Source organism: Calypte anna, chromosome 3 (assembly GCF_003957555.1).
Source record: "Calypte anna isolate BGI_N300 chromosome 3, bCalAnn1_v1.p, whole genome shotgun sequence".
NCBI classification, from domain to species: Eukaryota; Metazoa; Chordata; class Aves; order Apodiformes; family Trochilidae; genus Calypte; species Calypte anna.
The window spans coordinates 94,878,686-95,022,864 of NC_044246.1; the positions used below are offsets into that span (position 1 = coordinate 94,878,686).

The window sequence follows — 144,179 nt, forward strand, 5'->3', positions numbered from 1 at the left end:
CCTTTCCTTAAGAGCATGTGATTTCTTTAAGAGCTTGTGTTGCTTTAGCATCAGCCTGATTCTCATTTAGCTTATGAAACACCATAGCCTGTTCTACTTCTTCTCAAATGGATATTCTCAAATATTTCTCAAATATTTTTCTCAAATATATTCTGTGGATATTCTGTCACATCTGAGTTTGATCATGTCTTTTGAGTACAGCATTTTGCATTTTTCTTCAGTTCCATCACACTGGATTTAGAAAGTGTGTCCAGTTTTTACGGATTACTGTCAAATTTGAGCATATCCTCTCTAAACTGCTCTCAGGTCTGTATCCTATCAACAATGACTGTTCCATCTTTTAGTAAATCGTCAAACTTATCAATGACATTATTGACTAGTACTGGAAGCTGGTTAGATTTTTTGTAAGCTTCTGCCTTTCTCTCACACTTCAAAAGTCCTTCTGACATCATAATAGGTCAAGGATATACATACACTTAAAATATTTTCAGCTGCATCATATTTTGATTTATGATTTTATTTAGACAAAATTTTGCTAGTTTTATATAAAAATGTTACACTGGAACTGTATCAAAAGCCTTAATGAAGCAAAGATCTATCACAGCCTACTGTTTTTACCTAATCCATTAGGCATTTCATCTTGTCAAAGAAGAAAATTAAATTGATTGACATGATAGGATGTTGGCAAATCCATGTTGCTTAGTTTTTGTCACTATATTATCCTCTCGTTACTTACAGATTGCTTGTTTGAAAATTCATAGCAGAATCTGCCCAGGGATTGTTTTAGGGCTGCAATAGGTTATGTAAGGCACTTGTCTACTTTTCAAAATTTTCACACTTCAGCTGTGCTGCTGCAGTTAAAAGAGTAACAGCTTTCCACAAACCACTGCCAGAGTCAGTGCAGTTCAACTGGAATAAATATGCTAATTCCAGAACATGTATTCTACACCTGATTATTTGGCTCAGCAGTTGGAATAAAATATTCTGTATCTATGGTCCTGCTTTACTGACCTTCCTCATTGATCAGCCATGGCTGTTCTCCTTTCCATGGGAATGTCTGTAATACCTACTGAACAAGAACCAGCTTGCTTGTTAGTCCTGAGGCTGCAGGAGGAATCACCCTCTTTTAGGGAACTCATAAAGGCTAAGACAAGCTAAAAAGCTATTGGAATTTCAGCTAGAAGTGATCAAGGCTTTTCTTTGTTGTAAAATACCAGTACAGGGCTGTGATGAGTGGTACCCAAAGTCGTAACAACTACTGCTAGGAGACAGACAAAAAGAAGTGCTATGCTGCTCTAATGACCTCTTGCTCTAAATTTTATTTTCGCTAGAACTGCTGACAGAGCAGGAAAATTTTGAGCCTTCCACAACAGGTATTAAAGTTGAAAATTCCTTTAGACAAATAATGAGCCTGCCGAGTACTGAGTCTTTAATCTTACTTGTGTTACTGCCAAGACCTTTCACAGCTTCTTCATGTACCACCTGTCTATGGTGTACCTAGTATCATTCATTAATTATGGAGATGTCAGCTTCCACCTCCAGTTGATTCATGATGCCAAAATTCATCATCTCTGAGTTATATTTTCAAACAAACATATTTCTTGGACTCCGTCCCTTCTTGGGAAGAGAACCCTGAGGGTATCTTCCAGCCAACTTCATTATCTTCTGTTTTTTTTTCTGATGGCTGTGAACCAATTGACAACTGATAGGCTGCTGGGATGCTGCAACCCCCACTCTTCATTATAATTATTAACGTCTCACTGTTTCCCTCAGTTTCTCTCCTGTATCTGTCTATCTGTTTTTTCTCAGTTAATGGGTAAGTAGTAAACTCTTTTTAGGTTAAGGGAAATATTTTCATTTTTAAATGTACAATGCTGTCTTGGTCCATAGCTGGACTTTCTATGTATTAAGATAGCATATATATAATACATAAACAATAAAATTCCAATTATTCAAGCAACCAAGCACTTCTCTATCGCAAATAAATTTGTATTTGTCACAGTTTTTCTGATACCTCCTTTAATTAGACCCAGAGGCTCAGTGCATTTAGTTTCACGCCTACCGTGACTTCTGTCTTAAGAAGTGTGGCCAATACAAAGTATTGATCAAGTTTTCTCCTCAGATGCTAAAGCCCTTCCCTGAAGAACACACTCTGTGCTGAAAGGAATGGAAAACCAGGAAATGGGCTAAAAGGTCTTTTTGGCTATTCTGTTGCAAACTGCAAAAAAGACATGCAGGGGTGCTTTGGGATTCACCTTTCCAGAACTAATACTTTCAGTTGTTTCTGCCCAATAAGCAGTGCTTAAAAATAATTTAATATTGGATGTTTTGCACACAAAAAAAAGCTAATATTTTTTCTGTTAGTGACACACAATGATCTGATTAAAAATCCTTGCATGATATTCTATACAGATACTATTGACTGCTAATCAAAACACATCAATAGCATTGCAATAGCTGATTCTGTCATTTGCAAAATTCCTTTACATTTTAAGCATGTCTTTGAATTCAGATAAAACTCTATAAAAATATTTTATTGAAAATTAATTTCCTGACACACCAAAGGGTAGACTTTTAAAGTAATAATTTAGCCTGGTCTACAAATTGTCTGACTGGAAATGGCAGCCTTTAACTAATGCAAAATTTAAAATGTAATAAAGAGTGTACTCTATTTTTCTCAAAAAATTTAATTGCAGAATTATTTACAGGAGATGAACATAAACAATACAGAAACCAATTGAAAGAGGCAGCTTCATAAAAGAGCCATGGGGCAAAATAGTGAAGCACATTTTCTTACAATCAGCTGGAGGTGAGTAGAGAATGATGAAAAAGAATAACTCAATAATAAAACAATTCTTAAATATGTCTTCAAAGTAACAAGTAACATTCTGGTAAAGAAGATACTACTGAGAAGCAAGAAATCATTGTAGCAATGAAACAACATTCTGTACATTCAATTTAGATATCCTGCATGCTACTAAATAGAATTTATCAAAAGAACCATAAAAGCATGAGAAAGAGAATTACATAAAATAGTTCAGTTCTATTGAAGTGTAGCTTTTATACAGATGGTGAATATTTGGCACTCAGTTCATCCTCATTGTTGATATGATTTCTTATTTATATATATATTTATATATATTTATATATACTTTTAATGATAACTAAACAGCTAGTTTCCTGGTTCTAACATTCCTTGAAATTCTATAGGAGGGATTTAATTTAGTCTTTAGGCCACACTTGATTATTTTGGCATGTCACATGGTAAATGAAAGTATGAGTTTTGTCTCTGTACAGAAAATCCTGCACAGTCATAGTGGCTTTTCTTCAGGAAAGAACAGTTCTAGAGCAGTATAAGTCGGGCTACTTGGAAGGGAAATTCTCTTAATTTAGGAAATTAATATATAAACTGGACTAAAGAATATGTGCATACTGAGCCCTTTTAAATGAAATGGCCATACTATTAAACCTCCAAAGAATAAATCAAAGCATGGATATGAGCATGTGGATTCCATGTGTAATTTTAAACAAATCTAGTATTTCTCTGTGAGGACCATTGTCAGAGACTTGAGCCTACTTATGAAGCCCTCTGCTTGACTGTGACCTCCTCTGAAAGGATAACCTATAAAGTAATTACACACTTGCTAACTCAAAAGATGAGTTCTTCCTACCTCAGCAGGACTTGCTGAGTTAGCTAATGGTATGAACGATACTGGTCCAAATCTAACATTTTTTTCTGATTTCAGTTTCTTAACACTAACTCTAATACAACTGAGACCAGAACTTAGCCTGAAGCTCTTCATAACTCATCTCAAAAAAATAAGAAACTTGTATGACAGCTTAGCTTTAGGAATGGGAAGTGCTGTATTGAATGAAATAAGATCAAGGGAAGGAGAAGAAATGCACTCACTAATGGGCTGTGTTGGTGAATAATGAATATATCTTCAAGTATACCTCTCCTTTGTTTAAACCTAGTAAATCTATTAATAGTTTTGTATTAGAGAAGTAAAAAAATCCTGTCCAACAATACAAATTTAGAAAAAAAATAGCAAATTTGCCTAATTAAATAGAGAATTAAATTGCCAGCTGGTGGAAACTGTTCTGTGTTTGCCCAGTCAAAGAGCAAGCCATGTGGACATACTTATTTACATTATCTATGATCTGACTTCAGAAGCCCAACTCTGTTTCAGTTGTGAAGAATAATGGGAGAAACAATTGTGTGTGGAAAGATAGGACCATGAACATTGCAGTCTTTTTTTGTGATCATAATTTATGAAATGCAATATGAATTTGATGAGAAGGGATCTGGAATACAGTTTTTAGATATAACGAGTGCCATGGCCTCTTGATGCTATTAGAGTTTTATTTTGCTAAGAGGAGCTGCATCAGCCTAAATATGCTGGCCAAGTTCTCTTTTGGGCAAGTTTCCATTTCAATTTCAATTTTTTACTTGCTGTCCTGAAGAGCCTATTATGTAGTTAAACAGCTGCAGCATTACACCACATAGGTAGCTGCATTTCAGTGATAAATTAAGTAATTTCTGTGTATACAGAGGGCTTAATGCCTGCCAGGAGTCCGTGCATGCATATGAGTATGCTATAAAAACAGCTGTTCACAAAAGATGGGCCCTGTAGGTGAAGAGGGTGACTGGTTGCAGTGGGGCTGCACAAGGCTCTGAACCTGCCACAGCTGCCAGTGCTGAGGCTGACCTTTAAGAAAGTGGCAGAGCCTACAGGAACGTGCTGACAGTGGTTCCTGGGTCCAATACATGGGACCATTCACCAAAACGTTGTTTGACATCTGTATGTATGTATGTATGTATGATCATCCTTCTGTAATCTGCAGGATGAAATGGCTGCTTCTCTGTCTCCTGCTGGTGCAGAGCATCCCCATTGCTCTGCCAGACAAAGAACCCTTCAGCTTAGAGCTGAGCCTCAGAAAAAAAAGTCATCCTGAAACAAGGCTCCTTATGCCTCATCTCATGCCTCGGGATACCCCTCAGGCAAGCTTGGCTGGAAGGGAGGCCAGGGGAGAGAACAGGGTGCTTGGGTGTCAGGCCATGGGTGAAGGCTTCAAAGCTCCTGTCCTGGATTGCTGTCTCCTGACGGGGAAGCCAGGGCAGATGCAGTTGAGAAGGAAAGACTTGCTGAGATCCCTGACGAAGACGGCTCAGCTGCAGGAGCCATCAGCTCCCACGTCTGGCCCCAGCCAGGGCTCTCCTGTGGCACCATCCCAGGGGAGCTCCACCACAGGCCCTTCACTGCCATCACTGTGAACAGTAAAACCACAGATTGTTCTGGAAACTTAATTTGATGCTCTTTATTCCCTACCTACATCCTGGAGAGATATTGTGAGCATTGCCCTTGCTTCTGCTTTGCTCAGGTCTGCCTGTTAGTTGAGTGAGTCTTTGCATCTCTTTTGGCACAGGCTTGGACTGCAAGGGTCCTCCTGGGTGCTGGGAGGCTGGTGTGGAAAGAAATTCCCCATCAGCGTGGGGACAGGCAGGAGAGCCATCAGTGTCCTGCCATGCTGGCTCACCAGGCCACAGCAGGGTAACCCGCCCCAGCTGCAGCCCAGCCTGGGGTTTGTGTGTCTGCTAGTAAAGTGCTTGGAGATCCTTCTGGATGAAAGGCACTGTGTAAGTGTGTCAACCTGCCATGCACCAGGAAGCACCTTCCAGACATTAAGGGCTTTGCTAAGATCCCTCACATCGAATACAGTGTGCAGGTGGCGTTACTGAACTCAACGATGTCCTGGGAATAGGAGCAACGCTGTTCCATCTTTCATTTAAGCTCCCTAGTAGTGAGACTCCTGCTACACTGGATTTCACAGCTTTTCAGCACATGCAGCTTGGCAGGGGGCTGCCAGACCACCTTCAGATCTCAAACCAGCACCTGATGGGTCAGCCTGCAGTGTGCCCCCTGCCACTGGTGCCCACGCTGAAACCCCGAAGAGGACATCAAACCCACTGACCAGGAAGGGCAGGCTCAAGGCTTTGTTCTAAAAGGGCTGATCCGGGTGCAGGGGGCTGGACCTGTGTGGAGAGGACCTGGCCCAGAGCAGGTGCCATGGAGCCAGGACCCTATCAAGGGCACCATCCCAGCGGAGCATGAGGATGCTGTGGGTCACGTATGGCACTGCATCACATACCTGTTGTTTCTTTTCCTTGCAAAATCACTCACTGACTTAACATTCTCTCACTTTATGCCAGATGCAGTGCTGAAGAATATGAAACAAGAGCATGAAACTACTGATAGAACAGGACATGGGCTTATTTTAAAACAAATAATCTACATTATGTAATGTGTATTATATATATATATATGTGTATACCTGAAATCCACACACCTTCCTATGCACACTTTAATTCTTTCCTGATTGATCTCAAATCTAACATAGCAACAAGGTTTGAACATAAATTAAAATGCACTTTTTTGGTATTAAACTGCACAACCTTATTAGCCTTCACATGCTGCCAAAGGCCATTCTGATAAGGTCAACAAGAAATAATAAAACACTTCATGATGTACTTCACCAAATCACAAAGAATTTAAAATCTAAAAAAAATGATTAAGCAAAAATAAGTATGGCCAATATCAACAATTTTATCAGTCATTTAAATTTTAGTAATTCTGTTTACTATACTTGTGTTTTACAGAAAATGAAGAAATGAACAGAGGCTTTCTATAATTTTCATCTGTTAGAATAAATACTGGTCTAATTAGTATTCAGTTAAGCACTAGACTATTTTGCTATATCCAGCTGTTCTGTGTGGGTCTGCACCATGAAGTCTCTTAGCAGAAAGCATTCCACTCTCTGTCTTTATGTTTACTTATGTTCCTCCTACATTAGTTTTGTAACTGAATTTTATTTTTATGATGTGGGCTCAGATTACAATTCATCTGTTTATGTTTATTAAGATACCACATGCCGTGTTCCTCATGTCAGGGACCAAAGCAATTTGACTTTGATTTATTTGTAACACAAGTATGATAAGCATAATGTTATTTTTCTAAACTAATGAGATGTACAATATGTAAATAAAAATGGCTTATTTGCCTTAAATGATAGAATGTTACCTGTACAAAAATTTAATATATTGCACTTTGAAATGTAACATGCACAGATAACATAGTCAGATTTTTCAGTAGGAGTCAGTCTTGTTTACTTTTGCTTCTTTCTTTCTTTTTCTTTTTCTTTCTCTCTCTCTCTCTCTTTTTTTTTTTTTTTTTTTTTCCCTAATAAAGGTGGAACAAACAGAATCATAGATATCCAAGGTTTTTATCAAACATCTTCTCATAATGGCATAGGAAATGCAAAATACAGGGTTGGCATCAGTCACATAGGCCTACTTCTGCCTGAGAACATTGAATAAAATTTTAACATATAAAAAATCTATCAAAATATGATTTTAAAATTAGAGACTTATATGGACTTCTCCAAGTCAGCCTTATTAGGTCAGCTGGGATCTAAGCTTACCTGTAGTCTGTTGTTTCTACAATTTGTCTTTATCAAGTCTCATTACTTGTCTTAATCTCATGACTGAGATGCAGGTTGGGGTTTTCAAGCAAGCAAGTCAAGTGTGATTTCTCCTTGAGGCATACAGGAAAATTAGATAAAATGTATCAGCTGTCATATATATATTTATATGTGTGTATATATATATGTGCGTATATATATATATACACACATATACACAGATATACAGGTGTGTGTGTGTGACTATTACAGTATTTTAAATCTGGAAAAGACACTGGCTTTAGTTTTGTGTGGATATTTCTAATGAGCAGCTCCACTTTAAATAAGATAGCCATTTTCAAAACTAAAGATGCCAATATCTGCATTTGTATTTAAAATATTACAACAAATATAGGAAGCAGCATCAATATGGTACACTACCTAGGATTCAGCTCTTTCCTTGATAGAAAATGCCTTGAAAACATTAGGGGATGGGAAATATAATGTTCTTATATATAGAAGAATATTTCAGGGATTTATACTTTTTTTCTTTTTTTTTTTTTTTTTTTTTTTTTTTTTTTTTTTTTTTTTTTTTTTTTTCATTTTTGAAGGATATACATTCGTCTTTGTTTTTGCTTCCAAATGTAGTTTAAGGCTATTTGGTAAAGTATATACCAGATATCAGGCTCAATTTACAGGGTTTTCTCCTCACAGAAACGTCTCAAAACTTCATCTCTAAAGATTCATATCTTGAAGCTAAGCATGCTATATCAGCTGTGCTCCAAAGACAGAACTCATGCTTAATACTACACACCGTAGGAAAAAAAGAAGGAAAAATAAACCCTAAAAAGAAAACCAAAAAGATAACAGATTTGAAGCAATGTCAGATCTGCATAACCTATGATTCTTCATGTTTTCAATCATCCATCAGGCTGCAGGGTGCATGGGATTCACATTTAAAGTGCTCATCAGGTGAAGAACCAAAGTGCTTGAGTATAATTAAATAGCTGTTCTGCCTATGGCTAAATACATTGCATTTGTTAAAGCAGGTAAACAGGGGATGTGGTAGTTGGGGCTGTCTGTCTCACTGGGTTCAGACTGGTTTAACTTAAAGTAGTGTTCAGTAGGATTCAAACCTTGGAATCAGAGCCTGTGGGTTACTCATCTTATTGCATCTTCACCTGAAGACTTCTAAGTGCTGGGTTGCTTGGTTGGCTCTGGAAGGTAGGTGAAGTGGAATAATTCTGTCTTAATTGGTTTTAAATTAAAGCCCCTTGACTGCGGTGGTTACCACTTCTCTCTCCTGACAATGGGAGGCTTGAAAATACATTATTTTCCATGTATTCCATGGTTGGAAATAATTTATTTCTTGAGTCATGGGGGGGTTTTATGTCTGAAGCGAGCAAGAAGTTTATTCTTGCCATAAGTGATACTGCATAGAAAAATAGTTCTAAAAAAAAATACAACTGTAAACCACAGTTCACCTTTACCTTAACATAACCATTGAAACTTAGATATACTTACCACTACATTCATATTTCTTAAACTGTTTACAACATCACAACTGGCATTTTAAACAAGCAAGATTTTTTTTTCCTCAAGGATACCCTGGAAACTCAATTGATAATAACATTTTGAGAGTTTGGAGTACTACATGTAGCACAACTCTTGAAATGAAAGAGAAAAGGTTTACAAAATAAATGTTAACATGTAAAAGAACTGTTAAAAATGCAATGAGTGTTCCAAAGGAGCGAGTATAACTTTTTCTTTACACATCTTGCTACAGAAGATCTAACATTTTAAGGCTTCCGTTTTCCTTTCCCCCATCATTTAAGTCCTCTTGCATTATAATTTTGCTTAGATTTCAGAGTGTCGTTATACTGCTAACAGCAAACTTTTCTCAGTGGGTATTCCCTCCAACACCAGACTTGTATGCTTCTTGGTTTCTGATGACCTTTGGAGTTTTAGAGGCTGGATATCCCTGTTCATCTCCAGAAACTTGACATGACATGAGAGGCCTAATGTTATTTTGTGGTAACAAAGATGAGAAGAGTGGCAGAGCACATGGGTAAATATGGAAGCTGGGTTTTAGGAAAAGAAACTGGAGGTCAGAGAGAGAAATGGGTTCTTTCTTTCCTGCTCTTTACATTTGTAGCACCTTCTACTTGGATTAGCTAATGCCTCTAGTGAATGGTGAGATGCACCCATTTATAGTTTGTTATTCTTATCCCTAATTATCACACATTTTATAAAAATATAAATAACAAAAAAGTAAGCTGGGTTCCATCTCAAGAGGTGTTTCTTGTTGTCCTCTGAGAATATATTGGATAAGTCAGGTCTCGACAAGCCCTATCCATTGTAGCTGATTGTAAGTCAGACAATAAATACAAAAAGAAGTTGTTCTTGCGGTGAGCTCAGCAAATTCTGAGGAAATCAAAAGCATTCCACTGTGCTTATGGCACAAAGAACACAACAGCAAGGGCATATTTAGTGGAGAGAATGAGACAAAAATTTACCAGGTAAGTGACAAACTGTACAAGCATTTTGTTTAAAAAAGGAACTCTGCAGCATTCTGTCTTTAAAGCCGTGTTTGAGCCTCTGGGATATATATCTCGATGCTGTCTGCGCGCTCTGTGGCTGAATTCTGCCGGAAAGAAGCTGCTCGCTTAGCAGCCATGAGCCGTCTTCTAGCTTCTTGTCGCTGTCTGTCGGGTAGGTCCAGAGATTTTTCTCTTGTGATGGGGAATTTTCCTTTTGGGGGCTTCTTTGGTACAGGAGGAGGAACCTTTCTTTCTTCCTGCAATAGGGCAGTAAAACTGAGGGTGAGCTGCGTGCGGAAGCTACCGTCGGCAGAGCATGCAAATCGAAGACATGAAATGAAAAATACTGGTTACATACATCAAGCATGCTCAGTCTGTGATCTCCAGTCAGCTGACCAATGGATTACATGAATAGCTAACCAAGCTAGGGACACGGACAAAACCCTCTTGTTTCAGCAACCATTACAAATTCTGCAATCCTGTGACTCTAAAAAAGGCTGTGCTTCCTTCTACCACCCTTGCAGGGATCCTGCACATGCAGTCTGTGCTCCTCACTTGCATTTGTTTGATTTTAGCTGACACGTTATTACAGTCACTCTAAACAGAAACACACACTGGCTCTCCAATAAGAAGTCAGCACATCTGTGTGGTCTGATCAAGTGAAAAGACTGTCTAAGATTATTAGAACAGGATTTTTAATTAAATTAATCATACTGAGTTTAACCTCAGCTGGATATGAGATAGCAGCTGTGTATACATGTCTGTTAGTTTAGTCTCCTCCATGAATTGCTAAATGGAAACATGCAAGCACCAGCCAGAGAGAGAACATAGGGCTAATTGTTCTGCTTGCCAGACGGGACCATTTTAAAGAAAATTATATTGAAGAATTATCAAATTATAAAGTGAGAGTCAGTAGATTTTGGTACCAAAGTAGCTGTAAATGGTTCTGCAGGTATAAAATCAAGAATTGTTTTGAAGTATGAAATCAATATTTTACTCCATTTAGAGACTCTGAAATATCTTATAAGTGCTTTAAAAAGATATTGTAGTGTCACAGAATCATTCAATAGTTTAGGTTGGAAGGATTCTCTGGAGCTGATCTCATATAACCTCCATTTAAAACCTGCTTCAAAACAGACACAACTTTAAAATGAAAGCAGTTTTTTCGAATAGTCCCAAAGATGGAGATTCTACAACTTCAAAGGTATGGTATGGTTATGATGATTGATCTTTCTTCTATATCATTTCTTAAAGTAAATAGTGATAGTCCAGAAAATGAGCTGTTCCTTATGGAGAACACAGTTAATTTGATGCACAGCAGGATTCAAATAATACAAAAATTGGACGGATGTGCCTATGGCTTGCAGACTTTTCATTGTTTCATCTTTTTTAAAAAAAATTCTGTCTTCATTAGGCAAGACTAACTAACTGAGGTTATTTAAGAACATAGTTTTACATTCTCAACTCAACAGGAACAGTGCAGCAACCTAAGATGTTATTCCCCATGAAAATGAGCTTTTCCAGTCTTTATTTTCTGTTTTCAGACAGGAACAAAAGGGCTCCATTCCTGTGTCCCATCTGCTTTTTTTTTTTTTTCCCCCCCAACCTTTAGTTGCTTCCCTCTTAGGAACATCACTGTTGCTGTCACTGTAACAATTTCTTACTTCCAGTTGTCACTAGTAAGTAAGAAGTGCAAACTCACCATCCACCAACCAGTTGGCTGAAAATTAAAATCCAAGAGGAGCATGAAGAAATGAAAGAGTTGTCAAAATGCCTCCTAATTCCTCCCAAACCAAACAAGTATTCACTTGAGGCTAACAGTACTGACTCAAACCAAATGCTCTCTTCATCTGAGTGATACAGTAATCAGCAAGGATAGTGGGATAATCAGGGTGAGAGATGGAGTTCTAGAAAGGGGAAAGGCAGTTGCAGAATTACATTGCTTTTTTGGGCTATTTACCACCTTTGGACTGCAAGCATTGTGGCTGAGGTGTCCCCCAGGTGGTGGAGCTGCAGGGAGGAGGTGTGGGCAGTTTGCCATAAGTACTCTTTGTCCCCCAGACTTTGGTTATCCAAACTTTGGTTTGATCTGTGCTGTGTTTTTCCACGTGCTTTTATCTCACCTCTGTTTTAGTATCAGCTGTGTCATGCAGGCAGAATTAAACACTGTAGTGCTCAAGTCTGAGCTGCTCCAAATGTAGCTGAGTGCTGAGTTTGCATGGATTGAATTGTTGGGCTATTTTCCTCAGTCTGAATTAATCAGGACATATTTCAGCTCTAGTCTTTAGTAAGTGAATCCAAATAATTTGAACAAAACTATTACGGAGTGGGGTAGATAAGAGAAATTAATTTTATTTCTTGTACAATTAATCTCAATATTGTTAAAAAGAAAAAAATCCTCACATTTGATGAAGGTTTCCATGTGTAAATTGGACCATGCCAATTAGATACTTTCTAGGGTTAGAAACCTATCATGTTTCACTATTGCATTTTACACAAGAAACTGCAGGACTACAAACAGGAAGTAAATGGTATTGTCCATGGTCTGCTTACCTTCCTTTCAGGTGATTCTATTATTTTCCATTCATTAAGTTTCAAATGGTGCAGTTCATCAAACTTCATGCTGACGTCTTCAATTGAGAGCTGCAATAAGTCCCAGAAACCTGCTAGGTCCTGGGAAGTTGGTCTTGGCATGGCACTCGGGTCCTGGCATGCACAAAGGAGAGAAAATGAATAGACCAGGAGGGTTTAAGCGAAATACTTTGGGGAAGGAAAGACATTGTGCCAGATTATGTTACTACAGTGCTGCTCAGTGCTAAGGCTACGTGTGCTTTACAGCTGGGACCTGTGACTGGAAAATTGTTACCTCCCACACAAACAGACATGAATGAGTTGGATGTCATATGCAAGTCTTCCCAAATCCTTCCTGAGGGAAGTTCCTCAGCACCATATGCTGTGCTGACCTGCATTGGTAAAAAGGACCAAGCTGACAGCCTGATTATTAAAGGAAAGGGGAATGTGGTTTGTGTTTTAGCTAGCCTGAAGTTAAAAATTACATTCATGGTACCTGGTTAGAAGGCAAAACACCATCACCAAGAGGTTGTCAAGTTATGCTGATTTTGATATTTTGCATTTTCAAATATATACACAAGGTATAAAACTGTGATGGGGATGGTAGGATTTTGTTCTCTAGGGAGCCAAAGTCATGTTCAGAAACTGGGAAGGCACAACTCTCAAGTACTGCAATTAAGTGGAGCTATCTGCACAAGACTTAATGGAGTAAACCTTGGTGGTAACATTAGCAAGATAACCCTTCATTTGACTATTAACCTGGATTAACTAACCAATGCTGGATAAAAACTGCACTAAAAGGTAGTGTGCAGGCTCTTCACCCTATGAGCATTGCTACCAATTCAAGAAAACAGCTTTGCCATTTTAATGAAACAGGGCTTAATTGGTACACATCTCTGTGAAAATGACTGAGAAATGTCTCTTCTCTTACAGGGCAGGAGGAAACCATTAAGATGGTCTACAGAACAGAGCTGGGAGAGAAGAAGACAAAACTACACCAAAGGACCTCTGTATCTCCCCTTTCCTGGGCAAACACTGTAATGAGTAGTGTACTGGGTTAGAGACACTGGTGTTACCGCTGAAGCAAGGCTCTGTGCCTCACTCTTTACAAATCTAGTGGACAATGGCATTTTAGAGATTAAACACAACCCCAAAGTTGCCTAAAACCCAGGAGATAAATCACCATTTATATTAAATTCCTACTTTGAATTGCACATTTCTAGAGGTATTAAACTAGAAATTGCTGCTCAAGATTGAGTTTGAAGATGCCCCTGCTGCATGGATCTGAGTGCCTGGAGATGGTCATGAAAACCTGCAGTGTCACCCCTATCTAAAGCCCTTTGGGAATCTGGGCTTAGAAGCCTTCTGACTCCCGGATGAAATTTGTCTGGACGTTCCCACAGCAATGTATTTTACATCACAGTCAGTTCTCTACAGCCTGGTCTCCTCAGTCTCTCTTGCCACTTTTCTCTAAACACCCATAATATTATGCCATGCCTTCTGGATCAGGGCTGCTCTCCCTGCTGTGCCCTTGCACGCCCCACGCTGCTCATTGCTTCCCGCGCAGTGTCGTGCGGGGAGTGCGGTGCATTGTCTGGGCACAAGAGGGCTGCCTCCTGCTGCTCTCCCTCATGGATCCACAGCCCACGCAGAAATGCTGGCACAAATGATTACTGTAACAGCTCGTTACACGTTCGCTTAAACCTTTTTCTTCTCGGAAGTTGCTGATTTATTTGTATCTTCTTTGGAATTCAGCTTTGCAGCCCCCCTTCTGAGGGAAGCCTAATTAGCAAGCAAAAGGTACCCATCCAGTGTCTGAGCTGCTCTGCTTTCACCTGCAACCATGGCATATTGAGTGATGATCCCATGAGCTGAGCAGGATCTGTGCTGACTACAGTGTGGAGGAGGACACTTTAAAGAAAAAAGGTGTTATGAGAGATAACAGGAATAATGCAGCAAGGAGTAGCTATTAATCAGTGATCTTTAATTTTTTTTTTTTCCTAGCAGCTAGTGGGAACAAGGACACTTTGAGAGACAACCAGACAGATTCTTAAAAAAAAAACCTTCATAGCAGTTTAGAGTGTTCTGAATTTACCCTGCATCTTTGGTAAGAGATCTTACAGAATCGCATACTGTTAAGGTTGGAAGGGACCTCAGGGATCATCAAGTCCAACTCCTCTAATATTATTGTCCATATGAGATGTCTCAGCACCCTGTTGAGCTGAGATTTCAAGCTTTCCAAAGTGGGGAAATCCATCTGCTCCCCTAGGTGACCATTCCAATGTCCGACTGTCCTCAAAGTGAAAAATTTTCCTGTTGTGTTCAAATGGAATCTCTGCACGAGCAACTTGTTCCCATTGTACCTTGTCTTGTCCATGTGACTCCTTGTAAACAGGGAGTCTCCATCTTCTTTGTAGCTGCCATTAAAGTAATGGAACATTGTAAGAAGGTGTCCCCTAAGCCTTCTCTTCTCAAAGCTATACAGACACAGTTTTCAGCTTCTCATCACATGTCAGGTGACCCAGTCCTCTGATCATCCTCAAGGCTCTTCTCTGGACCCTCACCAGCCTGTCCACATCCTTTTACTACAGCAGAGACCACAACTGAACACAATACTCCAGGTGCAGTCTTACAAGTGCCAGGTAGAGCAGGGTGATGACTTCTCTGATGACCTCTGCTGGTGATGCCCTTGTTGATGCAACCTAGCATCCCATATGCTTTCTTTGCTGCCGTAGCACACTGTTTGCTCATGTTGAGCCTGTTGTCCACCAAGACTCCCATCTTAACCCAGAGCATAATCAGGTGTGTTCTTTGAAGCTTCTGTGGCACTTTAGGAAAGTCCATAGGCAATGGGTGAATGGCTGGGTCGATTTTCAATTGGAATAAATATGTTCCTCTTCCTAAACACTTCATGCATTTTGAATTGGCAGAGGTAGATGCCCTTGCTCTCTGACCTACACTTGCGCTCATTGCTGTTGAATGCTGTTAGTGAAGTTTCTGTGTGGTAGTCCTGTAAGTGCTAGAGGTTTCTGACAGGGAAACACACTAACTGGCTGCTATCTGGCAGCATTCCTGTAGGGCACTGAGAGGCTGCCTACGGAGCATATGGAAATACTGCTATGAATACACACTAAGTGACTATTTAACAACAAACTCTGTCATTAGGTGTAGGCAGAGAAGCCTCAAAAGATGAACAAGCTAAAAGTACATTTCTGCAGTTGCTGCTTTCTGCAGAGCCCATCGCTGATTCCAGTGAAGCTGAAGAATATTCAGAGCCTGAATCCTCAGAGTGGGGTAAAGCTGCTGCTAGTTCAGAGGTTTACTATCCAAATAAGGAGAGAAATAAAATCCTGCCAGGGTTTCAGTCATGTTGTCTACACAGCTGTAGATTGCTCCTGTTGCTTTTACAGTAATGAATTGTTTGCACTTCCAAACAGCTGATGGCTGAGCAGGAGCTGTGTTTCTTATTACAGGAAGGCTTAGGAGCATAAGTGCTGGACCCACTTGAAGATATCTGAAGTGGAATGGATTCCTGGCTCTCCAAATCTTTGCATAGCTTAATCGATCAGGTAAGGGAGGGCACTTTGAAATTTGCTGTGAGAAACTTTTAGATATTGATGATTTTCTCCTTTTGCTATGAAACTAATGACTAGATAGGAAGGACACATGATGTATTGGGTATTACATATGTGGTCACCTCCTGCTCACCTTACTTGGCATATTTCCTCTGTCATTCTGTAAGAGTCATTAAAATTCTTGTTTTGACGGAGTCTTTGAAGTGGATAATTGGATTCTTTCCTAATGAGGACCATATATGTTGTCATTTTCTATCAGAAGGTAGGACATTTTTGGCGTGACTTTCTCAGTAATATTTGATTGACATTTCAGGAATTCTGGATGTTTAACTTTATGGATGGATACGAGCACGTAGGTCTCTGCAGAATTAATGTCTTGCCTTTAAAATTTATGTAGCAAATACTAACAGGTAAAGAAATGCATCTAACCAGACACATAGGTCCTGTCTGCTGCCATGCATGCAACAGAATTCAGCATTTTTAATATATGAGATGAAGGGGTAGTCAAAAGGTGAAAATGACACTTGGTTTTCAAGTGAACCAAAGAAAGGTGTTCTACAACAAGTTATAGCTAGAAGAGTGCCATTTTTCTATTGATTAGTATCAGCTTGCCACAATATTTGTATCACTGGTGGCTGCTGTCATGTTAATGAAGATAACATTTAGAACTGAATTAGTCTCTAATGAACTTCCAGAACAATAGCAGTAACTCTCTTAAATATTATACTGCATCTGTTCCTTTAGCCCTAGGACATCTTATATATAATTGGCAATGCAAATTATGAAATTTAGTTTTATGAACATTATGTATATTCCCATTTGAAAGATCAGCCCTATTTTCAGGTAGATCGAAAGCTCAATCACATATTCTCCACTATTCTGCTATTATAGTATTCTCTGCTTCTCAGGTAATGTGAAAAAATTTCTCCTTTCTTACTAGAAATACAGTTACTATTTTAGGGTATTACATAAATAAGCCATAATATTATGTTTCACATAACTTGCATTTATTCTGTTCTCATTTTCTTTCACAAAATCACACAGAATCACAGAATGTTAGGGGTTGGGAAGGATCTTGAAAGATCATTGAGTCCAGCCCCCCTGCCAGGGCAGGATCACCTAAGGAATCTCACACAGGAATGCATTCAGGTGGGTTTTGAATGTCTCAAGAGAAGGAGACTCCACAACCTCACTGGGCAGCCTGTTCAAATGCTCAGTCATCCTCACAGTGAAAAAGCTTTTTCTGATAATTACGCAGAACCTCCTATGCTCCAGCTTCCACCTGTTAACCCTTGTCATATCACTGGACATCACTGAGAAGAGTCTGGCACAATCCTTCTGGCACTTGCCCTTTACATATTTATAAAAATTAATGAAGTCACCCCTCAGTCTCCTCTTCTCCAACCCAAAGAGACCCAGCTCCCTCAGTCTTTTCTCATAAGGGAGATGTTCCTCTCCCTTAATCATCTTTGTGGCTCTGTGCTGGACTCTATCAAGCAGTTCTGTGTCCTTCTGGAACTGAGGGGCCCAGAGGTAGACACAATATTCCAGATGTGGACTCACCAGGGCATAGTAGAGGGGAAGGAGAACCTCTTGACCTACTAACCACACTGACTTTAATCAAGACAGCATATAAAGAAAAAAAAATTACTGAATAAAATGTACTAACACCGGTAAGAGCAGTAAGAGAAAACATGAGACATAAAAATGACATTTCATGATGCTTCTGTTTGAGTATACTACATTTGGGTTTTTTTATTTTCTTAGTAGTAAAAATATTAAATTCTAAAACTTTAAGTTGTACAAATATTAAAGTTGTACTTAAAGTTTGTACAAATCACCTTAAACTCTTAAAGAATGGCCAGACATGGTGACTTACCAGATTTTGCTGACAAAGCCAATAAAATTGCTGGAATTTCTGAGACATGAGGAGCTGAGCACTTCCAACAGCACTTCGGATCTTACCTAGGACTAAGCATATAGACAGGTTATTACCAATAAAATGTCTTTTGGCAGTAAACGTAAAAAATAGCTCAAAAATATGTAGCAGAAATTGCTGTTTATAAGGGAAGTGAATATTTGGTTTTGCTGCTTGGGATTATATACACGAAATATTTTTGAAAAAGATGGAGATACAGGAAAGCTCTTTGGCCCTTCATACTTTGGCAATAGTAAGTGATACATTATCAACTCAAAACAGCTAAGACTGATTGCTTAAGCAAAAAACAAGCGAATACAGACAGCTTGCTGAAGTGGACACATACATGTTTCTGAGAACAATCTTGAATTTCAAAGTAAAAGAGAAAAAAAATTCTCAGTGATAAGCATTATCATCCTGAATGTTTTGGGTTTTTTTCTGCAAATGCAGTTTTCCTGACCTGATTAAGCACTAAATTGCAAAAAATTCATTAGGTCTGCTGACAACAAAACTGTTATATTATTGCCATGCATAATCATTACCAGCTTATCTCCTAGGCACCATCAGGCACAACTAACAGAGATAACTTTACTCAACAGATTGTAATTTTGTTTCAGATGATATAATTAATGTATTAATAAAGAAAGTATCTTTATATAAAGGCCAAAATGAAACTTATTAACATAGTATAATACTCTTTCAAGATCACCAGTAATCGTTTATTTATCTGAATCCATATTTTCCATCTGTGTTATGAATAAAAGAATAAAAGAAAAAATGAGAACTGGAACTAGATTTGCTCATGGAAATAGAAAGCTGTTGAAATAGTTTTGTTCGGAGAACTAGTTAGATGCCTGTTCCCTTTGATGTCAAAGGGAACTTTACGTGCACCTTAGGTAATAACTTCTGGTTCTGCAGTTACTGAGGACTTCACTCAGTTGTGTGGATGATCCCTGGATGAGGCCTCTTTATCCTGTCTCTTCTGGTGGTAAGGTGTTAAACTATAATGTAAGATACTTCTACCATAAGCCTGTAATCCATGGAGGAATAGGATCTCTGAGACATGTCTTAGTACTCCAGGTAGGAGTTACAGGTTTCCTACCAAGAAAAATACCCAATACAGGAGCCTCAGACAGAGTGGGACACAAGTGGGTGCTCCAGGACATTGCTGAATCATGAGCATCCCCACGGTTCACTGGGCTTTCACCAATGTAAATGTAGTTGCCATTTACAGCATCCATATGCACTGAGGAAAGGGACCAAATCCATTTTCCTTGTCTTTTTTTCCAGGGGACATCTGTCTAAATCAAAATTTCTGGAGGCTCCATGACCAGTAATCCAAGCTCATCAACTTAGACATGCTATGCAATTATTTTTAGATGAGCTGAATCTCTTCCTGGAGATGCCTATTTCTTTCTATTGACTGGAATGCCTAAGGGGACTGGCTTATCCCTAGGAGAGGAAACTAACTCCTCCTCTACTCCCACATTTGCTCAGATAAATACCATGCTTCAGTAGGTAGCAATATGCTTTTCTACACCTCCTTCCTACACATCCTTTCCTACACTTCCTTTCCTCCTCATCCATCTCTATGCTGAAAAAAACAAACTAAAAAGCATTATGAATTGGGTTTCAATGGAAGACTGATTTTATCTGGAGAATTTCCAGATCTTTAAATAATGTTTACAGTCAAGATAGAGATAGGGGCAGGAGTTAGACAGGAATGAATCTGACATGTTTTAATTCAGTTTGAGGAAACCAAACTGATAATTCAAAGAGGATGTAGAGGGAGGAATGAAACTACAGTGCAGCATAACTTATCTTCAGCCTGTGATACAGAAAACATTAAACTCTATCAGAGCTTAAGATTTTGAATGAGTACAGGATGGGACTGAGTGTTGTATGAAAAGGTTTTTTTTATGGTAGGTTTTGTATTTTAATTCTGCTTTTTCTAGACTAGCAAAATGCTTGCTTAACCACAAATAGAAGCAAGAGATAATTTAGAAGCATAATTTGGAAGCACAAACTTTATAAACATGTATTAATATGTAGAGCCATGTTTCCTACACTCTATTTTCTGTTAGACAAACAGTACAACTGTGGCACAACACTAAATTAAACAGCAATATGCATAATTCATCAGTCCTGTGTGGCACTCATTTGGGAAAGGGTTAAGTGGTTCAGGGCTGCATGAGTAATTCACTGGGGTTTTCATTTTGTTTTGTCCAAATGAAACAAAGCATTTTAATTGGACTGGGGTTTCTGATCACCAAACCCTTCACTTTCCACTAGGGAGGTATGGAAAATAATGTTTTGGGTGTTCCTGGATAAATACACAAAACAACCTAAATAAAAACATGTCTCATTTGATCTGGAACAAATTGCTTTGGTTTTGTTGTCAGCATTTTTAATAAAGGCAAAGACATGAGTGACAGACGTATATCCTCCTTTCCACTTGGTGCTCTGTAGCTTAGGACATAGAAAACTCCCAGTGTGGGGTCAGAGTTCCTTCTTTGCCAGGAGAGGGAATGGTGCTGTAGCAAGTCCTTGACATCACCCATTCTGAGCTATGCTCAGCTATTCACTGGGCAGAATGAGAGTGAGGATGATGGTTGCAGTGCCTGTCTCATAGTGAATAAAGATCACTTTTAGTCTCCTCTGCTGAAATGCATAGTTAACAGCTCAAAAAACATAGCCTGAGGACAGGGCATTGTTTTTGGCCCTGCTGCAGAAATGTAGATCTTGACAGAATTTATATATGACTGGTATTTTTAGTGGATCCCACAGTTACCTCAACCCTCATATTAAATAAGATTTTTTTTTACTCTTCATTATCCTGAAGGATCATGTCAACAAGCACTGATGATTTACAGCAGTCAGACCAGTGCAGCATGATGGTGTGATACACTGGGGATGTAAGACAGTGCTTCTGGGCTACTTGCATGTGTCACTGAGTCAGAGTGGTGAATACACATGTATAATTACAGCCTTACCATTTACTAAAGATTGAACTCTATTTCCATTTCAATAAGTAAGCCAGACGTAATAAAACATAGAAGTTAGAATCTCTCATATTCATGCTACTCTGCTTTGCTGTAATTAAATTAAAGTATTAAACCACTTCAATTCATAATCTTTAGCACAATATTAATAGACAGCCAAAGCCTTGTTATTAATTTCATGCATTGGGGAATTATTCTGATGAGTGCAGATTGATTATCTCCATGAAAGAATGATGAACGTTAGAGAATGGAGAGATTGAGATGTTTGGTGATGCCTAGAAGATTTTACTTGTAAATAAATGATGATAAAATCTAGCAACACACACAAATATATATAATTTTCACATAATCCATGTATCTCCATCCATTAAGATAATGTTATATTTACTAGAATGTCACAAAAGATTCACACAAACTTAATTCTGCTCTCTGAAGTGTTAGCACTCCATTTTTCCTATGCGGTCCTATATGGCTTCTAGTCTGAAGACATACAAAACCCAGACTGTGACTTGAGCAGAAGCAGACATGCACAGTTAGTACAGTGGTGTCTTTTCCCCTGAAATAAGCATATTATAAAATTGCAAGTAATATACACGTGTTGTATTGCTTGAGAAATATAAGAAAATCTAATTGAAAATGGTTTTGTATCAAAAAGGTAGAGGGGGGGAAAGTTAGATCTATATTGGTGAAACCAAGATCATAGTCTGATGCTGTAACTCTATTCTTGACAGGTTAAAAGCTTTGCTCCATTGTGCCACTGCTGCACCAGCAATGAGAAACTGCTGGCAATCAATCTGATTCTGGCATTCCTTACTGTTTATTTAAATGATGTATTTTCATTTAAATTTTCATTCCATTTGTTTGTTCCAACTTTTTTTGTCTATACTCATAAATAAATTGCTCCACAAACAATCTGAGAAAATATGACTAGAAAAAAATATTCTAATTGCCATTTAGCTCATCCTCCTAACTCAAAGCAGGGCATATGGTCTAATCTCTAAAGCTAAATTAGTAATCTTCAGAAATATAAGCCCTTTCCACTATTAACACAGCAGGTAGGCATAATAATAAGTGTGCAATGTTCAGAGTGAGATGGCATTTTAGGGCACCAGTTGGCAGTGCTCTGGAGGGCAGGTAAAGGCTGGTGAAGGGACTCGAGCACAGACCCTATGAGGAGAGGCTGAGAGAGCTGGGGCTGTTCAGCCTAAAGAAGAGGCGGCTCAGGGGAGACCTCGTCACTCTCTACAACTACCTGAAAGGAGGGTGTAGCCAGGTGGGGGTTGGGCTCTTTTGCCAAACGACTTTCAATAAGACAAGAGGACATGGTCTTAAGTTGTGCCAGGGGAAGTTTAGGTTAGATATTAGAAAGAATTTCTTTATGGAAAGAGTGATCAGACATTGGAATGGGCTGCCCACTGAAGTGGTGGATTCTCCATCCCTGGAGATGTTTAAAAAGAGACTGGATGTGGCACTCAGTGCCATGGTCTAGCAACCGCAATGGTGGTTCAAGGGTTGGACTCGATGATCTCTGAGGTCCCTTCCAACCCAGCCAATTCTATGATTCTATGATTTTATGATTCTATGGTAAGTATCTTTGTGCAACAAGCAGGACATGGTACAAATTTGCTTTTTACCTCAATGCAGCTGAATTCAAAGAGAAGAAAATTTGAGTGGAACAATACAAATGCTAGGAAAAATTACTGGATTCCACACTATGGGAATGTCTTTTATTGATTTTGAGGGTCAAAGAAAGCATACCTCCCCTGCTGAGCAAGACTGCCAAACCAGTAACAACAGATATGGACAAGGCTGAGGCACTCAACAACTTTTTGCCTCAGCTTCACTGGCAACCTCTCTTCCCACGTCTCAAGTGGATGGACAGTAAGACAGGGGACTGGGGGAACAAAGTCTCTTCCACTATAAGAGAAGATCAGTTAGGTTCATGATTACCTGAGGAACCTGACTTCATGTAAATCTCATGCAGCCTGATGAGATGCATCCCAAAGTCTTGAGGGAATTGGATGAGGATTGGCTGGCTCCTTGATACTTGAAAAGTCAAGGTGGGAGGTGAAGTCCCTGGTGACTGCATGAAGTGAAACATTACACCCAGTGTTTAAAAGGGTAGAAAGGATAATACTGTGAACTACAGATCTGGGAGCCTCACCTCTGCTCCAGGGAAAATCATGTAACAGAACCTCCTAGAAGCTATGCTAAGGCACATGGAAGACAGGAAGGTGATTCAAGACAGTCAGAATGGCTTCACCAAGTGCAAATCCTGCCTGACCAACCTGCTGGTCTTCTGTGACAGTGTGACAATATCAGTAGACAAGGTTGTAGAGGCCTATTGAGCAACCTGATCCAGCTGATGATGTCCCTGCTTACCACAGAGGGGCTGGATTAGGTGACCTTTAAAGGTCCTTTCCAAACCAAAGTATTCTATGATTATATGACTTAAAAGACTGTTTCAGGGCAATTAAGAAATTCTGGAGTCATTCACAACACTCTAATTGTAAATTTCAGTAGTTCAATGCCTAAGAAAGCTTTTATGAATGATCAATATACTAAAATAATCAGTTGTGAGGGTGTTTCTTTTTGTCTGCTTTTTTTCCAAGTAGGGAACAATTATCCTTATGTTTTGTGGTACCATTTGGCCGTGTTAGCAAAGCCTTTGCAGTACTGTGGAAATATCAGCCAAAAGAGTAGCATAAAAAATCCAGCATCTATGGAATGAAGGGATAAGGGGAGAGAGGGGTGATATTTTGAGCTTTCACTCTACCTAATGTTTGTTTTGGGTTTTTTTAATTAGAGATCACTTTACTATGTACCTGTGCCAGCAGAGCTCCTAACCACAACACAGAAGATACCAGCAAAACAACCTGTTTGCTTTCATAGTTGAGACCATGGGTTTTGGTGGGGTTTTTTTGCACATATCCTAGGATTTTTATATGAGAGGAAACTCGGTGTGGCTGTTCTCTATTTGACTTGTATACAGAAATAATTCAGTCTCAAAGCACGTGGAATTCAGAAGCCCAGGATGTTTTCTGCTTCCTTTTGCCAGACCTTGGCTGCAAGCTGTGGGCAGGGACTGCAGCTCCCCCCCGGGCTCTCCTGCTCTTCCCCTCCCTGTGCCACTCTTCCTGCTCCTACCATGGAGCTCGTGGGTGGCAGAGTGCTGGCCCTCTTGGTCTTCAATAGCTTTGTGACAATTGAGAGTGTTTTTCTTGTCATCTCCTACACACCAATAATAGCCAAACACAATCTTCAGGGTGTAAAACAGAAACATGAATCAGCACCCTTGAGAAACGAATCTTTGCTTGAAGGGACCCTGCCAGTGCAAAGGATCAGACAACTTACCCTGAGAACAGTTACTACCAGATATATTCTCTACATATGTATAACTACATATGTGATAATAGACACTGAGAACACAAATAACTGTCCTCACAGCAATATATGGACTTTGCAGAGACTCCAAAATACAATTCAGGGTCACTGACCAAATAAACAAATTCTGTGGAAAGGAAGATATTATTTTTGATACAATGATTATCTTCTCCTTTTCTCAGACCTGGTGAGTGAAGTTCTTAAAACAACATTATGGGAGAAAAGCTACAGTGAAAGGAAAAATCAATACAGCAATCAGACAGCTTTCTGTGATCTTGGGGCTATTGTGCTAACACAGAAAATGAAACTGTTTTCTAAAACGCAGTTCTATTTTAACTCTTCCTCTGATTAAAAAAGAGAAATGGTATCATCAAGACAGACCTTTCTGAGACACAATGCTATTTTTTGTCTTCAGGTACAACTAACATACCCAGGTGATAAAGAAATGATTTGGCATTAATAATGACAGTTTGAATGCACAAACTTTGCTGTCAAGTGTTTTGGGCATAGTAACTCCTGCTGGAAGATGGAAAACCAGATTGAGTTGCTTCTGGCTCCCTCCTTCGCATGTATTTTCTTCACAGAACTGCCAAATGCTTAAATATGTCATGATACGTTTCATGCTGGGATATTATTAAATTTTAGTTCTTGTGGATACACACCTTTCAACTTCCATAGTTCAAAGTGGGGATACGAAACGTGTCAAAGACTCAACAGGAAAAAAATATTATTCAAACTGAAATTTTAAAATGCTGTGAAGCTCATTCCCTTGGAGAAAATAATTCTTTGAAATGGTATCCCTTCACCTAATATAGCTTACATCAAGTAAAATGAAGTTATCAAAGATAATGTAATCTGGAAATTATTTGAGGAAGATCTCTTGTAATGAGTCACAGAAATGGAAATTAGAAATGTGGGTGTCACTTTTGACAGTGAGCTGAAGACAAACACCTGTGCATATGCTACATAAATCTATTCTATAGTAATTTCTCTAATCTATTAGGGAGGCAAAAATCTTCCCTCAAACAGAAGTAATTAACCCATTTTGGTCAGTTTGAAAAGAATTTTTCAGAGGTCCATTTCAGTTGTGTCTTAGAAGCTTTATATTATGGCATTACTACTTTTACAGAGTAGAGTCACTTTGCAAATGGGTGATATAAAATCCTGATAATACTTTGTTTTTTTACTGAAATGTTCTGGGTGTCACTAGCTCTGAATATTTGTAAGAATTAGAAAGTAAAAAAAGGCCAACTTATTTTCATGTCCTGAATTTACTGAAAACTGTTCTGAATTGTTGTTTCCACATGCAGCAAAGTGTTTCAGGGTACTTCTGGAGTGCAAGAGCACAGCTTCACAAGGTGGGAAGGAGGGTGGTTCTGCACCTGTAAATGGACAGTAAACTAAAGTCAGCTCCTCCAGTAGAATACAGCTTCATATTCCAGGGAACAACACCACTAACTCCCTGCCTGTGTCTTCAAGTGAGGAAGGAGTACTGATGTGTTTCCACTGCTCATTTCATGTGGCTGCAGAGTTTATTAGCACTATGCATGAGGAAGAGCTTGCAGCCCTTTCCTGCAGACTCCTCACTGACCTTCTAGGGAAAGAGAGGGGCTAACTGCCCCTGTGTTTCTCCTTTTTGCTTCCTAATAATTTTATTATTTCCAAGGAGATGAAATTCTTGCTATCTGAACTTCTGCTTCAGAAAGTAAGAACTGATGTCCCCATATCAGAAGCAACCTTGGAAGCAGGTGCTTTTAGATACTTAATGATGGCAGAGAAATGTCAGTAGTAAGAATTGGAAAGATTTGGGGAATTGAAAAATAAGACATATACAGTTAAAAAAAAATATTTAAAAATAGCAATTATGAAAGAAGACTTGGAGATCCTCACCCAGATTAAACAGAGCAAAGTATTTTAGTATTCATACTTTAAAAGCCCTAGGAAGGCAAAGGGAAAAGAAAAGGGAAAATTCTCAGCTCAGCTCTGTCATAATGAAAAAAAGGACAAAACCCTACATTCCAGAAAGCACTAGAGGTTGAAGGAGGAAAACCAATCATGCTCTACCACATCCCTAGTCCTGGGTTGTTACTTGGCAGACTTACGCACAATGTAGTGGAGAAATATGACTGTAAAACTTAAAATTATGAGGTAAAAGGTAGATATTATTTCTTTTGAAAAGGTCAGTGTAAGAAATATAAATTCACCTTTTAGTTACCATGCAAGCCTGGCCCAAGACCTGAGGGTAGATCATAGCAAGAACTCACTAATGGGGAAAGAAGATGATCTAGAAAGAGTATTTGGAGGCAATAGTGACATTCCTGAGAGTTCAGGAAAAGATGCTAGTAAAAAAACTTAAATGAACTAATTTTTGATCTGAGAAAAGCTCATCTGAGACAATAATTCAGATTGGCAAGGACTGAAATATTTATAAAACTGAGACTGAAGAACAAGGGTAATTGACCTCAGAGGGAATCACAAGGAGCTGGCTGCTGCGTGCTAGGACCACTTTGATATATTACTATCATTAGTGCTGGCTTGAATCTTGCACCAAAATAGTCTACATTATTTTTCACTTTATTCCATCACTCCTTTCAAGGTGTCCACAGGACGTGAGAGAATAATAACGATTCTTGACAAAACTGTAATAAGAAAAAGCAGCTAAACTGTCTAATAGTGCATATGTCTGTATAACTGCAGACTATTTTAGCTATTTCTCTTGACTACTCCTTTCTGTTCTTCCAGCAGACCCCTTATGATAGGAAAAAGTGTCTGCAAAGGAATGAAAACATTTTTAAAGTGACCATTCATGATTAAGGGGCAAAATCTTGGCTTTCAGGAAAACAGCAAAAAATTTTTCATGTGGGACCACGTTGTGTGATCTGGTGAGGGAGTCAAGCACTGGAGACATAGAAGTGGGAAGAATTTCTCAGAGCTGGAGATGTGGATAGATCTATTGCACCACTGGAGCCATATCTAATACCAGACTTTGATCCTGTGCTTGACTCTACAGTTGGGTCCTCAACCACCTCTACAAAGCCTTACTCCAGGGAACACCAGCTTGCACAGTTAGTTGCAGGACAAGTGTCTTATATATACTGGTTCCTTAGACTGTCCTTGGTACTACAAAATAAGAAATGAAAAACTACAGACCACAACTTTATCCTAACCTCTCTCTTATTTTAGCAGACATCTATAAGAAAAAATACTGAAATTTTCTTACTTTCTTCAGAAAGATCATTTTCCTCAGCTTCTCTTTCCATTTCTTTACACCATCCTTCCATTCTCTTAGTTTCAGTATGAAGCAACTTCATAAACCAAGATCCGTCCCGTCGACAAGGAGACATTCTGCCAGTCTCTACTGTCTCAATGGCTGGCTCCAGCCAGGGCTCTGGTGGTGGAAGGTTTGAGGTGTCAACTGGGGTCCTATAATCTTCTCTGTAACTGAACAGTCCTTGTGTCCGTACAGTTCTCACTGCGCTGTACTGGGTGGGTGTGCTGGGCTCTGAGTGCTGCTGGAATGAGGAGCCAAACTGAAGGCCCTTGTCCTCCATGGTGATGTGTCCTGGAAAGCCCTCCAGCTCCAGGTCAGCCTGGACAGCTGCTGTTACACTGTTTGAGCGCTTGAATCGTCCATGTCTTGGTGAAGAGGGGAGAGAGAAAAGAGATTAGGACACAGAAATGCATATGGGATTATATAGAATAACGTTTTAGTGATTGGATTCTAGTTTTATCCTTGAAGCGTATGCTAAGTATTTTTTCTTTGTGCAGATGTCACTAAATAAGACAGGGAGTAACAACAGAGAGGAAAATCAAAATGCATTGTGGCATCACTGGTCTGAGCAAAGATACAAAAGAAAATAGTTTAAATTTTCTCTGGAAGCAAATATTGATCTATTCTCATGATATAAAACATCATGTATCATTACGGAATGAACTAGCAATAACTAGCAGAATTGCAGGGTTATACCTCCTGATCAAAGTCTATAAAGTACATGCATAAAAAATTTTCGTATATGAAGAATTGTAATTAGATAAAACCTCAAAATCTGCTAAGTCTGGACTGTTGAGAATCCATTAATAAAAGAAATTAGCAACAGTTTTAAGACTGCTATTTTCTACTTGCCTCATAGGATGGCCACTTAATGTTGATTTTCTGTTGTGGTATGCCTCCAAATATTGACATTTTAGAAAAGCTTTATATTAAAAAGTTAGATAGAGAAGCAATATTATTTGTGGAATCTTTTCACATATGAGCCTATTGTTTCACATTATTTCTAGTCAATGATGTTAAAAGGCAATTAGCAGCCAGATACGGTCTGACAGCTGCTGTGAAATGAGATAATGGTCCCAGTTCAGTACTTCAGAGGCAGTGCTTGCCAGAGATAACCTGTGGGTTAGAACATTGGCCAGCAGTCTTAGAAAGCTATAGAAGGGGTGAACAAGCATCAACACTGCTTCTAGTTTAGGAGAAAGGTTCTATGGGCTACATCCTAACTGTTGTATCTCCCTATGTTGACTGGGAAAGCCTGAATGAGTATGAAGGGTCCTATTGAAAGAAAAATATTCCAGCACACAACTCTTTTTATTTGTTCTGCCAGTAATGAAATTATATTAATCCAGTCCTTTAAAACTTTCACTTCGTCCCTTAAAAAATGGAAAGTTGACTAAATATTAAGCAACTGCAAAATAAAGTATACAAATTTTACCAGATGACCAGCATGCATGCAAAAAATCTGTCTTTTTGAATTATTTAGGGGCACCACTTGCTGGATGTTTGTTATTAACTCTGTTTACAGGTGTGTGTTGGATTATGAAAAAAATACAGATTTTTTGTACATGCTTGAATTACCGTTTTTCATCTTCCACTTGTACTCCAACAGAGTGGTATTCCCGTAGGCCTCTGCTTTCAGTATCCGAATCAGTTGCTGTTTCCACCTAATTCAACACAAAAGATAAATCTGCAGAGGCCACATTGACAGCTCAGCACCATTTCTACCTTCATTCATTCAAAATTGATTTTATATTTCCCCTCATACTGCTGAGAAATACCTAGCACTGTAAAATAAACGAAACGGGTATTTTGCCTGGTATCTTTTTTTTGGTGCTGTGTTTTATAAAGCTTTGCACAAGTACTGCTGTTCTGCTATGTAATTCCCTATTTCACCTAAGCACGTGCAATTACTCAGCTCAGTGGAAGGAGGGAGCAAGCTTGGTCTGGAAGAGCTGTTCCTAGAATGAAGAATCCACAGGATAGCCCCTTTTTATATTATTATAAAACAGCCTCATTACAATCCTTCATTTACAAAATAAAATCTCAAGTAGCCCAATAAACTTGCAAGCTATAAAAAGAAGTGCTGCACTGAAGTTTAATTGATAACCGTGTTGACAAATATAGAGCCATTTAAATGATGTGATAGATAAAGCAGAATGTCATATCTCACCTTTTTTAATAACATGGTCCTGAAAATGCTATATCAAGCAAGTAATTTATGCACTTTTTATAGTATTCCTATCTGAAATACGCTTACTGAAATACATTTGCAGTAGAGTTTTCTTCATAACTGAGACAGCATTGCTTTTGGAAATTTCTGTGGGATTTTATGTAACACTCCCCACCACCACACCACCCCCAGGTCTTTGACACAGATACAAGCGAATGCTGCAGTATGCAAAGTATACTGAATCAAAGGATAGTCAGGAAAAAAGGAAAATAATAGAACTGTCTTTTCCTTTTGAATCATATTTTCACAGTTAAATAAAAAAAAACTACCAGCAAACAGGTTTTTTTCAATATGCACACTCCATGTGTGAATTCAAGTGTATAGTCTATGCTGAAGAGAAGAGAACTGCTCCCCTTGCAGCAGTCCTAGGCACCTCCAGAAGAAGCCCAATGGCCTTTGCATCTGTCCCTCAGTAGCACAGTCCCCATCCCAGCAGGTTTCTGGAGGGATGCAGAGACAAGGGAGAAGGAGGGTGGGAAGTGTATACAGGTGGAATATTGTAGTGTAACGAGGCAACCAGATGCCACTAATTGCCCTTTTATTGGCCCCCTGGTCCTGCTCATGTGCAGTGGGGGCCCACCCTAATTGGGCACAGGTGGGCTTGACACAAGCTCATGCTCACTCCCTGGCAATTAGTGGCACCTGGTTGCCTCGTTACACTACAGAATATATTTCTCTTTCCATCTTCAAGCCATAGCTTTATGTACATTTGTCTGGAAGGGAATTCCAGACAGTATTCAGTACACATTCATATTTACCTGGGTGTGGGTCATGGAGGTGTTTAGGAAAAGAGCTAGGAAAGGAACATTTCAGCAAATGTTAGAGGTACTCTTGAACTGTACAGTGTAGGGTCAGGCACAGTTGACCAAAAGCTCTGGATATCAGTGTGGCAGGTGCCAGGGAAAGACAGATTTCCCAGGGATTCTATTTATTCTGCATGAGGTGTAGTGAAAGCAGGCTCTGCTGTGTGCTTCCACCTGGGAAGTTGCATGGAGCTGGCTAAACTCACTCAGATGGACAGTTCATTGAGAGAACCAAGATACAGACTTGGTAACAAACCCCAGGATTTGGTGTTGTCAGTATAAAAAGAAGGCTCTCTCTTGATTCTGCCAGCAAAAAAAGCCTCGGCCAGAGAGGTAGGCAGTTTGGGAGAAAAAACACACAACAACCAAGCAAAGAACAGGCAAGTTGGTTTCCTAATTAAGGTGGGTCTTCACTGCAATGAGGAGCTTAAGATGTACTTGGAGTGTTACCTTCTCCTGAAAGAACATTGCTAAAAGTACAACAGCCAAAGATCCAGTTTCTTACCTATTAGGAAAGACACCCTTATTAAAGCATGGAAGGGTCCAAAAGAATCTTGAATAACAAGTTCAAGCCTAAGTCAGGGACTAGGCACTCACCTAGCACATTCAGGGATGTGAGAAAAGTTGCATATGAAACATCTTCATTAGAGACAGGTGAGTAGAAATTAATTACTGGGCCAGGAAATTAACGGGGCCAGGAATAAGATTCTCATCTAACCTCTGGGGGAGAGAGAGCAGAAAAGCAAGTTACACTCACAGCCTTGACTGCAAAGATGAAATCTCAGACACATAGGCATCAACATGTTTTGAAGAGTGAAGTCGTTCTCAAAGGAAGAGGAGAAGAGGAGATGGTAGGTAGTGAATAGCAAGGCACTTGGACTCTGGCTCTTGGGTGCACCTATATGAGTGCCAGCAGGAGGATGATGTCCATGGTGGAGAGAAATTTTCTGGAGGAAGCCTTTAGATGTTGAAATCCATAGCAACATCTGGAATGATCAAGAAGTCTAAACTTGCTATGATATTTGGCTTCATCCACAAAGCAATCAGTATCAGTCTGAGTTAAAACACATCATTTAGGAACTTGCTGAGTTTAAACTACAATAAATAATTCCATCAAAAGATGTTTGTGAATGACATCAAGCTGAGTTGTGTGGCTGATACTCTAGAAGAAAGGGAGGCCATACATAGGGACCTTGATAGAGAAGAGAGGTCTGTGTGAACCTCATGAAATTCAAAATGCCAAGTGCAAGGTCCTGCACATGGGTCTGGGAAGTTCCAGTTGTGCATATAGGCTGGGCAATGAGGGGATGGAGAGCAGCCCTGTGGAGAAGGACTTGGGGGTACTGGTGAATGAAAAACTGAATATGAGCAAGCAACGTTGTGCTTGCAGACCAGAAAGCCAAGCGTATCTGGGCTGCATAAAAAAAACCGCATGGCCCGCAGGTCAAGGAAGGTGATTATTCTCCTCTAATTCACTCTCATGAGACCCCACCTGGAGTACTGTGTCCAGCTCTGGAGTTCCCAACATAAGTGTTTAGCTGTTGAAACAAGTCCAAAGGAGGGCCATGAAGACAACCAGAGGGCTGTAGCAGCTCTCCTCTGAGACAGGCTTAGAGAGCTGGGGTTGCAGAACTTGAAGGGGCCCACAGGAAAGGTGTGGAAGGGCTCTTTGTCAGGGAGTATAGTGATAGGACAAGGGGTAATGATTGCAAACTGAAAGAGGGAAGATTGAGATTAGACATTAGGAGGAAATTCTTCACTGTGAGGGTGGTGAGACACTGTCACAGGTTGCCCAGTGAAGCTGTGGCTGCCCCCTCTGTGGAAGTGTTCAAGGCCAGGTTGGATGGGACTTTAAGCAATGTTATCCAGGGGAAGGTGTCCCTGTCCATAGCAGGAGGGTTTGGAAATAGATGAATACATGATCTTTAAGGTCACTTCCAACCCAAACCATTTATTGACTTAATGATTCACTACGGTGTTTTATTTTAAACTGGTATCTTTCTATTGACGCAATATATTTAAAAAAAGTCCTCTTTACCTACCTGTTTTCAAGTGGTTTTGGATTGGTATTTCACTTAGAAGCATATCCTGAATAATTTGCGAAATATGCAATTGACAGCTAGAATTTACAGGCATAAATGTAGTAATCTGCTCTGAAATGTTATTCAAAACAAAATTACCAGGAAAAAGATGGCCTATATATCAAAGCAAAAATGAAATTAGTTACCTCTAAATTCAAGCTTTTGCCACATTATTCATCCCTCCACCTTGCCAAGGCTGACACTGGCTGAATGACCTGGTAATTGCTTTCTTATTTTAATGTTTTAATTTCCTCACTGTGCCCTATAGCAGTAGGAGAAATGCCATTTTGTGTGTATGTGTGCATTTAATCTAGAACTGAAAACATTGTAACAATCAACAAGTCTAACGAAAAAGATCTGGAAAATTGAGCAAATACCAACACAAGGAAAAGTGGGAAAGAATAAAATAATTTGCACTCACAAAGAAACAAATGAACAAATAAATTGCATTTCTGAGGTACGGATATTATAAAGACTCCTGCTAGAAGACAGCAGGAAACACTTTAGATTTTATCAAATTGGGCAGGCTAGATTCAAATGAGCAGAGGAGAAAAAGTAATATATTTGGGCTGATTGTGTGGCTCCTGAAACTAAAATAAGTCTTAGTAAATCTGTTGTTATTGTCCATGATTCATTACTGTTTTAATACTCACATGGGTTCTAAAAGCCGTAATATTTGCAAACTGGCCCACAATCACAGTAAAGCAAAATGAGACAAATCCTGTCTGGCTATGAGGAAGTCTCACATAGAAGAGGAAACAAAAAAATAGCAAGACACAGACCAAAAGCAGAAGAAAGAAGAGTAAATCTGATATAGCAGGTCATTATTCTCCCTCCTTGCAAACAAAGAATGAAAACTTCTTGTAAATTTTGCCAGTTCATGCCATGAAAAAAGTTGGTTTATGGGTTTATAGAATGCCCATAAGGTTAATAGTACCTGCAATTTAGCATTTTGAGATTACTTCTGTCTTAGCTGTCTTACCTGTCACAAAGGCAGAACACCCCCATCCAAGTTTTATGCTGCCAATACAAGGAGCAGACAGTACTATGAATCCCCTGTGATCAGTCACTGCTGACCAATCCAGCTCAAAATTTGAAAACTAATTACTAGATCCTGGCACTGACTCAGTAATAAGCAATCCATAAGTAAGTTATACTAACACAAAATTAATTGAATGAAGGCAAATCAGTATTGCAAATAACTTGCTTGGTATAGTGAATCCTGGTTTATTTACAGTCACTTAACCTAGAAAAGGATACATGTACCGACTGTATTATTCCCTCAAAGTATTTACTAAGCTTTTTTAGCTGATAATTGTTACTACTTAAAAAGCAACCCTTATTTCTGTATGAAAGTATTATTCTGCTCTTGAACATGAGCACTGCAATTTACTGTTGTAGTGTCCTAAAAATTCCAGTCTAATCTTCTATACACACTGACTTTGTGGGAGGCTTGAAGTTAACATATTCAATGCATAAGGAAACAGGTTTTAACCTGGTGCCTTTCACTTCCCCCTCATAAGTATCAGTAATAAGAGTCCTTCAGGCCACATTATCTCTCCCCATGCAACTTCACTGCCCTCAATGGGTTTTGCTGCTGTAACCGATTTGTTCTATAATTAGAATTTAATAAGCAACATCTCTGATGATGCACAGGAAGGGAAAAATAATTCCTTTCCTCTGTTGCATTGGCTTCTCAGTGATAGCAAGGAGAGAAAAAAAAAAGAGCAGAAAACACTACATTTGACAGTAGATCAAGTACTTGTAATTGGGAATGCAGATAACCATTTTTAGGTACAGGGAGATCTCATTTGTATGCAGTTACTTCAAAGAAGCAGAAATACTTGAAATAAAACTACATTACTAACTGTTACTGCCTTCCTTAAGTGATAGAATACTTTTATCAGCCAAGAAACATATGCTCTTTCAAAATAATTTTAAAAAACCCACCAAAATAGACCTACACTTTCATGCTTGAGTGATTTTTTTTGTGCTTCAACGTGGGGCTCCGTAGAACTCCGGGCTGTTCAAATAGGTTGTGTAGCACAGTAAGTAAGAATATCCGACAATGGGTTGAAAACTTCTGCTGATCTTTTACACAAGCACTTTTTGATAAAGATGTATACCAGAGTTTAGAAATGGGATTCATGTCAACCTAATATGAGATAGTAACAGCAAAATAATGCACGCAACAGTGGTGGCTCATAACTTTTTTTTGTCTATTTAATTCTGAGTGGGAGATTGTTCTAAACCAACAAATATTCTCAGGTAGCAACCTGGGTCTTCCCCACTCTGAATGTTTCATTATGTTAGATGACAGATAAGAAAATGAGCAACACCAATCTGTAAAATATTAGATAGCTCTAAAATAACCTTAGAGGTCCCATGGATGGGACCTCTGCTAATCAGCTAACCTTGTGAATTCTGACTTCTCTCCTCCTCTAGAGAGAGATACGTATTTATATACATGTAGAGGTCCACATTAACTCTAGAGACCAAGTTATAGCCTCTGCACAATGGAAGTGAAACCTTCCACTGACTTTTGCAGGCCAAGGATTTAATGCACTTCTCTCACAAAAGCACATTCAGACTGATTTTAGGAGCAGAATGAGCAAGACTTACCTCTAAAACTTTGGATCACCTATGATGATGAGCATAATAAATGAAAATATTTCTTTGATTGCTACCTGTATGATTGAAATGAAGCACTGACAAAGATGGTTATAACCTAAACAAACAATACAGATGCAGCTGCTCATAGAATAAATGTGCTATGCATGTACAAAATGCTCTGCCTTAAAGGGAAATTCTGGTTAGAGACTGCAGAGTTTCTTGAACAAAGCTTTTACCATAGGATGGTAATATTTTTGTTGAATATATTTAAGTATTATGCAGAAGATCCCCTTTTGACACAAAAAATTAGGCACTAATCCTCCTGAATACAGCTTTTGATTTATAATAGTGATTTATCTAATGAAGAATCTGGAGATTAAAAAAAAACACCCTAGATATTTTGAAGTGTGATCTCCTGATGATAAATGAAGATGACAGAGTCCATTCTCTATGCTACAATTAATGTTCATCTCCAAAAATATCATCATGAATCAGTCTCCACACTTAGAATATTTGTTTCCATCTCATCTACTTCTGGGGTTTCTGTTCATTTTGAGAAGCTTGATGTCTTTGAAATAGAGAAGAAATCATGAACTGCATGTTTTTAAATACTTGAAATAAATGAGAAATTTCCTGACATGTTTTCTCTTTCTTTTAAATATATTTTAACAATCTAAATGCTTTTAATATGAAATGGTTTTTAACTAGAGCAGTTTTTGAACATTAATCATTAGCATATACATAAGGGTATGCAAAAGAGCAAAGAAAATCCCTAAAAATATATTTGCCATGACCTTTTCTTGACTTAATGGTTCTATTACTCTAGACAATCCCTACCTTCCATTTTAATTCAAATACTTTGATTGGTCTTCTGTCATGATAGAAGACATATATGAAGACTTTATCTACTAGTACAACTAGTTTTATTCTTTGTTCTCTATGTATTATTAAGTGTTGACTAAATCTTTAATCTTAGAATCAGTATTTTGCAATTCATTTGAAATTAGGAATCAACAATTTTTCCCAGTGCCTACTGCCATGTCTGACAATATTCTTCTTGGTTTTTTGGCAATGAAAAAAAACCCAACCAACCAACTATTTTCTAGAAAAAGGTTTCATTTTTAAGCTTTTTTTGGTTCAAAGTTCTGACCAGGGATATGCCTATCATACTGTGAGATGGTTTACCATCTCTGTGTTGTTCTCTGTCCTTGCAGACTGGGTGCTACTGACCATTACAGTAAGTGAAGTGCTCCCCCAGGAGCTTTGACTCCTCGTGCATGTGAGTATTAATCCTATGGCATATTCCTAGTACACCAGGACTTTTAAAAGGACTTCTATTCATTACGTGTACACTACACAAATCAAAGACCTGGGGCTATATAGCAGTTCCACATGCAGAGACATGGCTGGTCATTCCTTATCTTTGTGCCTCTTTGCTGCTGCATGAGGGTCCAATGGCATTCTCACACCAATGTGTTTAAGGAATGAAAAATTCTAAAATGCACAAATTAACCATCCTGATAGCAAATTAATTAATGCAAATTAATGCAAATTCAATGCATTTCCCTGGCATGGCATGCTAATGAGAAAACAAGTCATTTAGTCAATCAAGAAAATATGCAAATAAACCCCATCCTTGTCTAAGGTGCTGCGATGCAGAAGAGTAGAAGAAATTAAATACTTCAACTATATTTTGAGGGCATAAATCTATATTGGAAGGGCCAAATACTACTTATAAAGTTTGCAATAAGAGTATTCTACCCTGTGTGTTTATTCCTTACAAACATGGCAAAAGAATTTTTTTTTAAAAAAAATGCAATTTCTGCTAAGAAATGCTGCAGAAAAGTATTTTTCACACTGATGTTAAGTTTGAAACTTCCTGCAGAAAAAGCCACAAACAACTAAAACACTCTCTGGGGAGATAATGTAGAGGGTAACTTGCAATTTTTACCTTATCTAATGCCAAATAGTACAACTACCAGTTTGCCCTTCTCAAAAGATAACAAACAGCTCATCCTTCTAAGACCTGCTGTTGCAAACAGTATTTGCCTTACTGCGTGCACCTGAGGACCAGTATTAGGGTCCAAGCATCAGATGATGAGTAGCTACAGGAGATCCGCTGACTCCACAGAAATAATTTCACAGATGTTTTTGTGGATTATAAGCACATATTGTTAAATGTTCCACCAAAAATGGGTCAGAGACAATGGGTACCAAAGTGGGTCAGAGCCCATTGAAAAGTACTGGTCATCACCTGTAGTAAAAACCAGGATCAAGTGATATAATCAGAATTAATTGCTGAGATACCAGGACTGACTGAAGGAAGATACAAACATTGTTAAATACCACTGTACATAGCTGCTGTAAAGAAGAGATAAGAACAACAGTAGATACTATTCCTTTCTGAAGAGTAAATTTAAGGTTAGGGGCTAAAAGGTACCCAAAATTACCTGCTGCTCCTTTGAGCTTTTCCCTGTTATCTGCTAAGTCCTTTCTCTGAACAATTTAGGATACATTAATTACTTTGTAAAACACTGGCTAAGTAGCCATCTGAATATTTCACTGTTGATGTTAAATACCATTTTATTCTCCTGTGTGCAGGCGAATAAAAGCAGAAGCAAATGCTTTTATGCTGAGAAATGGAAAAGGAACTTGCTGGCAAAGCCCATGCCTTCTCCTTAGTCTAACATGTTGTACACCAGCAGAACTGTACCACAGTAAGGTGTTAAACAGTGAAGTTCAATCAGATGATTTGAAATAAAATGCTTTTTTCTGATTGTATTTTGAAATTAATGGAAATGGAGTCACTGCTTTTTCAAGTAAATAGTACACTTCCTAGTAGATGAATAGTCACTCATTGGGCTTTGGTACATGGACTACTATGTTCTCAAGATCTGTGTTGCTGTCTCCACAATACTTGTAACTGTGCCAAAATCCGTGGCATTTCCTCTACAGATGATATATATCTGGCAAGAGTAGAGATTTTTAGGAACACAAGTGAACCCAGTGATGTAAAGGGAAATATTCACATACTTAAAATTACATAAATCTAAGTGACAGCAGAACAGAAGCCTAAATTTTCCTCTACTATTGAGTCTGAAAGGACTTCGCATTCATTGCAAGTTCAGTTTTCTGATTTTTATTATTACTTGGTATTTCCTAGAGATTTAAACAAATGATCATTGCTATTTACAGTGCTTTCCATTTATCAGAAGGAATAGCATGTGGAATTTGTATTTGGAGTCATCTTATTTACCTGAAACAACACAAGATGACTGAGCTTTACACAGTTTTACAGACATTTTGTCAGATGAACCAAATGTTGTATATTTTGGTGGCAAATGGAGGAATGCTCAAAGACTGTGATTATTAAAGTTATTGATTTACTTGGCATCTATAATTATGCTGTATCTACCCCAGTACACTTCTTTCTCGTCCTTGATATGTTCTCCCCAGAACAACTAAAAGTAAGGATGTGGGAGATCTTTTTATGTAGAGTAACTTGAAGACCCAGATGTATTACACATTTTCCAAGGTCAAACAAGAAAGAGAATGAAAAAAAGTACAGTGAAGCACTTTAAAACTGGTATCATTCTATAAATTCATGGAGGGAAGGAGATGAACATGCTGTTCACCTGTAGCTCTGCAGTATAATTTTCAGATCAAGTGTTAATGACAGGTAACCTCCCTAGAGATTTATTTGTTCATTTTCTTCCAGGTACAGCATATTAGCTGAAGACTTTTCTGCACAGCCACGTTGCCATGACGTGAATTACAATTAACACTAAGCAGCCAGGGGTTGTTTGTTAGCGTATTAGAGCCGGTGAAGCCGAGTGACTCATTCTATGCTATTTTCAGAAAGAGGACAAGCAATTCATCACAGAACAGATATTAATGAAAGGCTACCTGGATCCCTATAGAGGAACGTCGGCTCTTAAGAAACTCCTCTGCTTTTGTCACTAAAATGGCCTTGTCACTCATCCGTATGGAGGTGCCCTGGCTCTCAGACGCGTGGCGCTGAGCAGCGGCGGTTTCCAAGGCGAGGTTCATGGCCTTGTTACTGTCCAGGCTGTCGGTGGAGTTGTACAACCCCCTCCCATCCTGGGGCCAAGGGGAAATCCTCTGAGTCCGGCTGTCGTGATATGCATCCTGGGTGGATTCTGTGCTGCTCTGTGCTGTGACGGAGATCAGTGGCTTGGAAGTGGTACGAGGGGGTACCGGTGGTGGTGTTTTCTTGTAACTTGTGTAAGTTACAGCTGTTGGAGGAATTGAAAGGAAAACAAAACAAAACAAAACAAAAAAAAAAAAAAAAAAAAAGAAAAGAAGATAAAAAGAAAAAGAGAAATCAAGATTAATCTGATGGAAACTTCATTACAGAAATCGCCTTAATGTTAAGAATACGCTAGTTAAAAATGAAGACACAGAGCCCTTTGTAAACCTCACTATTAGCTGAAAGTGTCTCTCAGAGTCAGCTGAGTATCCACAGCAACATTTTACTGCAACCAGGATGCAAGGGGTGGAAACTGAGGTCTCAGATTATGGTGAAGATGAGAGTTAGTCAGGATTTGTGTATTGTAAGACTTCTCTTGGGTAGGTACACAATGGAGCTTCTGTGGTTGTTCCTGCATAGGGTCAAACTGATAAGAGAAATAAAGGAGGATTTTTTTCCCCCCTCTTCTTACCATCTGAATTCTGGGCTCTGAATTGAAACATGGTATTAAGAAAGTATAAAAAAATATACTGGAAAAAAATACTGTTCAGAAACTTCTATTTTACAGTATGCCACACCTTTAAAAATAGTTCCAGGTGTACTGGCTGGAATTAGGCAAGATTTGCTACTTATACAAGAATATGTTTAAAAAATATCCACAGCACTGTTAATTAGAGAAAATGCCATGCATGCAAAAACCATCACAATATATGCAAAGCTACTAGATACTTGGACAACAAGCAAAAATTATAAGTAATACCAAAAGCAGTGACTTTTTTAGCTACTATCCTGCAGGAAGCCTTAAATCCTTAGAACATTAACTGAACATAAACCTAAATGCAGAGAATATGGAAATAGAGGTATGAAAATGAGTCTGAAATACTGTGAGAACTGGATATACATGAACAGAACTAAAACTTTTAGTCTAGTGAGCAAAGTAGATCTGAGGCTGGTTTAACATAGATTCTGCCTTACAGCAAAGTCTCAATAAAACATCCAAGAAAGCTCTACAGATGCATAATTGTGCCAATACTGTTTCCTTACCAAATTTTAGACATTTTGAAGGATGGACTTTTAGTTATTAATATCACACAGCTGAATTTCCTAATTGTCTAAGCCCACTATGCATTTTGGTACCAATAAGAGCATTTATGTAATGGAACTATTGTTTTCCAAAAGCACGTAGAATCATAAATAAAATTAGAAACTGAAACAAAAAACCATCATGATACAGATTTACTGTACAGGAAAATCTTGTAAAACTGCAGGAATATAAAGATATTATGTTTCCTCATATCAATAATGCTGAAATAGTATAATTTTATACATGCAGATACCAGTATAATGAATGACTTAGGGAAAATGTTCGCCTTTTTTTGCTGTTTTTAAATGCATTGGATATTACAACAGTGACTCAGGTAACCTTGGAATTGAGGTTACTTGAATCCAAAAGGGAATCTACAAGAGTTCCTCTTCCCATAATACAAAAAGGTTTCGACAAGCAATGAAGTTAGAAGGAGCACCTCTCCAATCACGCTTTTTTGTATAAGATTATGATGCAGCTCTCTGAAAACAAAAGACCAGTTTAGGAATTTGCTAATACCTGGGACTGCAGAGCCTGTCTTGCCAGGCTAGCCTATGGGAAAAGTGAGCCTAGAGAAAACTACCCTTAAATTTTGATCCTTGATAGTCATAAATAAAAGAGTGATCATAAATAAAAGTGAGTGAGGCAGAGCTAGGAAGTGGAAACCTTCATTTGAAGCACATTTTGAATTGCTGCTGATGCTGCTCAGTTCTGGTAGAGATTTACAGAGAATCTTCCTCCGAGTTAAATTGCTTTAACAGAGTGAAACATGTGAAAACATGCTCTTCAGATTCTGAGCCTGTGTGCTTCTTTTGAAGTGCCATATTGTTGTCCTATCACCAGTCTTATCTCCTGTCAGCTTTGTTACGATTAGCAAAGAAGAAAGAAAAGACCAGTATTTTTCAGGTGCTTTACGGAATACAGAAAGTTCATGGAAGAAGGAAGAGGCTGTAAAGCTTGGAAATTAAGACAGTGTCTTATGAACTTAATCAGTGGCTCTAGGGAATATTTCCACTGAGAGCTGCCATAATACTGCTCCCTCACCTTCCCTCTGCAAATGCAGAATCAAGTGATCAAAGTGCTGGGAAACATTAGAAATAGAGGCAATGAGGTGCTTCTGTAAGTGAAATCCAGAACAGAAAGCTATTTTTATCTATAATATATGACAGGCTACCACTGTTATAACTACTTGACTGTTTTTTACTGTCTGTCTTCATGCAAAAGAATAGCAGTGAATAATAAAACATATGGTAAATGTGATAATGAGACATCACAAGCAAGTATATCCCTACTACTTGGGCAGAACTTCACTTCTCTATCTAATGAATATAAATGTTAAACTCCTGTTGCAACCCATCATAGCTACTATAATCTTCTTTTATATTTCTAAAAAAGAAAAATTAGCCTTGTGGCAAAACCAAAGCTGCCACTTACTTTTTTTTTTTCCCCTTCCCTAAGACTGAACACTTTTTTCTGGAAATTTCTGACTGTTTTGTTGGGGTGACATATTTTAAAGCCACCAAGTATCACAATTACTGCAGTATTCTGTCAAGCATTTGATCATGAGCACTAAACACAAATTAAAAAAACCACAGATGTTCAACAGGGAGAAGAAATCAGGAGAAACACTGAAAGTTTGTGAAAAGCTGGATACAGATTTACAGTTAAATGTGGCAGGAAGAAATCCGATTAATTTCTAAGCTACAGTCATAGAGATCAAATATTAAGTAGGGAATAAAAAAATCCATCTCTACACAGCTAATGAGTTCATATCTGGAACAAAGTTTCAGAGCCACAGAAATCTGGGACTAATTGGAGACTGTAACAAAATCAGGTAAGAGGATGGAGGCGTGAATTTGTGAGGCAAATCTTGCCACCAAATTCTATTTGCTTTAATCACTCAAGCGGTTCTACTGAAGTAAATGGGATAACTTAGATGAATAATTGACCTAGATTTGTTTTAGATAAACTTGGTATGTATTGCTGACTTAAGAGATGACTACATAATAGATTAGGGGCTTATTAAAGTAACCCTGTAATTCATAGTTTACTAACCATGCTTGGTCTGTGGTCTCTGACAAATAAGTATTGGCTTAAGGTCTGAAGCATGGAATTTTATGTCACTTTCAAAATTTTTGCCATTAATTATTATGCCTGTGTATGTTCCAGTTTTCAGCAGCAGTGTCTTTTTTATCACATCCAATTCTTGGCCCTAGCAGTCATACATGCAATGTAACACATATGGGAAGAAACACTTCCCTTTCGTAACAGAAAATGAGCTTCTTTTCCATATATTATCCCCTTCTTAGGCTGATGGACAGGAGTTCCTGTCCCCTTTCTACTATTTGCTGCTTTGCAAATTTTATTTGCCTTAGTGGATATTAGTTGAAAGCAAGTACATAAAACCTCCTCAGCCCTGTTTCATGTCTCTCCCATTTCTTGGGCCATCATTCTACAAGCTCCACAGCTGCGGTGTGTTCTGCCTTCCCTGTTGGGAGGGCTGGTGCTAGGCAATGGAGCCCTGGGGTACTGAGCACTGGCAAGGACAGTGTCCCAGGAACTCCACTCAATGGTTGGTGCTGGAAGCTGAATTGGGAAAAAGAAGACTGGGATGGAGGGTGCCTAACTGTCCCCAAGAGGGACAAGCTGGGTGCTGGCCTACACAAAAGCTGGGGATGAAACACACCACAGGAACAGTGGTGTATGCAAAAGCAGAGTACCAGGAGGGCAGAGCTAGCACAATACTTTAGACAGCTTGAAGTTGCAGACTTCAGTGTCAGCAGAGACATGCTTCATGTTTTGACATATAAAACATCAATCCTGGACAGTCTTATGTTGCTTCTGTGTCTCACAGAAGATGACTGAAGATTTTTGATTTCTTTAGTTTTCTGAGTAGATTTGGTGTGTGAATGCTGGGCACGCTTGACACTTCTCTCATGAATCCTGCTGCTGAGCAAGGAAGCTCAAGCAAAGTAAAAGCAATGGCCTTTTGTTGGGCTGTTAATCTGTTTGGAAAATCTATAGCTGTTCTGAAATGCAAAGAAAAAGAAAGTAGATGGAACAAGAAGGAGATAAATCTTTTTAATATTTAGACTAAACACAAGGAATTATGAAAAAGATATAAAAACTTCTCTTCCAGTTGTATTCAAAGGCTATCTTAATATCTAAAGCTGAATTTCTTTTTTGCCTTTCTAAAATAAAGTAGGAAAAATATTTTTTTTGAGATCATAAGATATGGACTATCTCCATCTGTTAGCTTATGATAATCAACTAAAAATTCTAAAATATGGTAAAAACCAGTTCTAATCTGTCTAGGTATATGTTTCTATTCTATGATTCTATGATTTCAGACTTCTACAGGAGTGGAAGTATTCAGTGTTCAGGTACTTGCCTCTTACTTCAACATAAACACATGCAACTGGCTCTGCTGAGTTTTTCTTTAAGGAAGGACATTGTTCAAGGAATGGAGAGAAAACAAAATTGTTCTGTGCTGCTTCAAAGTGCTCTAGACTAAAAGATGATGAAAACCAGGTATAAATTGCTGAGGAGAAAGCAGGGAGCAATGCAGCATAACATGCATTTATTTGTCACTCAGGCAGGAAAAAGGGTAACACATCAATTTGTTTCTGTAAGGATCATTGCCTTTACGTAAAGAGTGCTGTGCCCATTCATGCCAGTTCCAGTTATCTGCTCCTCACATCCAATCCCAACCCTTCTATGATTCTTTCACTTATATTTGATACCTTAATTGCTAGATGACTGTCACATATACAAGATTGCCTGTCAGTGCTGAATTTGGCACAGAACAACCTGTGCTGTAAACTACATTAATTTCTCTTATGTGCTTTCTGATCCCGGCTGGGAAGCACTGGTTGGAACCAGAGCACAAGGCATTATGGAAATACTGCAAAATAACCAAGAAGAAATTCCACCACTGGAGATTTGGCAATTTGATGGTTAGGGCACATACAGTAGAAATCCAAGGAAAGTCTACTGATTAATCATAAGTAAGGGTGGGGGTGTTTATTTAATTGGTATACCTGGAAGCAGAATGTCCCTCTTAATCTACACTGCATTTGACTAAACTTCCTCAAGGTTACTGTTGGTACAGCCATAGAAATAAGTCAGCTACTCTGCCCATATTTCAGTGCTAACACCGTTCATACTCAAAATAAAATGACAAAAAATAATTCAATGTAGATGTACCTTCAGGTTATCCGCAGAGATTCACAGTCAAAAGGCAGAAGGAGGGACGTGATATATTTGATAAAGTATCGGTGGCCACAGGTGACATTCAGAACACCTTTCAAAGCCAGCCTCTTAATAAATCACTGCTGTTGGTCCATCTGAGAGATAGAGTAACCTGAGGGTTTTTTACAAATCAATATAACCACTAAGCACTAAGCACTTAGTCAAAATAACATTATTTAGGCTGAGATCACAAAGTTAACTGAATGATGAATTTACATGAAAGCACCATCAATTAAAGGAAATGTTTGTCCCTTATGACACACTGCAGGAGTAAACTGGATTTTCTGTTTTGTAGGAAGGCTTATTCAGAAGGAGGATAATTACACTGCAGGGAGCATGGATCTGCCTTGGAGGCATTGCTCCCAGGGGCATAGTGCTGCAGGCAGGCAGATTCTCTGAGGAACCACTGCACGGAGAGAAATACGGTGCACACTCCCAGGCTGATGCTAGATTTTCTGCTTTGCACAGGGAAGGCAAATGCTAAGCCTGAAACCATTTCAGAACAGGAAAAAGAGTCCTTCTCAAAATTAAAAGCTACAATTAAATCTAATCCCGTATGAAAAGAGTACTCAGTTACTATTGCTATAGTCTTTTGACCATCATGGATACTGTTCTAGCCGAAGGATTTTATAGTCCCAGTTAAAATGGCTGCCCTTGAAATGCTCTGAAATCTCTTCAGTGTGTTCCATCATGGTCATGAGGACCTCTGAGCTACTCCTAAAATAAAAATTGATGTATGGATGTATAATAGTTACTTCTCAAAACAAAGAATGATGAACATTAAAAGACCATTTAGAAATCAAAGGTGACTTTTGAGAGGAAAAAAAAAATCTTAGCCACTGAAAGAATTTATTTCCCACAAAAAAGAAGGAACTCTTTGATAATTTTACTATCAAGCTATGGATGTCAAAAATAAATATACAAATCCCTATTTAAAAACAAGGATGTTGGAACACATCTTTTTATACGTGCCTATTGTCATCTTCCATTATACACTGGTCCCCAGTGCCAAACATAATTAAAAGGAGGTGTTAGTGTCAAACAGGACAATTTAATTTTTACACTGTAGAGCTGGCTTTTCCTAAAGCCAAATTCTGAAATGTTAGAAAGGGGGTTCCTTCTTGGATCAGCTATACCCTTGAATTTCAGTCATAACAAGATGATTTAGAAAGGCTTAGTTTTGACATGTGTAGCTTCTGGCTTAATTAAGAAAAATTGGTCAGCTATAATGAGGAGAAAAGGTTGAGGCAACTTAGACTGTTTGGATGCAGTTCTGCTGTTTTCGATGTGTGTGATCAGTGGCCACCATCACTGGTAATTTGGGATCTGCTTTCTGTTTTCAGTGCTGGAGCAGTATGTGCTCAGGCTAACTGAGAATAAACACAAGTCACAGAGTCATAGAAACACAGAGCTGTTTGGGCTGGAAAAGAACTTTAAGATCACTGAGTCCAATGACAAACCTAACATTGTGAAGTCCATCACTAAGCCATGTCTGTAAATGCCATATCTGCACACCTTTTAAATACATCCAGGGATGGTGACTCAACTGCTTCCCTGGGCATCCTGTTTCAGGGCCTGAAAACATTTTAGGTGAAGAAATTTTTCCTAGTTCCAACCTGACACCACTCTCCTCGGTGTAAATTGGCACTGTTTCCTCTTGTCCTCTCAGTTGTTACTCAGAAGAGACCAACCCCTAGCTTACTACAGCCTCCTTTTAGGTAGTTGTAGAGGTCAAGTTATAGAGACAAGTTCTCCATCAGCCTTCTTTTCTCCAAGCTAAAGAACCCCAGTTCCCTCAGCATCTCCTTGTAAGATTTGTGCTCTAGACCCTGCATCAGTTTTGTTGCCCTTTTCTGGACTTGCTCTAGCACTTCAAAGACCTTCTTGTAGTGAGGAGCCCAAAACTAAACACAGTATTTGACATGCAGCCTCACCAGGGTTGAGTAAAGGGGGAAAAACCCTCCCCTAGTCGTGCTGGCCACTCTATTTCTGATTCCAAATCATAAAAAAGACTTCTCAAATGCACCCTCTTTGCACTTCAATTTAAACATTGTCTGCCTGTGAGTGTAGAGCAAGTGAAGATGATGTGTCACATTCTCATACAGTACAGGCTCCTCCAGCCCTTGTATTTGCTGCTTCCTGAAGAGGTTCTTTGCTTGCTGCTTTGCTAGTTTAAGATCCTGTTGTTTCTGAGGGCTTTCCATGTTCAAGAGTTTCTCTATTTGTAAGGTTATGAGAGTGTGTTTTGAACTGTAAGGCTATTCAAACCTCCCAGAAATAGTCATTAAAACCAATGTCATAGTGTGCTTGAGATTCAAGAGAGCATTTTGTTTTAAATGAAAGTAATTCTTTTAATCAAATCTTGGATAAATTTCCCTTAAACAAAATCAGAGAGATATTTTATTAACTTATCTTTCTGCTTACTTTTTCTAATTCAGCCCTCCACAGTAAATCCTAGCCACTAAAGGGACCAGGAATTTTCTGAAGACTTTTGCATTTGGATATTGATGAAAAGAACACTGTTTCTTACTTTCTAGATTAAGCAGTAAGAAACTGTGTTACATTCCCAGTGATATTTTTGTGACATATTTTGTTGGGAAGATTGCTTATAACTAGATGAGTTTTATCAGCATGGTTTATATGATGGGTTGCATTTTATTTAAACTACAAAACCCAAAGCACTGTCTAGGTGGAAGGTATCTATAACTTCCTATTCTTTTTTCCTAATGGGTCATTTTACATGTATATTTAGGTAAACCTGGATATTTGTTACACCCTAAAGTCAGCTGTTAATTAGTGATCTTATGTTGCCACAGTCCATGGAGGCAAAATGCTGCATTTACCTTGTGCCACTTTTTTCAGTTGGGTCTTTCAATAACTGAATTATATCATACCTTCAAGACAGTATTTCAGAACTATACATGGGAAATCATCTCTTTTCATATTGGTTATTTAGAAAACAGTCATGCAAGTCTAATTTAGTTGATGATATCTTTTAGAATTACAGGAACAGAAATAACCAACGTTGGGGCAATATTCACCCATCTTGGATGTTTATTTCACTAGGAAATTAATCATCCTACGCAGATGCCTACTTTTCTCCATCAACCATAAAGAAAATCAAGGACAATCAGCTCAGATCTGGAGATCTAAGTTTAAAATGCCTAAAGGAGTGACACAAAGTCCAGCCCAAAAGCTCTGTCTCTGGGTCAGCACTGGTAGGACTCTGGTCCTACCTACTTAGACATAACTTCTCCTGTGTTCCCTTAGTTGTATTCACTGTAAACTTGAGAGCTTCATCTTGTCTTCTCCATGCCCCCTGTGATTTGCCTGTTGTTACATTTCTGCATTAATGACTGAATCCTAATTTCCTGTTCCTCCATCCCTTCTGATGGAGTGCCTGACTACACAGCAACTAGTAATAGCTTGGCCCAACATCCCTTTGTAGCTCCACAGAGGTATTAAGAACAAACTCTACCTATTTCTGTAGTTTTAAAATTGATTGTGGAGTTTTAGCCAGGGAGATAGACTGTGCTGTTAATCTCACTGAAGTTACTGATACTAAAGTCAGTGGAATCAGACCAATTGACACAAACTCAGGATCTGGACCATTATAATAATGTATTATTGAGACAGGCAAGATTTGAGCTTTTTAAATTTGACTTCTGAAAAGAGGTTTTGAAAATAGCACATCACTAAGCCATTGCTGTCATACAAATCCTATATAAAATGTTATTTTTAAGCAGATCTTGAGATCTCACTGCTAAACAGAAAATACATAGCTTGTGAAAAAAAGGCTGAAATCAGTAGCATGACTTGCAGCCTCAATCATAACTTACTGTCATAAGGCAGAATTATTGGATGAGTCATTTATTTATTTTTTTTTCAAGTCTGTGTGTGCATCAGGTTAGACTCAATATTCAGAATGAAACAACTCTTTTTAGACTTAAGTTCTGAACAGCTATTTGATTTTGTACAGGAAACTAACAATTTAGTGGAAATGTGACCACTAAATTTGGAAAAAGCTGAAGTCTAAGTACACACTACAATCTCCCAGGAGGAGAGCAGCATAAAAGGAATGACTGTAATCAAGTCAGTCAGTGTGGAAGTTGTTACCTCCACATTGAGGAAGCTGAGGTCTGTAGGCAGCCCATGCTACGCAAATGGTAAAATCTGTTTTGACAGTGTAATTAATGTTAGTCTCAAAACAGAAATGCAAATCAAACAAGACATCAAGGTCAGACCCTGTAAGCCTTTGCCAAAGTCAAAAAAGATGCAGGCAACCTCATGGATTGCTGATGGACTAGTTATAAAGGTTTCTATTTTAAATCGGTTAATTAGAGAGAAATTATAGCCTAACCAGCATCCTGTACATGAAAAAGCAAAGTGCTGACAGCTGTTTTGCTCTTCTAAACAGTTCCTCTGTGCCTCTAAAATACAGAAGTTGCATTTAAAAAGAGAGTCTCAGTGTTTTGGTATCAGAAAGGAAAAGTGTACCTTTAACTACAGTCTATTTCATTTACAAAATGTAGATGCAGCTTTTCAAGAATACAGATTGCATTTGTCACAAAAGAGTAAAAGACAAATAGAAAAAAGGGATCCAAAAGCTTGAGGTAATTCTTACTGGGTGACTCTTTTCACATTGAAATAAAATAGAAAATTTGAAAATGTTTTTCAGTAAATCAGATCAATATTGCTACAATTCTGTACCTAAAAAAAATAATTAAGCTCTTCTTGAACTCCCACATATTCTTATCACTCAAGTGATAAGAAGTTCCATCAAACTCCTAAACCAATGCACAGAGATATTATGTAGGCTTATAACTGGTTTTGGTTTTATATTTCCTATTCTTATTCTTACAGTAACTACATGCAACTTGTGATTTTCTTTAATTTACAGGGAGAAATTCTAAACTGAATATGAGAAACAGTTTACTTACTTAATGTTATGGAGCATTGCACAGTAGAATAATCTCAACAATGCATTATGATAACTGTCCTACAGTAAAGAATTTAAGACATTACAAACTATTTTAATTAAAAATAATGTAACACCTTTGACTAGTTTAATCCACAGAGAGCTAGGAGTCTGGACAAGAAGTGAACTTTTGAGATGAGTAATGATAGAGGCAATAGTCAAACCAAGAGATCTTTTTACCCAAGCTGCAGATGCAGTTGGTCAAAACCAGAGCTCAGGGAAGTACTTGCAGGCTGCCAGCCCTGTGTTTTGGTACAGCAAGTGATGCTCCTGGGTTTCCAGCTCTCAACTCTGTAGTCAGAGCATGGCCCTCTCAGATATCCAGGGGGGGTAAGGGATGGGAATAGGATTTAATTTTTTAATGGGACCAGTATTTAATCTTTGATTTCATCCTGTAAGACAATTTGATTTTTACATCATATTTGTAAAAGTTAGCAAACTATGCTGTTATCATTGTAGACTGTTTTTACAGGCAACAGTGAGAAACAGGGACATCCAGAGGATAACTTCTTTCATGACAGATAGGGATCCTAGAGAAGATAAATCACGTTTCGCTGAGTATAATAGAGTATTAATGTGGCTGCCTTTGACAACTGATTTTAGACATATGTATTAGGTGAGATGAATTTTTGTGACCAAAATTTTTATTTTTTACTTTTTTTAATTGGAGGAATGTGACAAAGAGTGGGAATATAAATATTTTTATGGACACAGAACTATCCCAAAAGGTAAAGAAATGCATACAAAAATCATGACTCATTGATATGCTGTTCTCAGTCTTGGGAAAGCAAGTAGCAGGTTACTCACTGCAAACTCAGTATCTTCCCTAGCACTGTTTGGACATGAGTGGCTTGCATTGATCCGATATTTGTGGTTTCCAGTGCATTTATTTTAATGGGCTATAGACTGAGACTAAACCTTGGCCTTAGAGTGAGTTTAATGCTTAGTATTGAGGTGCTATTAGGTGAATGTAAGAGACCTCGGTGTATGTAAGGGTTTGATGACTCTCTTGATGAACAACAGAGTGTTCAGTGTGAGTCAAACTCACCTAAACATTATCTCAAACCTTTTTAGAGATCTAAGCTCTCTTGCCTAGCCTACAGCTACTTGTCCAGAAGGATGCAATTCTCATAGGTCTCATATGGATGTCTCAAATGGTACCATGCAATTATCTACTAATATTAATGATGTAAACACTTTGAAAATACGAAATATGTCTCTCAAATCAGTATTTTTTCTGCTCTTGGATCGTAACAATTACATATTACTAATATGAATTTATTATCACGGGAACTTAGAAAACTAGTTTGCACAAAAGCACCTATGTTTAGATTATTTCACCTGGAGGTAAACCCCACACCACTCAACTTATCTGTCTGGCCAGAGGATAAGTCTGTTTGATTATCCCCTAGGTAGGTCACCAATTTTAGTATATTTATTTCTCTGATCCTCTGGAAAAAGTCTTTCAAGTACATTTTAATTAACAGGTTTACCAGTTGCCCTTCTAGGGCAGATCTGAGTCTGAATAAAACTCCTGACACAGAAATGGAGACTTAAGTGCAGCTTATCCTGCTGAATCTTTATGTCAGGAAAGTGAAATTAGAGGATGGTAGTTGATGGGAGGCTGGCAGAGATGGGCAAACACCTGAAGAGGGGTTTTTTTTGACTGCTAACAAAAAGAGCATTTACTGGACATAAAACTAAAGATAACTAGAAAAGTTTTTCTCCTACTTCTGTATGTCTCCACTGAACACAAATTCACTGTTATTGGGAAGAATTCAGGTGGCAGCTGTCCACCAGCATTCTGTTCTCTTGGAAAAGTCAATTTTGCAAGTTAGAAATAATGTTTCTCAGGAGAAGTTAATATGAAAATGGCAAGCATTAATCAAAAAGTCCTTGCCATGAGGCAGAACTGTAGTGAAAGCACATGAACTCACCTCTCTAAATGCATGGTAATATATTTTCAGAAAGAGGTTTACTAGCCAATGGACATTCTAGAAGCAGAAGGGTCCCTTTGGAAGCAAGACATTACCTGCCACAAAGGAGTTCATTGCTAATGTGAAGTGCAGCTCTCTTCCTTCACATATATACTATATCTGGCCCCTGTGCCTTTGCCAGGACCCACAGGAGAGGAATTCTATGGATATACATGCAGGTTTTTGGAAGAATTTCTTAGCTGTGAAGAAGCCAGAGCAGAACAAAACTCACATCCCCATTGTACTGAAAGTGTAACAAAGTTAAGGGTCAATTTGTCAGGAAGCAACACTGGGTTAACTTCAAGATAGTTATGCTTAGTTATATTAACAGATGGACCAAGATTCTCATGAAATATTACACATGAGCTGGCAAAATTCAGTGTCAGAATGCAATCACAAATGATGTCTGTATGCCCAGCACAGCCAGCATTGCTGTTCCATTGCACATGGCATCATTATAGCTCCTGACAAACAAATGCCTTCAACAAAATCCAGGACTATATACATGCAGAGCTTCTGAGAAGACTTTTAGAGGCTTTTTCATTCACAAGCGACCATGGTAGGAGAAGCACTGTCAGAAGAAAGGCCCTGTCTTCTTTTTCACTACGAGTGCAAGGAAGTACAATGAACTTGTGCTTCTGGGCTCATCCTCTTTGAGTTTTCCCCAGCTGCACAGACCTACCTGAGGACAAAACCCTCTGGCAATCCCAAGCTAAATGGCTGAAGTGAGCTTTACCTCTGCCACTGTTAGCTTCTAACATGTCAGGAAGACTTCGAGCACTGAACAGTGAATTACCTTCCTTGCATGTTTGTTTGTTTGTTTGTTTGTTCTTTGTTTGTTTGGGTTTTTTTAAGCATTTTTTCTTTATAATGTCATACAAAAATGAAGCTGAGAAAATGCTGTGAAAACCGATCCCACAGAACAGCTTTGAAGCCAAATTCCGTCAGGGAAGGGAGCATGGGTGTCCTTTTTAATAAAGAATGAACCAGCTGTCTGGCAAATCTAATAGGTTACGGAGGAATTATGTCAGGCACAGAACAGCAGGAGTAAGAAAGAAACACTCATTACACATTTTTTAAACTAACCATAGGTGGAAGGCAGCGACTGCATTTTTTATCTTTGCCTCTGCAGATCGTCTGTACCAAGGAGAATGAAAATTATGGAAAGCTCTTGGCTACTGCTCCAACTGTTTTCATGCCTCATCAGCCTGAAGAGGCCAGGCAACCAGGCAGCCTCGATTAGCACATCCTTACTCCACCTCAGGGAATCCCAGACTTATGAACACTTGCAAAAGCCCCTTGGCCATCCCTTGTTGACCTCCTCAAACCAAAGGGCTGATGTCACCTTCATCCCACTGACTCCCTGGGCCATTTCCACCATGTAAAGATGCTACTAAACAGCAGTGTCAGCATAGCAGCAGAACTTCAACATCTTTAAAAGAATTAAAGATTAACTCTTCCCCCCAGATACACCCAGAGCAATGAAAATGATGTGTGCATATTCAAGTGTAGAACTAGGCTCATCGTTTGTTAGTACAAGATTTATTCTCACAGTTTAGGCACACAAGTTGGCACAGTATCATACTATTAACTCGGGATCCCCAAGTGCTCCCACAGATATATGGTGTGTTTCCTGCAGAGAATTAGAGCGCCAAATAATTTCATGGAGCCCCAACAGTAATTAAGCAAAGTCAATAGGCAAATTATAATTGAGAAAACAGCCTTCTATATATTAAATCCTTTGTGGTTTTAAACATACCTTTTGTGGATACTACTCCTAAGTGTTCCTTAGCAATAGATACCTGTTCAAACCTCCAAGACTCAGCATTTTTTTTTTACAGAGAACAGAAATGTGGAGAAGTTACTCCATGCATATGTTTCCTCTCATTCAGCTGGATTTTCCTAGCCTTAGTGCTTGGATTAAGAAGATCCAAGCAGCCATCTGGATGAAACATCTCATTCTTGAAAAGGAATAAAAGGTAATATTTTATATATATACAAATATATATATTTATATATGTATAAAATGCAAAAGAAAAGGGAAGTAAAAGAAATAAAAGGAAATGATTAATTTATTGATCGCAAAAAAATTTCTTTTATGAATTGAGGAGTGTAATTTTTTAATTTCTATATTTACACACATTTATGAAATTCCTATGAGTCTTCTTTCGTAACCTTTCCTTATGGGAAAGATGGTCAAGACCCTTTGTCCTCTTAGTTATCCTTCACTGGCCTTTATTAGCTCCACATGAGTAGCACCATGACTTAAACTTTTGCCTGACCCTGGTAGCTTCATATTTTTTTAAAAAACAAAAACAAAAAAGCAACACAAAAACACAGAACCACCACCCATCAAAAAAGCCAACAAAACAACCTCAGAGGAATAACTATTGGCATTAGTGGTCAGATAGCAACCAGATAATCAGTCCTTGTAGTGTCTGAAGGAATGGCTGTGCTATGGAGCAATACAGCTTCTCACACCTTTATGCTTGTGAGGACATGATAAAGCAATCTTTTTACTGTCTATGATATTTATGGCTAAATATCAAACATGGGCTCTAAAAATTCACTCTAAGTAGCACCTTATTTAAAAAATGGAAAACTGAAAATAGCTTTGTCAGGAGAAAGGGAACCTGCAATACCTCAGGCATTCTGAGTGATCGGATGAGCTGTAATTGAAAACTCTCTCATGCAATGTGACCTTGTTCGAATTAATTGGTTTTGGAATTAGTGCTCAATAGTTCAGTAAATGTGGAATTCTCTGAAGTTTACTTGTTTCCAAGCAGAGTCCTACTGGCTGAGAGAAGTAACATGGACAAAAGAGAGTTCTCTATTTGTCATCTTTTTCAGTGGACTCTTTACTGAGCAGGAGTTTAGTGGAGCTACCTGCTATGAATTAGTTAAAAGGAGGTGCATAATACAACTGATCTGAAAAGTTTGCATTATGATGTTTTCCAGAAAAAAAGAAGTCATTGTAGTGCAGTGTACTGGCCTCTTAAGACCAGAAACCATATGCCCCAAAGTTAGCAGTGTCTCATTCTCTTTCTCTCAAGATTGGCTAGAAATCTCTGAAGTGGAGAAATGATCTTGGACTGACACGTAACATAGGACAAGAAGTCCACGGTACCCTTATGTACTGTGATGCCATTGTGCTGGTGTCCATAGCCAGGTGGAGTTCTTATGTCATTAATCTATTCATGAAGTAATACAGTTATAACCAAAAGAACCTGGGGTTAGAAGAAAATGTGAAGTAGTTTTAAGAAACTGAAAACTAATTTCATTTTATTCATCAGTCTAAAAGCTTTGCTTGTTGCTGGAGAAGGATTTTGTACCTCTGACTGAAGTGCTTCTGTTCCACCTTTTATGATGTTTGGTCTTTCCACTTCAGTAATTTCAATTTGCATATAAAAGTACTATTCACTGAGCAGATATCCCACCTGGTGGGTGAGTGTCCAGAACAGTAGGTTAAAGAACATTGTCTCTCTCAATGAAGGTGAAGCTGTTTTATATAATGTATAATAATGCCATCAGGACGAACTGTCTGTGCCCCCCACATCTGGATGTGGTTTTCAAGTTATCCTGGATGGCCAGAAATGTAGATACAAAATTACTCTCTGTCTCAGAGAAGAGATTTTAACATGTTCTTCTGTTTCACAGCAGACCATGCTGAATTCTACTTCTAGTATTGCTGCAATCCAGTATTTCTGCATTCAAGTTAAAACAAGCAAACAAACAAAAATTAAAACCAAGACCCTAAAACCAACAAATCAACTAATCAAAACAAACCAAACCCCAAAAAACAATAAGGAAATATCCTGAAATATTCTGTACCATATGGAGTAAGTCATATACAAGACTATCTCTACATATAGGACATGCAACAAAAATAACATGACCTTCTCAGGCAAAGGGGAGGTTAATATTTTCCAGGCTTTGTAGCTCAGGTGTCTTGTGTATGTCCCCACAGCACTCTGCTACACAAGCCAAACGTTGCTGGGAAGGAGCTGACAGCACAGTGTATATCCATGCAGATAATCTACTTACACAACAGGGACCCAAGAGGGTACTACCTGGAAAAGTGACCCAGATTTTATGCACTCTTCCTGAAAAATGAAGCATTGCTTGCAGGAGTAGCAAAGATGTAAGGCAGTAGTAGTTAGGATGACTACTGCACTTCGTGACTTCCCATTCAGGAAATTACATGTTGTCTGTGATGGAGGGACAAGGTGGGAGGCAGCAGCAGCTGGAGCTGTATTTTCTCAGCTGTGCATCTGACAGCTGCAAATGGATACAGTTCTGAGACAGAAAGCATACACTGTCATTCAGGGCTTTTAACATGACAGATTCTTTACTGGGTTCATTATCTCTTTATAAAATCAAACGAGATGGCTAGAAATGCCCTAACCACAATGAAATATGATTCTTAGCAAGGGTCACAGGGAGTCCAGTTTGCCAGGAGTTCTGGCTGTCTCCTCTGCACTGACACTCAGCTCATTCATGGACACCTGGAGCAACAGGCAGCACCAATGTCTTGTCACACTCTCTCCATTAGAGGTGAAGAAGCCCAGTTCAGCAAATAAATAAACTACATAGGTCCATGCAAAAGTTATGCATTCATTAGTACCATATCTACTACCAATGAACCCTCTTGCTTTCTCTGCAAAGCTGTATACCTTTAAGAGAGAACTAGTTCCTTGTAGTTTTCCCATTTTTGTTTTTAGAAAACACTGTTAACAGAATCCATTAATAATTTTCCAATTAGTATTCATTATAATTGCAACCTGACTACCTTAGAAAAGCTATTAATGCATCCAGAAACATTTTAGGGAACTGCAACTGTAAATATACCTTCCATGCTTCTGTAATTGAATTAATAGATCAGATATTATAATTTTTTTTTCATTTACATATTTAGTTACGGGACTTCTTAGCTAAACCTGTGTATTAAGATTTAACTGCTTTAAAACATCCAGAGGCAGCCATTACCTATATCACTAAAATTTTAAGTAATAATTACATAACAATGACTGTTAATTCTTTCTAAGAAATAACTTCAGTTTCTTTGCCAAGATGAGTTTGCTGCATCAGAAGAAAAAAAGAAGGGAAAAAAAAAAAGAAAGAAAAAAAAAAGTAGTGTAATTTCCCTAAGAATTCAAAAGACTGAATTGGAACTGAAGGCTGATGTGAAATTTTGACCTTCTTGACATTTATTTGAATGAAGCCCGTATAAATGTCAAATATCTGCCAACACCATTATCTCATCTCAGGCAACTGCTTCTTTTACAATTTGTGGAAAGGGCTGGAGAAGTAAGATATTTTTCTTGAATTTTAATGATAAGGAAGGAAGCATCTCCCTCCAAAGTAACATGAGCTGAAGACAGAAATATGGAAGAGTTACCACAAGGTTTTTAAAAATGAGAAGGTTTTGGCAACTGAAATTTTCAATTAATAGCAAATCACATAATCCCTACTCTTATTGTAAATCAGAGACATGTTTCTAATTTGAATATCTGTCTTACATAGAAGCTGAGGACAAACTTGCTCATTGCTATAGAGATAATACTTTGAATACACAATCACTTTCAGAGATGTATACAGTCCATAGGCTTGGAAAAAGTTTTGGCTCAGGCAAGCATCTCACTTAATCTTTTTTTTTCAATGCCAATATCATTTCACTACAAGAAAGCAGAAAGATTATGCATTTGGACAAGAAAATCTACCTGATAAATCATTTCAGAGTTGAGGGGGAAGGTGTGTGTGAAATGAAGGTTAAAGTTTTCAAAGCCACATTATTTAACCAGGAGATGGGTAACCAATGCAAAATATTTTTCACAAGTATGAAAACACTCAGATGCAAACATATTTACTGCTTAATCTAGTTATTTTCCTAAATGTAGTCTGTTACTTGCTTTTTTTTTTGTTATACAGAAAATAAATTCCTCTCAGTGTGAATTTTGGGCTTATCTAGCATATAAACTAAAGAAAGCTTAGGATAAAACCAATCAACCTGGTAAACAAACTAATTCTGAAAGTGTTACAATTCAGTATCTGGAGTAAGACTCTGAAGCAGATTGTTAGTTGTGTTCTTTGCCATGGAAGGTTTCTTCATAATAAGTACACAGTGCTAAATGACACAAATGAAAATTATTCTGTGGGGTAGCAATAAAATGTCATTTTGTATCGTGATAGCATCTCTAATAAACAAAGGACAGAAACATCCCTAGAGGTGGCACTATAAGCCACAACTTCTGGTTTTACACAGTGTTGTATACAGCAATTAAAATACTATATCTAAGATAAAATTGCATTTTTCTGCTACTTCTGGAATGCAAATTTATGTTGCTCAGCCTCAGCTTACCTTCTTTTCTAAGCTCCCACTGTTCTGTTATACAACAGATATGTCAACCAAATAATTTAAAAAGTAATTTTGCATGATGCATTTTGAGCTCTATTTTTAGCTTTTGTCGATTGGTAACCTTGCAATTTAACAGTACATGGAAAGGACAGTATCATAATTAGGAACTGATGTTAACACATTTGGAAACAAAAATGAATTTGGAACACTTAATGAAGAATAGTTATTTATTATAAATTTAATTTTAATTCTTTAACTGCTATCCATGCAATATTTTCTCTACCAATATAAATGCTAATATTCTAAAATAAAGCTAGAATCTTTGCTAAACATCTAAGAAGAGAAAATTGTCAAAAGAATGTTTAAAGATCCTGCAAGTGAATGGTATAACAATGAATGCTAATGATTACTGATGGGTAATAGCTGATGTGTCAAGCTTGCCATAATGTTTATGACTCAGTGTATCCATACAACTGGTTACATTTTTTTCTATAAGTTTGTAATTAATTCCCTGCTAGGTTAATTTCCTGTAAATATTTAGACCAGATATTTAAAATCTTTCTTCTCTTTTTAATTTTGGTAAAGAATCTAAATTAAAACCAGTGCAACTGATCTCATTTAGAAGGTTGATTACATGATAGATAAAAAATATCTATATGTCTAATATATACATTATACCAATTACACTTGAGTTTTTATATTTCCACCTGGTTAACTCTACATATGGGAAATGGAGGTGAAATTAAGGCTGTGTTGAAGTCCAGGTCCATTGTAATATGCTTGCAGGATTCTCCTCAAAAGGAGCTTATCCCAATCTGAATCCACAACAGAGTATTACAAACCTAAGAACACTGGTATCAAATACTGTCACTACACAGGGAGATTTTTTCCAGTGTCAAACATCCTTTCGCAAAACACGAGGACATATTTTTACATGCAAAACAGTGTAAGGGTCATCATAGATTTGCTTACCTGTGGTTGACCTGATAGTTGAGGTGATGTTGGAAGATGCCATCGCAGGTATACATTCATCATCTTGGGAATAGCCTGCCTGAATGGCACGCAAATAACTGTGGCTTCTTGTTCGGAAACATCCAGGGAGGTCAAGGGCATCCATTGCCTGAGCTTCAACTTCACTAAACACTGATTCACACACCGATTCAAATTGCCCATTAACCTCTGCTTCACTCATCTGAATAAACAACAACAATGCATTTGATTTTTGACTTGCTTTTTTGTGATCATCACGGCCTCAACATCTCAAATGGACACCTGTACATTGATGAAGAACTGTTTTAGCAAATAGTTAAAATGTAGTAATCCCTCCTGATCACATTCATATTTTTTAACTTATATCAGCTGTTTATATGAATATACTAAGAACATAACTTTATACCATTGATTTTACATTCAATATCTTTTGGCATGTTCAGAAGGTTGTAGATACATGATTAAGTGGTAACCAACAAGATCACTCTGCACTGACAGAAACCCATGTTCTGCCAGGATAGAACTGAAATCAGCTACACTATTATTACCCCTCAAAAGGGAAGCATGGATTGCCTGGACTCTTCATTTATCAGCAAAATTACTGCTCATGTGGACATTTAGCCTGTGTGGCAGGTTCTTATCTTCCTCTCGCTATTAAGGGGCTCAAGGAAGTATCTCTAACTTGAAAATGTGTAAGTTCAGAGGAAGTGCTGCTTCTGAAGTTTGAGAAATACTGCATCTACAGTTGTGTCCTTTGAAGCATGTGTAAGAATAACCATTGCCTGAAATGGAGTGAAAAATGGTCAGATGAGAAAGTAATGCTTGGACCACTTTTAGCCAAGAACAGCCCTAAACTAAACTCATCTGGTTAACTGGGTAAGCTATACAACTACCTTGCAAAAAAGCGATAAAGCTGCTACTACTGACTTTTCCTCAGCAGAATTATTCTAAGCCTGATACTTCTGCCACCAGGTGTGCTGAGGAACCCTAGATGTGCCTACCTGCATCTCCTACCAGACTGCCCACTTTGGAGATTTCAGAATCATCCTCCAGCTCCCCTCGGGGCTTGCGAAGGAGCCAGCATCTGCCTGTTGACTCTGCCCTGCAGACTGATCATGATACAAAAATGTGCATTTTTAGGGAGTTTTCAGGACAAACAGCGTTTAGGCAGGCTGGCCAGTCTTGGGGAAGCTCTCTGTAAAAAACTGTGTACTGCAGTTTTGAAGATGAGTGACTTAATTTTACCTAGATAATTTTAATAGGTTCTCTGAAGACAGTCCTATCTACCTGTACCTGAATAATTATAATGTATGTTCATACAAAATCAAATAGGAAGTTCCCACTGGACAGACCAAAATGTGACCTCTTGATATGTCCTGCTGATAATATTTTTTTTTAAAAAGAGTGCTGGAAATTAGAATCAGTATAAATGCCATGTTCATTTCATAGCATCACAAAACAGCACATCCATCTGATATTACTTTTTCTTTGTGGCTGCCAAGTGAATTTTTCATTATTACTGTTCCTAGTACATTATTCATTATGGAAACAGAGTGAGTGCAAATTTTCAAATGTTTTAGGATTGTGATTAAGTAAATGGAAATTTCATATGGAACTTCTGATGATAATGAATAACTGATATTTTAATTACATGTAAGACATTTTGGCAACTCCTTTTGAAAGGAGTTACATTACCCTTCATAAAATTTGCTTCTAATAAAGTTAAGTAGAGAAATGCAATCTTGAAAAGATTTAAAAGAAAAAATCTTACTCTGAAATATTTTGCATACATCATTGATCAGGAAATTTATGGTAATGTATTCCAGTAACAATTTATGTCCTAACCATGTCTTTCAAAGTAAGGTCAATAGAAAAATAGAAGTTTATTGTGTTATATTTATAGCTATATGACATATAAATATATATTTATTATTTACAAAATATTATTATAAATTATTTCTATATTATATTAATATAAATAATTTAATATAATTATATTACATTTAATTTTTAAATTAAAAATAGAACGCACAGAACCCAACATTTTTCTTTACTCTTGGCTAAGAGTGAAAAAGGAAGGATCTCACAAAAAAAGGCATTAAAAATACCAAAGGTCATGCAAATTGCTATTATGATGATGGGTCAAGAAAAAGATGGTGTCATGGAAAAAGAAATGGAAACAGCCAAGGCTCCGAAATTGTTTTTTTGATACATTTACTTTGTTTAGTATCTATTAAACACAGTAGTGGTCTGGAAACATCTTGACCATGAGGTAGGAAGTACATGGTTAAGACAAAATTATGTAGTTTAGTGAAAACTGAAATGGAAAGGAAGTTAATCTGGCCAACTGAGCAATCTACCTGCAAATGACATCTCTTGTGGACCTGTGTAAATTACATGTCTATTGTGGACACACTTCCAGGGAATGAGCATTAGAATGAAGAATTTTCATCATTGCCAAAACCAATTAGTCATTATGAACAGATCAGTGAGCATCTCCTTGCACAGACATGGTCAAAGAGGCAGTAGAGGTTTGAATTGCTGTGTACTGTGGCACTATTAAGTGATAGTCAACAGCACTTGCTTTGAATTCAAGATCTAATAATACATGTGAAGATTTCTCAAAGCATGAATGTAATAAAAACAGAAAATCACCAAATCAGGGTAATGAGAACCAAGCCATGGAAACGATAGGGACAGGTTTCACAAGGGAGCTATGAAGAATAATGAAAGGTTTGGAAAATGACTGTCATTTTCTAATTCTGATGTGTGCTACACAAGATTAAACTTAGATTTATCCCACATAAATTAAGGAATTTGACTGAAGGGAATTAATCAGGCAACTAGTCCCTCCCAAAGCTGTACAGTCAGTGGAGACTGAGAAACATTTCCAAAGGGCTCTTAGACCACTTGGGATGTACACTGTCCTGGAAAAAAACTCTTTCACTCCATTAACTACAGAGGAAGTTTTAGTTGTTGCCTCAGTTAAAAGCCTCATATTAGATGAGTTGAATCCAGGCCTGAATAGACATGCAGTACAAAATGAATGTGAATTTATCTAAAATTGCTTAGTTTTTTTTTAATATAACCATTGTGAATAACTGGCTACTATACCCTCAGGTGCTTCACTAAGAAATCAAAGCAAAAAAAAGTAAAACAAGTTTGAGAAGAAGGCAGGGCCCACCTGTCATGAAGTAACACAGGGAAGAAATGTCAGGAGCAATACACATTAGAAACATTGGAAATTTTATGTAAAGTCCTCTGCTAAACAGAACATGCATGTACTTTATAAGATTGCTTGTACTTCAGGCCTGATTCAGATCTCACTTCAACATGTATCAGTACTAACTCACCAACATAAAACCATCAGGGTGGAAAAAAGTGTCTTTCCAGAAGTCTCCAGACAGAGAATAACTGATGGGATTTATTCTCTCACCCAAAAGGAGCGAGAGATTGGGCTTAAAGAAGAATCACTGCTCCTTTGGAGCATTATTATTCAATCTATATCTTAATCTGGCAACTCACATTTACTGAAATTAGGACATATATTTTCAGAGGATGACTATTGTGGGAGCGTGCCCCTTATCCTCAATCTGAATCTTCTTAACATTTAAATATTGAATATAGACTGAAAGCAAAAATACCAGTATTTATATTGCTAATGAAAAATAAATGGAAAACATGAAACAGGACAGTGTCCTTTGCTTTTAGCGTTCAGTATTTTTTGGAAATCATGAACAAGGGTTCAGTTCCTTAGAACTGAATTACTTTGACAGTTCATATCCTCCATTTTATATTAATTATTCAAAACCTAAAGCCATCCACTAGTAACACCTCTTGCATCTGTGATTAACCTATAAGAAAAGTTATAACAAGAATTTCCCACCTGACTAACACAGCTGGCCTGACTGAGCGTGCTCACTGCTCTCATATAGCTCTGATTCCTTGAGCGAAACTTTGGGGAATTGTAGTTTGCAGAGGGATCCAGGTTGTGACCCCCAGGCACGTCACTTGCAGTTTGAAGGTAGCTCTGACTATAAAAGGAAAGAGGAAGAAAAAAAAGGAAAGGGTGTAAAACTACAGATGGAATCAATTAGGACACTAAAGACAGTAATTTGTATGAGATTCACAAATCCATTTCCCAGGGCCAAAAATCTCTCTAAAGCATGATAGATCTGTTGTAGTCAAACACCTTAGCACAAGCACAGAATCTGTCTGCAGTTCTGCTGCCTAGATGATATGAAATTGTAAGTGTTTGCTGTACTTCAACATCATCACTCCTCCTGGCTATTAAAGTTGAACTTTACTAAAAAGGATGTCTGTGTCAACAGGAACAAGAACCAGAGCTAAAGCATAAACCAAAGCAACTAAAACTGTTTCTTCATGGATAAAATCTGTTACTTGTCAGCTTTTTTTCATCAAGGTGTTAGGTATCAAGAGACCTTTTATCTTCAAAGGACTGATATACAAAAGATAAAAATATCCCCCATTCAGCTAAAAAAAAAAAAAAAGATTAATAATGTACTCGAGGCAACTGTATGAACCTCTAGAATTGATTTGATTTTCTTAGAACATATATCCCAGTTTGGAGACCCTGGGACCCTAACACCACACTAAGCCCCTTTTGTATACTTTCACTCCAAGGGTATGTTAGTCTTCATGTTTTATGTCAGATATATTATCTATCACTCCAGGAAAATAAAAAAGTATACAAGAAGAAATCTCCTCAAATACAAAATTTAAAAAAAAACATGAAAGTTGTGAACAAGGTTTACAAGAGTTCTCAGAACATGTGAAAAACAGATTGTAGGAGCCATGTGATACTGCTTTAACTGGCAGTGCACAAATTTATTCATGTTTCATAAAATTGTAGGTTTCATGAGGTAAATAGACATTTTTAGTATTTATTCTTTAAAGGTAGCTTTAACGAAAACACAGTTTCTTGGAACAATAGATTTGTGGCAGCTGAATGTCCATCAGCGCTGGTAATACAGCTATTGGACACTGCACTGGCAGAATGAGTCAGTGCAGCCGTGGCTGTGCCACACACCTGGGCTGTCAGGAATTGCCCTGTGGAAGGGGGCAGGAAGGAACAGACCACTCAGTGATTGAGAAAGGTTCAAATCCCAGTGCCAAATGAGGCACAAATGTTGTTTCTTAGCCCACACTTATCACACACTGAGCATAACCATAGGCCGGTGCCTGAGGAAGAATTCAGCCTTCCTTACAAAGGGGACACAGCCTGAGATTGGGCTGGAAGCAATCCCTAGGGAGCACTCAGGGAATCTCAGGCCTCTTATCACAGCTCTGAGTACCACAGAAAGCAGTGCTGAGCTCCATCTCCATGTGTGGACATGTACTTTATGTCAGACAGGTGAGATGACCCAGCGTCCCACACATCACACACTTGGATATCTGTTCTCAAGCACTTGCATGTGTTCTCCTCAGCTTGGCCATTTTAGGGTCAACATATACACAGAATTTCTTTCTCAGTGCATCTGCCAGTGGGTGGGCTATCTGCTTTTGTAATTTTGGCTGCCTTCTTTAAAAAAAGGACAAATTTAGTTTTCACCTTGGTGCAATGTAGGAATTTTTTTTTTTTTACTCTTAAGAGATTTTCCTGAAGGACAAATATTTTTTCTTTCTTGTCTCTTTTCAGAGCCTTCTATGGAATAGTGTGGTAACCTCAAGACAGAGGTAAACTATGTAGAAACTGTGCTATAACTGATGAAACCAAAATGAAAATGTATGGTTTTACGTCACAGGCATGTGATCAGAGCCTAGTTAGGTCATTACAGCCAAAGTGACTTGCAGATTAAAATAGCTGTCTGATAGTGGCTCTAATTTGCTTTCAGATGATGAAAACAAGAACTGTAGCATCATTTTTTCTTCCCATATATATGAAGACAAACAGAATAGCTTAGGCACAATGGTGTAGAGCCTTCCTATCTATATTTACGTGCGAGATGTAACAAAACTTCTCTATAGGAGGCAGGCTGACGACTAGATCAGTAGACTGATACTAAAACTGTCTGGTATTCTTCATTTAGTATTTTAATAACAGTTTTTTTATAACACTTAGATGAGTTTCCTCTGGACCTTCAGCTTGTCATCAGATGGTAAAATCTGGGCTTCTGAGGTCAGAAGCATTTTGTGAAGGAGACATTTGAGATTTGTTCGTTAAAACATGTGCCACACAAAAAATTATACAGGCAATAGTATTAAATGTCATAGAATCACAGAATGTCAGATTAAGGGACCTCCAGGATCAAGTCCAACTCATCTAATATTATTGTCCATATGAGATGTCTCAGCACCCCATCGAGCTGAGAATTCAATCTTTCCAAAGTGGGGGAATTCACCCCTTACCCTGGGAGTCCATTCCAATGTCTGACTCCTCAAAATGAAAAATTTTCCTCTTGTGTTCAAACGGAATCTTCCCGGGAGCAACTTGTTCCCATTGCCCCTTGTCTTGTCCATATCACTCCTTATACACAGGGAGTCTCCATCTTCTTTACTGGAACACTGTAATAAGGTCTCCCCTAAGCCTTCTCTTCTCAAGGCTGAACAGACCCAGTTTTCTCAGCCTCTCTTTGTATGGCAGGTGACCCAGTCCTCTGATCATCCTCAAGGCTCTTCTCTGGACCTTCACCAGCCTGTCCACATCCTTTTTACAGCAGGGACCAAAACTGAAGAGAATACTCCAGGTGTGGTGCTCAGTAGAGCAGGATGATGACTTCTTTGTCTCTGGTGGTGATGCCCTTGTTGATGCAGCTCAGCATCCTGATGGCTTTCTTTGCTGCTGCTGCACACTGTTTGCTCATGTTGGGCTTGTTGTCCACCAAGACCCCCAGGCCCCTTTCCACAAGGATGCTCTCTACCCAAGTGGATCCCAGCCTGAGCTGCACTCTCGGTTATGTGTTCCCAGGAACAAGACTTCGCACTTCTCCACATGGAATTTCATAAAGTCCCTTTTATCCCACTTATCCAGTCTGTATATAATAATTATAAATTATTAGCTATTTTATAAAATATTTAAAAATTAATTAATTTGAAACGGCTCCTAATAACTGTCTCCTTTGATAAGTGTTGCCCAACAACCTAGTATTTCATTATCTGTGTGAGGTATTGCTATCACAAAATACAATCAAGAATTTCTACAGTAATAATTTATTAGGGAAAGAAGCCTTTGATGGATGAGTTTGGACATTACCTGATAGTTAAATAGTTTTTCATTTATCAGAGGACAGAAATTGATTCATAAGACTGTAGCAAAATAGAAGAAATGTTATGTATATTAGGCTGTACAAGCAATTTCACATGCATTTATTTGGTGAATACTTCTAAATTTTCCTGATAAAAGGAAAGATCAGTTTTAATTTCTAAGATATACACACCAAGTTACCTTCTAGTATAAAAGGGGATATTAAACAATATGATCTTGCTATAAACATCATCCAGCACCAAAATGCCATAGACCCAGAAAGAACATCAGGAAGATGCTCTCAGATGTCATTGTCTGTTGCTCAAGGAACTTTTGTATTTGTCAACAAAGCTACATAGCATACCCCATGTATGACATTTGGGAACAACTTTTTAATGACATCCACCCTGTCTATAAACTGAGGAAAAAAATTCTTGATCAGAATTTCCTATAAATCTATCTATCTATCTATCTATCTATCTATCTATCTATCTATCTATCTATCTTCTTTTCCTTTGATAAGAGAAAATAATTTTCTTTTATGCTCTGTAGTAGATCATCTTATATCTCAGCTGATCACTGAAGAAGGGTGAGACAAACATGAGCACATGAGCTGGTTTGATATTACATCTTCAGAACCACACAAATACACATTAAGATCAAATAGGTGGCTGTAAAATTTGATATTGTGAAGAAGGAAAAAGGGATGAGGCTAATAGGAGAAATTAAATTGCTATGTCAGTGCTCTTTCCATTTGCTCTTCCAATCAAACGAGATCTTAGGGATGGATTTCCTTTTAAAAGCTTTTTTGCCCTCAAGGGCTGCTTTCCCCTTCCCATTGGTCAGGGCAAGTCCAGGGCAGCTAGAAAGAGATCTTAAATTTAATAAGTATCTTAGCTGCAAGGAAGGTTCAAAGCCTAGAGAAACTTTTAGGAATAAGGCAAGCATATAAGGAGCTTGAAGGTCTTCAGAACTACTACTCTAAAAACAAAGCTTTAGGGACTTGCAGTGAAGACAGCCAAATTTGCAACAGCACTTGCAGTGCTCAGCATTTTGCCTGAGTGCATCTGGGGAGGAGAAAATACTGTATTATAATCACATAAAGTGAACTACAGTATGGCATGCTTATCCAGGACAGTCTATCTAATGGCACATCTGGGACAATGTATCACTCTGATATGGATTGAATGGGAAAGGGGTTAAGCTGCTTACACTAGCAGCAAAACATAGATAAAGAATAAGGAAAAAGGCAGCAGTCCAAAAAAGAATTTCTTGGAGTCTTGCATCCCAACCTCTGTTTGCTGCATTCCTCTGGTCTGTGAAGACTGAGGCTTCTGAATCCAAACCTCATATGCCCTTCTCCTGTCTGAAAGTTGCTCCTTCTTCCAGCCCTAGAAACTGCATTTACCAAAACATCCAACCAGGTCCGAATCCTTGCTGCTCCCTAGAATCCTCTTAATTCCCAGCTCACAGTTTTCCCGTTCAGACCTCCAAAACACCATCACAGAAGTCAGCATGTAGCAACTTGTCTTTTTTTCTGTCCTCTGTAGATTTCAAAAGTACCCTTGACAGCCCTATCTGTCAGAAGAGTCCTTGCTGCAGCCATCTCATCTTACTGCCTCATTGGGAACACTGGCTTCCACAAGAGTGCAAATTTTTCTCCTTCTTGTTGAAATTAACTGTTCTTGCCCACACCTCACCAAAACTGAAATTTAAGAGCATAATGGGGCAAAATAACTGCTCAAAAAATATTTTAGCTGTACAAGCAATAAGATGTGCTACAAAAATAGTAAAAAAAGGTATTTTTTACTCTTTTGACTCCAGAAAACACATTTCCTTCTGTGTTTTGCTATGTCTTGTAGCAGAATTCAACAGAGCGTAAAATTTGAGTTTACTTATATTGTAAGCAAAAAGAAATAGATAACATTTGTAAAGAGATTTCATGAGATGAAAGAGCACAGCTCCACTTCCTTATCTTTTCCTCAAATATGCCATGTAACGGAAGACTTGTAAAATGAGACAGCTATTAAGAACATGTTTTAATGAAAGAAACAATCATAGAAGCTAATCCAATATCTGCTATTAAGCACTGATCTATGATGAGAAGAACTCTTATTTCCTCATCTTTAGCCATTTTTTATTTAGATATTAATTTACTCCTCTCTTTCTCAAGCAGTAAGATGTTTACTTCATAGACAGTAAATAGCTAGTAAATAGTTTTTTTCCCTGCATGCCATTGTTTTTATATACATTTTGGGAAGTTTATATGGCCATGGATAATGTTTGAAACAGCCCCACAACTCTAGCATAAAGTGCTGGATTTCAGGCACTCCTCACTATCTTTTTGTGACATTGATCTTTTTGTGAAGCACTCAGCCCATGCTTTGTTGTCACTGAATTCAGATACTGATGAGCACTCAGAATGGTTTGTGACAAGTTTCCCTAAGTCTTGTCTCTTGTTATTGCTGTATGACAAGCATTGCTCTAAGGTGGAATTACAACATGCAGTACTGTACCATGACTTATGAAACCACTGAATGTTTGGCAGAAGACACATCTTTTTGTTATTTGGTAAAAAGGTAAGTATGATAGTAAACTAACATGGTTTCACTTTTGGTATACCTTGAAATGCCAGATTTAGAGACTGACAGAATTTTAAAGCTTATAGAAAAAACAGGGTCAAAAAAATCCCAAAGAAATTCCCTAACTTCTCCCTACAAATGCAGATTTCTGAGCAGCAGTGCATGACAGTCAAGACAAGCCCAGTGGAAACTTAAGGTTTGTGAGTCCTGAGAAAGGGTTCTCTGATATATTTCTTTGTTTATTATTTTTATTTTTTTACTGTATATATTTTATGTTCTAGCAAGTGATTGATATCATACACTTTGTCACAAACCTAATATCCTTCCTTTAAAATGTATGGACATTATGCCAACAATGCAGCAAATGTTGAACACTTGCCAAGGTCATTCCTTGATCTACTCAAATTCAATATAGTGATCACTCCCCTGCTCTCTCTTAAATGTTCAGCTACCAGTACATTCTGGGTCAAGACGGTACCAAAAGTAAGGTAAAATATTTACAGGCCTCTAAAAGCTGCATCAAGAAAGTTATCTTCCGACTATGAATGGATCTCTCAGGTTTATTAAGGGAGAATCAGAAATACAGAAAGTCCATTTTCCATCAATCTAATTTTTGGAATTGTAATATACTAAAATAGTACATTTTTATTTTCATAAGCATGCCTGCATTTGTCTAAAAATCTGAGAATGAATGGAGCAATCAGTCACCTCTGTTTAAATCAGTATCATTCAGAAGTATCATTCTGGGATAAAAAGACAAAATTTGTAAAAGAATTAATCTTGGGCACCTGAAAGGGAGGTGCATTAGGATTAACAAGGTAGCATAAGTTATCAAAACCTATTTTATTGAGAGATTTGCATTTCAATGGATATTCATTTCTCTATCTGGAGATCTATCTTAACTATATCTTTGTAGGTGAATGAAAAAACCCATCGACCAGCATGTAATGATTACACTTAGCTAGCAGTGCCATTGTACAGCAGCTGTGAGTCCCACTGAGGCTCTGTGGGTCCCTGCTGAAGTCAATAGAGCTCTGCAAAGGAGCACAGATGTGCCTGCACGCAGCTCACTGGAGAACTCAGAGCAGAGACATTAAGTCTGATTCTCTCTTCAGAATAGCACAGTTTGTCTGGCTCTCTGAAAAAAGGGAAAGTACATATAAATCTGGTGAATTTATCAGTAGCAAAGAATTTATTCTCTAATCTTTGCCAGACTAGAGCTTCTCTTTGATCAGTGAATATGGGCCAAATTTATTTTTTAAGGTGCCTATATATTTTATCATTGTTCCATAGCCCTTTTTTAAAAAAAGGTTCCTGAAAGATATTAAACATTAGATTTATTACAGGAATATGTTAGCAAAGAGGTGGAGATTACTGTTTCTGTCCCTATGAAATTACTAATAATCACCAGTTGGACAGAATCTTTCTTGTCAGTAAGTATTTAGGGATTTTGTACAACATGAACCTAAAGAGAATGATAGGAAATCATCCAGAATAGTTAAACAGTCTGGTGGTTTGATCAGTCCTTGCACAGATACAGAGTATGTAGGCTAAATCAAGCTTGTACTCCAAATCACTCAGAATATTCACTTAATAAAAAAGTCTGATGTGGGAAATCTATCAGAGCTATTGTTTGTGAGAGGTGACAGAGGTGCACATATAGTTAATCCTAAAAGTCTTGTTCCAATATCCTGTTTTGAGCTTGCCCCAGAGAGTAGGAAGTGAACTAGTCAGCAACAACAAAACTCAGGCAGATGTTACAGCAAACACTTAAGATCATGTAGTTCAGTAAAGAGATTTGAGGCTCTAAACAGAATCCAAATGCTGGATGTACATTCCTAAATCTCTTTATGGAAGTGAAATATTCATCATTTTCTTCAGGAAGATACATATTTTTTTTTCTTTTTTTCTTTTATTTTTTCCCTATATTTTATTTTGATATGTATAGATGAACACATGCAAAAAAAAAAAATCATAATTAGGAAGAATAAATGTAGACTCCAGACCATCAGGACTCAGTGAAGCATCTAAACATGAGCTTAGTTGAAACATCCATGTAAGTCCATAATGAATAAGCACCAGAAACCAGAAACACCTATTCTCTTGAATCTCAGTATTCTTGTGAGACTGTCCTGAATCTTACTGCATTTTCACCACAGTCCATCACTAAATTGCATCTGTCTGACAAGAGCTTGTTTTATTCCTAAAAAGACTCTACACCTTATTCAGAACCATTTGGATCCCCTTTCCTACCCTAATCCAGGCTAATATATGTCATCCCTACAACATAAAACCAGTATTAGCCACAATGAAGCAGGAGATCTGGGCTCAATTACTCCCCAGGTTTCACACTGTGCTACTACTAAGGGTAAAAGGTGCCTAACACCATTTAAGAGTATTTCGTATTATTCTGCAAAGGAAGAAAGGATGGGGACCCTGTGAAAGATACTTCCTAGGCAGCCAGATGACCTTCCTCAGCATTTCCTCTTAACCCTGTGATCAGATCTAATCTAACCCAGACCTTACTGACTACAGCAAGGAACACTATCATGGTGCTAGTGGCCCACTGATAGCGTTATTTGTTGATAAGGCTTTTTTAATTACCCCTCAAACTCTCCTCAGTATATCTCCAATTTCACCCCTCAAAGACTCTGAGTAGATGCTAGTACACTATAGGGCTTCAGAAAGCTACTAATGAAGTGTGTAATGAGGCTTTTTAGAGGCAGAAGACTGAGGGAAAAACAAAGATAAATAAAATGCATATAAAAGATGAAGGTTACTTTTCTGGTGATTTTCCCGTATCTTCTATTGAAAATACTGCTCAGGAATGGCTTCAAAACCATTCCTATTTTAAAATGCAGAAGTGTTAACAGTAAATTGAAGTTTACTCTTAAAAATTAAAAAAACACTGGCATCACTGGTGTGCAGCAATGGATAGCATTGAAATAGGACATTAATTTCTCTAGCAAGGAAGACGTGCTTACACTCTCAGTCTGTGAAGTTCTTGCAGCACACCCACTTCTGCACAATTATCTACTACCTACCAACTTTTCTCACTGTGTATTTAGCAAGTAGTATTTCTCTCCACAAATCTGCCCATCACTAAACATTGTGGTGTTGGCACTGTCATGGGCAGAGATGGATGGAAAGACAGAGTTTTAGTCTTATGCAATTCTTCCAGATTTCTGATTTGGTTTTCACTTTCTCATGTTGTTAAGTGTGCTATGGTTAGCATAAATGGTTGCAAATGGTCAGATCTTTTTTTTTTTTTTAAGTGGAGATTTTTTTTAAGTGGAGAGGACCCTACACTGTTCCATGACTTCTGCTGAGCCAAAGGCTCTGGCATGTCAGTGTTCTCAGAGCTTGATAGAGTTTAACTTTCTTGCTGTGTGCTTAGGCAACATCTTTGTTGCCATAATGGCATTTGCAGAACGGACAGGTAATGCACCTTGGGTCATAGCTGAGATATTTTGTAAGCCATCATAAGTTATAAAGAGATGCAGACTCTCACTCTGAAAAGGCAAAAGGCAGGGAAAGGTTATTTTAACTCAGATTACCACTTTGATCTGTTTTACCTTAAGCCCAGAAAACGCTTGTGTCACAGCTATTTCAGATCACACTTAGGCATAGTAGCTTAAACTACTTTACTCAGAAAGGAGATACTGAAAGTGGAACTTGCTATTTCTACAGTGCTATCCTGCTCATTTACATAATTGGTATATTAAGTACTCTTTTCCTGAAAACACGAAGAATCAAGTAACCAGAATATTACCTTTAGTCACAGAATTGTTCTTCCATCACATAGTCACAAATGCTTCTTTTCTTTTTAGCTTTCCTTTCTGGATCCTAGTGTCTCTGATGCTTCCATCCTCAGCTTTGCTTGTTTTTATCACAAATACAGAGAAATAATGTTTACCAGGTTGGAAGAATACCCTTAAAATTTATGTGGGTAAGTCTATCTTCTAGGATTACATAAAACTTATCTAGGACAGAAATTCCCTTTGTTTCAGCTACCAGTTACATAAACTGTTTAGCTGTTTTGACCTTCAATGTAAATGAAAACACCTAGCAGGATGCCACCAACCTGCTACAAACTGCCTTGTGCAAGCTATCTTACAAGAGTTGGAAGCTTTCTTGGATTTTCCTCTGTTTCCCTTTTGTTCTCCAACAGAGGATTTTGGAGGTATGGCTAAGCAGTTATATGACAACAGCCAATCACTTTATTCTATAAAATTTAGTCCCATGTTTTCACTAGTGAGAATCCTGTACACTTGCTCTAGGTGTTCTGGACCTTCTCCCCTCCAGCAGGGTTACCTGCTCGAGTTGTTACTCCTCAAGAGGTTGAAAGCAAAGGGATACCCAGCCATAGCCATACAAGAGTAGGAAGTATCAAATCCCTGTATATGAATTCTTAACCTCAAGACTTTAGGATCCTTTAAAAAACTGCAGTCATTGTATTATCATATTGGCTATAGGTATTATTGTTCTAGAACAACTATAAGACCTACTGATAAGTAATTTGTGAGTACTCAGTTAGCCTTGTGTAACAGTTACCCAGATATTCGATTATCTGCATATCTTATTGTCAAGACACCTTTTTCTTTGTTACCCTAACAACTTGTTTTGCTATCCAAATATCCTAACACTCAAAATCTGATCTACACCTTCTTAGTCTAGCTTTTAAGATCATTTGTTATGTACAGTAAATCTTGCTTTATACATATACATCTTTTCTGCTATTTTGCCCTGCATGGGACATAATCTTAATGCAAAAATAAAAAAACAAAAAAACAGTTGAATATTTTTTCTTGTGGACTTCTGGGAGTCAAGATAATTTCCACAATAAATGGGATTGTGGGCACCAGTCCAAGAAAGCAAAAAGTTGGAAAGGAAGCATAATCAAGCATGTGTCCTGTCTCCACCACAACAAGCCTTATTGCATTATATTCCACTCAAAAGCAATTTAATAATGATAATAAATTACACTGACTTCCGACTTGATGTTATAGGACTATGTAGCACAACGTACTATTCAATCTTTTGAAACAGCATTCAGAGAGAAAGAACTGAAAGCCATTTATCTTTAGTGAGAAATCTAGACATTAAGGTGCATTTACTTTTTCAAAAATTGAGCAAAATTTGAGTCACTTAGGCTGTAACAATACTCAGAAATAAGCTAGGTCCATTACCTGACCCTTTGGCCAACTGGACTGTATGACTAAACTTTCTTATCCTATGGAGAGGGTGGCTGCATCCCACAGGGTCTGTCACTGAATGATGCTTGGGCATTATCTAGAAGAGAGCCAGGTGGCCCAGGCTGAGAGCGGGCGGGGGTCAGGCTGGCAGTGCAAGTGGTTTGACAGAGGTGGTGATCAGATGGCAGGGGTTGGGCACATACCCTGCTTCTGCCATCTGTGAAAAGCAGCAGCGGTCATACTCTGCCCTTCTTTTGTATTCCCACTTGGAGTAAAATATACTCCTTTCCAAGGGTAGCTTAAATGAAATGATTTAAGAATTTTAATGCTTCTGTTAAATCAGTTACATCCACCTACTTGTATGTTGTTAAATGAAATTATTATTCAGGTACAAATGTGCATTTTTATTGTTCATGAATTTTTAATGTTCCATTTGCTGAATCTTTGAGCAACACAAAGCCAACAAAACAGGGGCTTACTTTTGTCAAAGTAGAAAATAAATTTAAATGGGAAAAACTCCTTGCAAAGGCGTCTGGTAAAACTCAGAGGAGAAACATACACACAAGTCAAAGGGCTAAGTGAGGGCTTTTCTAATTTTCATTTTATCATACTCAGGATACTGATAGAAAACTAGGCTTATTCTTATGAAACCCTCTTACATACATTTTGCAGCCAATGCAAGTTTTCATACTGACATAATTTTTGATATTCAATTTTTTATACAGGTTTACGGGTGCTGTATCAGATCCCAACCCTGATCTATCATGTCCATCCGAGCAGGGGACTAAAAGAATAAAAAGCCCCAATCTATATTCCTCCATTAGCTCTCTCCATCCTGGTAAGCAAGGTAAATGGCCAGCTAATGCATCTGACATCTTGAATTATGTAATTTCTCATAACACATGCCAGAAACACTGGCATGTATTATGTACATGTAACATATGCTATGCATGCAGGAATGCTGTTCAAAACCTTGGCTTCTGGATCAGCAGAGACATGAGTGGGATTACTGAGCTGTGCCTGAGGAGGATGGAAGGCTCCATAACCAGCACCCATTGCTACATCCTTTATAGAAACCCACCAGACACAAAGGGTAACCACAGTGACAGGGAGAAAGAGACACTGTGAGGAGGTGGCTACTGATGAAACCACAGGTTTAGGATCAGTACTATGTATTCTTGTCAGCTGAGAAATTTTCTCTCTCCTTATTGGCTGCTGAAATTTGCAGATTTTTTGGGAGAAAGACATGCAAGAACCAAAATGGTTGTCACATTTCTGCCTGAAGTTCACCAGAAAAAAATGTCTGTTAGGCTAGCAGATTTGAGGTGCTGCCCCTCAACTTAAGGGAAAAATAAGAATTTAAAGATATCTGTCAGCAGCAGTACTAGTGCAGTGTTTGCAACACATTCTCAGAAGAGGCCCTAATAATATTTCACAGAAGAACAAAAAGCTTCCTCCTTTTCTGACTGCAGTTAGTGGTAACTATGCCAGTAAATCCTTTGGGATGACAAATAGAAACAGCTGTCAACCTCAGAATACTGCAGCAGCCTTACACTCCTGTTTTAATCAATATTCTGAGTGATACATTTTACAATACATGGAAAACTGACAGAAGACACACCATTTGGTATTGACCTACTAGCAGCCACCTTCCTTCAGGATTTAACAGATCAGGAAGACTTCTATTCTCAAAACAATTTTTTTGTTTTAATACATATGTCTAGATGCTTCTGGATCTGTTCATATGCTCTTGGGGTCTAGGGGAGACACTGAGACCTTCCACTCACCAGAAAATTTGTGCTGTTCTACGTTCATGTGGGAAAGGTCCAACCATAAATACAACACATTTCATTTGGCCTAAGTACTTCGAAAGTTGGAACTGTCTCTGAGAAAAAACTTTGGTTTATGGTACTACCAGGGATATGACATAGTCTCCAAAACAGGAGGGCTGCATTCAAATTGTCTTCTGGGAATAATCCCCAGCTGACTTCAATGCCCAGAACATGGCCAGGCAGTGGCTGGGACAGTGCTAATAGACACAGGTGATAAGTCTGCTGGAGATCACTCCAAAACCTTTTCAGTGTACAGGGTCAGGTTTCTATAATCAGGTCTGTGTTCTGAAAATGTTTAGTTTACCATCAGCAAGACAGCCAGTCGACAGACATTAGATCATTCTCTCTTACCACATCTTATCCCTTTGGATAAGATGCCCTTTTGCAGGACCCACAGCTTTCAGAGCCATTTAAGAGGAAAAAAAGGGCTGCAGTATTCATATTGTATGTCTCTACCTACCAGGGTTGAGAAATTATGGGTTCCTGATCATGAACAATCCAATCCCACTTTCATATACTCACAAGCTGAGAATCAACCACCTCTTTTGTTTACCTGGGACTTCCACAAATTCAGACTGAACCAGTTGATGTATCCAGTGTACCTCAAACCCAAGATTCAGCCCAGATACAATGACTGAGGATATAAAAAAGTAAAACATTGCTTCCAATAACTTGACATTAGAAGCTCATCTTTTCACCTCTGGAAATCAGCCAGGTACAGGTCTGCCAGCAGTGCTTATGTTATAAGTCATGTTTTCATAATTGGAACCAATACTGTAGCAAATGCTTCAGATTTATGTTCACAATTTGGCTCAGTGGTCTAAACATAGGTGTCTGGCAACCTTCGAGATGCCATAATGTAAGCTGCCTGGATTTTGGTTGCCTATCAAGAGCAGATAGGCAGAAAGGCCAGCCTTTCTTCATGGTATCTCATCCATCTCAGAGCAGCTCGTGGTACTGAAGCCTCTGTGCATCTAAATTGAAACTACAGAGATGTGTGAGTGAGCTTTATGAACCAATATAGCTGTATACTGTTCTCTTCAGTAATAGTGAAAGAGGACAGTTTTCTTCCAGACTGCAAGATAAATAATTCAATTTAATTAAGCCAAACAGATTTTTGCCTTAGGTTACTGTTTTATTTTGGGGTTCTTTTGATTTTTGTTTTGGTTTATGTCATTTTATTTTATGAAAAGTTGAGTCACTATGGTATGCTATACATGGTATCACCTACAGAACAATAAACAACCTTTGGCCATAGGTTTCACCCTTAATTTCTTCATTTTATCTATTTCTCCTAGGCAAAGCCACCAATTTTCTAAGCCTTGAGAAGCACTCAGTCACGTTAAAAGAAACTGCAGATTTAAAATCAGGTTTCCACTTTGAAACTGCCTTCAGAAATATACTTGCAGTTCACTTTTAAAATTATATATTGAAAGGATAACAAAGAGAGAAAAAAATAAAGATTTAATGGAATACATATATAACTACATATCTACTCATAGTTTTAAAATTTACTTTAGTCATTTAGTAGGCCATACTGTAAGTAGTGTGAGTGAAAAAAAAATCCAGTCAAACCAATGCCTACACAATGTGATCACATGAGTATGAAACAGTATAACTGATATATAAAACATTGTACTGATAAAAAGGATGTAAGATGTCCAATATATATATAGTTATGTATTTGTTATAATATCTAGTGTAGAGTGTATTTTCTCCTTCAGAGAAAGCAATGAAATAAAAGTTATAATATAAATCAGTCCTTTTAGAGAAGTATTCAGAATTCTAGTTTTGATAAAAATATGGATATCTTCCCTTTAGAAAACACAATAGACTCTCTGAAGTAGTGGATTTGTTACATGGATGGCAAATTTTCTTTGTGTAATAACAGGAAATTGTAGCTAATTAAAAACAAAGACAAAAGTTAGTTTTTTAACTGCAGTATCGTATTTTCTCACAGATACTGACAGCTACCAGTAGGACAAAAAGAAAAATTACCCAAGTTATGGCAACTTTCATAAAGGTATATAACATGATATAATGAAACTTACTTTTGATGATCTCCCAGTGGTCTTTGCCCAATGGATTTTAATAAAGACTCTGGTCGAACTGTTAATTTTGGTGATGTCTTGGGGCTAGTATCAGAGTCTCCACTTTCCTCATCTCCCATGGCCTTAATATAGCTCCCACTTCTCATTCTTCTGCAGGGGATCTCTTCATCTTTCCCACCAGCTGGGTATCCTCCCCATTCATCCTGAGGTACCTAATGGAGACCATAAACACACAGACTAAATGTGTTTTATTATTTTCATATATTTAAATACTTCCTTGAATTTTCGTTTTACCAAGTCATAATTTTTTCATTCTTCAGAAAAAGATCACTTAGAAATTCCTGAGGTCCCCAAATGATTTGTCGATTCAATTCCAACTGTAAGATTGGAAATTTTCAGTTTATACATGTTGGAACCTAAGGAACAATCAAGTCATGGTTTCTAAATTTCAGGAAATGGCTTAGCTCCTAAAAACCTGCATTCAGATTTTCAGCTGATAACCAGTAAGTTGATCAGGTGTCTCAGACCTAAAACTTATGGAAAGTGGAGCACTTCAGAATCTTTTACGAGCACTGCTTATAGAAGGATTTGATGAATGCTTTTGATGAAGGTAAGTGAAGTATTAAACTAAGCTAGGCTATGATTTTGGCTTAAATGGATACGATTCTGAATTAGAGCAAACTTGGGTAAAAAACCCTAAATGTGGCAATTTGTCTTTTTCTCTTACGTAGAAACTGAAAAATAATTCCTGTGACATATCAGGAACTTAGCCAGTTAATTAACACATGTGGTTGAGACTGTTTTCATGGAGATGGGGTGGTCTTACTATTTGAAAGACTGGTAGCCAGGTAGCACACAGCTGGTGGATAGATATCTGTCTGTACCACAAATTGGCAGAGAACTGTGCAGGAGTAGATTTACCAGTCCAAAGTGAAATCAGCCATGTTTTAAGACCGATAAACTCAGCAAGCCTGTCCTCTGCCAGTACTGCTGATTCTTTGCTTTTTGTTTAATCTTCTAAGGTGCTGAGTCCTCTGGTTTCAATCCAGAAACACACTTAAGCTTTTACTTAACTTAAAGGATATAAGGAGCTCTCTGGAATCCATTATAATGACTCATGGTTAAAAAGAAGGATGGTATAGAATACATCAGTAGACCAGGTCTGATGACCTGCTGCACTTGGCAGCATCAAATCCTATATAAACTTAATGATGTCATATACATTAAACAGTACAATGGCATTATTTATCAATCTGAACTTCCAGTTAAACATATATCAAGGAGTTTCCACAAAGCAAGATGTGTAAAAGTCTTTCAAGTCAAAAATTTGAGACTTTCTACAGACAGAAGTAATTGAGAAACTGAAGCAAATTTTCCCATTGGGTCCAGCACTCCTGGAGACTGGATTAAAATGACTGACATGGTCTGCCTGTCATCTTCAGTGCCCTTTCAAGATACATGAATTAGCCACACACCAGGGGAACAGACTTTGAGTCCCAAACAGGGATTAAAGGGGAAATGAAGTTTTAAAACGAGATGAACAAGTAGAGATATTAAATTAAAGAAACAAGATCAGGAGGGGAAAAAGACAGACTGAGGATAAATTCAGTTTTCATTCTAGACATGAAACAGATGGCACTGATCAGAAAAATGTTGTATACAAATATTAGAGAAAAAATAAGAGTTATGTTGTTATACAAATAGGACAGATCATGAACATAAATGGGTGGGATCATGCGAAGAAACGAACTTTGTCCATTATTCAGCTTTAGATGATGACTGAAAAGGTAGCATGAAAAATCTTCCCAAACTTGAAACCTGTAAATGTGATACATCATCCTCGTTTATTTTCTAAGACTTAGTATGTATGAGATTAATGTCAGAATAAAGTTTTTGGACATTCTAGAAGACCGAAAAGGTATTTACACACCACGATGCTTGTAAAACCAGGCTTGTAAAATGCAGACAAAAAGATATTTTCTAAAGATTTTTTTATTTACAGCTGGCAGCACTATTAACTGTCATATAAATACACTCTCTCTTTTAACTCAACTTTATTACTCCTATGTTAACATAGTTAAAACAAAATCCAAATGCTGAAAAAGCATTAATTGGCATCTACATGGGCCCCCTGCAAGCTATTTTGTTCAATTTTCTGTACGAAGGCTGAGCTATTCTGTTCAAACTTCATATTATTTTTTTAAAAAAACTCATAACTTTTCCATAGAACAATTATTTTAGCTTGAAATTCCTTTCCTTCATTTCAATTTGAAGATAATTAAATAGAAAGCTTAAATAGACATTGATCAATTATCTTTTACTTACTCAAATGCAAAAAATTATTAGTTTCTCAGCTTTCTTTTGCTTGAAATTCCATCTTCAAAGAACTAGATAAGGACTGGATTTAAATGAGTAAATATAGGCTTATTTGTTGATCGAAGTTGAAATCTTACTTTATAAGACAACTGATTTTTTTTAATATTAAAGTGTCTAAAAATTTAAGGTTTTTACTGTGATAAGGAGCTTTATGAGGAAAAATCTTACAGCTGTATGCCTTACTATTTTTGTTGATTACATTTCTTTTGCTTCCTGAAATCATAAGTTAATGGAAATAATGTAAAAGCTAAAAAGTAAAGAGACCCTGCTCCATTTGTGTTTCTGATTTACTCACTGTACACAGTAATATTCTAAGTACCCCTTTCTAATCTGAATAATCTATTTGCTATCACAGAAGCCTCTATAATTGAAAAAAGCATTATTCATAATTAAAATGTGTGCATTTTTTTCACCCTTGAGCCATTCAAAGGAGTAGAATACAATGAACACAGGGAAAAGGCTTCTGGAGTCTGGCAAGCATTTTGACAATGTGTTCTCTCAGAAGATTTCATGTAGAGCCTAGGAAAACAGCTGGAGTCCTTTTGCTGCCTTCAAAAGCCAATGAAAGGGCCATTAACATTGTTTTTCCTCATGGACTGAGATCAGAAGCAAAATTTGAGTCCCAGTTTGTCCTGGTTCATCATTTACTTTAGCCAACAGGTTAAATACTTGGAAAAATCTTTCCAAATCCAGGCCACCTCAGATCCCAATGTGGCTTTAGAGAAAAGCACAGGTATTATACTAGTGCAGGAAAGATTTTTAGTAAGAAATATTAACAAAAATATTTAACAGCATGTGTAAGGGTCATTAAACGTACATTTTCCAAAACATGAAAAGGCCTTTGCAGATTGCAGAAATGCTTTCTTACAATAGTTACCAGCTTCTGAAATTCCCATCTGCAGGGCTTGCAGCTGCTAATTTGGAATAATTACCCTAATTATCCACTTGCATATACTGATGAGTGCTGATATTTATAATGTTTAAAATGGCCTACCTCCTGTTCTAGATGTTAACATGGATTCTTGTATATTCAGTTTCTGTCCACAAAGGAGTTAGACTGCATATTACCATATGAATTTCCTTTTGTAAGAACAATGCACTGACAAGGTCTGGATCTTTTCATTTAATTTTGTTACCAGCTGCTGCTTTGGTTATAGCTACTACAGACAATTATGAGTCTCATGATTTTCATGCACTGTTGCTGTGAGAGGAACAAGCAGTTTCAGTAAACTTGCGAACTTTTAGTTTTCTGCTGATGATTTGATGTGATATATTAGCCACAGAGGGCCAATTTCATTAAGGCACCTGATACCTAAAACTTACTACATTTTATGGAGTTGATCCTGAAATGTAAGTAGGATGTAAAAATTCCCTATAAATGCCATTTAGGAGAGTTACCTCCTTCAGAGTCGCATCCAAAAAGAACCACAAGGTCCCTTTAAGTAGAAAAAAAAAGCAAGGTATGAAGAATAAGCTCAAACCCTTTTTCCTTTCTTTGGTTTATTGTATCTGATTACAGGCAGCAAAAAGGCCCTTCTATCATTTCCTATTCATAGCCTAAAACCATCTCCTGAAGAAGAAATTCAAATATTGTTTTTCCAAACTAGTGAGCAGCCTTATTCCTCCTTTCATGACAAAACAGCTGTGGAAATGGGAGACACTGCTGCTCATCTTCCAATCAATAATGGTTGGAGTGCTTGGGAAGGAGAAGATTTAGGGTTGACAAATAAACTGCCATGCTCTCCTTCTCTTTTTATAACTGATGGCTTTTTCATGAAACACAGACTGTCTGGGGACTGCTGGATAGTAGAGAAAGAAAGTGTGTGCTGCAGCCTCATGTCCAGACAATTACCTGCAATGAGGATTTGGTTAGAGTCCTTGGATCAAACACTTGCATGAATTAATATGAAAGGGTGCTTGGATAAAACTTACGGAGCATCTTAAAAAAGCAAGAAATGCCTTTGCTCCAAACTGCCTTACAGCCTGCTGCTCAGAATGCAATTTGAAGAATTGAGACAGTGGAGGTTTGACCTTGTGTGGGCTAAGGAAGAAACTGAACTCACCTCTTCCTAGGAAGTATTCTATAAAATTTGTTACTGTGAAAATAAGGTCCCTTGTTTTAGAAAAAAAAAGTTACTTTTTGGGTGTGGTGTTAGGAGTCCTTTGGACTGGGTTTCTTAGTTGTGCTCAGATTGGACCTGTCAGAAAAAAAGGATTTTGGAACCCTGACTAGACTTCTGCAGCCCCCTGCTTCTGAGAGTGCACAAATCCTACATGGAAGCAACAGCATGTTGTCAGAGAAAATTTGGGATGAATTGACCAAACCTCTGGAACAAACTAAGAAGCATGGAATTACTGAACTTGGAAGGGACTCTGGAGATCTCCAAGCCAACTTCCTGCTAAAAGTAGGGCCAGGTACAACAAATTGCTCGGGACTGTGCCCCGTGGGTTTTGAATGTTTCCAAAGATGGAGACTAAAACCTCTGTAGGCAACCTCTGTAGGCAACCTTTCCAACGTTTGATGAATCATGGGAAAGATATGTTCCCTTCTTTCTAATCATAGAATCATAGAATTGGCTGGGTTGGAAGGGACCTCAGAGATCATCGAGTCCAACCCTTGAACCACCGTTGCGGTTGCACTGAGTGCCACATCCAGTCTCTTTTTAAATATCTCCAGGGACGGAGAATCCACCACTTCAGTGGGCAGCCCATTCCAATGCCTGATCACCCTCTCCGTAAAGAAATTCTTTCTAATATCTAACCTAAACTTCCCCTGGCACAACTTAAGACCATGCCCTCTTGTCTTGTTGAAAGTCATCTGGGAAAAGAGACCAACCCCCACCAGGCTACAACCTCCTTTCAGGTAGTTGTAGAGAGTGATGAGGTCTCCTCTGAGCCGCCTCTTCTTCAGGCTGAACAGCCCCAGCTCTCTCAGCCTCTCCTCATAGGGTCTGTGCTCGAGTCCCTTCTCCAGCCTGGTTGCCCTCCTTTGGACCTGCTCTAGCACCTCGATATCCTTCCTGAACTGAGGGGCCCAGAACTGGACACAGTACTCAAGGTGTGGCCTCACCAGCGCTGAGTACAGGGGCAGAAGATAGGTAATCTAGGATCCCATTCAGCCACTAGTGTTATCGGTGTGAACACCTTACCATGTACCTAAGAAATACATATGTCAAAACTAGAAGAACCAATGAAATATTAATTCTTCTGGACTTTGATCACTGTTAATTCAAGGTTTTTGTTTGTTTTTTGTTTTTTTTTTAATATCAGTTAAGGATTTAGCTACAGAAGTCAAACTAGCAACAGCCACTGGCAACTCAAAACAGATCTGTTCCTGTTGTTCTACTCACTTCTATGGCATCTGGTCCCAATTTTAAAGGTGTTCCATCACTAAACTGCTGTTCTGCTTAAAATCTGGCATGTCACTTTACTATCTAAAAGGAAACACTTCTAAACATAATACTTCATCTGAGAGAGCTGACTACCCTCCTTATTTCTAATTCTCAAAGGTTAAAATGAGGATTACCTACCTTATAGGAGTCATGTGAAATTTAATTGTCATGCAAATGTAAAATGCACTGGAATATTCATTATTACTTATCTTATTTTTGTAATATAAATTTCATATTTTACTGGAAGCAGAATCTGTCTGTGCATGTAATTAGATTGCAGATGATATGAAGAAGTGTAAGATATGAAACACTATGTAGCAGATATGAAATTATTGTAATTTTATGCTTTCTCAGCCTGGTCAAGAAGGTGACCCTCCCCCCCCCAAAAAAAAAACAAAACGAAAGAAAAGTAAAAAGGGCACAATGTGAAATGGTGGTAGATTTTCTTTTAAATAATGATTTCACAAAGGAGTCTCAGAAAAACAGCCTTTGTGCACACCTGTGAGTAGATGAAGATATATTACAGTCTTGCAAGGAAGACAGAATTGCTTTTTAGCATGGCAGAAATTTTCCCTGATATTAGAATGGAACGTAGGAGCTAGATTCCCTGTGTTTTCAAAAATTTTGCTGAAAGGTTAAAGACCTAACCTGGGCTGCATCTTGCCACTCACTGAAGGTGAAGGGGAGTAAGGAATATACCTTCCAGCTGCAATGTCCCTCTGGCAGGGCAGCAGACAAGGCCCAGGGGACTACAATATCATCACCTGAAGCTAACTACAAGTTATCCTGCCACAATTTTGGGGAGACGTAAATTGAATTGCCTGAACCACATTTGAAGGGTGGAATGAGCCCAGGTCTCTGCACAGCACAATGAAGAAAACCAGCCTGGTTTTGACTGATGAAGTTGTGGGAAACAAGAGTCTCTGAGTTCATAAGCTAAGTGCTCACATAGCATCACCTCCATCCCTGTGACCTTGCTGCATCATGTCCAGTGCTCCTGCAGGCAGATGGAGCCTTGTGCAGACATCACAGGCATCTATTCTGTCCTCTTCTAGCCACTTTCAGAAATGGGAAAATAAAATATCATCAGCCCCTTCAGCCCAAACTCTCAACACCGCATGACCTATCAGCCAAAATCACCTGTATGTCCCTCTGGAAATATCTTTGCCTTTACCACTGCAGACACTAAGAGAAATTCAGTGTTGTCTCCCTGTGATTATCTGTGTAAGAAGGGCAAGCCCCACAGACTTGGGTCACAGAAGTATAGAGTAAGAGACAAAAATGCCCTTAAAGGAAGAAAAAGAGAAGTGCACCCAATCTGCTCAGAATGCACAGTACCTCATAAAAACTGCACAGACTGCAGATGTAGGAAAGTCCACCACTGCAAAGCTGTTATAAAGCTAGGAAAAGGCAATATACCCAGATCTGACCCAAAAAGAGGTCTGTAAAAAACAGTGTCTTCATTAATATAAGCAGAAAATTATTTTATTTCTATTTGTTATAGAAGCACTACTGAAAAATACAGTGCATTCAAAACAGAAAACGTCTTTTAAAGACTATATTAAACATATTTGCTGCTCATTGATTTTTCTAATTTTAACTAATGATTGACAGTTTTTAACAGCTAACTCCAGATGACTCCAATTACTTAGCTTACAGAGTCAAATGAGGAGTTTTTTGCTGCCTGGTTACTAGGTAGTGCTTAACTATAATACTCGTGAAAAGATTGGTTCCCCTATTACCCAAGCTCTTCACGGGTGTAATACTTGTGCTGCCAGTAAGCAGGTCAGAAGATTAAAAGCTTTTTGGTGGAGTAGAAACAGGCTTAAATATTGTTATGGAGAGGCCTGGCAGACTGATTACACCACACTCCCTCACACTTGCTGGGGTAAGAGCTACGTGGTTACAATGGCAGAAGCACCATATGGCTGGAAACATCCTGTGTCTCATGCCACTGCCTGTAATACTACTCTGGGCCTCAAAAGGCAAACTTTAGGGCAGCATGAGACCCCAGAGAGGACTGAGTCAGGCAATGGGACTCATTTCAAAAACAACCTAATGGTTAATGGGTCCAAAGAGCACAGTAGAGTGGATCTATCAAACCCCTTGTCATGCACCAGCCTCCAGAAAGACTGAACGGCATAATGGCTTGCTAAAAACCACCCTGAAAGCAATGGGTAATGGAACTTCCAGAAACTGGGACAAACATTTAGGACAAGCCACCTGGCTAGTTAATATTGGATCAATCAATTGAGTGGATCTGTCCTGTAAGATTTTTTACATAGAGTGGAAGAGGACAAAGTCCCTGTCCTGTGTGAAAGGAACTTGTTGAGAACAGCAGTGTGTATTTCTTCACCACTGGGCAAAGTCAAACCCCTCTGTGGGGTTGTCCCTGCTCAACACACGGGACACGCGTGGGGGGTGGTGCAGGACAGGTGATGCCCAGTGGGTACCACAGAGACATTTGACTGTGTCCACAAAAACTTACGTTCAAATTGTATAATGTACCTTTTTTAATATATATATGTATAACGTGTATAGTTACGGAAGCATATGGTGATGAATAAGGTGGATTGTCCTGGTTTGAGAAAACCAAGATAAAAATCTGCCAGGGGCCACACGGACCCAGAGGGTCCCGAAGCCCCGCTCGGTGCCGAACCGGGGGTTGAGGGTGGGTCAGGTCACCACAGGGACCAATCACAGCGCTGCTGCCTGGGGTGGGGAGCGGTGCGGAATGGCGCCCCTCAGGGGCCTTCTCTGGCGGCGGTGCTGCAGGGGTTGGGGTTTTTGTGTTTCTTTGCCTCTCCTGCACCCCGTTTTCTTGCCCAGTAAGATCATTGCTCATCGGGACAGGTTGCCTCCTCCTGCCTCCCTGAGCAGGGCTGGGGAAACTGTTCGAAGGCTTTTGTGGGCTGTCACTGGGACCCCGGGCTCAGGCAACCCCCACCTGCTGCTGAGTCCCCTGTGGGACTTCTGTATGAAAGTAATTACTGATTGAGTGAGGAACAAGGATTCTATACTTACATGTATTGTAATTCACCGTCATTATTCTTATTTTGTTATACCTATTCTAGCTTGTTTCTAAACCTTAAAGTCTCTTTCCTTTATTTCTCTTTTTATCTTCCCCTGGGAGCATACTGGGGGGATAACAAGAGATCATATGTCACCTGGTTAATGGCTAAAACTGTGACACCCTACCAGGAGTACAAGGGACCTTATTCATATAGACATTCATATTTAAACACATGCAACTCAACTTGGAAAAACAACCTTCAAGCACAGTGCTGTTAGATGGCCAAAACCAGTTGGGGGGGGGAAGACGGGGTGGAATAAAACATTGAAATAATATTTATGAATGCTTCACCATTTTTTACAGTCACGTCCTTTCAGGAGAAATGGTATAGACCATTCAGGAAAGGAGCCAGGTTTGCCCTAGGCAGCAAGCCTGCAGCACAGCAGCTGAGTGTGTGGTCATTACAGCCCCATGTGTGTATTCCTGGCAGTCCTGTCTGACAGATGCAACTGGACTGAGTGTACAAAATAATAAGTTACTCCTGGCTGAAAACTTCTTCAGACCCAGCAACACCTTTGGGTAACAACTGCAAAGGTCAGCCTTCAGCCTGAGTGAGGTGAATGTCAAAAAACAATTTAGCAACATACTATACTAATGTTAAAAAGGACGACAATTCCCCCTGATTAAAGGGCAGTGAGATCATGGCCTCTCTTTTCTACTCCTAGCTTTGACATTTCTACAGTAATAGGCACTTGTTTTGGCAGCTTTAAGAAAATACTGAATCTGAAATCTTTCCACTATTGTTTAGAAAAAAGCTTCAGCATTTCATTTCAGCCAAGAAGAGCATCCTAGCACATGGCCATGGAATCACAGAACCACAGAATATTTACGTTGGAAGAGACCCCCAAGATCATCCAGTCCAACCTTTGACCAGCACCATAATCTAACTACTAAACCAAGTAGCCATGTTGAATCATGTTGTAACAGTAATACAAGACATCAGTAATCTGAAACCACCCTTTGGACAGGGCTTTATGTCATCATTGATTGAATGTATTTTCTGTTTGTTTGGGGGTCTTTTCCCCCTTTTGGAAAGGGTAATTAAGAAGAGTTATCTTTTTTGTGACACAAGAAACTATCAGCATTCTGTAAACACAGAGGAGTGTCAGCTTTACTAAATCCTTCCTGTTTAATATTCTTAAAATTATACATGCAATGCTTCAGATAGATGACAGGCAGAGAGAAAATTGTAAGGAACCATTAGGAGTAGTTGAGCTCGCTGCTCTGTACAATAGGGCCTGTACCCTTACTAACCTGAGGAACAACTCCATAGAGTGGCCCCAGGTGCTGGAGCAGCTGTTGCAGGCTCACATTAACACTGAAAATGGACTGTGAGGCAATAACTGTCCCACTATCTCCCTTATTGTCTGGGCATTACACATCTCTTGACTGGGAGGGCACAGGGACATCTGAGACATCCTTGTGGGACTTTAGTGGACTGTAGAAAGCAAAACGATACTGAACATGTCCATGCTGATTTATAAGGCAGACCACCCTGTTGTCCCAGTACCTATGCTACCTTTTCATCTCTGCTATGCATATAGGCTGAGAGAATTGAGATTGAGAAGGCTCTGAGGAGACCTTACAGTGGCCTTCCAGTACCTGAAGGGGGCCTACAGGAAAGCTGGGGAGGGATTCTACATCAGGAATTAAAGTTACAGGATAAGGGGTAATGGTTTCAAACTGAACTAGAGAAGATTTAGATTAGAGATTAGGAAGAAGTTCTTTACTGTGAAGGTGATGAGACACTGGTACAGGCTGCCCAGGGAAGCTGTGGCTGCCCTCTCCCTGGAAGTGCTCAAAGCCAGGTTGGATGGAGCCTTGAGCAACCTGGTCTAGTGGGAGGTGTCCCTGCCCATGGCAGGGGGGTTGGAACTAGATGGTCTTTAAGGTCCCTTCCAACCCAAACTATTCTGTGATTCCTGCTGTGGAAACAACCCAGAGAATTCTGGAGAGGTAGTGGGTCATAAATTATTGTGAAGGCAGCACAGGTGATGGCAATGTGGAGGCTAGTATGCAAACTCTGCTAGCTCTGGCTGACTCTATGATATGCATCTGTTAGTAGAGTATTGGATGTTGTTTCTGGGGTTTTGTCAAGCAAACAGATACGATCTACTTTTACAAAGATGAAGTGCTGAGGAAGGTACATTGAGTTAAAATCTATCTCTGCAAACCAGATGGAGAGTGCAAAGCAGTAGCATGCCACTCGTGGGCAACGTGCTCATTTGTGGGAATCTGTCCTGCCCTGAGAAGAGTTCCTGAAATAACTAAGGGCCTAACACCTATTTATCCATTAACTTATCCTCAAAGCTCTTCTCCGTGTAGGCATAACTTAAACAAGTAAAGAGCCTCATTGGAACTGTTGATTTTTCTTTTTCTTTTTTAAGAGATCATCTCTTGTGCTTTTCTTTCCTTCTGTAGAGAAGAGCTGACATTATTACCCACATGCTTAGCAATGCCACTGCTGGAACGGATGACGCTAGTACTTAAATGCACTAGGAAGACAGGAGTGGGCTGAAGCCATTTTTAGAACAACATGCTATTTTCTCTTTTAAGGAGAGTGCTGACTCATTCACTGTACCTTGTGGTATGTTTACCTTGATTGCTTGCTGCTTCACAGGCTGTTCAATGGCTGAGGGAGGAATATTAATCAGTGACACATAGCACTGTGCTCCAGAACGTCAGTGATGGTGAGTGCTATGCTCTTGCCTGTCTTTTGGCTTTATTGTAGGAATTACTTTTCTTTAACTAGCATTCACAAGTATTTCAGTCCTGGAAATGGGAAGCAATGCTACTGTGTTCATCTCTTTAGCACAGCTATCTACTAGATACCCATTTTTTCTATTGGAAATCTTTGCTCCTCACGGGTTCTCACACCAGAGTAAAATTAATCAAAGTCATTGCACTGTATATGTGTTGAACCTAATTAGCCAAAACAGCTGATGAAGACAGAAGAGATTTCACCACTCATTTATCTTTTTCTTAACGTATTTTGTATTAAAATGACATGGAAAGCAGTAGCAGCAGCTACAGCCAAAATAATACAGAAGTGTGCTTTACTTCATGTGTGATCTACTTAAGCTATTCTGCCTGTGGAGTGAGATGACAGAAATGTTTTGTGCCCAGAAATCTCTTTGTACCTCAATTTGTTTGCATTCAAAACAGAAATTAAAGACCCATACATAAAAAACCTGTTGCTAATAGTTCACAAGAATCTGATAAATGCCATTAGTGTACTGTTACAAATGGCTGCTCTCTGCTCCCATGGTGCTGATTGACCTCCTGGTTCACATTACAGTTAAGATGATTTAACAAGGTGGAGCCCAAGGGATCTTCCCATTCTTCCCCTCTCCCTTCTCTCTGCATGTTACCACCACTTCTACTGTAGTAGGAGTGATGTAAATCTGATTTGAACTGTAGATGAGAAAAATAATCAGTATTTTATACAGCTTTATTTCCACTAATTTAGTTCTCTGAGATGGTCCACTTTAGGACTAGATGGCCACCCATGCTGGAACAAGGCATTTTGACTGAATCACCTCTAACTTGCAGCAGCACACTCCTTGTGCAAGGAACTCCCCCAGTTGAAAGGACTGTCTGTAGAGGAGCAGGGAATGTGAAACCCTAAGAAATGAGCCAAAGGCTAAGTTTGGAGATTTACCAGGTTAAAGAAATACTGGCTTTCAACCCTAGCACATGGTTTAAGCATATAATGTGAAGACACCTTCCAAATCTCTTTTCTCATTTCTTGTTTTCAGACATCTGTGAATTTGGTAGAAGTTCACCTCTTAGAAATAAATTTCCTTTGTTCACTCTTCAGAGTTTCAGTTTTAAGGAAAAAAAGCATCTCAGTAATTGCTGTGGAAGACAAAATGGAATCCCAGAAACACAACACAGAAAACATGGTCACAAGCACAGGCCAAAGTCACTGCCATGGCCTTCCAGTTTGGGACTCTGTACACCAAAAGTTTCCAGTGGAAAACAGAAATAGCAGTATTTTATTCATGTGTTGAAAGAATAAACAAGATGGAGGCCAGTAGACAGAAAAGTTATTTGAGTACAGTGAATCCTCATGTAACTAGGTAGCAAAGTGAAAGCCATAAATGTATTGTAAATTTATAATATTAATACATAAATGTAGAATTAATTTTCATTAATCTGAAGGATGTTTATGTCTTCATATATAAGGCTACCAAAGGATGATAATTTCATGGCTTTGCTTTAAAAAGAATTGTCAAAAATATAGCTGACATGACTCAGGAGAAATGCCTTTTAATATCATGTGTTGTAATGGTATAAACACAGAGATCCTGTGAAGGGCCTGGGGTTTTCGCTAATCGGTTCACTTGTGCACCTCAGGGAAATCTGCTGCTGCATAATCAGTTTCATAATCCCTTGCATTCTCATTTCCTTGCTCTATACTCTGGGGCAAGGGAGAAACTCTCCTGGCTAGAGATCCTGACATGCTTCTCTACCTTTTTTTCAGTTTCTGAATCTAATGATTATTTTTATGCAATCATTATTTACTGATACTGTAAGAAGAGCCAAATATTCTTCCTCAGTTTTGCAGACAGAGTAACTGAAGTATGCAGTGATTAGCAAATTAGATTTTCTGGGTCAGGGAGAGAAAGTTCATGGCAGAGCTAACAATGGGACTTTCGTCTCTGTTCTTAGCTATAACAGTGTAACAGCACAGCATTCCTCAAAGTAGAAGTTTCAAAACTATGTATTATGACATTGACAGAATGGGGTCCCTTCAGTTTGTTTCCTCACCTTGGGCTAGTGAGTAATCCAGCCACTCATCCTGAGGGGTATCTATACTTTGAATGGCATATACAGATTTTATAGAACATGTTAGTTTTATTTTAGAATTTTGTTATTACAGTATTCCTGTTGCAGAATTCCTGGTATTATAGCTTTTGGCACAACTATAGACTCTTTATTGTGGTAACTGAACACTCAAGTCTTAATGAATTTCCATTATAGGATCTCTGTGAACAGGGAATGGCTGCTATCCAATTTTTAAAGTGGCTTAAAACCAAAGATCACTGAGAAAGTATCTGATGCAGCAAAAATTTAAATTCACATCTCCTAGGTTTTAAGCTGGATGAACCTAGCAGTGTATTACTTAATTACTGGATGAAAATTCCTTTCTGTACCAATCCCAAGTTTGCAAAAAGCATTAAAAAATTACTGCAAAAAAACGTGCTTTCCTGCTCCCTGGTCTTGCCAAAGGACTTGGTCTGAAGCTTAGTGATAACCAAGCTAGTTTGTAAACTCAGTGTTTCACATTCACTTGAGGGTGCTGTTATAGTGTGGGACTAATGAGAAGGCCATGAAAAGTGAAAACTGGTGGCTTCTGCAAAGAAAAGTAAATGTAGAGTGGGGAACAGGAAGCAATGAACTGCCACAAGAAGGAAAGCACAAAACACAGCAAAGATGTAAAGGGACCAGAGCTGTCTGTGTAGAAGTAGGAGCACAGCAATTTAAGGCCAAAGGAAGCCATACCTAAACTTCTCTGTAATCTTGAAGCCAGATATGTGATTTTAGAACACAGACACAAGTGGAAGTGTCTGCTTCCAGTTCTGGCTTGTTGAGTTAGATTAGGGAAGTGCAGGCTGTTTTACATACATGAGTACTGTACTTGGATATGATAAAATATCACAGCTGTCAGCCTAAATTGGAATCAATTTGCATAGTAATGCTATGAGGCTTGCAATTTCTTTATTTTCCTTTCTCTGCAATGAGGAACTTTCCCTGTTTCAGTAGGTAAGATTGATCCTGGATGTCTGCATAACTGTTTCAAAAACTCTGGCTCTTCAAGTATGACTTATTACTATTGGTCCTCTATTGCTCCATGGGGAGAGAGCTCTACACGGAAGTACAGCAGTTGCTAGTCCACAGGAACTGAAAAATCTCAACATTCGTATATCTAGAGTAGAGATTTGCCCATGTCAGGGTGAGAATCAGTTAAGTTCTACAGAAAGAGAAGTTCCTTACAAAGAAATAAAAGAGAAGGCACTCAGAACAATGTGGGCTTGGAAGGCTGCACTTGGCAAAACTACTGAAGGGAACAATTGTATGCTACATTTTTTTCCACTGGCAAAGCTAGCTGAAGAAATTATCCTTCCAGCTACTCCGTCCTTTCTGTTCTGCTCCCACTGCAGTACTTTGTACACCCTGATGTGCTAACGACACTTGCCATATGACACTTGTGCTTGACCCTGGCCATGTAAAAGATGTAAATGTCTAAAATTAAAATTTGGAAGATAATTAAAAAAAATCCAACAAAACCAAACCCCAAACCCCATCACTTTATCATTCAAATCATTGTGCAGCATAGATGTCTATACTACCATGACTTTGGGGTGCCAAATGGCAGAAAGCTGTAGGTATCGAGGTAGGAGAAAGTGGGATCTTGGTTGTTGCTAAAGAAAATGGTGCAGAACACTACAACCAGTTTGAGTACCAGGCATGAAGTGCTTCTCTCCTTGAGGCACCCACATAACTTTTAACAAGGACAGCTTATAGTTTCAAGAAGTTTAGTTCAGTATCATTTTGGGTGACCCAGTCACAAAAAGGGAAACTGTGAGTTATCATCATCACAACAAAGAAATTCAGTACTGCAGTAAATCAGTTCTCCTTGTTGCTTGAACAACCTGGAAAAAGGGAATAAAATAGCACTAAAATAGAAATTTATACAGCCTGTTTTCAAAATTACTCATTTACATGTGTATTTGACACTTTTCCAAGCTGTCAGACTGCTGGGAGAACTGCCCCTTTTTAAGTCTGATATATGGACTTCATTGAGGTTTCAGTGTGACCTTCAAAGATGAAAACACACCCACTAACCTTAAACTAATTTGTATCATACTAGTTTCATTTAGTTTTTAATATATGCCCTATAAACCAAGACAAAATCTAGAGTTTTCTTACTCTCATGGAATATCTGCATTATGTAAGCAGTACAGACATCCTTTAAGAGATACACAGGTTACCCTTGTATTTTCTCATGATGACTTAATGGCATAAACTGTGAAGCTTTCTCCATTACAAATATACAGAAAATCTTTCTCTTACCTGAAGGTAATGACATGGCCTCAAGGAAGGTTTGATTTCCTGATGAACCAGAGGCTTATCTAAATTCAGCGATGATTTGCGATAAGCTTCTTTAGCCTGACTTACTGTAAGTGTGGACCAAGAACTCCTTTTCATATATTTACTATCAGGGGTCATTGCCAGCCCTTCACAAGCTGAACATTTCACATCATTGTTACTTTTGGAAGTCTTCAATGAGAGATCCCCAAAATGCCCCTGGAGTGCCTCAGGGTAGCAATGGGATATATGATCTGCATGGTGCCTATTTACCACGCTAGGGGTTCTGTAAGTGCTATCGCTGTCCAAATTGTCATCAGAGCTCCACCAGCTGCTCATTCCAGATTTATGTTTGCTTTCTGGTTTTCGCTCCTTACTTTTACTCCTTTTGCTATGCTTGGAATGGTGCCCGTGATGGTGATCGTCCCCTCGACTGTCTCCCTTTGTTCCATTAACGTTGCCCTTGGAAGAGCCTTCCAGAGAATGAGACTTAGTAAAAAGTTTCTGGACTGAATGAACGAGATGGCGGATTCTTCCCGGGCTCTCGCTGCGTTGTTCCGCAGCCGTTGAGGTCCTCTGGTACTGTAAAGTGTGAAACCCATCCCGGTGAAGAGGGAGTTGTTTCTCAAATTGGTCCAAAAGATTGGCGGGAATGCGGTTAATCTTAGGGTTACCGTGAGACATGGTGCAGTCGTCTCTTGAGTCGTAGTGTGAGCTGTAGTGCATTCTGGGGAAAGTGCTACTTGACATGTGATCGCCCATCACCATGGGCATCATCATGCACTCGGAATGGATGGAGCTGCGTGGCGAGCAACGATGGTGGTCCATCGGGCAACTCTCCGTGGGGCTGAGAAGATACGGCTGCCTTGTCTCCTGCCCATGGTGGATATGGTCGTGGGTGTGTTCACAATCTTCAGGGGATGCTAAACCACAAGTATGAGCTGAACATAACTGTGGTTGGTTGCGACTACCAGATAATCCTTTCATATTCCTCGGAGCAGGAGAGTATCTTTCTTCATTGAAGTGCTGAGAAGGTGACCATGAGTACTGCTGGTCTGTCAGAAGAACATATAAAATCTGTTATGTGTCTGATGGAAAGATTAACTTGCAAAATCCAATTATATTGCAAAAATAAGCATTTTTTTCTCTACGACTGAGATGGAAAGTCTCACCACTTAAGGAATTTCATTCACCAATTTAAAACTGGTTAAAATTGCTCTCTACAAGCAAATTACAGGGTGAATGCACCCCCCTTCCCATTTGCAAAGTTGTCTGCTAGCAGTTCTAATTTTATGAAGTTATTAATTATGCAAATTTACTCAAATAGATTTAAGGAATACATTCACATATTGAGTTTTATATTTGATATTTGAAATTCATATATGTCAAGCTTGGTGGCTAGTCATTTAAGTTATATGGGTCTAAAATCTCTATCTGTGGCTTCTCAGCTGAATATCTTAACCTAAACGCATCCTTTCTCCATGGAGCCATTTTCATATTACAAACAACATTTTCATAAATGAATCTCAGCTTCAGGATCCCAGATTTGCTATTCATAAACATATATAACAAACAGCAAAGAGAAAAAAAATTGCACATGCTGAAACAAAGCTTAATAAAGCTTAATTTTTTCATCAGTAAACAGTTTATGAATAAGCACTTCATACTATTCAAACTTCTGTTATCCTTAGTCCAGAAGTATTGCTGTTCCCATACATGTAAAGTCTTCTCTATTAGGCAGTTTTCCCCTTTTTATGTCCAAATCACAAAACATTTATTTATTGGTCTGTCTTATTCCTGGAAAAATAAATATCTCTAAGTACAAGCTATGGGTTTCTACATACTTAATTATTTGTTCCTATGGATCACGTGCTCCAAGTTGTGGTTACTAAACAAGCATGATTACTAAATAAGTGTAGCTTGTAAGCAAAGATTTTGATATGCAAGCCTTTGATTTTTTTCTCTCATGCAATTTCTTGCAGCTGTCAAATGCTACAAACAGAAAATTAAAAAACCCAGAAATGCTTCAATTTGATTTTTGCATTCACTTTCCCCCTTCAATTTCAGCTTATTTAAGCAGCATTTCAGAAGCAGACAAAGACATAGGATGCAAGACAATCCTTTAAAGGATCAGGCAGATGCACAAGTGTTTATAAAACCCACTTAGCAGTCTTTTTGTAAATTTGCTCTATAAAGAATCTAAATAATCTTGCACAGGTGCCCGACACAAGGAATTTGAAGGCCCCAGCCACAGTGAAAGACATAGAATATGTACTCATTATATGTAACAACATAACTGGATGCTGGAGATTAACCTATAGAGATAACAGAGTAGCCAACAGCACTTTGAGGGGTTTCTAAGTACAAGACAAAACTCTCCTATATCATATTCCCACTGCTGGTGAGACCTCAAAGGCTGGATATGACAATGAAACAGATCAATAGCTGTATCACTTTAATTTGATTAAAAAAAAAAAAAAAGAAAAAAAAAGAGTCATAATTTCAGTAGAGTCCAATTTCTCTTAGCATCAGCAATCCCATAACCTAAATGCTCAAAATTTCCTATAGAGGAAGATGCTCTGATAGTTTTATTACACACTAACTTCAACAGAGCTCCGCATAATGTTTTAAAATGAATGTAGCATTAAAATAATAAACAATAAAGTATTCTTCCTCTTAGGCATAATCCTACCATACTAAAGTCAAAAATGGATTTAACCAAATGTCACCTCCAGACTGTCATGGTCTAAAACTTATGTGTGTGTTCACATATATAATTTTCTGTTTCTATTTTGGTTTTATACCAGTTTATTTTATTCAATTCTTGGCTATTTTGCCATTAAAAAAAATTACTGTTTTTTTACTCAGTCTGCTGTACTAATTAAGTTACAACACTCGCATAAATTACAAAAACAAAATATAACTTCATTAGAGATAACAATTTTGATTATGCAATTAAAAGTACAGCTATATATAGACAAAGTAGTAAATTATAACAGTGCACTGGGACTCAGCCACTTATGTATCTATCTATCTATCTATCTATCTATCTATCTATCTATCTATCTATCTGTTTATCTATCTGTCTATCTGTTTATCTATCTATCTGTCTATCTTCCCATTCGTATCTATGAATGAAGGTAACTCTTGTGCTGTGTCTCAATTGCAGATGCATTAAAAAAAAAAAAAAAAAAATAGAGCATGGCAGAGATCCAGAACGAATGAGGGAGTTTTCTGGGAATAAGAAACTCATTTAAATGAGTTTCCTAGCACAGAACTGCTAATCCCTAGTGATTTCTTTAGGCCTCACGCAGCATCAAACATAACCCAGAAGGCTTCAACCATTTTCATCCTGTTACATCCCTAGGAACATGAGACAGCATGATTTGATTACACCGTAGTGAATAATCTACCAACAGCTTTTCCAACACTCATGACTCCCTGTGATTTTAGCCCAGTGCAACCGTAGAAAAATACAATTTGCTTTACGTTGCTCTCACAGCCTTATAGCACTTTATTCGCCTCATGGAATTTCTGATCTTTTTGTGTTTGAAGCACAGAAACTGCTACAGGCATTTAATAAGCATAATCAAAATAATTAAAAACATAATTAAGAAGGGGGCATTTACCAAAAGTAACTTTCGCCTCTTATATCTGCCATAGAGAGTAACTGATGCTGGATAAAGTCCCAGATTACATATGCATCATCTAAATTTATCATTCCAGTTAGGTTTGGGGTCTTCGTGGTACATCAAACTTATTTGATGTCATGGGCACCATTACTTTTTACAATCCCTCTGAAAATCTTCAAAATTTTACATTGTAATATATACATTTATCAAGTAATCTGTTCTTTGTACTATTCAGTTAACTTTGTTCCGGATCCCTGTTTCAGGGCTTGAAGAAAGAGTTGATCTATGACTGAGTGAATCAGTGTATGGTACCAGACCAGTGTAATTGACCATGTGCTAGCTCTTAGCCTGCCAGAAACAGAAAGAAAAATGTGCTATTAAAATTCAATTAAACCAACATGATTTTCTTGCATTTGCAGAGGGGTAAAAGTGTGTCTATGGTCAGTGTCCACAGATTAGCTGATTAATAAAAATTGGTAAAGCTACATTATTAATGATTTTTCTCAGTCCTTTAAAAATGAAATTTAAGATTTTGTTTCAACAAAATGATGACATTCATACAATAATGATGGAACATATTGGAGTTTTTGTCTGTGTCTTGAAGACTATGATATGTAAAATAAAACATATTTTTTAAAGCCAGTCCTATGTTTTATGTGGGTAATCCTCTAAAAATATAAAAGTAGTTGAGGATACTAATATCCAGACCCTTAAAGAAATTTTGAAAGTGTCACCATCAGAAATTAAAGGGAGACAGAAGAATAAATAAATGTAACCCAAAGCAGATAGAGGAATAGGAACAAAAAATATTATATGTGAACATAGGAGTTAATTTATTTTAGGTTTCATGAGAGGAAAACGGCTCTTTCCATTGACTTCAATTGATAGTCACATAAGAAGTAAAGACTACAGGAGGCCCTAACCCAAAACATATTCTTTTTATGTTTTATCCAGTAACTCCAAATCCTGAAAATCCCATAAAGCTCTTCTTTTCAGAGACTACTGTACAGATATAAGCCAGCCTTTAACCTTCCTTGGCAGATGGAAGGATTTCTGTATCCCTTCCTGTGCATTCCAACTCTTTCTCTGTTATGCCATGCCCTTTCTTGCTTTTTTCTCCTGTTTATTTGGGGTGTGTTTTTTTGGTGGGTTTTTGTCTGTTTGTTTGTTTGTTTGGTTGGTTTTTTTTCTTGACTGTCTGATACTAAAAGAGCTGCTCTCTTACTCTAAGCAGATGTTAGTTTGCCTGTCTTCAGGGACTGGTCACAATTTTTACATCACTAAGACTTCTTCTTTGTGCTTGTCAGTATCCAGGATACTGGATAAAGAAAAAGAGGTACAAGGACCAAGAATATTGTTTGAAGGAATGAAGTAGAATTATTAATAATGTTCCAGAAAAAAAGGGATGAAACCCTCTAAGCCATGAAAGACAAAGAATGTGCATCCCTAGAATTCCTGGAACACTGCTCTTTGCTAAAAAGCACCAATGTAAAGACATTGGAAACCTCTCTGGCATTCAAAAGGAGAGCCTGTATCCATAAAAACACATCTTTTTGTGTGTTACACATTGAAGGCAAGCTTTTGGAGCATAATAATAATTCCTGGAACTAGTAAATGGTGCCTTATTTATTTATTTATTTATTTTTATTTATATATTGTAAAGCACTTATTCTTTCAATTGAAAAATCAATTCAAATTGCCTTAACCTTTTAAATCTCTTGCTAAACCGCTTACCCATCTGAAACGTGTGGGTTTTTTCTCTGGAGAAAAAAAAAGCTCTTTTGCCTAGTGTAACCAGTAAAATGCATGCTGAAAAGAGGTACCCATCTGGCTTTCAGAAAGGTGTGGTATAGGAAACGAGATTGCTGCATTGTGCTGTTTCACTCTGCTCAATTAGTGTTGCAATGTATAATGAAAAAAATATATTCACAGTCTAACCTATAGCTAATCCAAAAAAATTAAATAGTGTCAAACCAAGTATATTAATCAAATACATACATGTTAAATATCAAATGCATAATTGAATATTAAATAATAGAAATGTTAATTTTAAAATTAAATTAAATTTTAATTAAAATGTTTTAAAATGTTTAATTAAAATATTTCAGCTGAAGATTTGTCTCCCCCATGACTGCAGTATGTAGCATGAGATGAGCACCGTTTCCTTATTAATTTATTATAGTATTTTCCTCTGCTTTATGCTAACCTTGAAAAGGAATACTTTCAGGGACTAGGAAGAGTGACTAAACTGCCAAGTGCAAAGAAGAAATTCAGGAAGTACCTTAAAATTCTGTTCTGGTCTCCTGAGATTTCCAGCCTATTTATGTAGCACAAAACCTCATAAGGCATAAAATTTGCTTTAAATTGCAAAGATTGGGTGACTACCTGACTTTAACCTAAAGCTTTAGAAGATTTTCCTTGACACTGAGTCGATGCCTTTGCACTACTGAATTCCTGTCTAACATCTCAGGCTGTTTACTTGAAATATGTGAACTTTGAGACATAATATCCCCTAAAAAATAAGTAACATCAGCTCTCTCAGGACTGTCACAACAAGGCACTTTATGCACTCAGACTCCTTGCAGTCAAAGGAGAGTTGTAAACAGTTCAGAGGAGCTAAAGCCAAACACCAAAATGCCCGAGGCTGTGAAACAAACAGTAGCCATGGGCTGCATGTAAAGTCCTGCCTTGTTCTGACACTTTAGCCTGAAAAAAAACCCCTCTCTACCCAGGATCCTGAGCTGTCCTTGTGGTAGGCACATGTGGCTGTGTTTATACCAGCAGACTAAACAGCTGAGGATGTCATGAGTCCACACAGTTAAACTCGTGCCATCATAGTTTCATACTATGGAAACAGGACTCTTCCAATGAACATACAGATACGATTTCAAGAATAACATGGGCCAAAGATCATTATTGCTGTCTGGATGTGGCTTTATTTTGGAGTATGGGAAACTGGCATGATTCATCTTGACCTGAAATACATATCTAAAAAGTGTGAGATGAATACCACCCTTTGTGCACCTATTTATCTCTGCTGCAAAAACTGTGGAAATCAAGTTGTGATGCAGAAAACTATATCATAAATAGATAGATTTAGGTGATTTGAGGTATGTGTCAAATGCTGAAACATGCAAAAATGGCTTGACAGCCCAAGCAAATTCTGTGGAACCACATGACAAATAATGATCAAGGTAAGATGGTTTTTATAACTCCCCCTAGATAAAAATAGACATGCAGATTCTGTTCCTAAAACAGTGACCAGAACATACTGATTTCAAGCAGAGTCAGAAAACCTCCAGAGAGAAGTGCGGAGCACTTGGAGTGCTGCCATTTATTCAGTAGTCACAGTTTTGAGCACTGACACAGATGTCTGCAGGTGGAACAGATACTTGATGGCACCCTATCACATTGTTCAGGACAGCAATTCCCTGACTTCAGCTCCAACCAGCTCTCAGAAGGAGATTAGTAGACTGGCAATCCAGCACCCCAAGGGATTTATTTCTGAGGTAAATAAACATGATCAGAGGAAAGGTATATAGTAAAAGGAGGGCAGAATAACTGTTGATGAACAAAATAGGATCTTTGAAGTGGTGGGGTGGAAGGTGGTGGTACTGAATTTCAGGGACACAGAGTACAATATAGGGGGAGTAAGAAAAGCATAGAGCTGTTATCAGTGGGGAAAGCTGTGACCAGGAGCATGTTAAAGCAGGGTTACAACACTGACTGCCTGGCATGATGCACAGTGTGCTGTATGGGAAAAAGGTGGAGTGTGGAAAAGGTGTTTAAGGAATGATAATCACAGAATCACAGAAATTTAGGGGTTAGAAAGGACATTGAAGTCCGACCATTGAGTCCAACCATCCTACCAGAGAAGGTCACCTACAGACGGTCACATCACACATCTCATGGAGCGGAAGAACTGGCACTTGGCAGCTTTGAGGAAGATAGGAGGCACAATATTGTGCCCATGACATGACAAAAGATGGGACAGAAATACATGAAAAGCAATGAGATTTGCAAAAAGCTCCAGGGTTTGGAATGAAGGTATGTGTGAAGTCTTCATCTTGGTGCAATTAATTTCCATTGTCTTGAAGTATTGAGTGGCACACAAACCACAGTGCTTTTCAAGTTTGAAGAACATTGCCACTGTTCACCTTTTCAACAGTGCTGTGACACCACAAAATTATTTATATCTAACATTTTTTCACATAATCTGTATGATCAGTGAAGATATAAAGTATCAGGGTTAGGTTGACCTAAACTAACTAAAATGTATTCTTTCTTCTGAAGAAACAGCCTGGAGTTAAGCAGGGCTTCACTATGTGAATGTTATTGAACAATTGGTTGTAAGAAAATTTATTATAATTTTTCAAAATAGAGATCAGAAATGCTAGCCCAACACCATTAAACTTCTTTTGCTCCTTTTAGTGCCTGGCTTTATAGAGTTATTTTTCTAAAGGAGAAAATTTTGCTTCTTGCAGTGACAGGTCAAATACAGGAAGCAATCATTTTCTCTTGATGTCATTAAAAATGCAACCAATTTCTCAGCAATTAAAGAAAGGCAAAGCAGTTGGGTAGCTCAACTCGGAGATGTACAGAGGTATCTAAACATGACTCTAAGTAGAAGTGAAATCCTCGTCACAGTGATGGTAATGCCACATCTCCCATTAACTTCACTGGGGCAGGGGTTCTAAACCTGAAGTTCTAGAAAAGTTCTCGGTCAGTTAACCTGGGAATCCTGGTGTCTCTAATAAGGGCTATATTTTACAGAAAGCACAATTCATGCTGCACTGAAATATGTGTTAGAAGCCTGTAAGGGTCCCCAGTCAGGAACACAGTGGCATGGAAGGCTGAAAACAATTCTGCTGCTATGGTGACCTTGATAACATAGGGGCCAAGATTTAATTTCATGGATCTTTACCACTTGGACCAACTCTTCCCCTGAGAGGAACTACCAAATTGTCAATGTTTATTTTCTAATAAGAAATGCTTATTATTAATTCTTAAATGAAAACCAAACAGAAGAAATAATTCTGGTATTTATAAACATCTTCCTTGAGTGATTTTTATTTTTCTTACTATTTCTGAAATTCTTCTGAATTTGTCCATCATTTATGATGCTAAATCATGGACAAAGTTTACCATGCCCTGTAATACTGAGGGGACTGCAAGAGCCAATGTTTCTATATCTAAGCAAAAATATATATTGTACATTCCTTCTAAGTTGTCTTTTATTATTTCTTTAAACATGGGTATACTCTAAAGATTTTGCTTATTTTACAGAGTGCTCTTCTGGGAAAAGTATAATCTAAGCACTAACTCTCAAAAACATTGATTACTGCCACAGAACTTATGACTGTTCAATATAAAATAGCTTTCTGTTTCAAAATGCCCTTTGATTTTTTTTTATAACATTCAATACAGCTTTTAAATTGTCAGCACCGAAGAAAACTTTCAGTTTGTTTCAGCATCGGTTCTTTGCAGCCTTTTTGATTCACCAAAATTTTCAGTTTGTTTCAGCCTTGGTCTGACCCAAAACAATTATTTCTTCTACTTTTTGGAATTCATCATTATCTGCTCAGCTGTACACCCTTGGTGCAGCCTCTTGCTGCTTTGGCATTGTGTTGTGAACTTTTCTGCTCAGCTCATCCCACTGAGATGGAGGAGTTCTCATCCTGGTTTTCCTATGGGGTTCAGGAAGAAACAGCAGCCTAGTGACAAGTTTCTTTTTAAACCTGTTGCCATAGTAACAGGCAGAAAATCTCCCTCTTTCCATAACCTTCAGACTGGGAATTTTCAAATCAGGGTGCTGTCTCTTCTGCCTGGCTGAGTGCTGGTTTTGGATCTGCGATAAACATTGCAGAGATTAATTTGCCTCTTGCCACAAGCACTAGCACCCAGATTTTCCATATGGCAGTGAAGGGTCCAACTGTGAACCATGCTCTTGGGATGAGGTGGTGGTAACTACCCACACCCTTGGCAAGTTTGAGACAGAGCATCTTAAAATGCTGCTGTCTGATTATTTATGAAGAGAAATGAATTTGTAAAAAGATAAAGAAAGAATTTTGAAATTTGTAAACAGTAGAAAACAAATTGCACAAGAAAGGCACAATGAAAGGTAAAGACTGAAGTCCAGGTGAAGCCTGGACTGTACTAGAAGTATTTATCCTGCTACACAAGTTACAATAGTGCAAATCCCCTTGGGAAGACAGACAGAATCAGTGACCTACATGGCCACCACTGTGAAAGACAGCCATGGCCATGTATCTCCACCCTGGAATTAGCCCCAGCACCTGGGTTGTGCCAGTGTAAATCCTCCTGCCCTTAACAGAGCTTAAGAAGCTGATAATGAACGTGGAGGCAGATCAAAGTAACATTTTCCTGGCAAAATGGAGAGCACACCATTTAAGCTGCCCATCATGGGAAAACACTTAAAAGGCTGCAAATTTTATCCTTTAGAAAGGAGAAAATGCAGTGAAAACACTTTGAGAAGAAGGCAGGCATGGCAAAGCAGTCAGATGCATCAGTCTCTCCTCTCCATTGCAGATGCTGCACTCTTTGGGAAAGGAAATGTTGCTGACAGACTGTGCAGCCAGGTGTTACACAGGTGAGCAGAGCACGAGGGAGAGAACATCCCTCCTGGGATAACATCCCATATGTAAAAAATATGTAAAGCTCTTTCATCTTCTCCCCATTTTTTTCCCTCTCTCTTTTCCTCAGAAAGGTTTTTCATTCATTCTAGTGCGGATACTGCAATCAGTAGTCCAGATGTTGTCTAACAAAAGGATGGAACTTCCCTGCTTGGAAAAAAACCCCATTTCTTCTGCCACTGAACTTAGGAGTCTCCTCAGCTGCGTAGCTCTGTCAGAATGCAAAAATCGTTTAGCAAAATAGTATTTGTATCTTGGCAAAGTAACCAATGCATGACCCCTTTTGTATTCTGTAGTAGAAATGGATGAATAATTCATAACAAATAATCTATTTGATTAATCTTATCATCCTTACAAATATCTCCTCCTGTTTGTGAATTGACCTTGGGCCTAATGGGATTTTTGCAGTGTTATCTGACAGGAGGAAGTGTTTAATTTTTAGACATAGCTTCTGGTCAGCAGATTGTCAGTAAACATTTGTTGCCAACAGCCTGTAAGTACAATGCAGGGTAGTTAGCATGTTTTCATATAATGCCCAGGCCATATGATGCGATTTTGTTCTTCAGCATCACATCAGTAAACTGCAATACAGTGTCTTGATAGAGGAAAAGGAATGATTTCTAGTGAAATTACTTAGCTATGACTGAATTAAAAAAGAAAAGCTTTTTTTTTTTTTTTGAAGTATCTGTTTAGCTAGTCATAATAAGCAAGTAAGACAGTGAGACAGAGACATAATGGGGCATCTCATGTTTTAAATATCTTTTAAGTTTAAAAGACTTTTGTATTGCCACACCAAACTACCTGTCTGTACATATTTTTATTATATGGAAGAGAGAAAGTCCTGAGTTTTCAAGATTAACTTGATTAATCTGTAGTCAAGATTTCTTGTCCAGCCATAATTTTTTTGTATGGTTCAGCATAGGGCCAGGGGAAGTGATGACAGTGGCCACTGAGACACCTGACCTTACTTCACTTTGTAACCTCTTTAAATATCTTTTGTAGACTCCCTGCCTCAGTTCCCCACAGCACAAGAACATAAGTAACTTCTGTTCCTCTGAGAGTTAGTGTCAGAAAGCAGGGAAACTGAGTCTCTTGGATAATATCCACCTAAGAATCTAAAATAAAGTATTTGTTACTGTGCCTGCAAATTACAGGGATAAGTGTCACTGTAGCAGTTTACTCTGTGTGGTCAAGCTCTGTGTCTGCCTTATATCCCCCAGCTCCAGTCAAAGTCTACAGCTGTTTAACCATCCCTGGATGCTCTGGGGGAAGGTGGACCTGGCACACAGGAGAGAAAGGAGCTCACTGCCAGCATCTTCTCTGTCCTTAGGATAACTTCCTCTTCTCTCTGTTACATGAAGCTAAAACCCATGCAAAGTGCAAAGTGTTCAGACATTGACTGTACTGAGGAAGGCTGAATAGGTAGGTATCCAAATTTTAGGTAGAAGCAAAGACAGACTGGAAATTCACACCTTTATTTATTTTTTTATTTCAAGAATAGCTATATCCTTTCTTCCTTCCAACACATAAGGTCATAAAGTCATGACCACGCAATCAACTGTGGTTGAATAACCATGAGTTACTGTCTGACACTTGAACTGTACTAATTAATCAAAAGCATGACTGCATTAACTGTGAAATAAAAGATACTTTTTGTAACTTGCCCTTACAGTTCACTTTGCAGTTTGGGCAGGCTACGAGCGTTACGAGTAACTGCAACCTGTTTTATAGGTTTTAATGTTTTCCTTAACACTAACTTAATATCTTTCCTGATATATAAGTTAAAAATGTAATTTACTGAAAAAAAAAAGCCTTTAGTGCAGGTTCTCTTTCTTTGCTTAACAGAAGTTGCTAAGTGTCAAACTTGTAGAAAGAAGTCTAAAAAACCAAACCTCCCTACTTCAACAAAGGAGTTAAAATAATTTTTCAATATTTTTTCCCTTCTTTACATTGTGCATGTACTTCCTATTAAAATCAATAGAGAAGTTCATCCCATCATCTCTGTTCATGTTTCTTTTACTATTTGAATGTCATTTAAGCACAGCACATTTTCCATATGTCTCTTGTTAAGACTGCACTATTTGGTTCTGACAACACAGGCAGATTGTTGCTTTATATGATTTTTTATACATGTCTAAAATAGGAGTTTCAGAAGTTTCCACTTTGCATAGAAAAGAGTAGTTTCATAAAATGCTTATTTTGTAATAAATTACATGGTTCAGATCTTATAGCCAGTGGCTAGAAGAAAGCTTGCAGTTGGAAGAACTCCAGTTTCCATGAGACTTAGAGTGAGCTGCTTGAGATCACACACATCCAGATCTCTTGCTCCTTCCACCATGCCCTCCTACCTTTATCAGGTTACTTGAAATACTTCTACTGAGAGGAACAGGAATTTTTATGTATGTGTCTTGTAAACATGACAATATTTACCACCCTGAGTTCTGCTAACTAATAAATGGTAATGGAAAAACTATGAAATATGGCTCTTGAGAATAAATTATGAAAGCCTAGGTAAGTTTCTTTTGACATAATCCATTGCATTTCTGCCTGTTTTAACTAATGAGGTCTTTTAAAGAATCAATAATGTCTAAGAGTTGAGATCAGTCCCATCCCTTGATACCTTTTCCCAATTAAGTCAGTGGATCATTGTATTAATAATATTATTTAGTGACTATTCAGCATTTTCACTCTGGTGAGGTACTGTGCAAACATTAATTAATCCCCACCACAGCCCTGAAACCTCACTAGGAAATATTAAATTTATTTTACAAACAAGGCCCTAAAGCCAAAGATTTTTTAGTACCAGAGAGACCTTAAATTGAAGCTTCTTGTGACAGTGAGCAGGTACTAGAGTCTAGGATAATGAATTGATCTGCAGTCAGAACTGCCTTCATGAATGTTGTCTCTATTCTGCCTTGACTTGGGGTTATTATTTTTCTTCTCAAGGAAAGCTCTGTCTGTAATTTTTAATGAATTAATGTCTCTAGAAATCCTTCAGATTAAGGCTGTTCATACAAAATAATTAACACAGTCATTGATATTGGTGGCATTTACTTTCAGAAGGCTCCAAGTGGGACCCAAAATATAGAAGCAAGAACAGATCTTTCCTTGGTTTTGTACTTTTTTTTCAGTCCTCCAGCCAAAAATAGCTGAAGTTTTTAAAGCAGCTTAGTTTCTTTGTAGATTGTGATTTTATTCTTGTTTTTTACTTTCCTGTTCCTCATTTCTTTTGACTAATCCTTCATCTCCCTAATCAAGGTGATAGATACTTGGTCGGTTTAGTACACACCTTTGCATTTAATTTTGTTTACCTATTTCATACAAGGTCCTTTCTCCTGTAGACACCTGACATTAAATGCAATTGACTTATACATCATTTACTCTGGCCTTGGAAGCTGGCAGTTCTTTCTCAACAAAATGGGAAGGAGGACAATTTTTACATACTTCTAGGGCATGATTCATCTCATCCTAAGTCAAGCTTCTAAAGTAGGCTAAAACTCCTATGTCCTAGAAAGGTCACTCTCCATTGACTCTAAAGGAAGCCCATATATCTACAGTTTAAACTTCTATATCTGAATTACTTTCCAGTTGTTCAATGAGATGAATTCTACACCAGGCATCTGAACTCCATCCTGTGTGCTGTGAAATGGGGTAGCAGGGTGGAAAACCCCCCATAATGCAAGAAGGCTGAAAGATGTGTCCATTCCATTACTCCTCCTCAGGATTTACTTGTGAGATTCCAAGGGAGCCTCACCTTTAACTATGTCTTTCCTCTTACACTATTTTAATCAAGGCAGAAACTGCTTGAAGGTTCTTTTGTCCCTTAACACATCCTTCTGTCTGATCTTTGGAACTTACCCCACAGATTTTTTTTCACTTGTTTTTTAATATTAAGTGGACAAACAAGTCCAATAGAAATATTTTTACATTGACCATTTATGGAACTTGAGTTTAAAAGAGTGGCATTTTTTTTTTTTTAGAAAATCTTGTTCTAAGAGATTTTTTAAACATAATGACATTCCCTATTTGAATTCATGCTCCTTCCTTGGTCAAAGTGTTTGTGCTTTTTTTCCTTAATATAGAAACTATCAGTTATCTTCCTGTCAGTGGGCAATAAGGTCAGGGTGATATTCCAGTCAAATACAAAAATATCCTCACAACACAAAATAAACTATTGCAGTGTATTAATCTGAATTTATGCATAGTAGGAAACAGATCAGTTATACTAACTTCTGAAATGTAAGCACACACTTTAAATAAAGGCAGCTTTAACTAGCAAACACAGAAAAGCCACTTGCCGTATTTCTCTTGCAAAAATACCCACATAAACTAATCACATATAAATTAAAATTTTGCTGGATTTCACACAAGCCAGTGACAATCTGAATATGAAATTCCAGGAACAAAACCTCAATTTTGCACAATCTAAAAGGTGCACAATCAGATCTGGACAAACGGAAGCCAGTGAGATATTTTACTACTAGCTTTGTGAGACAGAAGTATCAAGATTTCACTCATGGGCTCTATGAGTTTCTAATTTCTTCTTGCTGCTGCTGTTTTTCTAAATTTAAAAGGTAACATTGAAAACTCTTTTGCAAATATTGTGTTTTCTAAGTGGTAAGACAAAAAGAAAAAGAGGAAAGTAGGTAAATTCCTTGAACACCTTTTGAACTCTTAGGTGCCTGGATGTTACTCAAATCTGACAGTTTTCTGCTTTAATTTCTCTAAACTTACATAGCAGGTGAGAAATTCCCAGAAGGACTGGACTGGGAGGGTTTTTTGGTCCACCCTTATTAACACCACCTGGTGCCACACCTGCGCTGGGCTTTGTGGCTGGAGGAAGCTGTATCACAGAGCAGCCTCCTGCTCCCTTACCCCCACCCCTGCACCCAGCCTCTGGATGTAGCAGCAGTACAAGTGAGCTGAAAGATGGGATCTGTACCTAGCTCCTCCTCTGGCGTCCCTGGAAAACTGAAGCCCGACTTGAGCAGATCGCCACCCTCTTCTTCTGAAAAGACAGAAACAAAGTAGCTATTTAACAATTCTGATAGTTTTGTATACCCAGACATAAACTCTCCACTAAGTTTTAAATCCACTCCGTGATACCTATTACAATTCTTTATCTCTAATATCATGAAGCTGTTGAGGTGCTATTATCTGCAGTATCATTTCCTCTTTGCCAGTCGTTCTAGTGCTGTTCTATTTAATATTTTTTTTTAATTTTGCCAAACGTTTTCACATCACCAGTGCCATCATATTCATGAGTGCCTTTTTTTAAAAAAACCCATCTTTTACATTGTTGTTTTCTGCTTCACTTAATCACATTGAATTTCACTGCTTTTTTGCCTTGATCTATTTATTTCAAGAAGAGTTATTGTCAGTCCTCCAGTTCTACCTTCAGCACTTCCCACCTTTGCTGATGATAATGCCACTGATTCTCAGGCCACCTTCTTTACCTTTTATTCACAACCATTTCAGTTTTTCAGTTCTGAACTCTGATAATATTAGGATGGCGACTTTCTCCTTTCAATAACATTTTTCATCCCAGATTCATCTTCTCTGATTCTGGAAAAGTACTTAAGCTTGTATGCTGTATGGACACAGTGTGGTATAGCAGAATTCTGCTGAATGGACTAAATACAGCTCTCAGCTGCCCTGCCTACATCACTTTCAAAACTGCAGCTTGTTGCCTCTGCATTGTGCTCTCATCATGCTGGCATGCAAATTAATATGGACCTGGCACCTGGCTCAGATATCATTAACATGGAGCTGCATTTGGAAAATAGGGTCAGTAACCCTTCTTTATGGTAGAAGGTTGGCTAGAGAATACATAGATTAGGACAGAAAATGTCATGGTAGCATGTTTCATGCAAGTACACAATACTATCTTTTAAGTGATTTTTAATTTTTTTTTTTTTTTGCCCCGTTATCCCTATTTGTTGGTCTCTTAGCTGAGTGAAAGTTATTTTAGTGTTTACATCCTTCCACTTCGTTTTTTCTCACCATCTGTGTCACAAGCACAGACACATCAAAAGAACAGTGAAAGAATGGAGTGTGCCATAGTCTCTCACTCTACATTTGACCATTCTTCAGGGAAAGACAAAACCAGGCTTTGCAGACCATATCTCAGTTGTGCATGACTGAGGACTGAGGGCTTCTAAATAACTCCTATCAGTCAAAGTTCCTCATATTCTCAGGCAGACATCCCCCTAACTTTGAATCACCTCAGACTTTTCTTAAGAGTACTTCAATTCCTTTATTAGACAAGCTGGTTTTTGTGGTCCAGCTTACAACAGACAGAGTTTTGCCTGCTTCAATGCTCCATTTAATAAACACAAGCATTTTGTGTATTTCTTGGTCTATGTGTATTTCTTGTACTATGTTTTCTTCCCAGTTTTCTCACAGCAAGCAAAATGAGTGAATATGCTCATGTGGATACTTTCAAACAACTGTTCCTGGTTTTGACAAGTCCTGAGGTTAAGAATATAGAGCTGATAACAATGGGTAGTATAGCATAGATACTGCATAGAAAATAAGTCCTGAGGATGTTAAGACTGTTGGGTAAGCTGAGCTGTCAAATAAACATCTTGTTTATAAGCTCAATTGTTAAATAAACTCACTTCATGGAAATATAACCTACTAGAGATCTCATTAAGTGACATACATGGATAAAAAGTCATACACAATTTAAAAAATGACTGGCACATGAATTTAAATTAAATTTCATTTGGGGAGGTAATGGACAACTCTAATGAAATAAGAGCACAAATTAGGCAGTTTCCATGGAGACTTTGCTCACATGATCTGCCTATATTATATAACCCATACGTCTGTCCTCTAATTTGGCTGCACAGGAGAAACAAATCAAATGGAAGTTATAACAAAAGTATTCTGAAGAAACCTTTGAATTCATGTAAGTAACTGGGAGATCTTACTGTTACCTTCATAATAAGGAAGCTTTACACTAAAATAGTATGTTTGTAGTTTTGAAAAAGAAGTTATTACTTTGTTTCAAAGTCATATCACATAAATATATTTGGAACCATTTATAGAAGGATCCAAAGAAAATAAATGCATAACACTGTTTCTCTCTTGCAAGAAGTCAGCATTATTATCACAAATTCTGCCCAATATTGGACTAAAATTTTAGGGGTTGGCTAAACTAGACTAAACATTCACTGGGTTATTTTTGTGCTTGAGGAAAAAAAGAAGAAAATAAATTTCCTTTTCAGAATGAAAAGGAAATGCAATGTCATCCATAAGTCAAGAGTCTGACTGTGCTGTAAGAATTCCTGTGCAGATGTGGAAAATTCAGTTAATCTCTTTTTACCTCAGTTATCCAGTAGAATGAGAATTAGAATTAATTTATTCCTCATAGCTATTCTATATGAATAAATTTGTTAGTGCCAGTGAGACTCTTGTCTAGAACACCCTATAGAGAGCACAAAAAGGTTAGAATTCCCATCCTGCAAAAAGCTGCTACCTGTTTTGAATAGTCAATTGCACATGCTTCAGAGAAACTTAGAATTCCTTTGTGATTTCCTTAGGTTTTTGAATCCACAAGAGGGCTATAAGTAGTTCTTAGTGATTAGATTACTTCCTAAGGATGAGGACTTCTTATTTCTTTTCTTTTTGGATATATGACTACACCTATTCACATCACTAATTGCTTGTTTAGACTGTCTTTTCAAAAGGCTACTGTCAGTTCCTTCAGCCCTTGAAGAGATTAGATTTTTGTACTCTGCACTTACGAAGCATAAATTAATCAGAAGTCTCAGTGGCTCTCCCAGTACTACAAAAGACAGTCTTGGTGGAAGGTTGAACTGTACTGCAAAGTCATATTATTTCTTCAACAACAACATACATGATCTCTGTTTATTCTGTCTACATTTTTCCAAGAAATGACCATTTTTGTTTTAACCATAGAAATCATAGCCTTCACTCATGAGCACAGCAGCAACCTTCTTGTTAATGAAGTCAGAATTCTCACACATCCTGAAATTCAAGTGTCATAAAATGTGTGCATTCATTTTATGTCATTCATCTCCTCTGTCTCACAGATCCATGATATTTCAGCTTGTCCTTTGCTCAAGGTGGGTTCTACTGGTGGAATGGTCCACTTTGATAGACACAAAGGAAAAGGGCAATCTTAGCTTGGAATTTTTTGATGGGTAATGAATGGCAAACAAAGATGAGATTATGAAAATAGGATGATTTACAATTTAGTGTTTTAAACAATGCAGGGAACAGACAGTCCACAGACAAGGTAAATAATTACTAGCTAGAAGTCCCTTCTCAGTATACAAACTACTGCATCACAGACTGCTCTAAATAGAAAGCAAAAACCTGCCTCTGAAACTGAAACTAAAAATATAGTGGGAGAAGTTGTAGCTCTCAACAGGGCTCAAAACAGTGATGAAAAATGATAGGCTTTATAAGTACAGAGATGTCTGCTTCTGTGAAAGCTGAATGTATAGTAAAATGATGCTGTGATGTGCATAAATAAGAGAGCACACTGTCATCTACATCTAGTATCTCCTTTTCTTTTGAAAAAATGTGATGGATCTGTCATGCATTCCAGTATAACGCAGCACAGATGACACTCCAGAATGTGATAGGAACCTTTCACAGCTGAAGTTCTCCAGGGTTACACTTGGAAACATCAGGAAACATTGCTGAGTGGGAATCAGCTTGACAGATCCAGACAGCTCATTCAGCCCTGAGGATGCTACATGTATACTGGAAAATGACACGGTCCAATGCTGGAGATCAAGCTGGCATGGCACAGCTCTTGTTCTCAGAACAGGCTGGATGTCTGTCAGGATAGTGCCCTGGCTCATGCTGTTCCTTACTCTGCTAAGGAGACATTACCCAGGGAAGCACTGGTTGGCACAGGCCAAATCTAGGCAAGGGCATGCAGTGTGGCAGGGGTGACTGCAGCCACTGCTCTGGTGTGAGAAGGGTTCCTCAGGAGTTACAAGTATGGACGAAGCCTTGGCTACTTCTACTTTGTTTTCTGCATCTTGAGAATTGGTTACAGTCCAATGAAAACTGCTGAAGGCAGATGAAATACATCTGTGTAAAACTTGGGTAAAGGAGGTGCAGATAATCTCTCAGGGACCAATTTTGAATCATGCTTGATCTGCACTTGGTACTGGATTGTGGGTCAGTAGGATGTTACTTCATGTTTTGGGTCAGGGAAGTGAAGTTTCTGTATGAGATGATAGACACATGCTCTCTTCTATCCTGTTCCTGTCTGCCTGTGGTCTAAGTGTGCATTTTGACAGTCACTGCACAGAAGTAATCTGATAACACTGCTTCTCTTCAGTTCAGTAATCCCTTTACCCATCCTTCAAGTTTTATCATCTCAGTTCTAACCTTTCAATTTAATTTCTGAGCTTGATTTATCAGTTTAAATTCTCTTTCTTCACCTGCAAAGTCTTTCACCAAAATATGCCTCTATGTTCACCCTCATTTTTAATGTATTCATTCCCAGGCATATTATTTCCACCTCCTAACAGTACTTCTTCCATAACCAATTCATCCACAAAATTGCCCCAGTCTCAATGGACATTGCAATACAAGAGTAAGGTTGAATGGCACTTGAAATTGAACATCTCATTTGATTGAATTTGAATTTATTGATTATTGGTCTGCTCTGGACCTCCCAACAATTTTTTCCTATGTGTGTTTTTCTTTCAGCCTATAAGCTCCCTATGGTAGCTGTTCTTTTTTCAGTTCTGTATTATATAGCACCTGGTGCATTAACTCAGAAGTGCATTGCCTCTGACAACAGATGAAAGAAAACACAGGCCCTCAACTGTCTGGATTAAGCATCAGGGGAAACATTATTTGATCACATAATTACACAGCATAAAATGTGTTCAGATTATAAATAAAGGACTCTCATCTTATCACACTGTGATCTAGGAAAACCAAATTGCCTCTTCTAGGCTAGGGATGCTTAGAGATCTAGAAGAGATACCTCCGGTACCTTAAAGTCCATTAGCCTTCTATCCAGTGAAAACATTTCTTGCAAGTGTACTTTGACCCCAGCCAAGAGTGTCCCCAGTCTGCTCCAGGATCCATATCACTGAGAACTGTCACTAGGCTGACCAAACACATCCATGCCTGGGTGCCATTAGGGCTCACTCAGCCCTCTCAGGAGACACTTAATTGGCTTGGTTTGGACCTTCCCCTTGTGACCAAAATCACCTGTGGTAAATTTATTCCTTTCCTCACCCCACCTCCATGAGGTTACATCCGGTCAATATCTCAACAACTCTACAGTACATTAGGGGTGGGGAAGGCCCATTCTCTGGCCATGAGTCTTGTTGTATCTTCCAGAACAGGCTGGCTTCATCCAAACTGTTATTGGGAATGGTCTCTTGCCCATGCTAACTCCCTAGTCAAGGGAATTATTTGACACAGTGAAAATCAGTTGGCCAAACTTAAAAAAAAGAGACACACACCTTTCAGTCAACATTGAATAATCAAGTTCCTATGTGGCCTTTGTCCTAACGCAGTTTAATTTACTACTGCAGATGTAGCCCAGGTGGTAGTATTGGCAAATACTTCCTTTGCATTGTTTTGTTAGCATGATGGTAAGCAACAAATATACAGAAGCACAATGAGGTTGGGTAAAGTCTGATTAAACTAAAAATTAAAGATGATATTGGGAGATTTAAGGTTATTAAGGTTTCCTTTGCAAAAAGTCTGTGAAAAGCCTTATCAGCAAGACACACTCATCATTTAATTAAGTGCATCAGGTTTTATCATCATGCCTTCTCTTTTTTTGTTCTTATTTTTTCTCACATACAAACATACATGCATTACTGATGGATCCAGCAAAGATCTGTTCATCTTAGTATGCTGGCTTCAGCACAGGCCCAAGTTGGATGTGGCTGGACACAGGACAAATACAGAGGTTGCCCATGATGCCTTCCAGCTTCCTACTATCAGCACTTAAGGAGCTTTCTGAGACGGAAGTTTAATCTAGACCACCCTATTTAATAGCTACAAATGGGTCTATCCTCTATGGATTCATCTGATCTTCTCTGAGCCCATTAATACTGATAGCCTCTACTGTATCCTGTGCCAATGCATCTCACAATATAATTATGCTTTACTTGAAAAAGAATTTCCTTTTTGTTTGTTTATCAGGATGCCTTATAATTTAATTAAGTGCTTCTAGTTATTTGGTTGTGAAAATTAATGGATCATCGATCGCTATTTACTGTCTATATCACGTATAACTCTAGACATCTACCGTATCCCTGCCTCTTTTCCAAAGCCAGGAATCAATCTGCTTAGAATTTTTTATGGCAAAGCTGCTTTGCCATTTCCAGACACAGCAGACAGAAATTCAAAAGGTATGAGGGCTTTTTGTTTTGTTTTTTTGTTTTGTTTTGGGTTTTTTTTGTTTGCTTGTTGTTTCTTTTTAATATATTTTCATCTGCCAATTTCATAAATCAGATATTCATTATTCATATTAAGTTGTGCCCAAGAGAGACAATTTGTTTGGTTTTTCAAACACAAACATAGTTCTCTTATATATTACTCTAATAAATACTGAAGAAACCCAGCATTTTGCTTAGGTCAGGTTACCACTAAGATTGATAAAACCAGTCACCCTCCATACCCCCAAGAGCAAGGAATTCCTGGTCTCTTGCTTTCACACAGCCTGCTCACTTTTATATAATATAGTTCCAGGTAGCAGGACTGTGAATCAGGCTTCAGCTATCAGAGAGAGGAGTAGCCAGGCACACAGCCTATTAAACCCAGGAGAGAAAGCTGGCTGCATCCCTCAGGTCCTATCTTGGAAAAAGGCTTAAAATTAAATATATTGCAGGGGATCATAGGAGCTATCAGGGGTCTTCTTGGTCTTGGCAGCACCAACTCTCACCTCCCAGCTTTTGGCAGCTGAAAATCATCCAAAAATCACAGGATGCCTTCCTCAGCAATAGTATGGTGGTCACCCTGAAAGGTTTTGGTTCCTCACAGCAGACTTTTCTGAGCCAGCCAGGGTGAATTTGCTCCCTAGTAGCCTTTCTGAGCTGCCTTGTCCAATCTGCAAGGCCCTCTTCCCTGATCTTCTTTGAGCAATACATGCAAGAAGGTGCTGGATAATGCTGAGGAATGCTAAAGCAGATTCACTTTTCAGTCATTCTAGAATTGAAATGACTAATGCAGTTAAATAACTCTTATCTCTCCTTATCAGAATTAACAGCTGACTGCAAGCAAAAGGAGTGAGCCAGTAATAATGCATTGTGTTCAGACATGGCTCTGTGTGATTATGTGCTTCAAACAGCCCAGGAAATTCCTAAAAGCCCTTGCTTCCTCAATTTTTCACATCTGAACAACTGTGTCAAGCTCCTTAATGATCCATTTACTTTTTACTGCTTTACAGGATCTGTGAGAGGAACCTCAAAACTTCTATATAGAAAACTGGGAATAATAAAGAATATAGTAGCTAATTATTGTGAATAATGCTACTTATTCTGTGAGCCCAAGGCTTTGGCCCAGAAAAACTTTTAGCTCTTCCCTCCTACAGCTCTTCAGAATCCATCCTTCTTCCTTCCCTCATTTAAAATGCAACAACTGCCTTTTGCACATAAACACCTTCCACCTGCTGTAACAGCTTTTGGAAGGACTTGCAGCTGCCTCCCTGGTGGACACCTAAGAAGTTCCAAAAAGTAGTCTACCCAGGGCCTTGGCAGGTAATAAATTGAAAATGCAGGTCAGGAGCAAAGTTAGAATGGTTTTGCACAGCTGCAATTGCTTAACTGTGGTGTCAGAGAAGTAAAACGTTAACCAAGTTATTAAAATACCTGAAGAAATGATGTGAAAACATACTTAAAAGAAATCAAAGTAAAGCAGAATGTCAGGACAAAGTATAGGACAAAGTTCAGTAGTGAGAGATGAGTATAAAAGTCAGAAAGCTTGGCCTACACCTCTCCTAGAAATAAACAAAAAATGTCACTGAATTTCCCTGATTTGTGAAGAGAAAACACGGGATCATTTTCTTACTGGATGGGTATAGGTATCTAATGATCTGCTTTTGATCTTCTGCATATGGATGGAAAATGGAATGACATTTAGAAAAAAACTGTAGATTTGATTAGCCTTTTCAATATATTTCAAATGCCCTTTGAAGAAAAAGATTTCTTTAGGACTGTCCTTAGAAATTACTGAGATCTCTAATGTTAAACAACATTTGATAGAGCACAAGTTTTGTAACCTTTCCATTTTCAGGTTAAAACTGGATGGATATGCTCACACTATATTTACTGTACTGGTTGGTAAAAAACCACAACCAGATCTACAACTACAACAATTATTACTGGCAGGTCATGGCATTCTGCTTTTACAGCTTTGGTTTACAGTAAGGCAAAAGGTCTGAGCACTGTTCTCGTCTTTCAAATGTTCAATAAATAAGATCTTTTAACATTTGAGAACAACTGCACTTGTTGCAATGATCTGGGATATAGGACAAGTCATAGTGGTCACTGATTTGCCACAGTAGAGGACATGTAGCATGAAAAACCTTTGACTTAGCAGGAATGTGGGGGCAAAGTCAGCAGTTCCACTGAAAAGTGAAATTAGTTATTAGCAGCTGTGGCCATGAGAACCCTCAAGAAGCCCTTTTGACATTAGATGATGAAGCTCTATATTACCAGAGATGGGGAAGCATGTGGGTTCTTTTTTTGCATATAAAAGTTGAAATGAGTGTAGAGGGAGGGCTCAAATATATTCAGTCCTACACAAGGCAATTTTGGTGAGAATTTCTGTGAACACTTAAATGCTGGGTGGTAGGATTGACAGCTGATGGGCTTTTAATTTAGTAAATATGGTTACATAAAATATAATATGTAGCTTCCTTTTGGCAATTCAAGCATATATAGAATGCCAGTACCTTCTAAATGAGCCATTTTCCCCACTCAGAAATAGCAATAACCAAAACAGGGCTTCCTCCTAGGAAGAATCACGGGTCTGGAGCAGCTGTATCAGGCAAAGACTGATGGTTCAGGAAGCCTCATTGCTTTGTCCCATGCTTTCATCATCCTGTGGGTACTACTGAAGTTATGCTCTGAGGCTCAGATCTATCTATCCCTCAGACTTAATGTCATTTCCAGTGGTTGGTCACTAGCTCCTACACCCTCATTCACCACCACCGCCCCACAATGTATTTGCAATGCAAGTCTTCCTCTCTCATCTGCTTCCCTTCATACTTCTCATTTTTTCTAATTTTTCATCTTTTCATTTTTTTTCATCTTGCCTCCACATACACATTATTCACCCATACCATTGGATATAGTTCTTTGATTGTCATTCTGGTATCTCTTTAGAACATTCATAAGTGCAAAAACTGGTTAGCCCTCCCTAGCAGACTTTCTTTCCTTTCTTTCTCCTCACCTTCCAACCTCAGCCATAATACTACTCTACTACTGAGGTGCAAGTAATGCATCAAAGGTTACAGTTCACCCCAAGATGTGCATACACATTTATTCCAATTATGTTGTCTACTGAGTGATTATAACCACAAGATCTTTACTGAAGGACTGCAGGGAACAAAGAAACTGTTTCCCCTTAAATTAAAAAAACACAAATTAAAAAAATCTCAACTTAAAATTCTTAAGTGAGAGCCTACAATGAAAGAAACTTCTATATTTTCAAAATAATTCCATGCAGTTTAACATTTTGTACAAGTTAAGAGAGATCTGCAGCAACATATGTTTAAGCTGGAAAAATGAGACTTTGAAAATGTCAAAATGGAGTGCTTCAACAATTGAAAACCTCTTTCTCACCCCCTCGGGGCCTGCATTCTTACTTAAAGAAGGAATTTGTTTGGAACTGGCCTTTAAACACTTCCAGCTTTGGGAAGGTTGCACTTTACAAAGCCAGCTACCTCACCACAGAGAGCTTTCTCACTAATGCATTTGTTTAGCACTCCACACAGTGGGTGCAACCCTCCTCGGGTCCTCTGGTTGCTCTAGAAACCATGTATTATATAGCATATATTTCTGCAGCTGCTTAGGCTACACAGACACGCTGACTTGTTACATTTTAAAACCAATTATTCTGGGGCTGAAGGGGACCTTTCTGTTTGTTGGTTCTGACATTTGACTACAACCTGTGCAGCTGCTGGGTTATTTGGACTTTCCTTATGACACAAGCAGAAATGAAGGTGAGGGAGAATCAATTCTGTGTGTAGGCAGCGAAACTTGAAAGCAAAATGAGAAGCTGTGTATTATGTGGTGGGCAGAATCAATATTTAAGATGCTGCAAAAAGACATGCAGATGCTCAGCCAGTTCCTAATTCTAAAGTTCACCAGTTTTATCTCACCATAGGAGATTCTTTATTTCATTTCCCAAGCACAGGCTTTTTACTGAAACACCTTGGAGCCTGGGCACCTTTGTCTTCTACTACTAATGGAAAGGAGTGGGGTGCTCTGGGCTGATCACTGTTCAGTCCACTTCTCTGAGGACTAAGGGGAGTTCTGGGTGGCAGGGCTCTTCACATCCCTTATTCAATTGGTGCTTAAAGCACAATGACATTAAGCCAGACTGTCGTGATTCGTTAACAGGGAATTGAGAAACTGAACACAAATATTTGTTCTCCCAGCAAAGATGGTATTTGCTCAGGTTGGCTCCCTATCTGTAGTTGTGTCTGTAGCTGCTATGCTGGCAGAGGGTGACCTAAATTTCTTTCACCTTAAGGTGTTGCTCATCCTGTGTGTGCTACAAAAGTAAAATAGTTTGCAGACCTCTTTCACCAGAAGAATTTCTCACTGAGGTCTGTTTGTGGGAAAATCCCCACCCCCATGTGGATCCAAAGCCACTGACATTATGCACATGGGTTCTTTCTACTCCTGCAATACAGTAAAGTGACTTTGGACAGATGTCAGACTAGCCTTTTCCAGCCCTGGCAACAATACATGGTCAGGAATACATCCAGCTTGTGTTTTGGAGGAACTCTCACAGATGACAAATTCAACAAAAAAAAAGTGTTTATTAAGAATGTGCGAGATCCTTATCACACTTTCACGGCTGAATGTGCTTAAGCATTATCAGCTTTGTGGATATGACTACCAATCTGCCTGTAAGGTAAGTAAAATTGAGCCATAGCCTGGGGTGAAAAGTACCTGGAATCAGCTCATATTTGCTAGTAGTGCAATGGTGAAATAAGTTCAGTTACAAGGCTCACCAGACACAGGATCATGTGTTAAGCTACAGCAGCACAACAGTATGGCAGGGCCCTCACTTTGATCTGGTAATCGTGGAGACAAAATATCACAGAATCACAGAATTGGCTGGGTTGGAAGGGACCTCAGAGATCATCGAGTCCAACCCTTGAACCACCGTTGCGGTTGCTAGACTATGGCACTGAGTGCCACATCCAGTCTCTTTTTAAATATCTCCAGGGACGGAGAATCCATTGCTTCCCTGGGCAGCCCATTCCAATGCTTGATCACCTTCTCCGTAAAGAAATTCTTTCTAATATCTAACCTAAACTTCCCCTGGCACAGCTTAAGACCATGCCCTCTTGTCTTGTTGAAAGTCGTCTGGGAAAAGAGACCAACCCCCACCTGGCTACACCCTCCTTTCAGGGAGTTGTAGAGAGTGATGAGGTCTCCCCTGAGCCGCCTCTTCTTCAGGCTGAACAGCCCCAGTTCCCTCAGCCTCTCCTCATAGGGTTTGTGCTCGAGTCCTTTCATCAGCCTGGTTGCCCTCCTTTGGACCCGCTCCAGGACCTCGATCTCTTTCCTAAACTGAGGGGCCCAGAACTGGACACAGTACTCAAGGTGTGGCCTCACCAGCACTGAGTACAGGGGCAGAATCACTTCCTTGGACCTGCTGGCCACGCTGTTCCTGATACAGGCCAGGACGCCATTGGCCTTCTTGGCCACCTGGGCACACTGCTGGCTTGTGTTCAGCTTCCTGTCAATCCAGACTCCAAGGTCCCTTTCTGCCTGGCTGCTCTCCAACCACTCTGTCCCCAGCCTGTAGCGCTGCATGGGGTTGTTGTGGCCAAAGTGCAGGACCCGGCACTTGGCCGTGTTGAACCTCATCCCATTGGAATCAGCCCAACTCTCCAGTCTGTCCAGGTCCCTCTGCAGAGCCCTCCTGCCTTCCAGATGATCAACACTGCACCCCCCAGCTTAGTGTCATCTGCAAATTTGCTGATGATGGACTCAATCCCCTCATCTAAATCATCAATGAAGATATTAAACAGAACTGGGCCCAACACTGATCCCTGGGGGACACCACTAGTGAGCGGCAGCCAGCTGGATGCAGCCCCATTCAGCACCACTCTCTGGGCCCGGCCCTCCAGCCAGTTCCTAACCCAGCACAGGGTGCCCCTGTCCAAGCTGTGGGCTGACAGCTTTTTCAGGAGGATGCTGTGGGAGACGGTGTCAAAGGCCTTGCTGAAGTCCAGGTAGACCACATCCACAGCCTTCCCCTCATCCACCAGGCGGTTCACCTGATCATAAAAGGAGATCAGGTTGGTCAGACAGGACCTGCCCTTTCTAAACCCGTGCTGGCTGGGTCTAATCCCTTGCCCATCCTGCAGGTGCTGTGTGATTGCACTGAGGATGATTTGTTCCATAACCCTGCCAGGCACTGAGGTCAGGCTGACGGGCCTGTAGTTTCCTGGGTCCTCTTTTTGGCCCTTTTTGTGGATTGGCGTGACATTCACCACCTTCCAATCATCTGGGATGTCCCCAGTGAGCCAGGACTGTTGGTAGATGATAGAGAGAGGCTTGGCGAGCTCTTCTGCCAGCTTCCTCATCACCCTTGGATGGATCCCATCCGGTCCCATAGACTTGTGGGGATCCAAGCATCTCAATAGGTCACTGACTGTGTCCTTCAGGATTGGAGGGGGGCTGATTAGATTCTTGTCACCTTCTATAAGCTCCAGAAGCCATTTGTCCTCAGGGTAACCCGTATTTCTGTTGAAAACTGAGGTAAAGAAGGTGTTAAAAACCTTGGCCTTTTCTTCATCTTTGACAACTATATTCCCACCAGTGTCCAGTAAAGAATGGATGTTTTCCTTGCCCCTTCTTTTGCTGTTGATGTATACACGGAACTGAAACATCATTGAATTTATAGTTACATTTGTGGCAGTATCATTATCTTGAAATCAGTGTCTTTCAATTGCAATCTGTTTTTTGCACCATCTCACTTTAATAATTGCTTAGGACATCCATAAATATTTGCTGTTTGCTGTGACATTACACATGCAGTATTTCAGCCACAGCTGCATTGAAAGGACTCCTTTTCAGGGGTAGGAGGAGAAAAGCTTGTATAAGAGTCTTCAAATTCACATTACAAAATGAAAACAAATTAATTCAGCTGTCTCCATTTTGTTTCTCCATATCTTTGTTTATTCAAAGCCATAAATATGAGCACCAGAAAGGTCAGGGAGCTGCAAATGGAATATTGAGGTTTTCATTTCTAATGCACTGCTCAAATCAAGCCCAGGCTGGTAGTGACAAAATCTTTGGCTGAAAATGAATTAGTGAATTCTGTCATTTACCCCAGGAGAGGTGTCCATCACTATGAAACTTTCAGCTCTCTCTTGTCTCAGAATCAAAGGGCAAGGGCAATAAAATAACCTGTCAGCTTCTCAGATTCTCACCCCATCAGAGTCAAGTCACGTCAGCGAGACAGTACTGGGAATCTTGCTTCCACATACACATTATTCACCCATACCATTGGATATGGTTCTTTGATTGTCATCCTGGTATCTCTTAAGAACATTTGTGAGTGCAAAAACTGGTTTTGTTCTTTAGAAATCCATGAGTAAGGCCTCCACAGTTTTTGTAATTTGGTCTCCCAGTAATGGGTTTTGAAGAGAGTTTAAATTAGTGCTTAATTTCTGCTCTTTCAGGACAATGGCAGTGATTAGTAGTAATGTTTGACTTCCAGTTCCATTTTTTAAAAATGCAGCTGTAATGCCTTCTGCATTTGACTGCTGCTGTAATGATTACTAATGACTTTATTTTGAAAGTAATATAACTTTTTGCATTCATTCTCTGGACTCTGAGCAAAAAGCTAATTCAAGTGGAATTAAGCAGTCTGTTCATACAAGACCTTGAGTTGGTTAAACTTATTTTGAGTCAGACCAAAGGAAAATGGCAAAAGTACTAAAAACACACCATGTGTTTTCACACTGCAGGAAGAACATGATTGTGCAAAAATGGCAACCAGTGCTAAATACAACACAAAGACATCACCCTGATGAACAGCGTATATCAACTCCTTTCCAGCCATCAGTTTTGAAAGCATTTAATGGATTAAAGTTGAATGCAGCACCCTCAGTTCCTGTATCTGAAATAATCTCCCAGAGAACACCAGTGCCAGTGCTCAGCTACTGGAGCACTGATGGCTTCTTTTTTTTTTTTTTTTTTTTATTACTGTATCAACTTTGATGAAGGCTTCCTCTCCCATTTAGAGACAGAAGAAAGTCTGCTCCAAAAGAACTTGCTAATTTTGACATGGATTCAGCCTAGGAGAAGCATCTGTCAGCTGTTATTTTATCTGGGTCAGGCTTGGGGTTAGAAAGCAAGTCTCTCACACTCTGTTCAAGCATTTAAAGTGTTTTGATATTCTGGCCTTGATCCTTCCAGGCTTCTTCCTTGGAACTACTCAAATTAAATAAGCAAATATTAGTTAAAACTGAGGGAGGCTGTTTCAAGATGGCCAAAAGTAATGTCAATTAATATCAAGTATAAAAGGCAGAACAATGTGTTTGGTTTCTATATTGCCACCAATGCCCATACCTGTCTTCAGCTTTTCATTTAAAAAAGAAAAAGAAACAAAAAAGACTTAAAGCTTCAGTTTCTACAGAGTTGGTCTGGGATGGAGCTAAGTTTCTTCATGCTGGTCCATCCAGTACTGCGGATGTTTGATGTTGATGATGCACCAGTATGGTGACTGCTGGTGAGCAGTGCTTGAGAAGGCTCCGGGGGTTCTTTTGATTCCCCTGTAGGAATGTAGCCAGGACAGCTGATTCAAACTGACCAAATACCATATGATGTCCTGCTTAGCAGTAAAAGCTCAGGGAAAGATGGAGGAAGGAGTGATGTTTTTGCTTATGGCATTTGTCATCTCAAGCAAACTTTGTGAATGCTGAGACTGTGCTTTCCAGGGAGTATCAGGACACCTGTCTGACAGTGGGAGGTAGTAAAATATTTCCTCTTATTTTTTTTGCTTGCACATACAGCTCTTGCTTCCTCAATAAAACTGTCACCATTATGGTCCACGAATATTCTCACCTTCCTTCTGTTTTCTCCATGTCGAGAGGGGTTGTTGCTTGGCTGCAGGCTGGGGTCAATCCACCACACAGTTTTGCTGCAATTCTGAAAACTTGCAATCCTAAAAACTACTGTGATGCTGAAAAACGTGGTTTTTGTTCAGTCTGGTACAAAGCAAATGTTCAGTCCTCCAAATAAGACCAGCAGCTCTTTCCATACCCTCTGCAGTTTCCATTACCATAATTTGCAGCACCCAAATTTAATAATATGAGGATATCAGTTTACAGTTCATTCCATAAAATGTGGGGAGAAGACTCTTCTCCAAGGACTCCTATCTGAAGTTTTAAGGTTTATGGATAAAAGGGTAATTATCAGTGACTCAAACTTGCCATGATTCAAAGAACTGGAATCAAACATATGGAATGCTTTCACAGAAGACACTAAATGTTACACTCAAATTCACTTTATCCTCAGTGAATGCAGAGCCTCCTATGTCACTAAGCTCATTTCCATAGTTTTCTGTCTAACAGACACTGATTAACTGCTTCCATCCATCTTCAAGGCCTCTGTTCTCACACATGCATGCACACACACACACACTTGATATCATAAGGATAATTACAGCACGTGTAACTTCAATCTGTTTAGAAATCAACAGTTGCTAAGCAATAGCAAGTCAGGCTTCAGCCACAAAGAATATACACTCAGTCTGGCAAAACCTTCACTGAAACCTAAAGAGCATCAGTTCTGGAGCTCACATCAATTAATCTGCTGAACTAATATTGGAAATCACAGTTGATAGCAGTATAAATATATCCATGGGTAATGTTGTCCAGGACAGCAGGATAGGGCTTGCTTTGCCATTCGCTGCATTATCCTACTGGTGCTCTCAACACATGAAACCATCCTTGACCAGATCCAGGAGCCTCTAAAACATCCCAAGCTGTTTTTCTATGTTTGGTTTCTCACTTAGCAACAATTCCAATTAAAAGTTATAAATAACTAGCAAAATTCCATTAAAAGCACTTCCAAACACAGAACTAACATATCTGTAAATCACTGCTCAGTCTGCTTGTTATGGTAATTTCTCCTGTTATGTACTCATTTGGGGATTACATATTTTTATAATACTATTTATATAACACTACTCTGCTAAATTTACAGCATCTCTGTATGTGTGCATTGATCAGCTCATCGTTTCCTGATGACACAATTCTAGACTTAATATAGAAAGAACTAATGAATAGTAGAATTATTCTACTAGTAACTCTTAGTAGTATGATAGTATTACTGTTTCTATATATGTTTTAGGAAAATTATTAGTATGGAACATAGTTCATGAAAGCAGTGGAACCTCAGGAACAACAAGGCCCTCAAATGAAAGTTAGGACAGCCTGATGCAGCCTGGAAAAGCTACAACCACATAATTTTCTTTCTGGTATTTTTTGTGAAAAATAACAAGTTCAAGGATGAGTAATAGCATTAGAAAAATTAAAACAGCAAAGCAGCCATAAGTAGGAAGATACAGATTTGACTAACATAGATAATGGTTAAATTCATGTAACTGGAAATTAAGTATTACAACAATCTACACATAAGACTTATGGAAATTAACTCACTAACCTACTATTAATAGTATATAAATGGACATGTAAATCCAGTGGCTATATAAGGCATACACTGTTAATATATATTGAATCCAAGAGCCATCATTAGTTTTTAGTGATTATATATGATTAACATAATCATATATATTTTTGCATATTTACAGGGATCAGAATTTCCTTGGAGGTCCACCTAAGACAAAACAGAGCATGTGAATGCATAAATAAAATTTATTTCAGTGTTTATGAAAAGCACTGTGTTGCTGTTTATATTATGTAGCGTGTTATAAACTCTCTGAGTCTCTGGGACTGTTTTATGAGTAGTCAGTGATACTTCCCTCTGTTGTTTCTATTCTCCTTGCCTTTCTTTGATCTATTTGAAGGAAGAACATCTATAAAAGGATCTATAAAAGGAAGGAAGAGTATCTATAAAAAGGAAAACCTCTGGCTGAAAAATAAAACTTACATCATGATTTATCAGATTATCACACACAAAGTTTGCATGTATAGTGGTAGAAACTGACTGCCTGCTTGCCAAGGGCAAACTGGAAAAACCTCTAACCAGCAAAAGAAGCAGGAGCAGATTATAACATTACTAGAATTCTTCCTATCTGAAATGTTTAAGACATTCCACTGCACAAGTAGATAGGTGATATTGTTACAGTCTCTCCGATCTTAAAAGCCTTCCTCACAGCTACCAAAACTTTGCCTTAGCCTTCCCACAACTAGCCCAGAGTTTTTTAGCCAAAAATGTAGTTCTCCTGCTCTTGATAATTCACAGAAAAAGTATATATTTTTCTCATTCTTCTCCATTTTTGTGGCCATTAAGTAAAAAAATAAATGGGGAAACCTCTCAGTAGATAATTGGAAGACTCTTTCATCACATTAATTATACATCAGCCTACTTTCATCGCTGGGATTTGACTGCAGGTACCACTTCACTGACTTCTTTCTCAGGTATTTTTTAAAACATGGACAATTTTTCTTATGCCTCCAGGTTCTTCGTGGTGGTTCCTTTCTGAAGTTAACTTTCTTTTGAATACTTGCCCACGACTCACCTATATGTGAAATAATGGGCCCTGTAATAGCCTTGTATCTCAGGCTTGGCTTTCTCAGTATTTCAAAGCTACCAATTATCTGCTGAGAAAAGCAACAGGCATTCTTACTTTGTACTTGTGCTGTGCCTTAATTAATTTCCTCATTAAACTGTAAGTAATTAACATTCCCTGGTATTTAAATGGCATTTTTTTTCTACCAGGGATTATTTATCTAAACATGTTCAAGATTTTCTCAACATCTATTGTTTCTCTCCATTAATCTTACATCTCTTTCATCAGCTGGAGTCTATTATAACACAATATATCAATATAAAAAAAAAATCTCTATGTTTGTACATGCATATGCTTATGCATATACCACTGGTGAGAAAAATGTTAATATTAACAAAATTAAATGGAATTTTTTTTTGTCTGGATTTGTTGAAACACACTCATTTGAAGTGTATTGAAAAAGCATAGCATATGAGGTAAAAGACAGTTCGTGAACAGATGAAAAAGAAATACTTGACACTAATCAAGCACCTGCATAAAGCCAAGCCTTTACAGCAAAACTGAAAAGAAATCCTGCTAACCCCAATGATGCTCAAAAAATATCCAGCATATTCTGGCTCCTGTTCACTGGAGTCAAGATGTTTTATGAAAATGTTTTGATCTCAACAAAACTTCACCAGAACTCAGCAAGAGAAAAATCCATTTTCCCTTGGACCCTCCCTGTCTCCCTTACAATACTCAGCCAGACAAGATCTGCAGCTCTGAGACAAGCTCACCATGGGAACCACCCAATATGGTAGAGGGTTTTATGCTGAATTAGAATTAAACAGATTTTCAACACGCTTTTTAAAATATATTTTAATTCCCAGGTCCAGTTAGAGCTTTTACTTGCTTCATTGTGTTAGGAAAAAAAAAAGGAAGAATAAATCAAATACAAATGAGGGTGTTTTTAAAAATTGATTGGTGTAAGTCAATGAAGAAAAGAAGCTTTAAACATTTTTTTAGATATTAATTAACAAAATCTAATGACTCAGTGCCTGAGTGAGACACCAGTTTAACTGTTTATTCCAAATAAAATCCTTGTACCACAGAAGAATTCAGTGGTGTCCATCTCTTTCCTCAGAGTCAAGAACTAAATGTAAATGGACAATCAGGTATCTAAGACACAAAAGAAGTGTGTGCAACTGAATCTGGTACGATCTGAGGAACAGCGGGTCCTATTTTTGTGTTCCATTTTATTTGTCTAGATGACTACTTAAAGACTAGAAATTACCACCCCCCCCCCCCCCCCCCGTCTCTAATTATCTAGAGTCTTACTGAAGACAACTGGAAAGACTTTCCACCTCAATAATCAGTTGAAAATTTGAAGGGAAAAAAAGTAACTTTAAAAAAAGCTATAGAAAAGTGTTGGGATTGTCCCCTATTATTTTTAAGTTCCAGGTATCTTTCAGTATTCATATTCCATCTGATATACAAAATAAGACTTTTGCCCAGAAGAAACCTGTCACTTTTTTCAATTGGTAATGACTTCTGCTCGCTAAATCAATGTAAATTTTGGTGGTTCCATGTAGGTTACAAAGTTGCAGTACTTCTTCTTTTTCTGCTTTTAATCATTAGCAATAAAATCAGAATTTAGTGTACTACAGGGCTGTAGTCCTGAGACTTCTGTCTTCAGCTATGCCAACTGTCTTTTTTTGTCTAAGCAAAGCCAACTTTGTGAAAAGCAAAACAAAACAATCCCCAGAAGACAGCTTTTCAAAGCTTAAAAATTTACTTAAATTGTTTTCCAAGTAACTAAGTCAATGGAAAAACATACTATGAAGATAATATTCTGCATTAGAAATGACTCATCAGACACATAATAGGCCTTTTTTATTGTTGCTTTCTTAGAGTAATTTTCAGAATATCCCTTAATCTGAGTCACTACTTATTTGGGGCCCATTTTTGCTCTAACAAAATGTTTATGTCAAACTTTCCATCACTGTACATCAAAATTAAAACCTAAATGAGATGAAAAGTTGTACATTCCCAAATCTTCTTCATTCATCTCCCTTTTTCTTTTCTTAGTTTTAGTCCTCCCTTTTCCCCACTCTTCTGGTATTCCCGTTGATAACTCCTCGTCATGATTCATACTGACTGTACTATCATAAAAAAGTGCAATCTGTTTTTTGCTCTCTGAACACCACTCTGTTTGCATCACTCTCTTTGGGTCATCTATTTGGAGATATGTCTATAACAGGGGGCTAATTTTCTGCATTTGTATGTAGTGCAAAAGGGAAAAGATACCAGACTTGGGGTTTTACCTTTCCACACATAGCAGCAAAAAGGACAAGATAAGCTACAAAGCCTCAGGGGAAAATAATAATAATAATAAAAAAAAGGTTAATCATATTCTGTAATTTATAGAGTTAAGTGAAAGGAAACACAAGAGAAGGAGAACATATTTTTTGTTAGTTTTAGTTACCAGTAGAGAACCTAATGATAAAAGACCTTTTTTTTTCCATGGTGGAGGGGTTCCTTCATTCCTAAAAATGAATGAGAGTGGATGACAATGACCAAAATACAAAGGAAGGATGCAGGAGTAATACACAGCATTGTTTGAAAGTCTGGAATTATTTTAAAAATGAAGGCTTATGTTATGTATGGTTGAGCAACCAGAAAGATGCAAAAAATGTTTTTTGCACATTTTATGCAGACCATAGGCTGCAGATAGCACATCTGGAAGGCACAGAAACTTTTACATTTTTTATCAGGTAGGAATGAGTGGGAGATTCAAACATTTCTTAAAAGGATTTTTACGTTACCTGTTTATGCTACATAACAATTGCCTTTAGAAAGATATTACTTCCACAGAACTGCTTTTGAGCTTGCAAAAAGAAAGGGCACCTACAAGTGCAGAAGATTTAATGAAAGGAAAAGCCATAAGTAGAAATTGTGAAGCATTTTGCTCTTGCAGGTGAATGTCAACAGGGCAGGGGGGTTGAACAGCAGTAGGACAGTCTGCTGAAATAAATGAAGAGTACACATGGCAAGGTTAAGAATAAAGTATTATTTTTACCTCAGCTATTCTCTTAAGATCTGTGCTGTCCTTTCTGCTGCTAGACCTCAATGCAAAATTTGACCTTTCAGCAATTTTCCCTAAGTTTCTTCTGATTAATATTTCATTTTAATACATAACGGTTCAATATCAACACTGAATTTTCAAGAGGCAGGTTGGTACCACTGGCCATGGTTTCCAGGGCATGTCAAGGCTCTCATGACCTGGTCTTTCAAAGGAATGTGAATTAAAATACAAAATTGCAGTTCTGGGAAAAAAAAATGATGGTGAAGTGGCAGGATCTGAGAAAATGAGAGAAGGCTGTGAATCAGGAACTTGCGGATCCTAATTACCGGTTTTGCTGCTGGTTTGATTTCAAATCTTGGGCAAGCATCAGTCTTTCTGCCTCAGCTACTCAATCTCTGTAACGTGAGATGCAGATGTACTCTTCAAAGACAGCTCATGAGTTTCTATTTGAGTTTATTCAGGCCTTCCTTGCCAAAGTGGCTGCAATGGGCCCACTGAGAGCAGCATTGAGATGGAGTGAAGTGGGAGCTGGCAATGCTTGTGGCAAGGTTGTGTGTCTGCCTGCACAGCAACCAGGGCAGCAGCTGCTCCCACAACCCGAGACAGCTCATGCCTTTACTCCTCCCCTGATCATTGCCTTCCCCTCTCTGGCTTCCCAGCTTATAAATACAATGATTGCAAATACAATGGTTGTAAAATACAAAACAAAGCAATTGTTTTCTGTTTTGTCTTCTAGATCCTAAACTACACATTCTAGGCATCCTAGCATACTATGACAGCTCATTTAAAACCACTAGGGACAGAAACTTAAACCCTGTTAAATTATTTCAGATGCAGAATTTTATTTCACCCAAATGATGCTATTTATAGAACAGAATAGCTAGATGGAGAATTTCAAACATAGAGGAAGAGATGTTCCCAGTAATAAAGACATTAGTATGAAAACTAGATTCAGCACACAGACTCCAAAATCTGTTTGTAGTTGCAACACTACAGCAACACTTGGAGAAAAAGAGGTCATGTGCAAGAAAAACAAAAAATAAAATACAGAAAACAATCCACTTTGCATTTCGAGTGAAGTAATTTTAATAAAGGTAGGAAAAAATTGTTGCTATTCACCAAATCCAGACTTTACAACGAAAGCTAACAGTTGTTTTCCTTCAACAAGCATATCTGCACAGGACTGTTTGAATTTAATTTTTTCTTTTATCTGCTGTCATAACTTCAGTTTGCACTGAAGCTGATGGTAAGAGAGATTTTTAGCACACTTAAAGATGTTTTATTCCTAAAGCAAAAATAATAGGAAGCAACCTGTCTTGAGATTGTATTCAAATGGAGTGCAAAAATGTATGTGTTTCCTCTGAAAGTCAGTAGGCTCAGCACTGTAGAATAACAATCTCAAATTTTACTGTACCGTGAGATAGATCTTAGGGTGGTAGAAGTGCTTGGAAAATAGACAAGCATAAACTTAATAAATTAACTTCAATTTCCATGCAAGAATCCCTTGACTTTAGACTACATTTAATATAATAATTATATATGCTTTTTGTTAGTTCTTCACTATGGTACCATCCTGCTCAATATTTAAATTCTGTTTCCATGGCACCATTTACCTTTTTATGACACTTGTTCTGTGTGCTTTACTAGATAATCCAGAGAAAATGTCGCAACATTGTACCAATACTGAGTATTCTCATCATAAGCTCTGAGAAGGTGGAAACAAAGCAACGTGAACTTTATTTCTCGATTTCTTGGATCAGTGATTTAAATTTCTTCATCTGTAACCAAATTTCTACATTTTAGTCACAGCACTGTAACACTCCTCCAGTCCAGCTGTATCATGCTGGATCCAAAGGAAATGCCTGCAAGTTAAATAGAAGAAAAGTACTGTCTACAAGCTGTAAGTAAACTAATAAATTAAACAATGCCCAGGTTCTGGTTTGTAGTCATATATATAGATAAATGGTTAGATTGCTCTGCAACATGCTTTTTGCCTGGGCCACTAGGTAAAACAAACAAACAAAAAAACCCCACCAAACTTGAAGTGTTTCCAGCATTGGTCTGGGATCAGAATCTTGCAGTGAGATGAGCAGATCTCTGCCATTCCCAATGGATGTTTGGCACTCAGCCATCCTGTGCACAGGCAAGTTTTGGAGACTGAAATATTTACTAACAAGAGGTAGGTTAGACCATGCCAGATGGTTTCACTGCCCACCACCATTCCTGGCCATGTTTAATTTACTTACATAGATACAGCTAGAATATCCACCTCATGATGGAATATTAAGGGAATCAAACACCTCTTACAGCCATCTGACAGTGTTATATAAAAGCATAAAACTTCTAAATGTCTGTTTATGATTCGCTATTCTTTTGCCTAGTTCAGTAAGGCCAAGTGCAAGGCTCTGCACAAGGGTCAGGGAAATCCTGAGCTCAAATACAGGAGAAAAGATTGAAAGCAGCCCTGAGGAGAAGGACTTGGGTATGGCTGATGAGAAGCTCAACATGAGGCAGCAATGTGAGCTTGCAGCCCAGAAAGCCAATTGTATCCTGAGCTGCATAAAGAAAAAGCATGGCAAGCAGGTCAGGGGAGCTGAATCTCCCCTCCACTCTCATGCGACCCCCACCTGGAGTATTGTGTCCAGCTCTGGAACCCCCAGCAGAAGAAGGACATGGAGCTCTTGGGCTGATTCCAGAGGAGGACCATGAAGATGATCAGGGGGCTGGAGCACCTCTCCTGTGAGATTAGGCTGAGAGAGTTGGGGTTGTTCAGCCTGGAGAAGAGAAAGCTTCAGAGACCTCCTAGAAGCCTTCCAGTACATGAAGGGAACCCACAGGAAAGCTGTGAAGGGACTCTGGATCAGGGACTATAGTTATAGGACAATGGGTAATGGTTTCAAAGTGAAAGAGTGGAGGTCTAGATTAGATATAAGGAAGAAATTATTTTCTGTGAGGGTGGTGAAACACTGGAACAGATTGCTCAAGGAAGCTGTGTCTGCCTCCTCCCTGGAAATGTTCAAGGCCAGGTTGGATGGGGCTATGAGCAACGTGGTGAAATGGGAGGTGTCCCTGGCCATGCAGTGGGGTTGGAGCTAGGTGATCTTCAAGGTCCCTTCCAAACCAAACTAATCTGTGATTCTATGATATTATGGGTGAGATTTCATTCCTTACTAATTACAAACTTAATGAAGGCATTGACATGTGTGCTAGGCAGCTGAGCTGCCATATACTCAAAGATTTATTCAGTACCATCAATGGAGTCTACACACTGAGCTGAGGTTTCACTGATAAGACCCTTACTTATTATAATGGGAATTTAGACACTTAGTTTGCCTGTAAATACCTACATTTGACATTTTAATCCTGAACTGAGTTCTACCTGACATATTTGTGCTTCCCAGTGCTACCTAGGGTCATTCTCAATATACAGACACTAGAAAAACAGAGTAATTTTCTTGACTTCAAAATTAAAAGTGAAGCTAAAGAACTGAATGATAAATCAAGAAATCAAGAAAGCACAAGTTTAATTTATACATGAAATTGCATCCATTCTCTGCTGTAGAGAGAGAATGCCCTTTAAGGCCAGGCAGCTTGGGGTACATAGCTCAGCTTTGATGTGTCTCTGATTTAAAACCAGGACTGGAGCATATTCCAACTCCCTCTGAAGTAAAGGAACAAGAACATGGGGAAAGCAGCTCCCTCTAGCATGCAGGTGGGTGAAGCATCCATAACAGAGCACCAGGAAGTACTTAAAATATTTGGTGGATGTATTCTATGTGTCTCATTAACCTCTCTCCCTTTCACTGAGGATGGAAACTGCTGATTCTGTTTCTGTTTTTCATCCCTTTCACTCCAAATTCCTTTCTGGTTTCTAGGAAGGTAATTTTAGTAACAGAGAACTCATTCACTGACAGTAACCAAGAAGTACTTAAAGTTCTCTCCTTTCCTCTTTGTTTTCTCTGTTCTCCTTTCAATCCTATCCCCATCTTCCCCAGTCTTCCTATTTGGGGAAATGCATAATTTTTTTTTTTAATACATTAAAATTACATCATGTTTTTTTGTAACCAATGCTAAAATAGAGAACTGGTAGACTGGCTGACTATATTTTAATTCTTACGGTTAGAACTATTTCAGCTGGAGATGCCAAAGCCCAAGTTATTCAGAGTATTCAAATGCAGCTTTTTAAAATCTCTAAATGCGATTAATTTCGTAATAAGTACTTTTTTAACTAAATGTATGAAAGCTACTTGCTACTACTGTACTGCTAAAATTATCATAGCCAGTATTTCTTTGATGACTATCACTATTTAAAAGATTTATATATGATAACTGTGTTTCATCAGTAAAACCAGCTGCTCTCATACTTTTACCAGATTTGAACATTCATGGACTGATTTTCATTTTCCTTGTTAATACATTGCTCAAATGATTTTGTAATTCTTACAACAGTATTATTACAGGAATCTGACACTGCAACCTGGGCAAATAGTGGCATCCTGACCTATATAACGCTTTTCAAATATACTGTAATGTGTGATATCTATAGGCTATGTAACAAAAAAGAAAAGAAATATTCCTGGTGCACACTCATCTGTTTACTCTGCCAGTAAATGATCTAGTGGGCTAGCATACACATAAATACATGTATTTTATGCAATTTAGTGACAGAAGTGCACGATTATCACATTGACAGTTTCCCTCAATGTATTTGCTATCATCAATTTTAGTGAGAATCCCAGTCATTTTACTATGCTTGACTCAAAGCACTTTGATAATACTCAGAGCCTGGAGAACAACTTAAGATGTTCCACCATTAATTGTGTAGCTTTTACCCACTACACTCAGAACTCAGTTGTGCTACAGCTGTTAGCAAGTTATTGATGAAGAAATTGAGCAGTTCTCCCTCTGCCCTCCTAAACTTCATTTATTTTCTTTTTTACTTTTCACCTAGAAATTATGTTCTGGCATGTGGAAAACCATCATTAACATGGAGACAATGGCAATCTGTACTACATTGAATAATGTTTCATGCATGAAAATGCATCCTCCAATTATTGAGTTCGGTTTTCATTTTTGCCTTTTCTTCTCTAATATAAATTAAGACTGAAAGCTGCAGAGATGAAAAGAGTCTCAGAAACTTTCTGTGGTAGTTTCCTTCTATGGTTGCCATCTGCTTCATCTCTATGCACAACTGTATATTCACTTGCATTATTCTTGTGAAGGCCACGTTTGGTCACAGCTGACCCCATTCTGCAAAGAAATGCAGTTCCCATCCTTTTTCTGACACTAGTATAGATGTGAGATACCAGAATTTAAGCAATTGTTTTGGCAAAGACTTCCCATTTCAAGCTTAGAAAACTCACTTTTAGGGCTAGATTTACAAGAGGGTCTAGATTCTCAGACATGGTCTGACTACATACTTGTATAATAGAAGTTCAATCTGTCTAATGAAGCAGGATTTATCTTAAGTTTTAGATCTCAGATCCACACTATGTTACTATCTCTAATGTCCCCTCAGAATCAAACATTTTGTCACCAATTTTGTTTACCTACTACACTAGGTAGTGACAAAGAAACACCTGAAAGAAGGTAAGGATTTTTCACCCATTTAACCTACTCCTTCAAACTCTAATACCATTGCTCTGCACTGAGCAGCCCTCTCAAGCTATCTGTAATATTTCCTATCTTAATACATAAATGCATTTAATATTACCCAACAATTATTTTTTGGTGAACCAAGAAATAAATAATGATTATAATAATACCTCTCTCTAATATGTACCTCTCGCTTGGTCAGTACATCAGTACTTCTCAGATTTCTTCATTGAATAGGTGATTTTTTTTTATTCATAATTTACGAACTGGGAAACAGCAAGCTAAGGGTTTTTTTTGCTGGAAGTTATGCAACAGGCTACTTTAATAACTAGGTTTCCTGATTCCCTGGTTAATGCATTATTCAGATAAGACAAAAGAACTGTTAAAGACAGAAGTTATGAGCCAACTGCTCTTCATAGAGCAATAAACACTCTCTGTGCTTCAACAGATAAATCACACAAAATGATTTACTCTTGCTCCCTCATGCCAAGTGGAAACCTGAGATTTGGCTGTTTTCCACTGGGATGAAAAAGAAATAGAGGGAAACTCAGCTGAAGTAATTCAGTGTCCCAAAAATCTTTCACATCCCATCTGAGACACACAGGCTTTTGTAGAAAAACCAGAGACAGTTGGGCTCAACAATTGTCTGTGTCTCACTTGAAGTTCCACCACAACAATTGGGCTCATTAAATGTCTGAATTGTGATTTATAAGCAGACATGTGTTCCCTTGTCTACTCTGCATAGCTTAAGTTTGTAGAATATGAAAAGCAATTAGCATGGTGATGAGTCTGAGCTAATAAGCCTATTGCAAGGGAGGGTGTATTAGCTTAGAGTTAGCATGCTGTTAGCCATATGCAAACAGCTTTCATTTGCCCTTGAGCAGGACAGAACAATGCACTGCCTATCTAGAGAGCAGTCTTTTAGACCCAGAACCAACAACTGCTTCCCTCTGTTTCACACAGACTTTCCAACTATATTGCAATCAGCACCTGATTCCAGATGTTTTGCTGTAGCTTCAAAACACTGAGCAGACGATACAAATAAGCAGATGTATCGACTAAACCACACAAAGCTGTAGTCTACAACAGCTGCTCTGCAACCAGTAGAGAATCGTAGAATGGTTGGAAGGGACTTTAAAATTTCAATCCCACTGCATGGACAGGGACACCTTCTTCTAGACCAGGTTGCTCAAAGCCCCATCCAAATTTCCTTTCAACACTTCCAGGGATGGGTCATCACCATTTCCCTGGGGTAACCTATTCTAGTGTCTCACTACCCTCTCAGTCAAGAACTTTTTCTTAATATCTAATCGAAATCTAACCTATTCCAGTTTAAAGCCATTACCCCAGTACTTACAAAACAAGATTAAAAGTGGCTCAGGATGTGTACACAATTTGCAGAGACATTACAATAGTATAGACATAAAGGAAGTTTCACAGGTAACATTCACTATCTGGATAAAGCATCCAAATGACTACTTCAATATGTCACTTCAGATTTTGATAAGGTGATTAGTCTTTGACTACTTCAAATAGTAACTGTCCTTTGAAGTGATTTTGAGCTTTTGTACAAATCTCTCTAAAATACCTATTGCAGCCATTACCAGGAACCATGGGAGGATAACACACATAAACTATGTCTTGAAGGATCAAATCCACCTTTGTACCTAAACGTACAGCTCTTGCTGAAGTCAGTGAGTTTCATATGGTCCTCACACTAATCAAAGGAAAACTTTCCACACCTAAACCCTACTTGCACCTATTTCTAAAGATCAGCCCTGACTACATGTGATCTGTTTTGTGTCCCCCCTTGAGAAATTATATTAGAAAAACTTTCAACACTTTCGCAATAGTACAGAGCCGTCATAGCCAGCCTGCAAAATATACAGCCTAAAAAAGCCTGAAATAGCAGAACTTTCTGAAATGTCCTTATTAGGAATGACATGTACCTGATTACAAGTAGAAAAGTACCATACAACTATGACCTGAAACTGTGAAGATATGTATTTGAACAACCCTTAGTGCAGAAAGGGGCAAGTGGCTACTGTCAACTGTCCACCACAGCCAACTCTCTGCTGTGAGATCCCTCTCCCCACTGACTCTCTACTGGCTGCTTCTGTATCCCTGGCTCTCCACTGGGACAACTCTACATGGTGCAGAAGGATCCATCAGAGAGTTGGGAGTGGACAGTTGTCCTGGACCTCCTTAATTATAATTGGAAGAAACTTGAGTATTGCCTTCAGCTGTTTCCTCTGCTTTTCTGAGCAGGCTGCCACTTGACCTGAATCTGCAGGAGACCCACAAAGGAAGAAAAGACCTTGATTGACTCTAAGTTCAGCAGATCATTTAGCAGAGAGCATCTCTGCTCATAGATGACATTTTTAAAATAGACAATAATATTAATAAAATATTTTAATATTCATTTTAGCAAAATCAAGACATTTCAAAGTTTTTCATGATGATGAGATGTTAATGCTGCTATTAAAAAACAGCCCAAAGGCAAATGGCTAGATGCCCAACCTGGTGTTTAAATGCTGCTTGTATCGATGCAGAGACTTGACTCTGCATCTCTCAATGACAGCTGAGTACCCAAACCACCAGGCTAATGTTGTTTTTTTCTCCAGTTGGAGCTGTTCTATCTTGTTTAAATAATAAGTATCCAGTGACCCATGAAGAGTATGTCTCTCTAATCCAGTGACTAGGGTATTCGCCTGGCAAATTGACCTGTTGATATGATAAGAAGGCTTTCTGCAGACATAGTTATAGTCATTTCATTCCTAAGAAAAAAGGAGAAAGCTCTCTTTTCTCACCATCCCTGCATTAATTCTCTCAATAGCCACTTAGCTCCTGAACCAGCACACTGCCAGTTGCCACATTGCCAGTAAGTTAGCAATTCTCTACATAGCACATTTGCAAAGTGTAACAAAACGTTTGCCTAATATAAAGTGGGTTTAACATTTTATATTTAACATAAAATTGATTTAAAGCAATTACTTCTGAAAATATTGTTATGATTGTTATTGGAAATAGGTTGATGAAGAGTGAATATATATACAGTTGAAAAGTACACGTCACACACTTACGCACACTTGTTCACTGTACATTTATAAAGTCTCCATATAGAATTTCCGTCTCTCACATGGTACGAAGTACCAAGAAAACCCTAATCTTGTGGAGTAGGTTAAATGCTTTAGTAGAGACCTGGAGGCCTTCCATATGGTGGAGTTGCAGGTCACAGAGTTTGTCCTCTGCTTCTGCAGGAGGCACCACATTTAATCCCTTTATGAACTTTATTAAGCTGAAAAATTATCAGAAATACTGCAAGAATAACATCTCTGACATACAATAAAAAGTTTGCTAGAGGACTAGCAACCTTTTCCTAGCTAAATCAATGCACTGAATGAGAAGCAACCCTGGCTCTTAGAGATGCTCACTCTGCCAGCCTCACTTAAATGTCTCTGTTCAAAGTGCAAAACTGTAAAAAAATCATAGCCCACATTTACGCCATCCTGATGTCTACCTGCTTTCCACATTTTTATCTGAAAACTCAGAATGTCAAGGCATTGACATGATTCACATGTCAATATTGTTCCAATTTCCTCCATGGTACTTAACTGTGAGCAGACTTGTTGGGATAGGCTGAAGCCTTCCTAGATGGCCACTTACCAGGCAACACTTGACCAAGTTGTGGAGCCTTTTTTCTGGGGCATTTTGGATGAAATTATGCTGTCCTGAGCAGGGAGAGTTAAGCCACTTTCTGTGGCCAATTTTACTGAGTAAAATGGATTCAGCAAAGGAGGTACAAATTTTGCAGGGCTGAGTGCAGATCAGGGATTCATGTTACTTGTTGCCTACTGCCTGCTTTAATATATGGTGGTTGTAGCCTAGTTTGAAGTGCAGCTAAGTATGTCTTTGGGAAGAACCACTGCAGTGACCATGTGCTGACAGTTCTGGAAAGAGCCAGTGGCTGCCTGCCTGCCCTCCCTCCTGTCCTCCTGCCCACCAGACCAGCACTGGGGCAAGGCTGTCTCATGGGACCACTGCTGGGAAGAAGGGTCTGCAGCATCTGGCCTTTAGCTCTCCCATCTCCCGCATCCCTGCTGCAGTGAGGACAAACTGGAACACAGTACAGATCATACCAAATCAGTTATAAAATTAACCTCTAAAAAGTCTGTACAAAGTCCATGTCTGACTGCCTAGGCAGATTTTATAAACCTCTTCCTACTATTTTTCCACTGCTAGCTGCTGCCTTCTTTTCCTACGTGTAATCGTTCAGGAAGCGGCTCGAGGCTCAAGCAATGCGGCGGTTGCCATGGAGAGAAGCTCGAGTTTGTACTTTATTTATTTTATTTATTTCTGAATGGCAGTGTGATGCAGTATGTAAAATCTGCATGACTTGCTAGCATAAGAGATACCACAAACCTGGGGCTGTATTTAAGCAAAGCTTGTCTTTTGAAAAGCAGAGTAAAAATCTGAGCCTCATTTGCAACTCCTTCTATTTCTTTTTTGGGATTAGATTTCTCTGGAGACTCACTCATATCTGGAATGTCCACTGAAGCAGAATTAACATTTCAATAAAGTCACAATTTTTTTACCTTATACAAAGAGACCTTATGCCAGTGCTGTTAAAGACGCTATTTCAGTAAGACTTTCGGGTGTGATTGGAGCATGGTTTTTTTCTTCCCCATTTTATCTATTTGTAGAGCAACTAGAATCAAATAGAATCCTTCCTGCCTCCATTAAATAATAGAATTTGCAGAATAACATTTGCAATTAATTGCAATGAAAGGTGCTACTGAATTTTATTCTTCAGTGTTGTCATGCTGATGTGACAGTGTAGAAATGTATAAATATAAGGTCACTTTCTTGTTAAACTGTTAAATCTAATGACAAGAAAGCAGCGTGCAATCGTTTCTTGAAAAAAATGAGTATGGGATAAGGAATCTCTTTGTCCTTCTTTCACTCCCTCACCCAAGTTTTTAAAGCTTTTAAAGGGGTCATTGTTTGAGACAAAAACCCACAGGAAGAATGTGTCTTTATTTGTACCACTGTCATTAAACTAAAAAGGTAAAAAGACCGAGTAATTTCTTTTTTAAATTATATGGACTGTGAGTGAGCTGAGAATGTAGACATTGGAAATAGACTTTGATATGTCTGGATAAGTCACACTTTTATATAGCAAATAAATACAGTTTTTCTATATATACATATTAATAAAAGTAAGTTAAATTTTTTACATATACTGGATGAAATCAGAGGTCTTAAAACTCAGCTTCTATCATTTGGCAGACTCAGCTATTGTCACCTTATCCAGTGCATTGTGCATTTCCTGCTGCCTGGGAAAACAGGCACACAAAACAGGCACAGAAGCTCTGCAGGCTGAGCATTATGTCTTCATTCTTATTTCCACCCTCATTATATACTCCCAAGTTGCTTTAACAGTGCTAGCTATCTTTAAATGGTTTGGTAGGTGTTATACAATTTAGTAATTTATGCACTGATGATTAATTAAGCCAACTCATATTTGTATTTAAATTAGAATCTAAGGAATTATATTAAATTTTGTCTTTCCCTACAAGAGGAAACAGAGGGATAATCAAAGCATAAAATAGAAAAATATCCTTAGATCCTTTTCTTAGTTATAAAGGGATGGAAATTAATAGATTGGCTCTGATAGGTGATTCTGCACTGATTTATTTAGTGATCCACACACTTGAACTGTATAATAGAATTAATTTCAAAGTGATACCTTTCATTAGCACAATGTATGTATTTGGATTATGCTGAAATAATACCAAGTCTTCATTGCTATGAACTCCTTACCTATGGCCTGCTGTCCTTGCATGGGAGAGTAGGCCAGTAATTCAGCACTAGAAAAGTTAACATTGAACTTTTCAGAAATTTGCATAGAAGTCTTACAGGACCAAAGTAAGCATATATAAAAAAAAAGTCCCTGAAAGAGTTAGTAAACAAAATGCCAGTTGTAAAAATATTGGAGGCTGCAAAAGGAAAGAAGCCCACTTAATGTGTATTAATGTTTTAATACACTTTGTGTGGTGTGGCGTGACCTAGATTTTAGAAATTAGGTACAATATTCAAGCAGCCTTAAATATGGACATTAGGAGAATCAGCTGCTAAGAGAGGCTTAGAAATTATCTGGCATCTCCTCTTTGCTGGTAGCTTCCTGGTTGGCAAGAAAATCCCCTTCATGGTACTATGGTAATCTTTCTGAAAAGGTACTACTGGAGCATTGGACTTCTGAGTCCTTCCTGAGCTCTACTATCATCTAAAAATCACAGGCCAGGCAGCTGGTTTCTGTTCAAAGTTTCACTAGGGCTTGAACTTTTAGGGACACTCATGGTAACACACCTTGACAACATGGGAATCCTAATCCTCAGCAGCTGGAAGCATCACATGCTCTTTCGATTCCTGTCCAGGATCCCCCAACACATGGCCTTCCCTGACCACCTCCTGTTCCACAGGCAGACACCAAGAACTGGGAGGTGACAGCCACCACCCGTGGAGTGGAGCTGGCTAGTGTATTGCTGGGGACTGACATCTGAGAGTCCATACCCTGCATTTAGGAGCATGCAGGATACTGTCAGGAAAAATCACCACTCCATGAAACAGCCCAGGCTTCAGTTTGCATTTCCTGTAACCTTTCAGAAGTAGAGCCTAACATCTGATTTCCCTGTGCTATGCTTATGAAGCCCAGCAGTGTGCAGCCAGCTGCAAAACACAGTTAACTGGCTGAAATTGCAAGCAAGAGGTTTCTCAGCTTTCCCCATACAAGTTGCTACAGCAGGTGACATGACAGCTTAAAAGAATCTCAGTAGACTTCAACAGATTTATTTTTAAGAGATTTGTTTTGGTTTTTTTTTTCCCTGACACTGGGCTGGCATCCACCTGGGTCTTCAATATTACACTGTCTTGCTGAAGTCTGTGCTTTTCCAGGCTAGCAACCTAAAAAGGGTTAAATACAGTAGCCACTCTGTTCAAGAAAGGAACAGGAGAAAACCCCTTAAACCAACCTATCCTCTGGGCAAAGCACTCCTGTCAATCATTAAGGAAAACAGGGTCTACTTCTTAGAGGATGACATACAGAAAAAAAAAAAACCAACCAAACAAACCCAAACTCCAACTAATACTCATTTGCCAAACAAATCCAAGTGAGTTCTTTGAAAGGATGACCAAGGAAACAGATGATGGAAAGGTGATGAAAGCAATCTGTCTGCATTTCACCCAGGCGTTTGATAAGCTGTCACATCAGAAATTGTTGGGAAAATGAGGAGACAGGAACAACTACTATATTGACATCATAGATTAAAAGCTGGCTGCCAGCCCAAACCAGAAAATGGTAAATATTTAAGGCAACTACTTAAAAGGTGGAGAGTATTGAGCCTGGCATGTCCCAAGATCTAGGTTCATCCTCAGATTTTTTTACTACATTTTATATATGATTTATTATGATTTATTCTTTAACTGCTACTCCAGTTCAGAAAATTATCTAGACTCTATACATGTATTTATTTCCTCCTTGTATTTTTATTTAACAGCATTATCCTTCCTCACATTGCAGAAGTAATTCTCTCTGAAGACTAGGCACAAAGATTAGAAAAAGGGGGGGAAAATTTATCTTTTGAATTCAGTAAATATAAAAACAGGGTTTTGAAAATTATTTTTATGACTTAGGATAAGACCATGCTGTACATGCTGCATGAAACACTCAGGAAGTCAAATTCTGTTGCTGGAGTAAATGGAAATCCCACACACTGGTCTTACAGAGCACACACAAACAGATTTCATTCCTGCTCCCTACCCAAAGCCCAGTTACTGGGCAACCCTTTGGTATGTCTGAAAAGCCAGCTGAGTTCCAAAGTGCAGTATGAAGGCAAATATAAAAAGTTCATGACAAGCTTATGATTTCTTCTAACTTGCAGCAGAAAGAAATTAAGTGAAGAAGCATGAGACTCTGTTGAGATTCAAACTAAAGGGCATGTTTCTCTTTCACTTCTCTCTCTCTCTCTGATTTCCCATTTAATTCTGTGAAACTGCAGTGTTTCAGTTTTTAAGAGATGATCAGATTTTGTATGACCTGTCATTTTTAAAATAACATATCTTCAGTTTCTGTTCAGACTTCAAGTAAAATGGAAAAATCTGAAAAGATTAAAGTAATTGTGACAGTCCAAGGCAAAGAAGTGCACTTGCCTACAACAAGTATTTTCACTTTT

At 38.4% G+C, this 144,179-nt stretch overlaps 1 protein-coding gene across 1 annotated transcript; it reads right to left on the reverse strand.

Annotated features, from left to right (window-relative positions):
- Positions 1-10,036: 10,036 nt before the first annotated feature.
- On the reverse strand, positions 10,037-95,092 carry DLGAP2 (DLG associated protein 2). Its single transcript, XM_030447276.1, has 10 exons — positions 94,076-95,092; positions 78,155-78,366; positions 63,177-63,324; positions 59,273-59,492; positions 39,353-39,702; positions 29,298-29,383; positions 27,669-28,084; positions 18,024-18,115; positions 12,552-12,704; positions 10,037-10,255 (listed from the first exon to the last, which is right to left on the reverse strand). Exons 1-10 carry the CDS (start codon positions 95,075-95,077, stop codon positions 10,037-10,039), a joined length of 2,898 nt encoding a protein of 965 aa, XP_030303136.1. The 5' UTR covers positions 95,078-95,092.
- Between the last annotated feature and the right edge of the window lie 49,087 nt (positions 95,093-144,179).

Bases quoted from the DNA above. Each gene is read 5' to 3' on its own strand.
- DLGAP2 (XM_030447276.1), bottom strand. From the start codon at position 95,077: ATGAAAGGATTATCTGGTAGTCGCAACCAACCACAGTTATGTTCAGCT. The intron at 18,116-27,668 runs GTAAGAAAATTT...CTATATGCTTAG, and splicing joins AAATGATCTTTCTGAAGAAA to TCCTAGGTAAGATCCGAAGT. The intron at 10,256-12,551 runs GTAAGCAGACCA...GCCCTATTGCAG, and splicing joins TAGAATCACCTGAAAGGAAG to GAAGAAAGAAAGGTTCCTCC.